The sequence below is a fragment of the Camelus ferus genome, chromosome 4, assembly GCF_009834535.1.
Source record: "Camelus ferus isolate YT-003-E chromosome 4, BCGSAC_Cfer_1.0, whole genome shotgun sequence".
NCBI classification, from domain to species: Eukaryota; Metazoa; Chordata; class Mammalia; order Artiodactyla; family Camelidae; genus Camelus; species Camelus ferus.
Window position 1 is genome coordinate 29,544,729 of NC_045699.1, and position 144,179 is coordinate 29,688,907.

The 144,179-nt window shown below is 35.3% G+C and overlaps 1 protein-coding gene across 1 annotated transcript; it reads right to left on the bottom strand.

Annotated features, from left to right (window-relative positions):
• Window positions 1-376: 376 nt before the first annotated feature.
• JAK2 (Janus kinase 2) lies at window positions 377-88,134 on the bottom strand. Its single transcript, XM_032477728.1, is given in 25 exon segments — window positions 377-1,591; window positions 1,852-1,965; window positions 3,457-3,574; window positions 7,826-7,998; window positions 8,171-8,295; window positions 8,903-9,092; window positions 13,469-13,605; window positions 14,348-14,498; window positions 14,650-14,801; window positions 16,424-16,562; window positions 17,353-17,480; window positions 18,915-19,002; window positions 20,095-20,229; window positions 22,774-22,901; window positions 23,636-23,822; window positions 25,052-25,111; window positions 25,113-25,164; window positions 25,604-25,761; window positions 26,894-27,013; window positions 27,787-28,108; window positions 35,362-35,507; window positions 38,015-38,132; window positions 45,020-45,143; window positions 58,571-58,821; window positions 88,022-88,134. Coding segments are annotated over 24 exon segments (3,393 nt in total). The 5' UTR covers window positions 58,791-58,821; window positions 88,022-88,134; the 3' UTR covers window positions 377-1,483.
• Window positions 88,135-144,179: the final 56,045 nt, after the last annotated feature.

Below are 144,179 nucleotides of genomic sequence, written 5' to 3' on the forward strand. Positions count from 1 at the left end.
TTTCCTTCCTTCCAACCAAAAAATTTCAAACTTTATGTGTGAGGCATTTTTTTTCTTACATAATATGCATTTTAAAACCAGCTCCAAAAAACTAGATAATCAAAAGTCTTAAGGCTAAAAAAATAGCATATGGCGCTGAAGAGAAAGTAAGAAACTATTTTCTTTTTAACCAAAATACCAGGAATTCTGAACTTTGTATAAATAACACACACAAAAAAACCCCCGCCATATTTGAAGTGTGGTGTCTAAAATGGAGTAGCTCTAAAACGACGACAACAAACAAACCTTTATACTTAATTGAAAAATACTCATTTTTCTTCAATACATACATTATGAATTTTCTACTGGCATTCTTGAATAAAATTAACACACATACTTTTTTTTTAAACCAATTTACTCTCATCTCTCTCTTGTATATAAGAATCTAACAAAAAAAAAATCTCTTCCATGACTGCAGTTCTCTGAAATCCCTAAAATACACATTCTTTTGACAAAAAATTCCTAACCCACTATGCACCTTAGTGTATACATTTGAAAAATGATCTAATTTATGCTTACATTGAATGCATGCCCACAGATCCCAGGGATTGAAGAATCTTACTGGCAGCCATCAGCTCAAGGGATGACAATATTCCTGGCATTCATAATCTCAAAATTTTTAAAGAAAACTATGCACTGTAGTCTTAGAAAAATTTGGATATAGTTCTATTTAAAAAACATACTCATCACAAACAGATACAAGGGAGACAAATAAGAAAATAGATTGGGTTATATCTTTGTAAACTTGTTCCATTTCAAAATGTATTCTTTAGGGTCAGGGAAATTCTCTATAGAAATAAAACTAAACATTTGTTCCCTTTGCTTTGAAAAATATTTACAGTACATAAAACAACATGCTAGAAGTATATACCTGCTTATATTGCTGGCCTGTGATATAGATGAACAAGGACATAAAGGTGCTTATTCAATTATCTGAGCATCTTAAATTTGTATATAGTGAAGTTATTATAGATCGACTATGGAAAAATTAGAAAACATTACTATGAACACCAGCCCTTGTGTAAAACATGACACAAGATGCCAAGATGTTACACATTCACTGTGGTAAAAACTGTACATACATATTCTGTGCATCTGAAATATTTACATTACAATTTTTCCATCTCTCATCATTCTGAGTTGAAAATAGTCTATTCGTCCTTTGCCAAAGAAAGGTGATGTTAACTGATTACATTCATAAAACTTTTTTTTTTTTTTTTTTTTTACAAAATTCTTTGCTAACAACTTTTCATCAATGTCTTTGGCTGGTATTCTCATGAAGAAAAACTCACTCAACTTTGAAAGTTTTGAGCAGATGTTTCCATACCTTTGCTGGCTAGCATTATGATATATATAATAATGATATATGTAATAATAGACCACAGCAGTGTGAAATACAAAACTTTGTAAGTCTATTTTGGTCTCAGAGTGAAATTCATTTCTTTCATCCAGCCATGTTGTCCCTTATTTGATCAACTCGAAAAGCTAGATCTCTGAAAGAGGGGCGCTGATTTACATTATTGTTCCAGCATTCTGTCATGATTACATAAATCTGTAAAAGAGAAAATAAACCAAAATTACGATGAACACAAAGTGCCATCTTTTAATTGGTGAAGACATGAATTTGGAACTAACTCCCACTTAATTTTCCTATGTAGGCATGTGCCATGGCTATGTCTAGATCCACAGTCATGATTATGCTCTTTATCTAATAAAAAGCTCAGCAAATTAAATCGCATAAACTGACCTGAAATCCTTGGATAAAAAGAGAAAGAAAATACATGATTCCTGTGGATAAAAAAATTTTGTTACCTCGTCTGGGCATCCATCTGGTCTTGGTAATCTTCCATTATTCTTCAGAAGTTCTATCAAATGAAACACAATCATCTGTCCTTGTTTGTCATTGCCAATCATACGCATAAATTCCTGAAACACAAACCCACTTTTCAATGACACATTTTTGGGACCTTTAATTTGACAAATTCTTTCTCAACTTCTTCCAGTAAATGGGAAAAATTCTGTATATGTATGTTTCCTTATATGTTTGAAACTTTTTAAAAACAGACTTTTAACTTTAGAAACTTCCTTTTCAGTCATATTTCAGAAGAATATTAAATGTGGAACCTCTATAACACAATTTCCATAACTGTATACACTCAATACAAATTCCCTGAGAAGGGCTCAAGTGAACTAAAAAAATATATTTACTTTGTCTTAACACATCATATTACATCTCAGCTGAAATAAAAAGTTGAATGTAAAAGAAGACATAATAAAAAGAAACTGCAGAATGAATACTTAAGCATAAATGCAATGGAGAGAAAACATACATATGTTTAATATCCATAAAACTAAAGTCTGAACCATGAGCTAGAGAAATATTTACAATGAACACATCATTTATTTAAATATAGAGAGCTCTTATATATGGTAAGGAAATATAAAAATGAGCAAAGGAAACAATGCCCACACACATACTCACCCTAAATACCCAATAAATATATAAATGATACTGATAGCAGAAATGCAAATTAAAATCAAATAGATATAATTTCTCTCCTGTCAACTTGGCAAAACTGCAAATGATAAAATATAAAGCCCTATGCACGGCCTCTGAGAGTGTAATCTAGTACAGCTTTCCTGGAAAACATTTTGAAATAATCAAAATCCTTAAAGGATTTAAAAAAGCATTCATAACCTTTCACCTATAATTATACTTTTACTCTAAGGTGATAACAAGAGATAAATATGTATAAGGATGTCTACTATGTTCAATGAAGTGTTACTTAGGAGACTGAAAAATGATTGTCCAGCAATTATATCCTTATGATAAAGAAAGCTACCAAGAATTTACAAGTCATATTTGCAGTAAGTATTTACCAATATAGGAAAATATCATGCTATAATACATAGTGAAAAAGCAGGATAGCAAACTGTACAGTATGACCTTTTATTTTATAAAAGAAATCTTTTTAATAAAATTTCACTTTTACATATAAAATTAAATGAAGCCTGGAAGAAAACATACCACAATGTAAAGTGGTAGCTGAATTAGAGATGATTTTTATTTTCTTTCTCATGCTTTCCCATGTTAAAAAAAAAAAAAAAAAAAACTACAAGCAGAAAAAAATATTACTTTAAAAGGTTTAACTTTTGCAATAATTCCTAGAATGGATGAGTTTATTGGACTTAATAAAAATAGTATTAAGAGAATATACTAAATAGTACTCAAATCCCCACTTTTTAAAAAATTCAAGGTAATTTAATTAATAAATTTAGGGTTAATTTGTTGGATGCTGTCTGACAAATAAGCAATAGGAGGCCCTAAAATAACCCTAAGCTTACTATTATTCTTTGGAAGAAGCTCTTCTCGTGTTAAAAAAAAAAAAATTGAAAGTAAGTAAAAAACAAACTGACCGCTGGTGGGCTTTTACTTTTCTCAATATATGTGAAAAGTTCATACAGAACCACTCCAAAGCTCCAAACATCTGAAGCCACAGAAAACTTGCTCTCTGTCAGTGATTCTGGTGCATACCTGTAATATATTTAAAAGACAGTTACTTGATGTGCAAATTCTTGATTTTACCTGCAAATCACTGGATTAAAAAAAACCAAGGTGTAGAGAAAAGATTTCACATAATAGGCCTGAGGCTGCTATCCTCAAAAAGGTCTGTTTGCCATGCTGACACTTGGCTGGTACCTGGGAACTCAAGATTTCAGTCGGGTTTCTGCAATTCCCTAAATGGTAAAAGTGGCTCACTGTACCTAAACTGCTTCTGCAAAAAATATGGTTTATGCTGAACACCTGCTTTCCTTCTGGGAGTCTGGAATTTGGGTAAGTGCCAGGCAGAGGACACCCGTATGACCAGTCTCAATAAAAACTGTTAGCACCGAGTCTCTAACAAGCTTCCTTAGTAGGTGACATTTCACACATATAGTCACAATTTACTTCTGGGGGAATTAAGTGTGTCCCATACAACTTTACTGGGAGAGGACACTTGGAAGCTTGTGTTTGGTTTCCTCCAGGCTTTGCCCCAGATGCCTTTTCCCTTTGCTGATTTTGCTTTGTATCCTTTCCCTGTCATGAGTCACAGCCACAAATACAATGGTATGCCGATTCCTAAGAGTCCTCCTAGTGAATCAGCAAACCTGAGGGTGGTCTTGGGAACCTCCAACATACAAAGATAACTAAAATTCAAAAAATTTAATTTTTGTCTCAGTAATAGCAGGGTAACACCAGAGGTAAATGCAAAGTATCTTCTAAGAACTGAAAAATAACCTGCTCTTTCCAAGTTAAGCTTAAAATGAATCCAGATAAGTATCCTAGAGGAAAAAGCGGCTTTTAAACTGGAAGTAAGACTTGAAACTATTAACATATAAAAGAAATAACCTGTTGATCTGAAAGGAGGTGATTATAAGAGGGAGCACAGAAAATAGAAAGTCATGGGAAAATGATGTCATCATCTACTGAAGCTATCAACATTAACCAAGGGAGAATTTTGGCCAATGGATTATGAATAACATGGTTACATTGCTAAATTCATCCTTGTTATAGAGGATGGTGAAAAAGATCTGTTTTAGACTGAGATTTAAAATATGAATTATATAAATTTAATCTCTCCTTCAAAACAACCCCTAGAACATGCTATTAACTAAAACAAAGACCACATTTGAACAACAAATACAGGTGACAAAGATTCTTTTAAATGAAACTGTATTTTTTAAAAGACACGATGGCTAAATCCTATGGATAAAAATTACATGTGACTTTTTCAGACTCTAGATTTAATGTACATTATTCAATAAGTTAGCTAAAAATCTATTTTATCAACTCATATTCTGAAATATATATACAAAAATTAACCTCATTTCATTATATAAAACATTTAATACTTTTACTTGCTAATATAAAAATAAAACTATATGCCAACTCTCCATCTGATGGTTGTTAGCAGCATATAGCTTTCTTTTTCATTAAATACATAAGAAAATTCTGTTCATGATGAAAATGATGTTATTTCTGATTTTTATGCAAGCTTCTTATTAGTGATTCCCCAAAGTCAAGCATCAGAGTTCAATACGTACTTCTCCCCTAAAACATTTACTGAAGGAATACCAGGCCATTTACCATATGCCTTACTTCATAAATTATAATCTTAGCTACATTTTATTCTGTATTATTTATTGGAAATTAAGTAATGAGAAGTGATTTGTCTTATTTTTATAACTTAATTATAAAAATTATACTAGATATTTATCATCTTAAGCTTATCCTGATTGCCCCTGTGATTAAACTTACCAGATATGCAGGGAGAAACATAGGGTCCAAAACCTTATATAATTTGGGGGATTTCTTTATGACAAAGAATATAAAATTAGGAATATGAAAGTGGTATTTAAAATTTAAAAAGAAGGAATCCTGGAAGGAAGGCACTCTGGTGAATGTGCTTTGTTAGCTCCATTATAAATATGCCTCAGCACATGTGTTCTGCAATGTATATATATTTTTAAATAATATTTCATGATATACTTACTTGAATTGCAAAATGAAGTAAGACTTTTTCTGCTGGAAATTAAGCGTAATGTGTTTATGAGGACTGGCACTGCCAAACAAGCTGTATAAAGGACATTCTTCATTACATGACTCAATCTTTGAGGCAGCACAAAGGTTTGCCATATTTAAATCATGCATTTAAAACATGAAAAGATGTTATCTTAAAATATTGTATTGAAATATTTTAATGGATATATATGAACAAAGGGTTTCAAAAGCAATGACCTAGATTCCTGCAAAATTTGCCTAACTAGTTTCCTCTCTGCTTGTTAGCCTCTCCTGAATACAATGTCCCTCTATACATCTAGTTCTCAAAACTTTTGGTCTGAGGCCCCTACACACTCTTAAAAATGACTGAAATGCCCCCAAAGCTTTTGTTTATGTGGGTTATATGTACCAATATTTAACATATTACATATAAAAACTCAAGAAATGTAAAAGCATTATTTCACTAAAAATAACAAACCCAGTAATGTTAACATAAATAACATGTTTATAAAAAATAACTATTTTCCAAAACAAAAAATTTTGAGAAGACCATTGTATTTTACATTTTTGCAAGTTTCTTTAATGGTAGTTTAATAAAAGACATACCTTTTTGTGTTTTTAAAAATTATTTTTCTATGGTTTTTGAAGGTTACACTCCATTTACAGTTATTACAAAATATTGGCTCTATTCCCCATGTTGTACAATACATCCTTGTAGCCTATCTTATACCCAATAGTTTGTACGTCCCACTCTCCCACCCCTATTGTGCCCCTCCCACCCCACTGGCAACCACTGGTTTGTTCTCTGTATCTGTGAGTCTGCTTCTTTTTTTTTTGTTATATTCACTAGTTTATTGTATTTTATTAGATTCCACATATAAGTGATATCATACAGTATTTGTCTTTCTCTGTCTGACTTAATTCATTTACCATAAAGCCCTCCAAGTCCATCCATGTTGCTGCAAATGGCAAAATTTCATTCTTTTTTTTTTTATAGCTGGGTAGTATTCTATTGTGTATGTATGTATATGTATTTATATGTATGTATATGTCTATATACACACCACATCTCCTTTATCCATTCATCTGTTGATGGACACAGGTTGTAGAAGACAAATTTTAGAGCCTATGGAAAATTCCACTCTTTGCTCATGAAAAATGAGTGAAAAAGGCAAATGACATCTTAGAATTGTTATGAAAATACTTCTGACCTCACAGACTCCCTAAAAGAAGGTATCAGAGGCCCCCACACTTTGAAAACTGCTGTTCTCCACCACAAGTAAAGCTATTTTCTTAAAACATGAATCTCACCATGCTATTCTCCTGGATAAAGCCTCCAATTTTCCACCTACACACTGTCTAATTAATAAAATCTAAACTCATTAACATGGCACACAGGACTTTCTAGCCCCAGTTACTGCTTGTTTGTTCTGTGGTATTACCATTCACTCACAACCCCTCTGATCTCTTGTTCTTGTCATCCTCCTCATGGAATGCCCTTCCCCTTTTCTGTCACTGATAAAATAAATTGAAGAAGGCACAATTAAATAAGAAGGTATTCTATGCTCATGGATTGAAAGGATTAATATTGTTAAAATGTCCATACTACTCAAAGCAATCTACAGATTTAATGTAATTCTTACCAAAATTCCAATGGCATTTTACACAGAACTAGAACAAATTCTAAAATCTGTACTAAACTACAAGAAATACTTTGAGAAAGAGAACAACCTTGAGAAAGAACAACAAACCTCGAGGTATCATGCTCCCTGATTTTAAGCTATACTGCAGAGCTATAATAATCAGAACAGGTTAGTACTGGCACAAAAATAGATACTCAGATCACTGGAACAGAACTGAGAGCCCAGAAATAAATCCACACATATATAGACAATTAACTAACAACAATGGAACAAAGAACCTACAAAGGAGAAAGGAAGTCTCTTCAATAAATGATATTGAGAAAACTGGACAGACACATGCAAGAATGAAATTAGACCACTATCTTACACCATATACAAAAATTAACTCAAAATAGATTAACCACTTGAATGTATGATCTAAAGCCATAAAAGTTCCTAGAAGAAAACACACAAAGTAACTTCAATGATTATTGTTATTATAAATACATAAATGACAAACTAGTAGTAATAAGTAATAAAAATAAAAAATAAAAAAGTCATAAAAATAAAGTTTGAAGTTTGTGCTCTAAAACTTCATTTTATTGTACTAAAATATACTCACCAGAATATAGGACTTTCACCAGGTTCTTTCACCTTGTAGTATTCTTTGTCTTGTGGCAAGACTTTGGTTAAACCAAAATCTCCTATTTTAACTCTGTTTTCATTCTCCACCAATATATTCCTTGTTGCCAGATCTCTGTGGATATACCTTTTTGTACCAAGATATTCCATGCCCTATGGATAAAAATAATATTTTTCTTTCAGCTAGCTTTATGAACATAAATAATTTAAGTGGTCTTATGTCTGTCCACTCCCTTCATTATCTAAAAAGAACTCTAAAGGATTTCTTAACAATTATTTCAACATGCTCTCTTCATCTACAACAAATAACCAGGATATTAGGTACCTTGCATATCTGAGATGTGTACTGCAGAAGTTTTTTATGATCTATCCGTTCTTTATGTTTTTGGAGATACTCTCGTAAACTTCCATATGGTAAATATTCCATAATTAATCTTAGATTACGCCGGCCTATTAGCAAACAAATGAGAATATAATGTTTCACTGTGCCATACTTTGTTGATTAAATATTAGAAAACAACCATACAGAAATGTCTTAAAGATATACAAAATCTGAGTCTAAAATGACAAAACCTGATTATAAAGGTGATGTAGTAGTTAAGAACAGACTTCTTCAAGCAGTAAGTTCTAAAAGAATCTTCAAAAATAGTTACGTTTTAGTCTTATCTAATCCTTAAGCAAACCAGAATAAGCTAATGAGAAGACTTCCTTTTTCCTCATCTATACTGAAAAAGCATCTAATTTAAAAATTATATTCTCATAGAAAATATGAGCAAAGACAATTTGTTTCTTTAGAAATGATATTCCCTTGGGTAAGCTTAAGCAAGGAAAGTAACCACCATCCTCAGTGAAGAGAATAATTAACCAAGTAGCCAAGGACTTCCTGTAGTTATACCTTACTACCACAAAGCAAAATCTCCAATCATACAGAATGCTTCTTTCTCTGGGCACTGGAATATTCTAAGTCTGGATCTTGAGGCATCATATGTTTGTTTCTATTACTCAGGATGCCAAAGACATACTGTGATTTCAAAATAGGTTTCAAAGGGCAACCTACCAGCACTGTAGCACACTCCCTTGTACTTTACAATGTTGTCATGCTGCAAGGATTTAAGGATTTCAATTTCCCTTTCAAAGTCTCTGAGGTGCTCTTCAGTACTGTGCTGGAGCTTTTTAACAGCTACCACCTCCCCAGTATTGTCTTGTAGAGGGTCATACCGGCACATCTCCACACTCCCAAAATTACCCTAAACAACACATCACATTAAGACAGAAATCTCAAGTTTTGTAGATAAATTATTAATAAATTCTAATTACACAGGCAATTTTCAGTAGCTAGAATTAGTAGATGTATTTCTAAACTCACATTAGACAACTTTCAGAACTAGAAAAGGAAATAATATTGCAATAGGTGAGTAGTAAACCTATATATTTAATTTCTTCAAAAGGAATTACAGGCTGAAATACAAACAACTTCAAAAAGCATTTAAACAAATCATAAACATTAACTTTTAAGATAAGGCAAGGGACATACCAGGGATTTCTAAATTTCTATTTCTAACTTCCAGGAAGAACTGTGCTGCTTCACAATATACCCTTTGATACCACTGTCAGTGAGCTGTACGGAATAAGGGTCCTTTATAGACTGAATGTCCATGCCCCCTCCCTCAGTTCATATGATAAAGCTCTAACCCCCAACATGAGCCTATTTGGAGAGAGCCTGTGAAGAGGTCATAAAGGTTAAATGAGGTCATAAGGGTAAGGGCTTATAATCCAGTAGGGCTGGTGCCTCTAAAGAGGAAGAGGGTGAAGGGTATAACTCAGTGGCAGAGTGCATGCCTAGCATGCACAAGGTCCTGGGTTCAATCCCCAGTACCTCCACTAAATAAGTAACTAACTAAACAAATAAACAAATAAATAAACCAACCTAATTACCCCCACCCCAAAAAAAACCCCAAAACAAAAGAACTGACATAAGAGGAAGAGATACCAGCGCTCTCTACCATGTGAGGCAACACAGTGAGAAGGTGGCCATATGCAAGTACCATGAAAGAGTACATTTAATAAAGAAATACTTGAATAACAAAGACATACACCATTTTGATTAACTATCTAATAATGTACACGAGGACAAAACTATAAGTATGTTTAATTTAAGGAACTTCAAATATTCATCACTTATTTTTAGAAAATAATGGAAAAAATCAGAAATTTAAACTAAATAAGAGTAGTCTGAATAAGTGAACAGTAAATCAGGGTGTTAACTACCAAAGGGTAGTTTTATAAAGTTAAAGTTAATTTTTCTAAATAATTACCATTTGTGAATATAGGTAGACTAATATGCCTAGGTATTAATTCTTTTATAAAACATATTTTAAGGATGTGATTTACATACATAAATCTAGCTGAGTGTGAATAACTACAAATATTGAATTAGTTAAGTCCAAATTAATGAGTCTTTAGGGTTATATAAAGAATAAGAAATTCTCTCAAAATAGAAACATACTCTAATAATGCCAGATAACATTCCTAAAAATAATTTTATAACATTCTTATATAAAAGATCAACCCATACAGCAAACTTCATTGCTGTCTTCTTTTAAGAAATTGCCACAACCACCCTAACTTTTAGCAGCCATCACCCTGATCAGTCAACAGCCATCAATGTCGACGCAAGACCTTCCACCAGCAAAAAGATTACAACTCGCTGAAGGCTAGAAGATGGGTAGCATTTTTTAGCAAGAAAGTATTTTTCATAAAGCTAAGTACATTTTTTAAACATAACACTATTTGTACACTTAAGAGACCACAGTATAATGTAAACATAGCTGTTATATGCACTGGGAAACCAAAAATTTTGTGTGACTTATTTTTTGTGGTATTTGCTTTTTTTTTGGTAGTCTGGGAGTAAACTCGCAATCTCTCTAAGGTATGCTTGTACATGAATAATCATAATGCTGACATTTGCACCAATTCACATCATATGAAAATCTTAGAAACTGTAATCAGTGTGAAATTTAAATAGAGCATATATTTATCATACTGCTTTTTTTTTGAGGGGGAAGATAATTGGGTTTACTTCATCACACCGTTCTAATAATTGTTAGTTTGCTATTCACCTCCTCCAATTAAGTTGCAAACTTTACAGAGGCAATTACTATGCCCCACATCCAGTGACCAGTGAAGCACCTGGCACTTAGTGTGAGACTCAGATATTTGTATATTAAAATCACATTATTTGGGGGGGGAGAAAACTTAAAATCTGAACGTAATTCAGACCCTCCCAAAGACTCCTGGTTCCTAAATTGCCCACTGGATTTTCATCTACTGATTTAAAAATTTCTAACTCTAAAAGTGAATGATGGTTTTTCACTTTGGATTTTGGAATTTGAAATACTTTTTTCCTAGAAAACACCCTTAATCATATAAATGTTCATATATTCACATCATATTAAAAACTGAGAAAGGATAAAAGTACAAGAAGAAAATTAAAATGTGTATTTAAAATAGCCATATCAATTGAAGATAATGAAGATTATCTAGATTGTTGCCATTTACTTCAAATGAGTTGGATTTTATTTCCTGAAACTTTCTCTACAGTCTACCAAAAAATTTTCTGGGAGATATAATGAAACTCATTAAAGGCCAAATCTAAGGGCTAGAGAAATTAAATGGCTTATTCAGAATCACAGAGAAAATAGCTTAAGGTTTTCATGATTTTGTGACTAGTGACTATGTTACTACTTTAATACTAGTGGTTTTGGTCATGAAAATATCTGCATACAACTAACATGAATCAAGATGTATTCAATGTATTCAACCCCATGAATAAATCATATTATACTAATTCCTTCCTTTTTTGTAAACAATTTATTGTTTGCAATTTGAGCCCTGAGTGGGAATTAAAAAATTATTTTCTTTGTCTTAACATCATATGATTTGCCCCAAAAAGATAACAGAAAATGATCATGCAACTGAAGCATACTCACACAAACAAAATCAAGTACATATGTGAGTAGAAAAAGCATGGAAATAGGAATAGGGAAAGGCTCTCGTCTCATACCTGCTAATACTAGCTGTTTGATCATAGGCAACCTACTTAACTTCTCTGGACCTTAATTTTTCTCACTGTGAAATGAACAGGTTACTCTTTAAGTGTGAACATCACTTCCCAAACTGTTCTAGAGAATACTTTCTATGAGATGTCAACAGATAATTTTGCAAGGAAGGGACAAAAGGACTAATAAATTTTGGACAATTGCATACTACCAAGAAATTGATGCTATCAACATAGAATTATGGCCAAGGTCACCCAGTGTGGTTGACAGCTTCTATGATTATTTCCCAATGTTCTCTACACTCTGACATTCAAGCTCTTTTATAACCCCCTCCCCTTGAGTGTAGGCTGGATTCATTCATTTATAATGAATAGAATATGGCAGAAGTGATAAGATGCCACTCCTGAGATTAGGATACAAAAAAGACTATCACTTCAATCTTGAATGTTTGCTCTCAGCTCCCATGTTGTGAGGTGGCCTATGGAGAAGCCCACGAAAGTGATCTTGGAAGGAGATATTCTGAGGCCTCTCAATAGCCATGTAAGCTTGGAAGTAAATCTACCCCTAGTCAAGGCTTCAGATGACACTGCAAGACCTGGCTGACACCTTGATTGCAATCTTGTGAGAGACTGTGATCTAGAACCACTCAGTTAAGTTGTTCCCAGATTCCGGACTCGCCTAGCCTTAGGTGATTAACAAATGTTTGTTGTTTTCAGCTGTTAATTTTAGGGTAAATTGTTGTACAACAACAGATACACCTAAATACCTGGACTATTTTTTTTTTTTTGCCATTGCTACACTCTTTGAAACATTTCTGAGAATGTTTTACAAACAAGGAAAAACAGCAAAATATGAATATAACTAAGCTAATACATAATATAACCAATGTTTAGCTCTGGTAAAGCTGAATCAGAACACTGAGCTCAGATTAAAGACCTAAGTGAGGCCTCCATAATGTACCCATGCCAAAATCCAATTCAGAAGGCCACATGGTACAGAACCCAATGCTAGCATGTTTAGAGAAAGAAAGCAAGCTTACCACTATGATTGGACATGCCAAGAACTAATCCTTTTCTGGTCTTACTTAAAATATATAGGCTATGCATGACTGTGTGACCTTTCAGCAGAGAGAGACTCTGTCTGCTAGTAAACATAGTCCAGTTAATATCTGGACTCTGAACAATCAGATTATTTCTCCCTGAGACAACTAAAAATGGAGGTGAGAGAAAAGGCTTAACTGTTCCTTTCTCTAACTCATAACTACAGCGCACTCTACCAAAAAAGAGTCCCTTGGTCAAATTATTTGGGAAAAATACTGCCTAAATTATCTTCCTCTTGAAGATGTTCAATGCATATTACATGTTAAAGGGTCTGAGAAGTTCTTCAGCAAAGACAGTAGTTTACTTAACACAGCATTTCTCCAACACCTGACAATTAAACCTTTTTTCTACAAACACTCCTCAAAATTTTGTGGAAAGTGAATTTTAGATAATTTCAAAAGCCCTTTTTCTCCCCTAAATAAAATGTTTTACGATTAACTATTTAAAAATCTTCTGACATCTTACCTTGCCAAGTTGCTGTAGAAATTTCAAGTGTCTCTCTTCAAATTGTGTAGGGTCTCGGTCTTCAAAAGCACCAGAAAACCCTAGGGCACCTATCCTCATATTTGGTAACATGTCATTTTCTGTTAATAGTTCATAATCTGTAGAAACAAAGAATAATACTACCATAACCTGGCAAACACATTCTCTGGGTTAAAATGATATGCATGCAAGCTGACCAAAATAATCAGAATGAGTTAGAAATATTAAATACAAACTGATACATGGCAACTCCAATAGTTTAGATTATGTTAATGAAAGCTTTTAATTATAACCCACAATCTGACAGGTTTTCAATAAAGATTTTTTGCAAAGGATAAATGATTACTTTCCAAAATAGATAGTTTTAATATTTATAAAGTAAGATTATATTCTGATTTTTATGATGAGAATGGCAAGTAATATTGGAACAGAAAATACTTATGAGTCAGACAAATCTATATTTAGCTACGTATTTTAAAGGTGAGGAGGACAAACAAAAACAAATCTACGTCATGTTAGAAAATCAATCAGTTATAAATTATAGAGAACTAGTTAAAAAAATAGAATTGTTTTTAAAAAGTCAAATAAGCCAAATAAACTTCTATAGTATATTATGTACTAAGTGGCAAACCAACATGAAGTTATTAGAAGGAAAAAAGCCTTTTTTAAAAATGGCGAGACTGCTCAATCTGGGAGATCAGAATACATATAAAATAAGAAAAGTCATATGAATGTAAGAAATTAAAGTCTAAAAGATATCAGGGAACTTTCCAGAAGGGATTACAAAATTAGTAAAGATTTACTAAGTACAACAAAGTTAGAAAGCTGGAGAATCATTAGGATTGCTCCATCAACACATACCTGGAGTAAACAAACTGTTAAGATCTCGAATGATGGCTCTGAAAGAAGGTCTAAAATCTGGTTCATAATCCATACAATTATTAATAAGATTTGCTAATTCTGTCCACTTTGGTGCAGGAAGTTGGTGCCTATCTTCATAAAATTGTAGCTTCTATAATTAAAGAACCACACATTGAGAATAAATTATGAATGTCACATCAACCTTCTTTCTAACATAAGACGGGCTAAAGAATATCAAATCATGCAAAAGAACTATCAAGGATCACAGAGTAATTCCAACTTCACCACTGATAGAAACTTACTCTTTGAGAATCCAAAGCACTCAGAGGCTTATCTCCTCCACTGCAGATTTCCCACAAAGTGGTACCAAAACTCCATTTGTCTGTTGCTAAGTTTAGATTTTTAGGATTTTCAATGCATTCAGGTGGTACCCATGGTATTCTCTCCTGCAGAACTTTTAAATGATAGGAACAAAATATGGTTAAATAGTTCCCACAAATAAACAACTCTTATATACATAAATAATTTTCACACTAATTTGAATAACCAAGGGATTGTGTACGTGTGCACACATGTGCACATGCTTAAGAGCCAGAAAGGACCTTTGAGATCGTGTAATGTCTCAGCTTTAACAGTGACAATATTGAAACCCATAAAGATTGAGCAATTTCACATACTTTGTTAGTAGCATTAGACAGAATTAGAACCCTGTACAATGAATCCTGGATTGACTAAAGTTTTCATTAAGCCATAGGGTCTCAATTAATACCCTACTCTCTCTACCCCTAACTAATAATTGTATATTCCAAAAAAACTTTTTTCCATAAAATTTGTCCCAAATTCTGTATTTCTTTTGTATTCTTGATTTTTCTTGTATTTCTTTACAATGTGTAAGCAGTAAAGGTAATGTTAACATCATTCTGAGCTGTACTAATGACTGAATAGCAGTGGGTATTGTAACTTGTAGATGAAAAACTAAGGACCAACAGGAAGATGTATGACTAAATTATACCAAGATGTTCTGAGTATGGAATTGGTATAGGTAGGCTCTGCTCGGATCATGGAATTTCCCAGTTTTTGTGGTCTTTGATCCCATCAGAAAAATAGTACTCAAAAAGGAGGACCACTTTAACATTACCCTCTAGTATTCTGGCATAGAGAGACAGACAGACACACAGACAGACAGACAAATAAATAAGAGTGAAGGATTAACTGTTGTATCTTTTGGTGTATTTTGGTAAAGCAATGTGAATATTTTTGCTGTATAATTAAGAGATTAAAGAGTACAGAGTCCTTTCTTCCTCACCATGTGAATATATATATTCTATTTCTTCACCTCCGATTCCAAAGGGTAGAATTTCCCTGAGTACCAGATCTAAGATCTTGTAACATTATCTGCCCTATAGTCTCTGTCTTCACTGTCATATAAAGGCAGCAAATTTCAGTACCATTGGTTCAAACAGGATACCAGGTATTAATGTACAAAAGTTGATCAATTTGGATTCTAAATTTAAAACATTCAATTAGAGAAATTAGCTAATGTAACGGAATAGAATTATGACACTATTTAGACCTAAAAAACTCCTTTCGATTATTTAACTGAAATTTTTATTTTAATTGTGTTAAGTAGAAGGTTATCAAAAGTTTTTTTAAAAAGGTTTAAAAAGTCAGAATTAGCTGAATAATTAAATAAAATTTCAAGCTAGATAATATCTTCTCAAATTTTTATTTAGTGGCTAAAGGGGAGAAAAATTTAGAAAGTTTGTGACTCAAAGAATGGTATTAAAAAATTTCACATAATGCTGGATAAAATCAGACATTCCATAAATAATTAGGGATTAAAACTGTTTTAAAAAATCATCTTAACGTCCATAGTAACATGCTTATAAGAAAGGAGAAATAGAACAGACTAGGAATGTAACTAAACCTTAATTTAGATTGCTAAAAATGGTTGCTAAATTTTACTATTAACCAAGAACATGTCAATAAAACAGAATTTGAGAAAAAGTAATGCATGCTTTATGCCACTTTCCAAGTAAAGCTTAAAAAGTTAAATTCAATCCCTGTAGAACTTACTGTCCTTTGGCAAAACTGTAATACTAATGCCAGGATCACTAAGTTTGATGAAAGGAGGATTTCCTGTCTTCCTGTCTTCTTCTCTGATAAGAAGAATATTTTTGGCACACACATTTCCATGAATAAGGGTTTTTTCTTCCTATTAAAGTAAAATGCACATATATTCAAACATTAATCAACAAATATTTGAGCACTTAACATGTTCAAGGCCCCGAAGTGGATATAAAAAAAGAAAAATAAATAAGACAGTATAAAATAATAAACATTAATTTGGAGGCACGCTTTGAGATAATAAAGAAAATTTTATGCCAGCACTGTGCTTCCTGTTTTACATTTTAATTCTATACCCATGATGAAATGAATACTTTTAAAAACCACCTAATGCCACTTCACTTTATTAAGCTGAGGTTTTAAACAGTATGTATTCCTAGATGGTAGCTAACAGCAAGAAATTCTGTTTCTCTTCACAGCAGGACATAGGTGTACACTGGAAGGTCTGATCACTGGCTGGCCCTCTGATATTCTGCTTCTCTAGCAACATTGCTTTCTCCATGGACATAACGTCCAATTGCCCACAAACACCATAACAAGGTATTTTCTGTAGGGATTTTTCTGCTACCCATAGTTAGCACAACATGTTTCTGCAAAATTTTTGTTTTAATTCTCTAAAACCAAGCGACACAAACTACAGACTGTCCATCAGCATCAGCAGTTCTAAAAAGACTGGTGGGATGCCAAAACTATTTCTTTCAAACTTGATTTTACATAAATAAATATATACCTAAAATAATCCCTTTCATCAACTAACACAAATTATTTTAAATGACTTAGCATTCATTTACAGATTTCTTGCTCCCAGGTCAAAATCCCTTCTACATTGCTTCATAGGCTAAAACAATAGTTGATAAAAGAATATACTAATTACTTACTAGAAAATGCATGGCCCACGCCAACTGTTTAGCCACTTCAAGTTTCCATAATATATTTATAGAATTTTTATTCTTTTTCAGATATGTATCTAGTGATCCAAATTTTACAAACTCCTGAACCAGAATATCTGTGTTAAAATATAATGATAATAGTAAGGCTCAAGTACAATACAATAAAAAGTATATAATTTATTAAACTTTTATAAATATATTTATAGTTATATGTATTATAGGTAAAGAGATTAAACTACATAAAATTCACTAATTTAAAGAAAGCTTAACAGCTATACACCATTGTATTTCTAGGTTTTAGTTTATTTAAAACAGCAAGAGGTAAAAGTCTAAACAATTATATATACACACAATATTACATATAATTGTAAATTATATAATAACACATTGATTATGTAGCTCTAATCCCCAATTGTGATTCTGCTTGATCTAGTATTAAAACTGGTTAGTTTTCACATGGTATATAACAATTGTTAGCAACAAAAGTTGCCTTTGGACCTTGCTGGGTAACTGAAATAAATGCAATGAAGGTTTTATGGCCCATAAAGAACAATCCACATGCCAGTAATTAAGAACTGACTACAGGTAAATTTACATCAGGGCAAGTGTCCAAGAAAAAAAAAAAAAAAAAGAGGAAAAAAGATCTAGGAGCTACAATGAAAAAGAGCTTAATAAAACTTTTTTATGCAGCATATAAGACCTACTGTATTTCATATCTACCACTGTCACATGTCCCATTATTTTATGTGTCATAAAAGTAAAAAACCTGCCAATCAAACTATGACATGTCATCAATCAGAGATCAATCAGAGAAACACAGAACCACCCTAGTTGGGGGTGAGGGGCAGAACTCTCTACTCTGCATTTAGATTTACTCTCCCTTTATCAACCCCTTGAGATAACTGAGACACCTCTATGAACAGATTTGAAAACCACTGCCTTTCAAAAGATTATCAATTTTCAAAGATATGAAGAAATGTTATGTAACTATGGATGCATATTTAATCCACATTACTAATGGAAAATGGAGAAGTAACTACATAAGTGATTTTTCCGAATGTAAACTTTGGTTTTTATGACAGTCAAATTTAGTGATAGAATGTATCTAATATCTAAATCCAGTCATTTCTGTCAGTTCCATTAAAATTCAGTATATCATTTATATGCTTTGTCTTAATAACTTCAAATAAATTTATATTGAAATGCCAGTTATATCAATGTTATGTTGAACCAGCCATAATCTGTATTGCTGTGGTTAACAGAAAAGGTTATATTTGTTTACTAGAATACTCCACTGTTCTGGCATTTTAACATAAGGCATATTAAATGGTTTATTGCATTTTAATTTCATTCACTGGTTTCCTTATTTATGAAAATACAAATGAACAGTTCTATAATATTTTTTATTTCAACAATATTTAACTCCTGTTAAATTATAGTTTATATTGATATCTAACTATGATCCTGAAACTGAATTTTCTATATAAACAAAAATATATGTTCTGAGAAAGGCATGACATTAATGTAAGGAAGGCAGTGGTTTTACTTACTCTCCTCTCCACAGACACATACTCCATAATTTAAAACCAGATGTTTGTGAGAAAGCTGGCTCATCATGCTTGCTGCTTCAAAGAAAGACTAAGGAAAAGAAAAACATACAAAAGATGTAGAAGAATTATTTTTTGTTGTTGTCTATAAGCATTCATAGCTCAGAAAGATACTGTCTGCCATAAGAGAAATGTACTTTCTCCTATTTTCACCAGAACTGTAGATAAGATTACAACGTGCTTTGGTCTCTTTGGACTCGCAGTTGCCATCAAACTTGATGATAGAGTTCATTCTCAGGAAACCCCTGAGTAAGCTTGGTATAAAGAGATAGCAATAAGAAAGGGCAACATGAATGATGCAACATAAACAGGCTAAGACCCAAAGCACCAAGAGTAGAGATCAGAGGTACAAATAGGGGTAGACACCAGAGACAGTAATATGGGACTGCAGTAAATGGATGGGAGTTTCAAATAACACTTCCTAAAGAATTAAGAATAATCTTTGTGCAGATAAAATATTGTAACAACTATGTCAGTAGACTGGCATGGTATCAACATCACTAACTCGACTAAACTTGACTAGCACTTCTGGGTATGGTTACTGAAGATCACAATTACCAACACTGTGGAGTTCTGGATTAGAACAACTCTTCAGTTTGTATGTTTCACATCATTTTCCACTAAAATCCTTTAAGACATTTTAAGTATCATAAATGTTTGTTACATCATATTTGGTGATATTCTACTATGCTCAGGACTCTGGCAATTGGCAGCTGGGTTTCTACCAGCTAGCATCTCTGGTTGATGCCCATATTTCACCTAGAGTGTTCCTCAGTACAGTGCTTTTCAAAAAAAAAATTTTAAGTAGATGAAATTGTAGAGGAAATCTGTGGAAACCATGAAGCTCTGGGAAGCCAAGTTTAAAAACCACTGCCTCAGTATATACAAAGATGCAATAAAACCCATAATACAATACTAAATAATTAGTTTGGAAATAACGTATCATAAAAATATTCTATAATTTTTAGCACCACCAGAATGCATCCTTAGAAAGGTCCTTGATATATATACACTTTTAAAAATTACAATTTTGTAAAGCTGCATGCATGAATGTATTATGTGCATATGAGAGCACCTCTCTAAGTATCATAAACTACATGAACTATGCAAAGAATATACAAACCTCTGAATAGTTTCTATGTGCTTTATCCAGAACTTTTAAAAGAACTTCTGTTTCATGCAGTTGACCGTAGTCTCCTACTTCCCTTCTTACGCCTTTAAAAATTTTTGTAAAAGTACCTTGGCCAAGGCTTTCATTCTTTAAAATAAAAAATGGAAAGAATGAATAAAGACAGAGAAAGATGCAAGAATAGGAACTATGTTCAATCATACAGTTTTTAAAAATCCATGAGCAAATATTTCCTTTACAAATTAAACCCAGATTTGAGACTCTATATTAGTTATATTCTGCTTCCTTCACAGTAATAAAAGAAAGCAAGGATTAATGAATAATTCGATTCTATCCTATTCTTAAGCGTCCTAAATTAGTATAATTATCACTTTTTATAATGTCAGTGCTTACCTTCATTTATTTACATGTGAATCTTTTTCTTCATTTGCCTTTCCTAATAGTGCAACAGAAAGGCAGCACAGTATGGTCTGTGCAGGCAGAATGTCTAACCTGTTCTTTATTAGCACTTACTGGTTGTGTGACCTTGTACAGGCTATTTACTCTCCCCACGCTGCAGTTATCTCTGTTTCTTCATCTGAAGAATGGGAATAATAACTATTTTTCCATAGGATTGTTATGAATAAGAAATGAATAAATAGAAGAAAGCATTAGTCTACAACATAGTAAATGTTGGGTAAGTGTTAGCTACTACTAGTATTAGTAGTATTTCTTGCATATCCTTACAGAATCATTGCACTCTGAAGCAGGGCTGCCTGCGTTCAAATTAAAGCTCTAATATTATTAGTTTTGTAATGTTGGTCAGGTCACCTGGCAATTCTCTACTTCTTATTCACATAAGGATTCATACCTTTATAATTCTGGATAATTCTGCCTGTTGTTCTCTTAAGGAACTTAGACATCCGTTGGTCTTTCTCATTCTACTCTGAAAGCCCCTAAGTTCTCTTTCATAAATCCCATTTCTTTCTCCTTATCTGCTGCATTTGAATAATTTGCAGATCTAGTTTTCAACTAATTCTCCAACTGTTGAGTAATCTGCTTTTTCAACTTGTCCATTTTTAAAAAATGTCTTCTAACTAAAAATTGGCACTTGCCATCTGCCTCTACAAGGATTGAATCACGTTGGCACTTGCCATCTAACTCTGCTTGGATTAGATCACAAGTTGCTGCAGCTGCTGACCTCCAACACACCCTGAAAGGAGTTCAGGATGGAGGTGAGGAATGAGGTGCTCTGTGCTCTGGGAAAACTGGATGAACAGCCTTTCAGCTAGTTAGATACTTTCAGGAGATTTTATGACCCCAAATCTTGCGTCTCTTCATATCTAGAAAAGGACTAAAATTATTAATGGTGACATCTGTTCCTTGTGACTAACAGCAAGCCTCTGCCTAAACATGTGCTTGACTGCACGTGCCCCTTTCACTGAAATCATATGTAATACTGAACAGTTTCTCAGAGATTTCTGAGATGCTATCTCCCAGGCTATAGTCCTCATTTTGCCCCAAATAAAACTTAACCCAAAACTCTCACATTGTGTGATTTTATTTCAGTCGACATGTCAATGAAATCTTTTTTTCCCCCAAATCTTTTTGGACTGTTTTGATGATGTCTTGTTTTTTCCCTATGTTTTCAACTCCTTTTTAATTTTTAAACACACACACACACACACACACATACACACACACATATGTATGTATGTATGTGTATACGTATTTTATAATCTCTATCTGAAAAGTCTGTTATATGAAGCTCTTCAAGTATAATTTTGATTTTTTTTGGTCTTCTGATTTTTGCTTAATCTTGTATTATTTCTCTGTTTTAAAATTTTCAATTAAAAGCTCATGTTTGAAGTCATTTTACCTGTGGGAATCTTGGGTAGCCAAGGTTAAGAGTATATTCTTTCAAAAAGATTACACAGTTGCTTTTGCCAAACTCCACAGGGTGTTACTAAGGGAGCACTACTTGTTATTTTAATTCAACTTACTGGCTTAGGGTTTTCTCAGACCCTGCTGGTGACATAAAGAAACCCAAACTCAAAAGCTTGTAATTACAAATTCTCAGGAGAGACCTTTTTTACCTAAGAGCTCAACTAAAACAAACAACACTCTTCTTCATCTCTTCTTGCTAGTGGGTGAATTTTGCACAATCCATATATTGTTTTACTGAGGATGTATTTACTTGACGGTTCTGGCTTTATTCAGAGATGGTCTCACTATTAACTCCTGGCCTTGGCCCTTTTTTGTACTGCTTTTAGATCTTAATTCCCTTCATTGGTGAGACTAATCCCGATCCCACAAAACGTCCTGCAGCCAAACATCAGCTCTATGTACTTCTTTGTTTTCAGTACCTTCTTTGAACTTCCCTTACTTTCTCGAGAACTTGAGAATTAAGATATTCTTTTAGATGAAGACATAATTTTTAATTAAAAGTTAAAATTTATAAAAAAAATTTTTAATTCCTGAGAAGAAAATACAATTCTATTCTTAAAATAATTAACTCAAGTTTGGTATCCCATTTTCACAAGACAAAAATATTTGAACTGCTAGAAAACTTTTATAATATATGTTATAATAAAATAGTTCCAAATGTCACATGAATGTAACATGGGGGAGAAAATTAAGAAAACAGTTGTTTTAAAAGGACAAAAACACAATAATCAGCATCTAATGACTTACAAACATCAAATCTTCATTTCTGATTTTGTGGAACACCATTTGGTTCACATTATTATGTCTCTGTAATGTTGGTGAGGTTGGTATATCAGAAATACCATTGGTTCTGAAGACCAGAAGGTTTGATTTATCTGTTAAAAAAAAGAGACAGAATGAAAAAAATATGTGTGTGTATATATGTGCGTGTGTCTGTGTGTCTGTATGTGCGTGTATATATATGAAAACCAAAACATACTGAGGATATAAATTGCTCTAAAGGGATAAAATAAAATGTGTCCTATATACAACAAATGCTTAATAATTTCTTGTTCATATTGTTCATTTTTTTATAGAAAATTATTTTAGGAGTTTATTCATTGATATACTCTAACTTTGACCTACTCTAACCAGTTATTTTATATATTCAAAATTATAATCCCTTCCTCAAATAATATAATTTTTAGGAATTTTAATAACAGTTTAAATATGCTTATTATTTCAAGGAACTTCCAACATTACTGTCTTTATTTTAAAAGATAATATAAAAGAAATTAAAATTTTAAAAGACTGAAAGTTTTTACTTAGAACATATGAGAATTTGTTAGTGAGGTCTTTCAATTTAGTAAATAAGTGACTTATTGATACCAAGAAATCATTACTTTTTAAAAATATTTTAGAATGATAAAACTTTAAGTCACTTCTAGACAACCCAAACCAAACTGAACAATCTTATTAGAGGATGCTTGTACAAAATATGAGGAAAAAATTAATTTGTTTTTGGAGCTTCTTCTTTCCTATCTCTTTTGAAATCAATATACTGAAGCTATCTCCCACCATATACACAATCCACGACCATATTTTTAAGATAACTAGAAAATTATTTTACCTTTTGGCTTTGGGGGACAGCATTTAGTAAACTGGAAGATGATACTGTCTGAGCGAACAGTTTCCATCTGGTAGCAATTCAAAAGATCTTTAAGATTATTGAAGTTCTTCTTAGTACCACTGAGGTTGTATTCTCCATTCTCATTTTTTGTAATCAAACAGTGCTTATATTCAATGACATTTTCTCGCTATGTTTAATCATTAATAGAGGGAAGGAAAAATCACAATGGATATAATAGTGATTATTGTGACAAAAAGGATATAACACAAACAAACAACAGGACATTTAGACACCTGAACTGTGAATCCTAACACAGTACCAGCATAGGACGATAAAGGTGTCTGGCTCCTCAAAAAGGCATCTAATTACATTGCAGAGCATACAGAAATAGCTTAAGAGTTATTTTATTGAAAGGCAAGGAACTACTACTACTACTACTACTACTACTACTACTACTACTAGTAATACCACCACCATCCTTATCAGCTTTCTATCATTTACAAGATAAAAATCTAAAACTATTTTAGCATACAAGGGTTTCCATGAGGCGGCTTCTTCCTCCATCCCCAACCACTGCCACTCTCAACGTACAATCCATGTTCTAGCTATATTAAGTGACTTAAAAAATTTCAAGCAAATGCCTTGATATGCTGTTTCATGCCTTGGTAACTGTACATGGTATTTCTCTACAGAATGTACATTCTTTCCTTTTGAGCAGTGGACTTTTATTCAATCCTTAAAACTCAGTTCAATTTCCACTTTTTCTGTGAAGTCTTCCTAACAAATCTTACCCCATTCCACAAGGAAAGGTGATTACGTATTCCACTGTGCCACTACTGTATTTATAAAATTACCTCTAGTATGGTAATTTTAACATTTTTCAGTTTTTCAATGTTTGTCTTACATGCTATACTAAGAATTTGCTCATTACCTATTTTTTTGAACTCCTTCTTATAAGCATAGTCATAAAATCTACTCAGTATCTCAAGGTCAATCTCAAGTCCTTCCTACTCCAAAGGACCTTTCTTAATAATTATAACCTTTTCTCTTATTGTCTATATTTGCTTACACTAAATAATACTGATAATAAACAATGCTCAATTTAGTATTTTTTTTGGAGAGACTTGATGAAATTTGACACACTGGTAACACTCAAACATTAAAAAATAAAATAAAATAAACTGCAAATAAAAAGACAGTAGGACATTACAAATAATTTTTAATGTAAATCCTAGGAATTATATCTTATTTATCTATGAAAAATCCCTGAGGTAAATTAAGTTTATTTAACTGCTAGTTATCATATTCAGAGCTATAATTTGGAACATCAAAAAAGGAAATATGGTAGATATTATGAAGGGGAAATTATATGGACTAAATAGAGATGTTAGCCATTAATTAGTGTGATATACTAACCTCAACAGCAAAAGTCAGAAAATATTTATTAAAATCCTTAGGACTGCATCGAAGTACATAGAAGTCCAGTCTGATTACCTGCTTTCTTCAGTTTACTGATAGCAAAATCCATTCTAAATGTAAGAAATAATTTGAATGTTAATGCAGCAAGAATCATAACATTATGACCAAAATGTCACCTAAAAGATCAAAAGTCAAATCTAAAACTCTCAGAATTTTTAGATGTCCCCTCTACTTTATATGTTTATCAATAATCTTGCAAGGTAAAGTATTAAAGTGCCAAGCTATTTTGCAATATGTTCAAACCAATTCAGGGGGAATTATATTGCTTTAAAAACAATGTATTATAAAACATATAAAATCACTAAGAACAATTTATTCATTTGAATTTTTTACCTTCTGATTACAAATTGAGTATTTTAAAAACCATACTCTCATAAAACTTCATTTAACTATACTTTAAATGTAAAAGTATTATTCTGTTGAGTAAAATCTTCTTTGTAACTCATTAACTTTAAAAAAAAATTTACTTTTAAAGTCTGCATTACTCACGAAATTGGGCCATGACAGTTGCTTTGTATATTTTCAAGTACCATTGGAGGTGCTACTTCTTTACAAAGATAATGATGTGCATCTGCAGTTAATCTATAATATCCGTCAATTAAAGACACAAAAGACAAAGCTTCACTTAATGAGCTAAGTTCAATTTCCTAAGGGGAGAAAAGAAAGAGAAATAGTAACATTTAAAAAGTCAACTGTATCCTACAATGGATTAAAATCTAAGAAAAAGAAGGCATGCTGATGAACGTTGAGCCCCAGGTTTTCTAATTTTGGTCATATAACCCTGAAATGGTCAGACAGGTAAATCACAGGGATACTTAAGTTAAACAAACAAATAACATTAATGTTTAAGCCAAAAGCTCAAGAGATATCTGAATTAAAAAGAAAACATCCAGACAAATAATAAACTTAAGAGGAGAGCATAAAGGAATTCATCTCTTCCCTTTCAATTAAAGTAAATGGAATTTCTGAAGTTATTTTTAAAAAGGAAGGGTTAATCTTTTAGAATCAAACATGTCTCACAGTTTGGGTAGGGCTCACCTGGGAATGGTTTACATTTTGTCATATAAATAGGTGGTATGACTAGTATTATGCACATTTCTATTAGTAAAAAATTAAAAAAAAAAAAAAAAAGACTATACAGTAGTCCCTTCGTCCCTCCATATCTGTATGGGATTGGCTTCAGGACTAACCCTCTGCAGATACCAAAATACGTGGATGCTCAAGTCCCTCATATAAAATGGTATATTATCTGCATATAATTTATGCACATCCTCCTGTATACTTTAAATCATCTCTAATACCTAATACAATGTAAATGCCATGTAAATAGTTGCCCACACACGATAAATTCTAGTTTCGCTTTTTGGAACTTTCTGAAATTTTTTTCCTGAAAATTTTCAAACTGGGGTTGGTTAAGTTTGTGGATGTGGAACCTACAGATACAGAGGGCCGACCGCAGTCAGGAATGAGCACTACAACAGGGAACCAGCACAACCAGGCAGAAAGGGTAGGGGAGGAAGGTTACTGGTACTTTGCTAATCACAAAAATGAGTGAGAAATACATTAATGTACAAGAAATTCTATGGGAAGATAGTGTTGACAGTGATACAAAAAGCTTGATTAAATAAAAAAGCTTACTAAAGTCATGTTTATATTTACAGTTATATTTAAAACTAATCAAAATCACTATAAGAAAATAACTTTGGTATTAAGATTCTGAAATACTTATTTACAACAACTGTAAAAAATAACCATTATTTAATTATAAAGCAAACATACCAGACTTTTACCATCTTGCTTATGAATAGTTACAATTCTGCTTTCATTTGAGCCTTCTTGGTTTGCTTGTTTAATACTGACATCAATAATATCAGGAAAATCACAATATAACTGTAAACCCTGTAGTTAAGAGCAGTTGAAATTAAAAATAGACAGAATTTATGGTGCCATTTTAAAACAAGACTTATGAAAGCAATAACATTCATTCCAAATTCTTTAAGAAAATTATTGATAGCAGTAGATAAGCATTACATGGGATTCTCTCCCCCAATAATATAACCCTAAGACTACACTATCTCTTACTTTGACTTAAAAGTGAGAGCATTAAAGGATACCAGGAATCTAAAGTGTGCTGTAGTATCCTTCAATCCAATCAATATTAATAGGGAAAAACTGTCAGAAAGTTGAAAGTTTACCCAAGAATGAAGATAAAAAATAAATACCTGATAACATCCTAAGAATAACATAGTATGAACAAACTTGTAATGCAAATCTAAAAAAATCTAAATTATTTAAGTATATGTCATCATAAAATCAGTGAAAATTAATCTTTTTTCATAATTAAATTTCATGATTGTGCTTACTATTATCAATACTAGTAAAAGAAAAAAGCACAACTACTTTAAAAATCACTTTTAGAATTCAAATCTTTTCTGAAACTGTAAGAACACCATTACTAATTATTTTCTCATGGAAAATTAAATAAAAAACCACTTAAGATCAATGAGAAGAAAACCACAGATATAACCTTGATGATGTTAAAAAAAAAAAACTTCCACTTTCATCAACAGTAGAGAAGTGCAAGACCATATTTCAAGTGACTAAAATTACTTTGCTTCTATTGCCATTCTACTTAAATTATCAAAGAATGAGAACATATCATTGAGGATTACCTGTTCTGTCAGTGTCTCACTTTCTTTATGTTTCCCTCTTGACCACTGAATTCCACCGTTTCCAGTTATTACAATGGTTGCAAAAATCTCCTCACCTGAAGGACCTCTTCCAGGTTCTTTTACTTCAAATTGCTCTGTGTAGAAGGCAGACTGAAGAGTTTCCAGATTTATAAGATACTTAAGTTTCAAGTTTCTGGCAGTGGCTTTGCAATGGCTGAACTGCTCAATAAATCGGCGAAATCTGTACCTTATTCGCTTCCTTGTCAAAATATGATAGTCCTGGATCTTTGCTCGGACACATTTTGGTAAGAATGTCTTGTAGCTAGGGATAGAGAGCACACAAGCAAAACAAATTGGAACAAAACAAAACTGAAAGAGAAGTTACCACCGTTCTCCATAATAAGTAACTGGTCGGCAGAGGGGTCAAGTGGATAAAGGTGACACACCCACCATCCATACAGTATAAAATTTTAAGGGTTTTTATCTGATGATGTGAATGTATTTACCAATTCTGAGTTACTGTAAATTTTTAGAATAGACGTTAATTTTCTTCCCCCAATGAAATAAAGACTTAATCTAGTTAACAATGGAGCCTTTAAAATTTTATTTTCTCTTATTATCTTATATGCCATTTTTTGGCACTGTGTTGCCAAATATATTTCCTATGATGCTATACACCAAAATTTATCTGAATTCTGGAAGTTGTTATATTTTGTTAGATACTACTGATAGCCATTAGACAAACATACTTCTTGTGTATACATTACTTTCTCAGGCCAGCTTCAATAACTTCTAAATTCCTTCACAATCAAAACAATTCCATTTGGAAATGTTTTAACTCTTTTGTACTTCCACCTCTATGTAAAATATCCTAAAGAAAGTAGGTAACTTATTTCTCTCCTGCTAAAATATCTGCCAAATGAAGAACATTTTAGTTTTGAAGGTACAAGTATGTTAAAATTTCCATGCCTTCACATATGCTAATCCTTCTTCCCATCACCCATCTTATCTGGTTAGCTCTTACTCATTCTGCAAGTCTCAGCTCCAAATATCAATTCCAGGAAACCTTCAGGACCTCTATTAGACGCTCCTCCCTTTGTCTGATAGCATTCTGTGCACCATTCCATAATACCACTTATCACAATATCACGTATCACAGCATATTATACTGTACTTGAGTGCTGGAGCTGGCTAGTGCTGAGAAATTACCATTGTAAGTTAAGGATTATTCTATAATTATTTTATATTTAATTTTATTTTACATTTTACTACCATCTACACTTTTGAAGTTATTCATGTCTATCACATCGGAGTGACGGAAGGGTTTGTTACTGCTCATCTCTTTCTAATTCTGCATTCAGTGATGTCAGGCTGATACTTTGAAATTGACCATGGCGAGGGCACTTATACCATGGATACCAGCAAAAATCACAAACAAATCACTTTTTTTTTTTTTTTTGAGAACTAGTGCTAAACATTTACCAGTACACCACTGCTTACTTACTCCCTTTCCTCCCTACTCTAATACCCTTAAGGAACTCTCTCAGTTTTGTACTCAAGTAGCCAAAGCTGCTGGAGAAAGTCATTTAACAAGGTAGATGGGTTGTATTATAAATTCATAATCACTAATTTTAATAGGCTTTTATCACTACCATCACTTTTATATTTCTCTTTTCAATTAATTTTCCCAAGTCCCACAATTATGTCAAACCTTCTCCAATTTCCTCACACTTCCTACCTTTCTTCTGCTTTAAGCCCCAGCTACAACCCTCCTCACTTTCAGCAAATTACTTCATCTCTTTCCTAGGGGAAAAAAGATCCTCTAAGCAGAGCTGCCTCAATATCTTGCCAGCAAACCTACATACATCTGCATTCATTCTCCCCTCCTTCCCACCTATTCATTTCTTGAACATGTACTTACCTCTACCCTCTCTCTTCCTCTAACATAGATCCACCCTCTGGTGAGTTAGTTATTTATTATTTCTCTTCTATCCACATGTTTTAAAAATACTAATCTCCCCATCTTCGATGTAATGTCTCTCCCTCCCTCATCTCCTTCCAGCTACAGCCTATGTGGCTTCTTTTTCAAAGGGTTTATAGAGCCATTTCCATTTTTTTCTTTACTCCTGAACTCACTCCAATCTGACTTTTGTTCCATCATTCCATAGAAACCGCACTTGCTTAATCAAGAAAAACTTCCATGTTGCTAAAACTAAATTCGTTATTCATTTTATTTGTCATTTTCAGCAGCATCCAACACCGTTGGTCATTCTCTCCTTGAAATTCTCTCTCCTTAGGCTCCCTGATTTTATTCCCATCTCTTTGGCTACTTCTCAGTCTTCCTTACAGGTTCATTTCCCTTTAGCTGGTGATTTTGTTGGAGTTCCTCAAGATTTAATTATGGGTCCTCTTCTCTTCTTATCTATACCTTCTTTCTCTCTAGATACTCTACAAGCAAATGACTAATATCTCTACCTCTAGCCCAGACTTCTAAGCTCCAGACCCGTATCTTCCACAGTTAAGTCAATCTACCCATTTAACATGGATGTCTCTAAAGCACCTCAAACAATGTGTCAAACCAAACTCATGATTCCTCCTTACGTGCTCCCTAAAAGATCCTCTTACAGCATTCCTTATCTGAGTAGATTCAAAAACAGCACACAGTCCATCTACTTTTGTAATCCCCAGAAACTCAAGAGTCATTCTTTACACTACCTTCTCCTTCAACCCCCATTATTTAATCCATCACCGTATTTCCTTGATTTTACCTTCTAAATGTTTCTCCTATTTGCCCATTTTTCTCATTACTAACCCATTCAATTGTATCTCCTGGAGGAACTACTGCAATGCCCTTACTCTCTGGTCAACACACTTTCCACTTGCTCTTCCAACACTCTGATTTGTTTCCTACACTGGAGTCGTGGAGATCTTTTAAGAACACAAATCTAATTATACCCTTGCTTAATACTCTACATAGTTTCTTAGTGTTCTTAAACTTATCAACGTGACTCTAAGGTCATGGTCCAGTCCCGGCCTCATCACCTACTAACTCTTTGAAGTCTAGCCATACTGACTCTCTTCATTCTTTCTATGCTCCCTTCTGCTACAAGGCCTCTTCCATGAGTCTCTATTCTCTAACATTTACCTCTCTCTACCCATTAAATTCTACTCATTTTTCAGATCTAAAAAGTCCTACTCTCTTCTTTTCCATGGCAAGTATATATTTGCAAGTAAACAAATATATAAAATTTAATAAAAGTATGGATAGCATACAGGAGAGCCTCAGTAAGTTTAGGGAAAAAAATAATGACAAAGTTTAAAAATACAATCAGAATGCAAATGATTCCTACTTTATCTACTTCTGTCAAAAACATTAGTTACACCAAGAGCCTTATTAAATCTGGCAAACAATTTTTGCAAACAACAATGGCTACTTGATTTAATGCTTTGAAAGTTTATCTGGAGATAAAAAGAGGAGTTTAAGATAACAACATACAAGTCTTTCCCCTTTGATGCTTGGAATAAAAGAGCAGACATACATCCTTTGGGAATAACATAGAGTGAATGGTGCTTGAATATGGTGAATCCATTTCAGCGTCATGGTATCAGAATCAGACTTGTTAGAAACACTAAAAATTTCCAAGAGACAAAGTTGTTAACTCTTGAAGCATAAAAACATTTTTGCTGATGCTTTTCTTACATTGAATTTTTAAAGTATCCTAAAATTGAGGCCCTAAAAGGCTCTGAAATTTAGCCTTGCCTTATATACTACTTTCTGTACCATAAAATGAAACCTGCCTCTTATTATTACAACTGGAGTAGGCCAATGGAAACTCTAGTATTTGCTTAGGTGTCTAGAAAGGGAATCTAGTGATATGAGGTATGTAGCTCAGTTGCTGTGAAAGTGACCTTGGCCCTGGCCTATTATTTGCAAATTCAGCAGAGTCTCCTTTAAATTCTTTCCATTCTCCAGTTCTCTTCTTCCCACCCTGTGGCAAACGTAGGATTTTAAAGAGCAAATGAAGAATGAAAACAGAAAAATCTTACTCGTTTCATTTACCTTCTATAATTCGACACCTAAGCCACAATGTCCAATTAGGAACTGGCAAAAAGAGTAAATAACTAATACATACACAAAGAGATGCACGAACACATATATAAAAGTAGAGATGAACACACAGAAAGAAGCATGTGCTCACATACATAGAGGCACCTAACACACAGGCACAGACACCAGAGATGTATTTTACATGCATTTTTTTAAGTCTGGGAAAGAATACGTATTTAGTTATACTAATCAGAGATCCACGCGCTATTGTTTCTAGAATGTTTCTAGGAACAAAGCAGCTTATGTCATGCTGCCAAGATCTAATCATTCATCTGTTCTCCCATCAATTCTGAAAATTTAACACTGAGTAGAGTTTCTTGATTATTTCTCAGAAATGAGCATTTAATGAAAATTCAGGAAACATCAGTGAGTTAAATTACATTAAGAGGCAAGTAAGTCGGGCATGTTTTTGCTTCAGTACTGGCATAAACTATTTAATATTAAAATATCATGATACCTTTATTTATATTCAGTAATCTTCATTTGAAGATTACTTCAAATGTAAACTCTGGTGCTACAAATGACAGTTCCAAGAAAATGGGGAAAAAATCCCACAGAATAAGAAAAATATTTACAAATCATATATATGGTAATTTACATATAGAGACTTGTATCCAGAATACATAAAGAACCTTTACAATTCAATAATTTAAAAATATTGAATTGTACAAATAAAATGGGTAAACTATATGATATGTGAATCATACCTCAATAAAGCTGTTTTAAAACATCCTGGAATCTTATAATGAATGTTTAAGACTTACACAAATTTTAAAGTAAAATAAAGAAAAAATGATACACAATTTTGCAGACGTATTTATATCCTGGTAAAGATAATCAAAGAAATATAATAACTAAACATTCACTGGTTTTAGAACACTAGACATAATTCAGGGAGAAAAATAAATAGATGGCATGATTGCTGACCTCAAAGAAACCACAATCTACACAGAAAGATTGTGCCAAGACTCTGGACAATATCATGGTCTCCAAAGCAGAAGTGTTCCACCATAGCTTAAGCCTAGAGATGGCTTCATATTTAAAAGTTTATTTTCAGTGGCTCAAAGCTTCTCTATTCCTTTCAACTCCTTTTCTTCAACTGTGTTCGTCTCAATTCCTTTAGTTTCTATTAACGATATCTAAGATATTCATCCCCGACTGTGTTCTACTATGGTCTTGCTATAGCAGGTATTCAATAAACAGCTGTTAAATAATGAACAAATGAATAAATGAATGATTGAATGAATAAGTTAATATCCTAAGAAGTGTTTGTCTGCACTTTAAAAATATCAACTTCTTAACTGAATTTGTTTATTTTGCTTTTATTTTCTTTGCTTTAGGAGACTGATTCAAAAAATACTATAAGATACCAAAGTAAAAAATTGAATTTGACATAAACATAGGGAAAGATATATCGTATTCTTGGATTAGAAGAATTAATATTGTTAAAATGACCACATGACCCAAGGAAATCTATAGACTCAATTAAATCCCTATCAAAATACCACTGGCATTTTTCACAGAACTAGAATAATTTTTAAATGCTTATGTAAACACAAAACATCCCGAATAGCCAAACAATCATGAGAAAGGAGAACAGAGCTGGAGAAATCATGCTCCCTAACTTAAGACCATACCACAAAGCTACAGTAATCAAAACAGTATGTACTGGCATGAACTAGAAAGCCCAGAAATAATCCCACACACTTATAGTCAATCTACAACAAAGGAGGTAAGCATATACAATGGAGATAAGGCAATCTCTTCAATAAGTGATGCTAGGAAAACTGAACAGCTACATGTAAAACAATGAAATAAGAACACTCTCTAACACCGTATACAAAAATAAACTTAAAGTGAATTAAAGACCAAATGTGAGAGCGGATACTATAAAACTCCTAGAGGAAAACATAGGCAGAACACTCTTTGACATAAATTGCAGCAATATTTTCGGTCTTCTAAAGCAAAGGAAATAAAAGCAAAAACAAACAGAACCTAATTAAACTTAAAAGCTTTCGCATAGAAAGGAAAGCATTGACAAAACAAAAAGACAACCTACCAAATGGGGAGAAAATATTTGCAAATGATATGACTGATAAAGAATAAGGGGTGGGAATAGCTCAGTGGTAGAGTGTGTATTTAGCATGCACAAGGTCCTGGGTTCAATCCCCAGTACCTCTTTAAAAGAAAAAAAAAATGTTTTAAAATACAACAAGTTTCTTCTGTATAGCACAGGGAACTATACTCTGTATCTTGCAGTAACCTAAAATGAAAAAGAATATGAAAACAAATATATGTATGTGTACATATGACTGAAATATTATGCCGTACACCAGAAATTGACACAACATTGTAAACTGACTATAGTTCAATAAGAATATTTTTAATTAAACCAAAAAAAAATCAATATCCAACATACATAAACAGCTCATACAACTCAGCCACACACACACACACACAACACAAATAAATAGATTAAAAAATGGGCAGAAGAACTGAATAGACATTTTTCCAAAGAGGAAATGTAGATGGCCAACAGGCACATGAAAAGATGTTCCACGTAGCCAATCATCATGAAAATGCAAAGCAAAACCACAATGAGATATCACCTCACGCCTATCAGAATGGCTATTATCCAAAAGAACACAGCATTTGTTAATGCTGGCAAGAATGCAGAGAAAAGGGAACTCCTGTACGCTGTTGGTGGGAATGTAAATTGATACAGCCACTGTGGAAAACAGTATGGAGGTTTCACAAAAAACTGAAAATAGAACCACCATATGATCCAGCAATTCTACTCCTGAATATACATCTGGAAAAAATGAAAGCAATAATTTGAAAAGATATATGCACCTCAATGTTCACAGCAGCATTATTTACAATGGCCAAGGTATGGAAGCAACTCAAGTGTCCATCTACAGATGAATGGATACCCCCCAAAAAAACAAACAAACAAACAAACAAAAAACAGATGAATGGATAAAGATGTGGTAGACACCCACAGACAGACACATACACACTGGAATACTACTCAGTCATTAAAAAAGAATTAAATTTTGCCATTTGCAATAACATAGATAGACTAGAGGGTATTATGCTTAGAGAAATAATTCAGACAGAGGACAAATACTGTATATTATTACTTAGATGTGGAATCTGAAAAATACAATAAAGTAGTGAATAAAACAAACAAAAAAGCAGACTCACAGATATAAAGAACAAACTAGTGGTTACCAGCATGGAGAAGGAAATAGGGAGGGGCAATTTATGGGTGGGGGAAAAGCAGTTATTATTGGATTATATGAAATCATGTGTTTGAAATCTTTGAAAATTGTAAAAGCACTATAGAATTTAAAGAATCTTTCAATTAAAAAAAAAAGTATGGGAAAACACAGAAAATACAAATAAATTATATAAAAACTCCAACCATTCATATTTATGTATATGGATTTGCAGAAGGAAATTACCTGATAGAGCTATAGATGTCCAGTGGAGTTTGATCCTTTTCTTTAGCTATTCTCATCATATCTAATACCGCCATCCCAAGACATTCTTCCTGTGTTTCATGAGTCACAGGTACTTTTATCCATCCATGCAAAAAATCATGCCGCCACTAAGGTAAAAAAAACAAACAAAAATTTAGAAGAAAATATCTCATAAGTTACACTATCACATTTTAATCTACCACTGTATTTTAATCTATAATTTCCAGAGCATATGCATTTAAAAAGAACGTCAACTCATCCCTTGATTTTCAAACATTTTACCCTAAAATTTTAGAAGTTCCTTGCAAATGGAAACTGATTTAAATTTGGCTTCCAATTACAGAGTATTTTTTGACATCAATTTCACTGCTTATAACTTCAAACTGTATCTTCTACATCAAATTTCCTAAATTAAATTAATTATTAATTAATTAAAAACATACTGAGTTCCAAATATGTTCAAAGTATTATACTAAGGACTGTGTTAGATACAAAGAACTATAAGATGTGGTTTCTGCATCCAAGGAGACTAAAATGTAGCAGTGAAATGAAACAAGTAAGCAAAAATTATAATGCCAGACACTGTATACTGAGTGCCACACAACAGACACTTCAGGAACTTTAAAGAAGTTGAGATTATATTCAGTTGTGGTAATCAGGGAAGGTTTCACAGAAAATTTATCATTTCATATATTGTTTGAATATGAAATTTTTGATGAACACAAAACAGGATGAGGAAATAGAAGAAATGGCACAAAAAGAAAGCACAAGGACTGTTCAGAGATGCAAACTAGTTTGGTTGGGGCAGATAATTTATGTAAGGGAATAGTGTGAGTTAAAACTTGGAAAAGTAAGTTGGGGTCAGAATGGAGGTAGCTTAGAAGCAATGGGTAACCATTTTCTTATAAGCATCAATTTCTTAAAACACCTTTTCTTACAGCATCAATTGCAAATACTTCACCAAATTTTTGAAAATGGGCAAGTAAGTCATTCTGATTAAGAAAGAGTAAAACAACTGATGGCTATGCAGATTATTTTTAATAGTTTGCTTTGTTCCACATACTATACAGGACCAGAGGATAATAAATTCTGTTCATGAGAATATCCTGTAGAACTCATGCCCAAAATATAATAAATATATGAAAAATTATTGAGAGCAGTGCTAGGAACACTATTAACCAAATGCCCATTAGAGAAAAGTTACAAATGAAACAAGAGTCTCAAATGTCAAAGCAAATTATTGTAAGCTAGCCTTCCTAAACATCACAGTGCCTATTAACAAAAATTTCATTTAAATAAAACTGTAGAAGAGTAGATTTTCATCTAGGTAGCTGTCAACATTTTAACATTTAACCAAGACATTTCATCTGCACTAAGACAGAAAAATAAGAAAACAGTTATAATCACAAAATCATAAATGAACCACTGAAGCATTGCTCATAAGAGCCAAAAGATAGAAGCAATCCAACTATCCACCAACAGATGAATGGATAAACAAAATGTAGTATGTACAATGGAATATTATTCAGCCTTAGAAAGGAAGGAAATTCTGACACACACTACAACATGTTATGAATCTTAAAGACATTATGGTAAGAGAAATAAGCCAGCCACAAAGAGTAAATACTACATAATTCAACTTTTATGAGGTACCAGGAATAAGCAAATGCATACAGACTGAAAGTAAAAATGTGGCTGCCAGATGTCAGGAAGAAAGGGAATGAGGAGTTATTTTTTAATGTTATTTTAATTTTTAAAGGAGTTATTTTTATGAGGAGTTACTTTTTAATCAGTTAAGGAAGATGAAAAATATTATGGAGACTGACAGTGGTAAGGGCTGCACAATGATATAAATGTACTTAATGCCACTCATTTGTCCACTTAGAAATGGTTAAAATAGTAAGTTTTATTAAGTATATTTTACCCCACACACACAAAAAAGTTGGTTGCTCTCATATTGCAAAAGAGAAACATTTTTCAATTTGTTACTCATAAACTGAACTACTAGGTATCTTAGACATGTGAACTATGAGGATCTGCAAGGTTATATCCCATGATACTGGCAAGTCTGATTTAGAACTCCTTGATCTGACACCTTGGAGATATCAAGAACCTATCTTTACCCAAACACGCTAATGTATTTCTCTTCAAACCAAGATAATAGATAAGAAAGCAATACAAAATGTTCAACACCACAAAATTTTACAATATTAATAAACAAATACCTAGAACACAGCTCTCAGATTGGGTCAACATCCAGCCACCCTCCTATGAGGGGCTACACAAATTATTGTAGCTCACTTTTTAAGTAGTTACCTACTTCCCACTTACATCTATGTGAATCATGTTGTAAACTCAGTCTAAATTTTGTGAAATCCTTAAAATGTTCTAAAGCTAAAAAAATAAAATTCAAAAGGGCCAATTCTAGGAATCTTTATAAAAGAGATTCTATTATCCATAAACCATGGGATTAAAAATTAGTGATAAAAGACTCAATTCTGTTACCTCTCTGCACCTGCTATGTAGACATAACGGCAATTTTCCAATTTACAAGTATTTTCCTGATCAAGAGATACACTACACAGCAAGGTATTTATCATTTAACACATGCACAAGTAAGATAATATAATCATACCTGAGCAAAAAGGTAAGACATGACAAAGTCGTCAAGAAGAGGAGCTTCAGCACCTCGAGATATTCCATGCCGATAGGTTCTGTTGCTGCCATTACAATACCAGTAGGGAAAGTAAAATCTACGAGACGATTAAAACACTCAGTCCATAATAGTTCTAAAATAAAAATACTGTGCATATATAACCACTTCCAGCCGACTGAAAAGTATTATTCCATAATTAGAAAACACAACTAACAGTGTTAAATACAAATTGAGAACAAAGGGAAATATGGAAAAAATCATGGTAATAATACAGGCAGAAAATACAAGAAACACGAGTGTAAAATCATATTCTGCCTTCTGTGCATAGAACGGAGAAGCAATAATAGAGAAATATAGAAACAAAATATTAACAAAAAATTTTAATGTAACTCTAGGAACACTGGTAATCTGAAAGTGTTAATGTGGTGTGAAAACAAGTTACTGTTTTTTTTAAGAAATAGAGGTTAAAAACTTGCCCTTCAAAGAAACAAAAAAAAATTCTGTATTGCTTTTTTATTTATAGTTTTATTGAGATGTAATTCACTTTTTTTTTTTTAAGTTTTTGGAGGCGAGGTAACTATTTTCTTTGATGGAAGTACTGGAGATTGAACCTGGAACCTCATATGTGCTAGGAATGTACTCTACCACTGAGATATATACCCTTCCCCCTAATTCACATAAAGCTCACCCATTTAAAGTATACAATTCAATGTTTTTCAGTATATTCATAGCATTATACAAACATCATCACAGTCTAATTTAAGAACACTTTAATCTCCCATCAAAAGAAACTCCATACCCATTAGTGGTGACACCCAAATCACCCCTATCTACTCCCCAGCCCTAAGTTACTACTAGTCTTTCTATCTCTATAAATTTGTCTATTCTGGACACTTTATATAAATGGAATCATATAATATGTGACTTTTTCTGTCTTCTTTCACTTGGCATAATGTTTTCAAGCACCATCCACATTTACAGCATGTATCAGTACTTCATTTCTTTTTATTGCCCAATTAAATTTCCATTGTATGAATATAGTACATTTTGCTTAACCATTCATCACTTCATGGACATTCGGTTTGTTTCCATCTTTTTGCTACTGTGAGTAATATTGTTATGAATAGTCATGTCCAAGTTTTTTTTGGGTGGATGTATAGATTCTCATTTCTCTTGCATATGCACTTAGGGGTGGCAATGATCAATCATATGATAATTCTAATGTTTATCTTTTTAAAGAGTAGCCAAACTGTCTTCCAAAGCAGGTCCACTACTTTACATTCTAACAACAATGTATGAGTGTCCCAAGAGCTCACAATACTTGTACGGAGAGTTTAGCTACTAAGCCCATGGTATTGCTGACTCAGCATTCATTTTTTTTGGCCAAGAGGCCTGTAGTGACCTTAAACTGACATTAGCTCCCTCACATAAGCAAATGCCCTAGATAGCAGCTTGCAGAGTCACAAGCAAATATAAGTTCCTGATATGACTTCCCCAATAGCCCTTGTGATCCAGTCTAACCTTATGTGCCCCTTCAATGAGACCCCATGTGGCTTATCAAAACCCAGATCTTTTGTCTTGTGGTAGCCCACAGCGAAAAAAAAAAAATGTGACAATGAATATATGCATGTTCATGTATAACTGAAAAGTTGTGCTCTACACTGGAATTTGACACAACATTGTAAAATAATTAGAACTCAATAAAAAAGTGTTTAAAAAAATAGAAAGGGGAAGGAGCCCATAATGAATACAATTATTATATTCTTCATTAAAAGATAAAAATCTCAAAAATAAATAAATAATATAATATAATATAATAAATTAAATAAATTTAAAAAATAAAAATAAATAAATCCTAATTCTATTATGAGTAAAAGTGGTGCATCTAGAATAAAATTATTCACAAGGGTTGAAAGTAAGGGAATAGAAAATAAATAAAGCAACACATGTGATATTAACATAAAAAAAAAAAACACAAAAAACCCAGATCTTTTGGTTTGAACTGACCAATCTGGCCTTAGTCTAGGAACCCCAAAGCACTCTACCCACAGACCCTAATAAAGGCATGTGCTCCAGGTCCTGCTTCTCCCTGTCTGCACTGGGCCTTGACCTCCTCCTAGTGTGATCCCTTGAGGCATTTCCTGCAGGACCTGTGAGTAATAAACTTTTCTACTTCAATTCCTCTTGTGGTCTGTTATCAAACTGCACCTCACCATTAGGCACCCTGGGCTCCACTTAATAAGTGTTAATTTGACCAATTTATAACAGTTTGTTATTGTCCATCTTTTTTATGCTTGCCATCCTTGTGGGCAAAATGATATCCCATTGAGGTTGTGATTTACATTTCTCTAATGAATAATAATGTTGAGTATCTTTTCACATGCTTATCGATCATCTGTATATTTTGTTTAGAGAAATAGCTATTCAAATATTTTGTCTATATTTTAATTGGATTATTTGTCATTGTATTGTTGAGCTTTAAATTTTTTTTAATATATTCTGACACCAGACACTGACACATTATAACTGACTATATGTCAATAAAAAAAAAGTTCTTCATATATTCTGGATATAAGACTTTAGACAGATACGTGACTTACAAAACATTTTCTTCCATTCTATTGGTTATCTTTTCACAATATTGTCAGTATCCTTTGATGCATAAACATATACTTTGACTAACCCCAATTAATCTATTTTTCCTATGCTGCTTGGGCTTTTGGTGCCATATTGAAGAAATCACTGCCTAATCTAAGTACACAAAGATTTTCTCCTCTATTTTCTGCTAGGAGTTTTATAGTTTCAGCTCTTAGATTTAGGTCTATGATCCATTTTACATTACTCTTTTGTATACAGTGTGAGTTATTGGCCTAACTTTATCATTTTACATGTGAATATCCAATTGTTCCAGAACCATCTGTTGAAAACACTATTCTTTCCCCATGAATTGTCTTGGCACTCTTGTCCAAAATCTATTACTATAATATAAGAGATTATTTTTGGCTCTCAGTTTTATTCCGTTAATCTATATATCGAACCTTAAGTCAGCACCACACTGTCTTGATTACTATGGTCGTATACAAGTTTTGAAATTAGGAAGTATGAATCGTCTTTGTTCTTTTTCAAGACTGTTTTGGCGATTCCAAGTCCCTTTGATTTTTATATGAATTTAATGATTAATCTGCCATTTTCTACAATAAAAATAGCTAGTATTTCAGTAGAGATTACACTGAATATACAGATTAATTATGGGAATATTGTCATCTTAACAATTTTAAGTCTTCCTATACATAAACATGGTATATCTATTCATTTAGATGTTTCCTTAATTCTTTCAATGATATTTTAAATTTCTCAGTACACAAATTCTCAGTACACAGTGCACCTAAAATTTTTTATGCTATTGTAAGTGGAATTATTTTAATTTCACATTTGTATTGTAATTACCAGCATATAAAAATACAATTGATTTTGAATTTATATCCTACAACTAGGCTGAGCTCATTTATTAGGTCTATTAGTTTATTAATCTCTTAGGATTTTTTATATACAAGATAATATCATCTGTGAATAGAGTTTTACTGCTTCTTTTCTAAAAGAGAGGCCTTTTATTTCTTTCTCTTGCCTAGCTTCCCTAAATAGAATCCATGGTATAATGCTAAACAGAAGTGGTGAGAGCAGATATCCTTGTCTTGTTCCTTATAATCCTATTTATTTCTGTAAGGTCATAGTGATGTTACCTCTTTCACTTCTGACTTTAGTAATTTAACATTTCTCTCTTTTTATCTTGGTCAGTCTAGCTGAAGGTTTACTGATGTTGTTGATCTTTTCAAAGAATCAACTTTCGGTTTCTTGATTTTCTCTATTGTTTTTCTATTCTCTATTTCATTTATTTGTACTCTGATGTATATTATTTCCTTCATTCAACTTGCTTTGAGTTTAATTTTCTCTTCTTTTTCTACTTCGTTATGGTGGAATGTTACTGATTTATGAATTTTTTTAGTATAGGTGTTTATACCTATGAATTCCCCTTGAGGCCTTGTCTTAGTTACGTATCATAAGCTTTAATATGTTCTATTTTCATTTCTAGTCATATCAAAGTATTTTCCATTTTCCTTTGTGATTTCTTCTTTAATTTATTAGTTATTTAGAAACGTGTCAGTAATTACCACATATTATATATTTTTCAATTTTCTTCTGTCAATGAGTTCTAATTTAATTTAAATGTGGACAGAGAACATAGTTTATATGAATTTAATCTTTTTAAATTTGTTGAGATTCACTTTGTGGGCTAACACATGATCTACCCTGGAGAATGTTCCACGTGCACTAGAAAATAATGTGTATTGTGCTGCTGATGGGTGGAGTGCTCTATATATGTGTGTCTAGCTGGTTTAGTGTTGTTCCTCTATTCCCTTGCTGATCTTCTGTCTAGTTGTTCTATCCATTACTGAAAGTGAGGTATTGAAGTCTCCAACTATTATTCTTGAATTGTCTATATTCCCCTTCAATTCTGTCAGTCACTTCATGTATTTTTGAGCTCTGTAGTTAGATCTAATTTATAACAATTATAAACAAATATATAAACAAATGTTATTATGTTTTCCTGATGGATTAACTCCTTGATATTTATAAAATATCCCATCTCGGTATCTAGCAACAGTATTTATTTTCAAGTCAATTTGTGTGATGTTAATATAGCTGCTCCAGCTCTCTTTGGGTTACTGAATTCATGGTATATTTTTTTCAATCCCTTACTTTCAGGTTGTTTGTATTTTTGAAGGTAAACTGTGCTTCTTATGGACAGCATGTAATTTACGTTTTTTTAAAAATCTAGTCCTCCAATCTCTGCCTTTTGATTTAAGTGTTTAATTCATTCATATTTAAGGCAATTACTGTTAAAGTAGTATTTATTATGTCTGTCACTTTTGCTATTTGTTTTCCAAAAGGCCTTTTAGGTTCTTCATTTGTCTTTTTATGTCTTTCTTGTTCACATATTCCTCCATTACTGCTATAGATATTTTCTAGTGTATTATATTAAGTCTCTTGTTGTATCTTTTACTATATTTTTTTGAGTTATTTTCATAGGATTTTCCCAGAGGATTACAATTGACATTTTAACTAAACAATCTAGTTCTTATTAATATCTACTTAATTTCAATAGAATACTAAAACTCTGTTCCATTCCTTTTATTCTATATTTGTAATACAAATTACATCTTTCTATATAAGTCTTTCAACAGCTTTGTAGTTATTGCTCCTTTATGTTGTTTTTGAAATAACCCATACCTATATAATAAAGGCAATGAAGAATAGCCTCTAAACAATAGGAAGGTGGGATTTTTAAAAGTTACATAAAATCTCCTTTTGGGTAGTTTCTGGTTAGACTATCCTTGGAACTTCTGACTATAGGTAGCTATGGACATGTGCCCCCTTAATTTAAAAATAGGAAGAATTTATGAATTTGATAAGGGAAACATTTTCTAATTCTTGAGAAGAGGTGAGTAAACTAGGTCCCACAGGCCCAATCCAGTCGACTACCAGTTTTTATAAAGTTTCACTGGAACACAATCATGGCTTTTCATTTACTTATTGTCTATGGCTGCTTTCACACTATAATAATAGAGCTGAATAGCTACAACAGAGAAAGTATAGCCTGAAATGCCTAAAATATGTACTATCTGGCTCCTCACAGAAAAATACTACAACCACTGCTCTACAGATATTTTAAAATAAAAAGATATACTTGCAAACTGCAGAACACACAGTAATTATAGAAAGTGATAAAGAAAATATTCCCAATTAGATATTGATATTTTGTCAGTCATATGTAGCATATAAAAATACTACAAATTTGAAGGTCTTAAAGTAAACATAAAAATCTTACAGAACTTTGAACAGATTTAATCCTAGGTCCCTTATGGGTTTTTTTAATTGGTTGTTATTTTAAATGACCTCTTTTCTGTTTGCTTGTGGAATATGGAAAAAGTTAACTTTTTAACACATTGATCACACAGATCTAGCCCTCTGATGCATGGTTATTATTGATGCCTGTAGATCTGTTCATATTTTCTATGTTAACAATCATATCATCTCCAAATAATGACGTTTTGCTTCTCTGTTCTCAATTATTAAACATTTTATTTATTTTTCTTGTCTTACTGTACTGGTCAGGAACTCCACTAAAATCCAATATACAAGCAATTATCGTGGCTATCTCTGTTTTCTATCTTGCTTCTGATTTTAAAGAGAATGTTTAATATTTTACTATGTAAGAATATTATTTTCCATATATTTTTTATAGGTAACTTTTATGATGACAAGGATGTCTCTCTTGAGTCTTACTTTATTAAGGTTTCCTTTTCTTTTCTTTTTAAAATCATGAGTGAGTCCATGTTCTTTTTTATTATGCAACACTGACTCTCTGCATGGAATGGATCTATTTCACAAATGAGAACCACAGATCATCGTTTTGAGTCAAAAAGTACCTCAACTTCACTAAATCGGTACTACTTATAACCAAAAATTATGAAATAAATTAACTTGTAATTTGTGGTTGTAAACAAACACTGGTAAAATCTTACCTTTCCTTCTCTTCAACTTTTGTAAAAAGTTATTAAAATAAGAGATGTGAGATTACATATTATTGCACAAAACATCAAATTTCCTGGGAAACTGTCAATATTCCAAACATTTAGGATTTTGCCAGTATAGGCTATTCTTATCCTCTTTAAAATTTAATTATAATCTTACATGGTAAGGTAGCATCCCATCACAACAGCTTTATTCTCAGAGCATGCTAGTTAAAGAACATGAATGAACACTTCCTCTACTTGAGAAAGAGTCTTAAATGAAGAAGATTAAATATTAATTGGTTCTGGTCTCTGATATTAAGGACCTTGCAATTAAAATATATCGTTGATAATTTCTCCCACTTTGCCCTTTCACCATTAAGTTAGTTAGTCACTTCACTGGAGGAAGTACCTGATTCTGTAGAGTACACTGTGCTTGGTTGATTCATCTATATGGAAGACATGGTTGGGTGGGTACCAGATCCTTTCTGTTTCACTCATTAAAGCAAACATACTATGATACACAGGTGTGATTCCTAGGAAAAAAGCAGAAAAAGAAGTGACAGTTAAAAGTACATTTGCATAAAATCTATCATCTGTAATGGGGCTGAAGTAACAACTCTTCAAGTCAGCACAAAACACAGTAGCAGTCACAATCTTTTGGTTCAACACTACTCACAATGAATTCTTAATTAAGCATCTTTTTTCCCTTATATTTTAAAATTTGATTGCTGGGATTCTTTCAAGTAGATTATAAAAAACATTTTATCTAATTTTTTAGTTGTCCTCTATACTAGGGTTGACCCAAAGTCGTGTGTTTTAAATAATAATAAGGGTACCAAATAACTAAAATATTTAGACATCATTGAGTGCTTTAAAGAGACTATCAGTTTTATTTTTAAATGTCAAGTCTTACACAATAAACTAGTCATTATATCCTGTTCACTATTTAAACATACAACGAAAAATTTTAAATGTCAACTTAAAATGCAAGAGTGTGTGATTTTTCAAAAGATATTTTAAGAGGTACATTAACAGAAGACTGAAGGCCACTGAACTTTTTAACACCTAAGTCACACAATTAAATAATGCATATTATTTCTAAGCACATAGCGAACATTCACACATCCACACAAATACATACCAGCCATGTGGAGACTAAAAACAAGTCTCCAAAAATGCCAGAGAATAATCATACATATCATGTTTTCTAACCACATCAGTTAAATCAGAAATGAATAATTAGGGAAAAAGAGTTTTTAATCCTATAGATTTGTAAACAGAAGTCTCACAGAAAGTACTTTTATTCTAATAATGTTTTCATTCTTTTCAACTGTAGACAAAATGACACCAACTTGACACACTGACAACATTTAAAATTTTTATTTTAAGTTATTAACACAACTGTATATTCATAAATATGTTACAAAAACATTATTCAGTAACAACTTTTAAGCTATATCCTTGCATTCATTCTTTTTTTTTTAAATAGACTTAATTATTTTAGAGCAGTTTGAGGTTCACAGCAGAATTGAGCAGAAAATAGAGTTCGCACACAGCTCTCCCCACCCACACATATATACTCCCCTACCCTCAACATCCCTCATCAGTGTGGCACATTGGTACAATCGATGAACCAATGTGGGCACATTATTATCAACCAAAGTCCATAGTTTACATTAGGGTTCACTCTTGATGTGTACATTCAATGGGTTTTGACAAACCTTGCATTCATTCTTGAGTTTACAAATACTTCTAAATCTCCCACAGGTCACAGGAGAAATTATTAACAGAAACTAAAAAGCATTTATAATGAATGATGATCAATATCGTGTATTAAAGTACAGAATTTAACTAAGTTACACTCAAGAGGAAAAACCATAGCTTTAACCTGCTTATATTAGAAAGTAAAAGAGAATGATCTAAGTTACCTAACTCAATAACAAAATGATTCCACATTCTTTTATTTACTTCCTCTCCTCTGTGCACAAAATGTGTCACATAGCCAGTGATCTAGGTGCATAAGAAACAGAGTGGGAGATGAAATTGCCTAGAAAGGGGTCATAAAAGACCTGATAAGAGATTGCCTTGAAAGAAAATACTCAGAAGAGAATCTTAGCAAAAAAGCAGCAATTAGTTTAAATGTAATACAAATAAAATTGTATATGCGACCATTATTTCTAGCATATGATGAGAGGGATATTTTTCTGAACAAGATGATGTCATGATTTTCAAATCATAACATAATGACACAAAGCAGGAAAAGTGAGCTCATACTGACGAATCATAAGGATTTTTTTTCATAAGGATATTTTTAAATAATGAATAATGATTTCTTAACATAAATAAGACTCCATAACTTAATGACAGGTATCAAAACAGGAAAATAAATGCATCTATATAAATTGGCATAAAGGGGTCAGGAGATGGGGATACACACCAAAAGAAAAATGGTTAGGTCTCTCTGCAAACAAAAGCAAAAGACAGTACTTATAATTATGCTTAATCACACTATCTTATTTCAAAATGACAACTATATATTAATACTTTTTTTTTCCTTAGTAGTTCATGTTAACTGGGTTGTCCTAGAAAGGAAGAAAAGGTAATGACACTGTATTTGAGATACATATACTGAAAAGATTGGATCTCAAAGAAACCTCAAGGTCATTTTGTCTCTCTACACATCAAGTCCAAATTATTTTTATTTATCAATAACACTTCAAAGTGTTTCTTCTTTTCCAAGACATTACCAGAATCATGATTCAATTCCATATCATTCTAGACCAAGAACAGTCATCATTCCACTAATATTAACAATCTCTATTCTATAATATGCACAAGATGGGTATGGAAAATACAAAAATGAAAAATAATGCCAAACTTTAAGGATCTCACAGTGTAGTGGATGACACACAGAAGCCACTGAAGAATTATAACTCAAGAAAGTAAGTGCAATGATAGTAAAGACCACAAGAAAACACAAAAGGACAGAGAGGTGACAAAGATTCTTTGCTTGACCAAATTTTAGTCAGGCTCCTCTGAACCCTCTCCCTAAAAAGTCCCAACCATGTTATTTCCTGGTAGAATCCAGTTTAAGCAGAAATCCTGCTTAAGTTCATTTAGAAAGAATTATCTACCTTTCATATCTGATCAAATTTCTCACTCCTATTATCCCCTAGGTGATATCTGATCAACATGGCCTGCTCAGCAAGAATCCTCTGTTAGGCTGGTTCAGCCAGAATCCCACCTTGGACTTAATGTCCCTCTTAGTAATTTTCCACTCATCAATATCCCCACCCTACTTGCTCCTTGGCTATAAATTCCCACTTGTTCAGACCGTACTCAGAATTAAGCCCACTATAAACTACATTGGAGTAGCTTCCCCTACCACAATGGCTGTTTAAATAAAATCCATCTTTATCACTTTAACTTTTGTCTGCCTCTGGTTTCCTTTAATAGAGGTAGAAAAATTATCCAGAGGGTCAAGTGGTGTAAAGATTTCAACAAAGGCTTCTGAAGAGATAATGCATAAGATGAAAGCACATGAGGATTTAGCTATTCTATGTAATTGCAGGCAGAGTATATAAAATATGCACAGGCATGGAGGATCAGCTGCAAATGCTCGTGGAGCTAAAATGGTTACACAGAAAAGAGACATGCTGTACAGAATAGAGTTACAGAAGGATGAGCATATAACCTGGATGGACCAAAATAGCTTTGTTTTATGCCTCCTGTCACAGCATAACTATTAATAGCCTACCTTTTCATATTGAAAGTGTCCCAGTTTGAACAGCAGTAACCCAGTTATATAATGTCAGCTTAGAGTTGGATATAGGTTAAGTCTGAGCTCAGCCATTTGCTAGGTAAATTTGTGAGAGTTACTCTCTCTAAACCCATATTTCATCATCTACAGAATAAGGAAAAGAAAACTGAGTTCACAGAATAACTGAAAGGATAAAATGTGATAACATGAATAAAGTGCTTAGCAAAGTATATGGCACATAAACGGGTTCCATTCTAAAGATTCCAGAAGTATAACCTAACTGGGCTTTATAAACCTATATAAATAAATAGGTTTTTTTTGTTGTTACCCCAAGTTGAATGAGCTTAGACCAATACTTTTCAAACTTTAATGTGTGTAAGGATAATCTGACAACTGTCTTAAAATATGGATTCTTACTCGTTGATCCTGGGAAGGGGCCTGAGATACTGCATTTCTGACAAAATCCTTGATGATGCTGACACTGCCAATCCATGGAGCACTAGCAGCACACTACCCACTGCAGAAGACAGGGTTAGTCAACAAGAAGTAGAGTCAATAAACGAAGTCAAAATTAAAGCACAAAAAATAACAGAATAGGAGAAACTGAACAGAGTATAAAAGGCATGTGAGGTGTGTCAATTGGACCTAATTTACATGTTGAAGAGATAATGGCCAATAATTTTCCAAAACTAAGCAAAGATACTGACCTACAAATTCAGCAAGCTCTGAAAGCTCCAAGCGAGATGAAGTCACAGAAAACAACACCAAAATGAAAACCAACAAAACCAACCAAACCAACCAAAAACCAAAGTCAAACTGCTCAAGATAAATAATAGAAAAAGTAATTTTTTAAGTAGCCAAAGAATAAAAATGTTTTACCTTCAAAGGAGTAATAAAAATACTGATAGGTAACTTTTCAGTAAAAAACATGGAAGCCAAAAGACAATGAATGAAATGACATCTTAAAAATACTGATTAAAAAAAAAAGCCACTATAGAATTTTATACCCTGTATAAAAAAGGCAAAATGGCAAAAAGAAAAACATTTTCAGATAAACAAAGAGCTGAAGGAATCTGTCACCAACAGATCTGCAATACAAGAAATATTAAGAGTTCTTTAGGCTGAAGGAAAATGATGACAGTTGGGAGCACAGAACTATAGGAAAAATAAAAAACATCGGAAAGGGCAAATATAAAAGAATAATGACTATTTAAAACAATAATAATAGAAGCACGTCTGTATATTTATGATGTATACAAAGGTAAAATACATGGCATCAGCACCAAATGAGAAAAGAAGTAAATGGAGTTAAACTGTTAGAAAGTTCTTGAACTACTTGAAAAATAACATACTAGCTTAAAACTGTAATAAGCCAAAAATGTACATTATAATATCTAGGGTAGCCACTAGAAGAAAAATACAAAAACTAGTACAAAAAAATCTAAAAGAAGAGATAAAGTTAAAAAAAATTGCTGATCAACTGAAAAAAAGGTAGAAAAAAGAAACAAAATAAAAACAGATGAAACAAATAGAAAACTAGTAACAAGATGTTAGATTTAAGCACAAATATGTCAGTAATTACATTACCCATAAATATAAATAAGCCAATTAAAACGCATACCCTATCAATCTGGACCATATTCAATTCATATTATTTATGAGAGACATACTTTAAATGTAAGGGTACAGATTGGTAGAACCTAAAAAGAAGAAAAATGGCATACTATGAAAACACAAAGAAAAAGAAACCTGATGAGTCAACATTAGCATCAGACAGAAAAGAACTTTAGGAATAAGTATTAGTTGAGATAAAACAGAGCACTTCATGGTGATAAGAGGGCCAGTTTAGCAGGAAGACATAAGAATATTAAATGTGTATACAACCAATAACATAGCTTCAAAATACATGAAGTAAAACAGAACCAGGAAGCAGAAACAAATTCAAAATCTCTCATACTGGGAGAAGACAAAAAAATAAAAGGACATAAAATTTAAAAACTAACCAATTGAAATGTAGTTTACATTTAGAGAACACTACACCTAGCAAGTGCAGAATATATACCACTTTCAAATGTATGTGCATCATTTAACTAGACAGTTGGAACATTTAACAAGACAGCTGATAATCTAAGTCACATTAAAAGTCTCAGCAAATTTCAGAGTATACACTATGACCATAGAACATTAAACAAAAAAAAATCAGTAAGGATAATTTTTAAATCCCCAAAAGGAATCAATATCCAGGTTTGCTATATTACCTAAAATGCCCAGTTTTTAACAAAAGGATTATGAGATATGCAAAGAAGCAGGAAAGTATAATCCTTGCACAAGAAAAGAGGAAGGCAACAGACACTGCCTGTGAGAAGGCCCAGATGTGCCATTCAACAAAAACGTCAAAGCAATCATTATAAATATGTCCAAAGAACGAAAAGAAATCATGATTAAGGAAGTAAAGGAAAAGTGACATCGGTGAAAATGGCATATTCCTATACAGCAACAACAATAAACTGTAAACTATAAAAACTGTCAGAATCAACTTCACGAGAACTCTGGGAAATAGTCAAAGATATTCAGCAACCAAACAATTGCTGAGTCAGGGAAAAAAACGGCAGGAAAAATTGGGAGCATTTCTACTTTCCTCCCTGCTCAGGAAGGGCTGAAAGATGGAAAATGGTATTTCCAATGTGGAACTTTGGTCCATGGCTGTGGAGTGAAGAGAGTCAACCTTAACGTCAAGGAACTGATTTTGTCTGTTTTGACCTGACTGGAGACTGACAGAAAAACTGTTTGCAAGAAGTACATCTATGTTTCACGTCAGTTGGGACAGAAAAGCAGCTGCATAAGGTAATTCTAGGAAAACATTGGAAGGCAAATGACTGACCTGCTTCCAAATGGTTTTAGAGTTGAGGCAAAAAACAGACATGCTGAAAACCAAAGAGGATGCCGGGCAGTAAGTTTCGTTGTGAAATTAAAGCACTGCAAAGTACCTACGTATACTAGAGAAAAGGAAAGCCATATGCATATGACCAAGGAAGGACACAAGAGAAGTCCCTAAAGCTTTCACCTCAGGCTGATCTTTAGGCTCAGCACAAGCAGAAAGAGAAGTCTAAGGCAAAGTTGTAAACAGACTTGTTAAATAATGAAGGACTGATCAGAGTCAATGTCCAAAGACAGCAAGAGTTTTCTTTCTTCCTTCCTTCCTTCCTTCCTTCCTTCCTTCCTTCCTTCCTTCCTTCCTTCCTCCCTCCCTTCCTTCCTTCCTCCCTCCCTCCCTTCCTTCCTTTCTTTCTTTCTCTCTTTCTTTCTCTCTTTCTTTCTTTCTCTCTTATTCTCTTTCTCTTCTCTCTCTCTCCCTCCCTCCCTCTCTCTCTCTCTCTCTCTCTCTCTCCCTCTCTCTCTTTTTTATTTGGCTCTAGGATTTCAAGGAAATCACTGTCAAACAAAGCCTGACCACAAGCTAAAGGAGCAGAGACTTCAGAAAATGTGAAAGAAAAGCAATAGAAACCAACCAAAATGAAGCACACAGAGAACTAAGACTGAAAAAAAAAAATGCAAAGGTGATTTGTCAGAAAATATCAAAAGGTCTAAATAGTGAGGTAGAGATGAGAACAAGAAAGGACAGAAATGTGATGAAAACTATAAACCCATAAATGCAAGAGGCTCAACTAATCACAAACAGACAAAACAGGGAAATCTGCTAAGTACATTATAATTAAACTTCTGAAAGCCACTGATAAAAAGAAAATCATAAAAACCATCCAAGAAAAAAGATATATTAAATACAAAGAAACAAAGATAAGAATGACAACTTTATTTCTCAAAAGAAACAACTTAAGCCAGAAACAGGGAAAGAAGTACTGAAAGAAAACACTGTAAACAGAATTCTATACTCAGCTAAAAATGTCTTTCAAAAATAATGGTAAAATAAAGACTTTTCCAACAAACAAAAGCTGAAATTATTTACTGTACTACAAAGAAATATTAAAATAAGTTCTTCAAACAACAGAAAAATGATACCAAATGGACATTTGAATTCACACAAAGGTTAGATCAAAGACTGCTGAAGACTGTAAATATGTGGATAAATAAAAAAGACATTTTAATCTCTTTAAGAGCTTTCAAAATATTAGAAATGCTAGTTCTAACTCTAGATAGGCTGGTTTTAACAACAATTCTACCCCAATGAGATCTGGGTTACTGTCCTCTTATCAAAAGAAGGCTGACAATGGTTTCCAACATCATTTCATGCCCTTCCCTAATTCTCTTACTTACTTCTCTTTCTATAACAGAGCCAAGCAATTTATTCATTTGTCAAATGATTTAGGGTTAGATGGCTCCACTGAGCGTTGGCTTGGCTGAATGAATGCTTGAATCATCTCTTGATTGGTCACAATTTTTAGTGTTAAAGTTTAGGTCTCTGAGAACTCTACTTCCAAAACCTCTAAAAGGAATTCTAAGATCAGGTTAAAAAATAAGAGTCATTTGGACAATTTCATCATCTTTAAAAGAGAAATAACAATAGTACCTTGTTGTGTGCCAATCTCAGTCTATCAATAATGTTACTATTGGCCAGAAGTGCCTAAATACTCACCTGGGCCCGAGGTGAGCCCCAGCAGACACTTCCCCTTCTAGAGTCAATGCTGTGGCTGGACCAGCCTCTGTGGGTCTTATTATGATTACAAGATGCACTTCAGCAATAAGCATTAGGGAACTTTGAAAAATACAAGGTTTATTATTCACAAGTCGTGGGCCACACAGCAAGGTCACAGGTAGAGGGTAAGTATGGACCTGGGGTTTGTCTTTATTGGGATCGAAAGTGAGGTGCCTAGGGTTTCACAGGTTTATTTTTTGATTGGTGAATTTGAAACATAAAAGCAGGAATTAAAGCACAAGATAGGAAAAGCAAGAGGTCAGTCAAACTGTCAGTTATCTAAGTCAACCAGACGTCTCTAAAAAAAGGAACTTCATGGGTGGGAAGGCTTGGCTCTTTATCTGGTCCTATAGCTGGCAATGTGTTTATTTAAGATGGATGTCTTTCAAATGGCTACGTTCACAATCAAAAGCTTAATGTCAGATACTTACATTACAATAAAAAAGAGTTAACTGTTAGATGCTGCTTACACTACAATACCTATTACACACCCTATTGTTTTAAGAGCAGAATAACACACATAAAGTACTTAACACAATGTCAATAAATTTTAGCTAGCTAAAAGAAATAAATGGTGTACAGATACAACTCCAAATTCTCCCCTTTGGGGACTGCAAAAAGAACAGAGATCATTTTATAAAGTACATTTCCCCTAAACATTCTTACACTTAGAGGTTACTACAGATCAAGATTCTTCATTAAATACAGTATCTCAATATTAAAACTATTTGTCATTTATAACTTATTGCAAATTATTTTATCATCAAGGGCAACAAAGGGTCATTAACATAAGCTTTGCCTTCAGCTAGATACAATAAAGGGCTTTTGGGGATGGGAAGACAAAGGAATATGAAGATACTAGGTACCTGAGTAGCACAGTCAAGGAAGAACAACTGACAAAGGGCTCAGAGAGAAATGGGAGATTTTCAAAAGATAACTCTACACAGCCATTTTGTCTAAACATTGCTTTCTCTGTGCTTGGGAAAACACCTCATACCATATCTTTGACATATAACTTATCAAGGCTGTAGAAAGGATATCAGAATAATTGTCTTCTCAGCTCATAGATTTCTGAATCAAGCAGAATAAACTCTGGACATGATAGAACAGAGAGAGAGTCTGAATTTTGAGCTTCATTTAAAGACACCTTTGGGTATCCTCATGGAGAAGGAGAAAGTTTATTCTGAATACTGAAGAAAGAAAAATTATTTGTGGCCAAGAGAGAAAGTTGTAGTAGACTACATTATGGTTCACAAATAGTCACACTTTTCCTCCCAAACCCTGAGAGGACTACCCCATCTGAGCAATATTGGCTTGGCCATATGACTTGGCTTGGCCAATGGAATCTGAACAGACATGATAGTGTGTTATTTCCATGCAAAGGCAGTAGGAGATATTTCAAGTTTCCAGTAGCCCTCAAGTCTTCTTGCCTTTTACCAGAAGATCATGTCTCAGACTGGGGGTTCTCCTTTCAACCTGGAATCCAAACTGAGAACAAACATCTACCAGTTACCTCACTTTACTATATGTGCTATGAGCCAAAGCCATCTATATGTGGTATTACAACTTCTCATGTGATTTCAGATACTTTCTTTCCACAACTTAACAATGACTCACAAGATGCAACCTTTCCAACACCCATTTCCACAAGCAAACTTTATGACTTTTTTAAGGTAAAGTGCCACATATATATTGCAGTATTTATATAATTTCTTACCATTTAGCATGTGTTGTTTTATTAAGTTTTGTTTAATGTCACAACATTTACAATGTTGTGCCCCAACCTCATTTTTCCTATAAACCTTGTGGTTTTTATTGTACAATTTTGTAGAGCATAGTGCATTTCAGGAACACATATGTCACATTATAACACAACTGACTTCATCTTAAAAAAAGAGACACATAAATATCCATAATCCAAAGAGACAAGTTCTATAACTAATCCACATAGGTGTAGAAAAGCCAATGAGCTAAGGTGATATCTTAACCTTACTGATACAGGAAAAAGTGGGGGGGTGCAAGAGGATGACCACGTCCCAGGACCCTCCAAGCAAGAAGGGTCCTTCGCTTCACACAGGAAAGAATTCAAGAGCAAGCCATAGTTCAGCAAAAAGTAGATTTATTTAGAAAGATGTACACAGCAGGGGGTGTGGGTGTTTAAAGTAAAGGCAGACACTCCATAAACAGAGTGCAGGCCATCTTGGAAGGAGGTGGGGAAGGAGAGGGAGAAGGAGAACGAGAGAGAGAGGCATGGTGTTGCTAGTTTTTATATGCTAACAGATGAGAAGGCTGTTTCAACTACACTGGGGAAGGGTCAGGGATTCCTAGGAATTGGGCCACTGCCCCCTCTTTGACCTTTCATGGTTAGCTTAGGAACTGTCATGGTACTTGTGGGTGTGTCACTCACCATGCTAGCATATTACAGTGTATATAATGAAGTTCAAGATCGACTGGAAGTCAAACCTCCTGCTATTCTGGGCCTCCAGGTTTATTAGGAGTTGACTTTTTCACCATCTTGGTGTTAACTGCTGTGTCATTCCTTTAATGGCTGTGTCAACCCCCTTCCTTCCATCTCATTATGACCCGATCATTTCCCAAAAGCCCACCACCAAAAACAACTGGAGGAATAGGTTTCAACACATAAATCTGGGGGAGACAGACACAGACATTCAGTCTACAGCATTCTGCTTCTGCCCCCACTAAATTAATATCCTTTTCATATTCAAAATACATTCATGCCATCCCAACAGCCCAAAAATGTTAACTCATTTCAGTATCAACTCAAAAGTCTAAGTTCAAAGTCACATCTTAGTATCATCTAAGTCAGATCTGTGTGAGACTCAAGATACAATTCATCCTAAGGTTCTCTCCTGTGAACCTGTGAAATCAAACAAGTTATGTACATCCAAAATACAATGATGGGACAGGAATAGGACAGATATTTCCATTTCAAAAGGGAGAAACAGAAAAGAAGAAAGGAGTTACAGGTCTTAAGCAAGTCTAAAACCCAACAGGACAAATTCCATTAGAACTTAGGGACCATGAATAATCCTCTGACTTGATACTCTGCCCTCCAGGGCCACTGAAGCAGAGGTCCTGGCTACAAGACACAATGAGGCAGCTTTTCTGCCCCTCCAGCTTTATTGGGCAGAGGTTGAACACCCAACGCTTCCGGCTGCCCTGCCCCCACAGATTTGGTGGCTCCTGTTCTCTGAAATCTAGGTGAAGTCAGACATGCCCCCTGGGCCTGTACATTTTCTATTGGTGGAGATGGCTTACTCTATTGAAGTTTGTTGCCTACACCCTTTGGAAAGGCAGCTGCTACACCTGAGGCTGCCAGAACCACACCTTGCACAACCAAGGAGATCAGCATCAGCAGTGCACCAGCAGATCCCTCAAGGTGAGACAGCACCAGGCAGCAAGCTCAGGGTCTCCAAACACTAGCAGCATCTCCCCTGAAATCACTCTGCCTCTAAGGCCCTTACACTCAGCCCCTGCGATAAGAGGAGTAACCCTGATTTGCCTTTAGGGCCATTCTTCCATTGATTTATGGAATAGGACCTGGCTTCTGTTGATATGTCTTATACATACTAGTCTTAACAAATGGTTGCTTGGACACACTCTAGTGTTCTCTTCTGAACAGGTTTTCTCATCTTTTGCATAGGTGGGGAATTTTTCAAATTTTTAAGTTCTGCTTCCTTTTTGCTTAACATTTCTAGCTTCAAGTTATTTCTCTCTTTTCAAAGTTTACTATATTGACCTAAAACAAACAGAATGACAGATATTTCTCCACAAAAGATGAATTTATTTCGGATTAGCAGAGAACTGCAATTTGGGGTCTACTATCATGGCAAGACATATGAAAATTCTGCCACAGGAAGGAAGGAAGAACACTTTACAGACAGGAAAAGAAAGTTGGGAGGGCTACAGTAAACAAAGAGCCCATGGCTTTTCATTGGCTGAATCCTTGCCAGGAAAGAGGAGGAGTCTTTCTTCCTCCTGTGGGGCTCTGCTATCCTTACAAGGTATAAGAGCTCCCCCTTCTGGTCTCCTGACTCTATTTTGAGGTTTCTGTTTATTAATTTTTAATAACTATATCACAGGAGTCAAGACATACCTTCAACACTGTGCTTAGAAATTATTTCAGGTAAATATCCAGTTTCATTGCTCACAAGTTCTACCTTCCACAAAACTAAAATATGAACATAACTCAGGCAAGTTCTTTGACACTTTACAACAAGAATCACTTTTCCTCCGGTTTTCAATAAAATGGTCCTCATTTCCATCTGAGATCTCATCAGAATGGTCTTTACAGTACACACTTCTACCAATATTTTATGCAGAATTACATAGGTATTATCTAAGAAGACAGAAGTTTTCCCTACAGCTCTCCTCTTTTCTCTTTGAGTCCTCACCAGAATTCATTTAAAGGTCTGTTCACAACAATGTAGGTTTTTTTCTAGCATGGACTTCAAAACTCTTCCATTACCCATTATCCAATTTCAAAGCCACTTCCACATTTTTAGGAATTTGTTATAGCAGCAATTCAAAGCAGACTTACCATATGATCCAGCAATCCCAATTCTGGGTATATATCCAGAGGGAACTCTCATGCAAAAAGATACATGCACCCCAGTGTTCACAGCAGCACTATTTACAATAGCCAAGGCATGGAAGCAATCTAAATGTCCATCAACAGATGACTGGATAAAGAAGCTGTGGTATATTTATACAATAGAATACTACTCAGCCATAAAAAAGAATAGAATAATGCCATTTGCAGCACCATGGATGGACCTAGAGATCGTCATTCTAAGTGAAGTAAGCCAGAAAGAGAAAGAAAAATACCATATGATATCACTCATATGTGGAATCTAAAAAAAAAGAGTAGAAAAAAAAAGACACTATGAACTCATATACAAAACAAAAAAAGACTCACAGACATAGTAAACAATCTTATGGTTATCAGGAAAGGGGGTAGGAAGGGATAAATCTGGGAGTTCGCGATTTGCAAATGTTAGCCACTATATATAAAAATAGACTTTAAAAAAAAAGTTTCTTCTGTATAGCACAAGGAACTATATTCAATATCTTATAATAACCTTTAATGAAAAAGAATACGAAAACGAATATATGTATGCATATGCATGACTGGGACATCATGCTGTAAACCAGAAACTGACACATTGTTAACTGACTGTACTTCAATAAAAAATAAATAAATAATTATTTTTAAGAAGAAAGACTCTTAAAAAAAACACACACTTCCCAATACCATCACATTGGGGAAGTAGGTTTCATCAACACTAATTTTGGGGGGACATAAACATTCAGTCTATACCACAAATTTAACACAGAATTTACCTTACATTCTACTTTAGTGATATTCTCATTTGAGATGCAAATGAAAACACCTGTCAGCACAGAAGCATAAAAAATTATATTATACATGTACACTGTATTAAAGTAGCATAATTAAAGCAACGACGTACTAATAGAAGAAAAACACTGGTCAAAAAAGAAGAAAAACAATGTTCTTTAGTACTTACCACAAGCTTTAGAAGCAGCAACACAAATTTCTTCTGCAACGTACTCCCCAGGTGGAAACTTTAGATACTCTCCCTCAGCTTTTCCAAGGGAATGATAAAGATAAACCTGTAGGACTGGATCTATTTCCTTCACAGAATTAGAGTTTCCAGGAATATCACCATTCTGATGTATAGGGGATGCAGATGTTCCTTCCATTTCTGTCATTGTAAGGCAAGCCATTCCCAAGCAGAGTCTTCTTCAGAAAATTTGCCTATAAGAGAAAACATTAAAGTTAAAAATGAAAGTGATATTGGTAAGTTATCCTTCACGTATAAATAAGTCTTCACTGACAGCAGTGATTCTGTCAAATTCATTAACTGAATAAATCTCATGTACAGGCATACGTCAGAGATACTGAGGGTTTGATTCCAGACAAGTGCAGTAAGTCAAGTCACACAGATTTTTTGGTTTCGCAGTGCATATAAAAGTTATGTTTACACTACACTATAGTCTATTAAGTGTGCAAAATATTATGATGTCTAAAAAACATTGTATATGCCTTAATTAAAAAATATTTTATTGCTAAAAAATGCTGACCGCCATGTGAGCCTTTAGTGATTTGTAATCTTTTTGCAATAGTAACATCAAAGATCACTGATCACAGATCACCACAACAAATATAATAATAATGATAAAGTTTGAGATACTGCAAGAATTACCAAAATGTGACACAAAGTGAGCACATGCTTTTGGAAAAATGGCAATGATAGACTTGCTCAATGCAGGGTTGCCACAAACTTTCAATTGTAAAAGACCAGTATCTGCGAAGTACAATAAAGTTGAGGCATGACTATACTACTATATATGAAGCACAAAATTATAAACTTCCTGTGGACAAAGAAAATAAAACTAAAGCTTATGCCCTGAGGAACCACAATATAAATATGCAACACTAACAAAACAAACAAAGTCAATTACAGACAACAAAAGAAGAGATTCCACAAAACAACAAGATTTCTCAACAAATGGATTATTCTGCTAATTGCTTATTGGTATCTGGAAATGCAAAATAACATTTCAAGCTGGGATTAACTGATGAGCTTTATTAGAGGAAGTCATATTTAAAACTTGAACCAATGGACTGAATTTAGATGGATGGAAGATGAACATTCTAGGAGTGGAACTGTGCTGAAAATAGAAAGATACATGTTTAGTAACTTGGGGGGGGGGGGCTGAGTGAAGTATTTAAGAAGTTATACCACTTAGGAAAGGATTAAAAATGAAAACTTATAACAAAATTGCAGCTACATACCCAATATGCATTTTCCCCTTCTTCCTTGATACAGAAGCCCAGTGGGTAGATACAAAAGTACCTCCCCATCCCACCCTCCAAAAAAATTCTACTTCCCCACAGGCAGATAGCCATGTGAACTAGTTTCAGCAAATGAGATTTAAGTGAAAGTTGTTGGGTGGTACTTTCAGGACCAGTCCTTTAAAAAATGCTGACTTAGCTGGCATGCCTCCTTTTGCTTTTTCCCTTTCATCTTTCTTTATGAATCCAAGTATGAATATAGAGTAGGACAATCACCTTAAAACCATGAGGCAACCATGAAGGAAAGACCAGGAGAATAAAAGACCTGGCAACCTTAAGCAAGCAGAATCAGTGTCAGGAATCCCCTACCTACCGCCAGACACCTTTTTACTTGCAAATAAATACAATCCTAACTGATACAGTACAAAATATAGGAAGGTCCAAATGACAGACGAAAGAATTTAAACTTTATCCCATAGTCAATGATGAATTAGAAAGGTGAAGTGATGCAAATGACAAATGCTGCAGAGGCTGTGGAGAAAAGAGAACCCTCCTTCACTGCTGGTGGGAATGCAGTTTGCTGCAGCCACTGTGGAAAACAGTATGGAGATCCCTCAAAAGACTAGGAATAGACTTACCATATGACCCAGGAATCCCGCTCCTGGGCTTATATCCAGAAGGAACCCTACTTCAAAAAGACACCTGCACCCCAATGTTCATAGCAGCACTATTTACAATAGCCAAGACATGGAAACAGCCTAAATGTCCATCAACGGATGACTGGATAAAGAAGATGTGGTATATTTATACAGCAATGGAATACTATTCAGCCATAAAAACCGACAACATAACACCATTTGCAGCAACATGGATGCTCCTGGAGAATGTCATTCTAAGTGAAGTAAGCCAGAAAGAGAAAGAAAAATACCATACGAGATCGCTCATATGTGGAATCTTAAAAAAAAAAAAAAAAGCATAAATACAAAACAGAAATAGACTCACAGATATAGAATACAAACTTGTGGTTGCCAAGGGGGCGGGGGGGGTGGGTGGGAAGAGATAGACTGGGATTTCAAAATTGTAGAATAGATAAACAAGATTATACTGTATAGCACAGGGAAATATATACAAGATCTTATGGTAGCTCACAGAGAAAAAAATGTGACAATGAATATATATGTGTTCATGTATAACTGAAAAATTGTGCTCTACACTGGAATTTGACAAAACATTGTAAAAAGATTATAAATCAATAAAAAATGTTAAAAAAAAAAAAAAAGAAAGAAAGAAAGAAAGAAAGGTGAAGTGATGGAAGCCACTGCAGTAGCCTAGCCAGTACTAAGATCCTGAAGTGACACAGCAACCGCTGGATGATGAGAGGTAATAGAAGATGATGCAACCTGATGACTAAGCAAATACAGAAGCCAAAAGTAAAAGACAGTAGAAGGATTCCAAACTTGGGAGATCTGTAATACCATTATTAACAATAAGGAAACAAGGATTTTGCTCCTTGACTTAGGAAGGTGAGGAGAATAAGGAGTACTGTGTTATACACACTTTCATTTAGGAATGAAATCAGGGTAATTACACAAAAATCTAGCTGGTAGCTAAAATATGAGCCTGATATTTGGAAAACCTGAAATTTGACAACTTTCCCCATAGATGTAATCATTGAAATCATGAGCAGAGCTCTATGAAGGGAGAAGACAGGAATAATAGCAAACACATTCATACAGCATTCACCATATGCCAAGCACTGTTCTAAACATACTGACTAGAACTTCTAGTGCTCTTTTGAATAAAACTGGTGAAAATAGGCATCCCTGTCTTGTTCCAGATCTTAGAGGGAAAGCTTTCTTTTTTAAAGAGCCTATTTTTTTAAATTTTATTTATTTATTTATTTATTTATTTATTTATTTATTTATTTATTTATTTATTTATTTATTGAACTACAGTCCTATGGAAAGACCAAAGTTGAAACTGGACACCATTAAGTATAAACTATCCTTTAATGAGATGAAAGAACAGAAATTAAGCTCAGAACAAAATTAAAAATAAAATCTAACATAAATGTCCCTTCTCCTCCCGCTTACACACTTGTCCCCCTCCCTCTTGTCCCCAGTTCTCTATCCCTGACCCTCCAGAAGATCTTTTGAATCTATGGGGCCCTGGTCTAAACCACCCCCAACACAGAGGAATGAGATGGCGAGAACCTCTCAGGCCCAGGATACGACTCAGCTAGAGGATAATTGTCAAGGTATGATAAGAATTACATCAGAGGCTTTTTCCCTTACAGTGAATTGGCCTAAGGTCAAATTATGCACTAAGAAGTAAAATTTTAAATATTAATTACCCTAGAGTTCTGATAATACACAAATGTACTCCAAATCTACTAAAAGACAACTTGCATTCTTTCTCTGTCCCTTAAATGTAAGCCTTACAATGCCTTTGGAATGTAAATACTTCAGAAGGTATCTAATACAATACCCAGACCCACCTGAGACTAAAGAGAGAAAGAAGTCTTTTTAAAATACAAACTGATAAAAGAGCTCTCTTGCCAAATTCTAGACCACAGCCTTCTTAAGATTACCTGCCAAGAACAAATATATATCTTTCAAGTATTTGTCACAGATATTAACAAAAAACTCTAAAGCAGGTAACTTTAACTTGTTTCATCTACAAGAGACACAATTATTTACAAACTAGTAAGTTGTGTATTGTACTTGACTCATGACTAAAGTTTTGGAATAAAGCTGAGATCTGTCTGTGTCTGTCTGTGTATTTGTTTCTGTCTGTGTATATACATTACAGATACACTTTTCTACCTCAAGACGGTATTGCCAAAATTAACTGATAAAGAGCTCTATGTAATGGGGTTAGAGAAAATTAAGCATTTATACGAATCACAAATACAGAAACTAACCCAAATGTTTTTCATATTCACATGACAGGGATAATATTTGATAAATGAAAGCCAGCTTAAGTTTGTTGGCTTCATAAAGACAGGTATGTTTTCAAAATTTGTCAATGAGAAAAATAAGCTGATGATTAACTATTCAATATCTAATCCAAGCACAACTGCTAAAAACAGGTGTTTTAAATAAATTTTAAAAGGACAATAGCTTATACCAAGTTAAACCAAACAATGGATATTCACTGAATAACTAAATCATTTCCAGATAGGATGGTATACTGAGGAATCAATCACTATATGTAAGTTTGTCTGGTTTTGGTTTTCTAATTTTTGCAGAGGCAAAAGATATTTGGTTCTACTAATTAATGTGTTTTATGCCACAATGAAGAAAATGTATTATGAGAAAGAATGTATTTCTAAAATGTCTGAAATTTTTAAGTTTGCTAATCTAAACTACAACAGGATAGTAATATATAATAGTTCATAATTGCCTGTTTTGTAGTTTTCACTGGAAAACAAAGATTAAATAGTTTTAAAGATTGGAAGAAGATCTAAGACTACAAAATGAACCAAAGAGAAAATATCAGAACACATAGTATTAAGCATAAATTAACTCTACACAAACTGTGTGATTTGGTGCTAAAAGAATGCAGGCAGCATCATAGGCTCCCTTTTATAAGGTAAGAAACAGTGGAGCATCCAGGAGAGGTTTCCCCTACTGTGGGAGGATTTACTGTAACTTATTGTTTTCCAAACTGTGGTCATAGAATAGTGGTAAGTTATGATTAATATTTATTTGAATAAAAATACACATTATCTATATGCTTATATAGATCAATGGATAATATATACCTTCAGTTTTATCTGTAATTTGTAGATAGGTAAAACAGACACATTATATATTAAAAAAAGAATACTTTTGTACAGTGTAAAATAGAGTGCACTCATAACTTAAAATAGGAAATACATGTCAGTTTATTAAACTTTTATTTCAGTTACTTAAATGGTTTTATTAATCTTAAATGGTAGGTGTGTGCTGGGCCATAAAATACACTATATTTCTTACTATGAAATGACCCTACGTGTCTGAAAGCCTCTGCTCTTATACCACAGTAGACTGAACAACAAAAGGGTCTATGCAACTAGCTGAAAAGGCCAGAATAAGAATAATCACCCTTTCTGTCCCACAAACACAGCGATAACTTCTCAAGGCCAGGCTGTTATCACTCTTTGATAGGCTCATACTTTGTCACTTTGCTTCTCAGATTTGCAGTCAGGCAGTAAACTTTGCTTAAAAGACCTCCCCCCATTTCTTACAACTACTTGCAAGCCTGGAAATTATGATGAGGTATCACCTCACAGCTGTCAGAATGGCTATCATCAAAAGTCTATAACTAAAAAATATCAGAGATGATGTAGAGAAAAGGGAACCTTCCTATACTGTTGTTAGGAATGTAAATTGGTGCAGCCACTATGGAAAACAGTATGGAAGAAGTTCCTTAAAGAAACTAAAAACCGAACCGTCATACAATTCCGCAATTCCACTCCTGGGTATACATCCCAGGAAAAAATGAAAACACTAAGTCAAAAAGATATGTACTCAAATGTTAACAGCAGAACTATTTACAATAGCCAAGACATGGAAACAACTAAAGTGCCCATCAGCAGACAACCGGTTTAAGAAGGTGTGTGTGTGTGTGTACACAATGGAATATTAATCAGCCATAAAAAAGAATGAAATAATACCATTTGCAGCAACATGTATGGACCTAGAGAATATCATACTAACTGAAGTCAGGCAGAGAAAGACAACACTTTTATGTGGAATCTAAAAAATAATACAAATGAATCTATATGCAAAACAGAAACAGAGTCACAGACATAGAAAACAAATTTATGGTTACCAAAGGAGAAAGGGAGGAAGGAGAGGGATAAATTAGGAGTATGGGATTAACAAATACAAACTACTATACATAAAATAATCAAGTGACAAGGATTTACTATATAGCACAGGGAATTATATTCAGTATCTTTTAATAACCTACAGTGGAAAATAATCTGGAAAAAATATACATACAACTAAATCACTTTGCTGGACATCTGAAATTAGCAAAATATTGTAAATCTACTGTACTTCAATTAAAAAACGAAAAGGTAAAGAAAGGTTTTTCTTTACCTTTAAATAATGTGCATGGGAAACAAAGATTGTGTTTTATCAAAATAATTTCCTGTGCTTCACGTTGCCTTTTCATGTCTTAGATCATTTTGAAAAAACATAACTCAGTTTTCTCTATTGAAAGAGCTAAGACTTCTTACAACTGTTATAACTTTATTTGCCTTTGAAATCTTTTCATTATCATTTTGGCTAAATGGATAACTAAGTGTTATTTCACAGTGACCTATTATCCTACTTAATCAACTGTTTTAAAACTTTTCAGTATTTTTGAAGAACTTCCCAAAATTCAAATTCTAAACAGTCTGATTTTGACCTAACTTGGGATTTTTAAGAGGTTCCCTAGAATATCTCAAAAGATTTGTTCTCTTTCCTTATAAAAGGGAAATATTAAACTAATTAGGCTTATTTAGTTGTCAAATTACATGAGAAGCATTATCAAGTAAGTGATGATAAACCTTCTTACGTTATCTTGTACGTGTATATGTTATTACTGTAAATGTTCTAGAAACTATGAAATTCCAAAAAATTTGGTATGTTCTGGTATAATGTTATTACTTGTCATTCTAGTTGCTATATTAAAACACATGTCACAAAATTCAATTTCTTTGTCAGCTGCATAGTGCACTCTCATCAAATCTTTAACCATAAACATTTTTAACTGTTTTTAAAAATTTGCCAACAGTTACCTTACTCTGATGCTTTTAGTGTTCCTGTAAAAGCATTTCACCTTCAGAGAGAGTCATATAAAGGACTCTGATAAGTATTCTAGAATACAGGTTTCTGGTAACTTTAAAATCATAGCATTGAACTGAGTAAGAATTTGCATAACAACTCCAATAGAGAAACTGATGGCTTCATCAGACTGCTGACAAAAGATCAATATTAACAAGAATTAAATAAATAGGACTAAATAAACTGAGGATGATGATTATAATATTTACTACTTTATGTTTAAAACATTGCCTTCTTTAATGTTTTGTTTTCCTATATTTAGGGAAAATTTTTTTATTTTCACTTGAACTACCTAAGACCTACAGCAATTTGCTAAAATATACCTTTGTAAGCAAGGATGAAATATTTATCTTTTTCTCCCTACCTGATCCCTTCAGAATTTAGAAATGCTCAGTGAATTTTCTTACTTTCATAGCAGTATAGTTCTCTGCATTAGTTCAATAAGAATCTGTTCTCCTTTGAACAAGAAACAATTACTCAATAAAAAAAATGTTTAAAAAAAAAACAAGAAACAATTAGACACACTGGTCATGTTATCAAGCCTTTGACTGGAATGTCATATTTGAGATATGCATAAACTCAGATATGACCAGACAGCTTTAAGGAACTAAGGTTGACTTTATGGAGTTAATAAAGCCCCTTGGATAAATAAGCCTGGCACATTGCTTACAGGGTCCCCAGCAGCCTTACCAGGTGAGTAAAAAAGTCACTTCCAGACAGATGAAAGAACCTCAGGATATTCTGGCCACCCAAATGGTACTGCAGTGAAAGTTTCATGGCAAGTCCCTGACTTGACCTCTTAGCCTTGAGAGGCTTTAAGAGTTCAATCTTAGCTTCCTTATGAAAAGTTGCAGCAAAGCAGACTTAAAAGAGCCTATACAGTCAATTGCTATTCTTGTTGCTTTTATGCAAATAATAACCAAGTTTACTGAAACTAGACTTAATTTGCAAATAAATTAGTCTTACTATGTTTATCTTTAATAGAAATGGGGGGGTGACTATAAAGAAAAAGATTATCTTTTAGTAGAAACTATAATACATACTCGTGGATATTACATTCTAGTTCTGTTCATTGTCTTTGAGGTTTTGTTTTCTACCTGTAAACTAAATTAAATCCTGAATTCTCAGTTCCTTCAATATTTTGCTACAACTTTCCCAATTAACATCTCTTATTTTTCCTCCCACTCTTCTGACTTGGAAGCATCCAAAGTCACACAAACTAAATTCGGACTTCACATAAACCACAAAGAAATTACCACAACAATTTAATGCTTACAGACAATCTTCATGCCTGATGCAATAAGGCCACTCAGAAAGATCACCAGAGACATTCAAACTGCAAACCAGGAAAATCTCTCAGACTGCCACTGTCTACCCTTACTCCATCTAAAGACATTTCATCCAGACATCGAGAAACCTCAACTGACTGCCTTCAGAGCCAGGATTATAGTCAGCTCCAATCATTAACCATTGTTTTTCTTCTGTTTTCACAGAAATGCCTTATTAAAAACCTTATTTATCACAAAATACAAGCCTAATTTTGGGAGCCCAGATGTATCACCACCTGCTAAAATGAGATATAACTGTTTAACTGAACTGATCTATTTTCACGACTAGGGGATGAACTCAATGAAATAATGGAGCAATCGACCAGCTCAACTTATAATATATGAAACTTCAAGGGAAGTTTCAGAGGAGGAAACTGGAACACTAACAGCATCAGCTACAGGTGCCATACCATAAAATTATGCTAGTATTTAAAGAGAACAAAAGGAGATGGTACAGTCTCAGCAATATTGGCTAATTAGTCCAGAACTTGTTCTTCTGGATCTTTCTCAATTTCTACTTAAAAACTGAGTTACATTTAAAAATTTAATTACATTAAACTGAATGAACATGTAAGTTTTCTTTTTATTCCAAGTATTTTATATGGTCATTAAGGAGATTTTGAGCTTTTCTCTTTTGTCAAAAATGGAATGTCTTCCTCACATGGCATAAGAAAACTAGATTATAGATATAATAGAAAAATTAACTTAGAAAAAAATTTAAATATGAAAATAAATAAATGTATGTATATGCAGGACTGGGACATTGTGCTGTACACCAGAAACTGACACATTATAACTGACTATATTTCAATTTAAAAAAAATAAAGTGCATGAAAAAATTTAAGAGAGGTTTTTTAATGTTTTTATCTTACATTCACACCATCTAATCTATTACACTACACACATTGTTTGAATAAAAACATTAAAAGTTGTATTGCCAGAAATGGCACAGACTTACATTAAGTGTACAATTAAAGAAATCTCAGCTAAAATTGGAGCGGGCACAGGCCTATAGAGGGAGCTGTCAGGCCCTGCCATCCATTATCAGTTGCTACAAATAGGAAGACATAATGCCTACATCTCTGACAGGAAGGTATCTATACTTTACTATCCATCAGGAAAATGAACTCTCTGTCCTATGACAGCCCAGCCAATCAGAGACTGAGCAGCCCAATCAATAAGAAGAATCTATACTTTGGACTCTCAGCTTCCGCCAATGGACTATTTGGCTATTATAGCCTCTCTCAACTTCCTCTTTTTCCTTATAAAAGTAAGTTCCCCTTCTTTGTTCCCTGGATTTGCCCATGGTCTGCCATTGCTTGCATTTCCTGAATTGCAATTCCCCTGGCTATTCCCAAATAAACCCACTTTTGCTGGTAAAATAACAGGCTGTTGTATTATTAAAGCTGACATTTTTGGTGTTAGAGTGGGATCCAAAGAAGTTGAACCCTGAGACATGATGACTCCTGGAACCAAGCAAGGTACCAACACAAGCCCTTTGTGCTCATCACTTCCATGAATTGCTGCCAGTTTTCAGTTTGGTTTCTGTTCTGTGTGCCTTCTCTCCAACAGGGAACATTGACAACCAGGGAAGGTCCTTCATGGCACAAAGTCACAAACCACTATATAGGGCGATCCTGACTCTTGATCAGTGATGCTTTCAAGGAATGATATTGATAAAATGTGGAAATATGGAACTGACTAAAGAAACCTTAGCTACAACTGGAATTGGGACAAGTCTGTAGGCGGAGCACTCAGGTCCTGCCATGCATCATCGATTGCTCCAAGCAAAAGAGACATATGCCTATATCTCAGACACGAAGGTGCCTCTACTTTGCAGCAGGAAGAAGAAAACTTCTCTCTGACCCTTGACAGCCAGCCAATCAGACTGCAGAAACCCAACCAATGAGACGCCTCCATGCTTTGCACTTCCCGCTTCCTCCAATGCCCAGTCCCAACTTCCCCTTTTTCCTTATAAAAATAAGTTCCCCTTTTTTGTTCTCTGGATTTGCCTTTAGTCCACTGTAACTTGCATTTCATGAAATGCAATTCCTCTGGCTATTCCCAAATAAACCCACTTTTGCTGGTAAAATAACTGGCTCTTGTATTATTAAAGTTGACACAGGCACATTTAGTCTAAAGCCGCAAGCTAAATATTGTAAAGAGAGGAATTTTTAATGCTTTAAAACCAAAGCATTAAACATATTTGGTTGGGGGGGTGGGGTGGAAAGTAACTCTAAAGTGTTTCTAAAGCAAAAGATCCTGTGTGAAGCTGAGACATTAAACCAAAAGATGATACACAAAAAGCAGTTGGCTATTTGCTAATCTTTATCTGTGCATTCACAAACTTTCTTTATTTAAAATATACTTATAAATGCTGTAATAGTACAAAAGAACCCCTTCGTTGGATTAATGAAGAGGAATAATGTTTATGATAATATAAGAATCTCATTATATAAAAACATGTGTATGTCCTATAAACAAGATTAAATGCAACAGAAATATTTTTTAAAATACAGATCCTGTTAAATTGTTTAAATGTATTTCATGAGCATTTAAAAGCTCTTATTGTGAATGAGGGGTTTTTTGCATAGCCTGTAATTCAACCTATTTACTAGAAATATTTTACTGCAAAGGAAAGAAGGAAGAAAGGAAGGAAGCAACTTAGTTCTTATTTTAACTAAATTCTCCTTATTACTGGTAAGGATGGGTATATTTGTTGTCCATGGGTACTTATGAACTGTTTGTGTTTTTTTTCTTATTTGTCCTTTGAGGTATTTATCTTTTGTAATTACTTTATCAGAATTCTTAATATATTTGTTAGAAAAATAATAGGAAGAAATTTACCCCATCAGATATTAAAGCTTACTATAAAGTTTTCAACTGTAGTCAAAATAGTATTGGTATATTCTTAAGACAGATCAGTGGACCAAAACTGCATCAAGAAATGAATCCAAGTATATATGGTAACTTAGTATGTACATCCTTTCCAAATATAACATCTAAATAAAAACCAATAAAGGAAATAAAGACTGATAAACTTGACTTAAAATTATAAACATCATAATCAAAAGTTTTCTTAAAAATTGAGAGAAAAACATATATTGCTAAGGTTTAATGTATTTATACAAGTAACTGTTACAAATCACTAAGAAAATGGACAAAGACCATGAATAGGAATTTCACAAAAGAAATGCAAACATTTCCTAAAACAGTCATGGTCAACATCATTAATAATCTGAGAAAAGTAAATAATAATGAGACACTGTTTCTTCCCTACCAGACTGGCAAAGATTAAAAAGATTCGCAATTGCCAGTGTCAGCAAGGACATAAAAAAACAAGAACATCTAAGAATTTGTCCATTTAAAAAGGACAAGAGCAGTAAGATGCATAGCTAAGAATTCTATGAAACACTGTCTATAATAATAAAAAAATTCAAAGACATTAAAGGGATCTGATAAATTAACTGTATTATACTTAATCAACTGAATACTATGAAGACATTAAAAACGATGTCCATTGACTTATCCTTAGCACTAAATGTTGTGCAGAGCACAAAACAGACACTGAATAAGTATCTACTGAATGACTGATTGCATTATCTATTTAATAAATATTTATTAAATGCTGACTGTCTGAATGTGTGGGTGCATGAGGGACTGACTGACCAGCTGTGTGACCCACTGAGTGACCAAAGGACCCCTGAGTGAGTGATCTGAGTGACTGACTAACTGACCAGCTGAATGAATAAGTGACTGATAGAATGAATGAGTGATTGAGTGACCAGTCAAGAGAGTAACCAACTAATCAAATTAGTGACTGACTGACTGACTGACTGGGCTGAGTGACCCTCTGACTGAGTGAGATAAAGACTAAATGAATAAATGACTGACTGAATGAATAAACACTGAAATGGAAAGGCCTCCACAATATACTGGAGTTAAAATGGCTCAAACTAGAACAAACGGAATGATCCATTCATTTAAACTATTTTAATTTGTCACTATACAGAAACATCCAGAAAGATATTAAAGCTTATTAATAAGTAAATTCTGTCGATCATAAGAAGGACATGCAATCCTTTTTGCCTCTTTGATTGATAAATGTAATTTTTAGATGACCACTTTTATTCACTTGACTTCTGTATGAAGAGATATTGTTCAAAGCTTGTATACTACTCTGCTATTGCCTTTTAAAACAATGTAAAATATATGCAAATATGTATATTTTAAAACAATACCATGATTCTTTCACTTGAGAACAAGGGATCCGAGATGAATACTTACTCTAGAAAAGAAGAGGATGAAAACAGCTACACATTTAAGGGACAATGAAGTCAAACTTCATTATCTACCTTGGTCTAGTCACAAAAGTATATACATGAGAGGCAACAATTTAAACCACCCCCCCCCCGAGAAACCTGATGCTGTGGATTATATATAAATAGAAATGGGAGAAAATGCAAATTCTTTCGCAAATTTAATCCCCTTTCCCTATTTCTAGGAACAGATTTTGAGCTACTCCTTAGAATCATGCTCTATGATGACTACAGGAAAAGGTAGATTGAAAATGTGTAACATACACAGACAAAAGTGACAATAAAGATGGTGGAAAGTGCTTTGAACAGATCTCTGAAAGTGCATGGAGGCGGGGGCTTCCCCTTAAGATTTCATTTCAAAACAATCACATCTCAAGCTTATACTATCAATAATTTTTTTACACTTTAAAAAATTTTAACAAGTGGTGAGTTTGCCTATTGAAAATAAACTGCATGGGAAATGTAATTCTACTATTGACATACTACACTATCCTTTGCTATTGATACACAAAAAATATAAAGTTACTTAAATCAGTAGGAAATCAGTATGAATTTAAGTTCATACTGATTTAAAAAATACTACCATTTTAGAAGACTAGTTTAGACACTTTTCTGAAATAATCCTTTAAAGATTATAGCATATCAGTTAAAAAATAAAATAAAGTACTTATGGATAAACAAGCAAAGAATGAGGAATACATATGGAAATGAAATATAATTCTCTAGACACTGAAGCATCTTCTATTTTGAATGGATTTCTCTTCCTCATTAACCCATCATAAATTAAATAGACTTGTACTATAATTTATTATTTTCTTCTCTGGGTCATTCCCCGAGTCCTAGATTCCTCTCCTAATGAAACTTTCCACATTAAACCTTTGTAAAACCAGTATATCTAACTGTTGCCCATAAAACAGAGGTGGGGAGTGAAGCAAGGGAAGTAGTATAAAAGGAGAGAAATAATTTCTACCATGAAGACTTCCTAATAAAGCGTTAACTCTTATTGACCACCATAACCAGATGCACTGTGAATCAAACTTATTACAGTGAAGGTGTACTTATTTTACTTTTAATAATTTTAAATGTTCATGGTAATATTTATTACTATTCCAACTGTCACAGGATATTTGCCTGAAAATCGTGGGAGAGGTGGGGATAAAGGTAGGGATAATATTTTTTAACAATACAGGGTAATACTCTGCTCTCTCGTTCATACATATTTATTTACAGAGTAGTGTAAGTAGCTTCTGGCAGGAAAGAGCTCTTTACAGGAAAGTGCTCTCTGTTGGAGGCCCCATATGTCTTGCCATTAACCTTAAACCAGGCACCCTCATGCCTTTCTTCTGAATACCTCGCCTAATGTGTAGGTTCTTTCCTAGATCAAAGCAGAAATGGAGAATAAGTAATTAACAGACCACATCTCTTCCTTAGCTTCCCCTTCAGTAATCACGAGGATAAACTGTGTGAATAAGATAGCATCTAAAGAAAATTCACAAGGAGTTGACAAGCCTGCATGTACAGGGGTTGCAACAACTCTGACCTTCCATCTCAAAGATAAACTAAGATTACTCCCACCCCCTATTTCCCTTTAAAACTTTCATGGCTGAGCAGAATCTTCGGAGATGATATTTTGGGGACATTTTCCCCACCAGCTCCCCAGATCGCTGGCATTCTGATTAAAAGCAACTTTCCTTTCTATCAACACTGCCTTTCTCGAGTGTTGATTTTTTTTGAGCAGCAGAGCAGCCAGACCGCGTTCAGTAACAGTAGTACTGGTCCAATACAAAAGCTTAAAAAACACTATTCTAAGTTCAGTTCTTCAAAATATTAAGTTATAAAATCTATACTCACCTTTAAGTTATCTTGTCTAAACTGATCAATTATCCACACCCTTAAATTAACCCTTAAATTAATGTCTTCTTAAGGGTTTCAATTCTCAAATGGTTCACCCTATCCTATGGACTGCCATTATGAAGTGACAAACTTCTTTTGGTATGATACAGATAAAACTAAAGTGTGAATTTTAAACAGTTTAAGGCCAAAAATAGATTAGGAAGAGTCTTAAGTTAGCAAAAATGCATTCATTAAATATAAAAAAATAAGACCTCATAATAAAGTTTAAAAAAAGGGTAAAATAAAAACAGAAAAATCCAGATTAAATCCAAGATTAAAAATAAGACTAAAGAGGAAAATTGAATAGAACAATTAAATTGAATAATTGACATAAAGATCTGCTTCTGTCCCTAAACTGTTGACTTATTTTATTTTCAAACATTTGAATACCTTCTGTGTGCTAAATACTATATTGGGCCTGAAAATAAGGAACCAAATAGAAATATTCCCTGACCTAAGACTCACAGTATAATTTCACAGCAGGAACAAAACAAAGTCAGAAAAAAGACCTAACTATACACACAATTTAAAACACAACCTTCTCAAAAAAACCAAAAACAAAACAAAAACAAAACAAAAAAAAAAACACTACCTTTTCATAGCACCAGAGAAAAGATGGATTATTCAACAGATAGTTTTGGAACAACTAGACAACTAACTGAAGGAAAAAAGCTGGATTCCATCCTATACCTTACACCAATATAAATTCCAGATGGATCAAGAAAACATGGGAGAGTTTCAACACCATAATTTTCAATACCTAAGCAAGTATGATTTAAAAATAATAAATAATAAATGGATAACTGACTGGAAAGAACAGCAAAAAACAAAACTGTACACATGACCAAAAAAAAAAAAAAAAAGCACACTATAAACAGAGGCAAAAGATAAAAAGACAACCTGGAGAAAATATTTACAATTCATTTCACAAATACAGAGCTATTTTCCTCAGTATAAAAACAGCTCCCACAAACCAAAGTTAAAAGTCAACAATCCAATAGAAAATGGGCCAGGATATGAGTGAACAGTTCCCAAGAAAAGAAAATTTAAACCAAATTAAAATTATAATGAGATCCTATTTTTCACATCTCAAATTGGCAAAGATCAAACAACCAGAAAAGTGCAGAAAATTATAAACTGGCATTTCTATGAAGATCAACTTGGCAATATTTATTGAAATTAATAACACATACTGCTGCTGAATTAGTGATTCCTTCTCTATTTATTTGGCCTATATTTATGGTCACGTACATACAAACTGACTTAGGTAGAAAGATATTTACTACTTTTTGATTTCTAAAACATTTAAATGTCAGCTGTTTAAAAAGCAGATGAATGTTTTAAGAGAGAGTTAAAAGAGACAAACATAGACAACCCTTTGAAAGAGCTTTGCTCCAAAGGGGAATACAAATGGTGCAATAGCTCGAAGACAATATGAACTCAAGTAATGGTATAAATTAGGAAGTGGCAAACTACAGTTCACAGGTCAAATTTAAACAGTTGCCTGTTTTTGTAAAGAAAGCTTTACGAAACTGCTTATTTTGTAAATAAAGCTTTACAGGTCTGTTCATTTATGGCTGCTTTGGCACCATAATGGCAGAACTGAGTAGTGGCAACAGAGACAATTTTGCCCGAAAAACCTAAAATATTTACTATCTGGTCCTTAATAAAAAAAAACCACTGCCAAACCCTGGTTTAAATCAGTCATTCTCACAGGCTGGTACCTAAACCAACATCAGCAGCAGCATCTGGGTTTTTAGAAATGCAAATTCTCAGGTCCCACTACAAACCTACTGAATCAGAAACTCTCGGCAAGGGGCCCAGCAACCTGTGCTTCAACAAACCCTCTAAGTAATTCGGGTAAGAACCACTGGGTTAGGGAACAGTTCCAGTAAAGCCAAGAAGACATGAGGACCCATCTGAGGTTTGTGTTCACAAATTTAAAGGGCCTTGAGGAGAGTTCATGGATATCTATAAGGCCTCAAGGAAGCTGTCAGTGAAGACTTAAAGGAAAGTGAGGAAAATGCTATTGAAAGCTGAATAAAAGTAGACCTTTGTTATATAGGAGTGGAAAGCCTGGCAGAACTATCACCTACAATACCATGGAAAATAAAATACATACTTGTTGAATTAAGGAGTTTCTAGGTAGAATGTTGAAGCAGCAGCTAGCTACTTCTTCTGCCTTTATAATTGAGACAGCAGAGAGATGAAATAAAGAATGAACTATTCACTCTGTGAGTGGAATTTCAATGAAATGTTAAGGGCTCAGAACAGTCTTTTCACCCAGCAAACTGTTTTTAAAGTAAGAAACAGCCTCAAGGCAAAAACCAAAACTAGAGTGGAATCACTGTTAATACCTCAGGAAGATTTAATACAGTACATCACAGATTCTTGCAAACAAAAGATTATCTTAGGATCTTAAGAGTGTTGTTCCACAGAAGCTTCACAGAAGCCTAATGTAGGAAAAAGCTCCTCTCAAAACAGATTTGTGGGTATGGCCTTTGTCTGACAGTAGATTATGAACTGACACAAAGTCCACAAAGTTTTCATTGGAGTTATATTAGTTTAGAACGAAAAGGACAGTAACTATATAAAATGAAAGGAGGACTTTGGACCCTAAACCATTATAGACAGGAAGCAAGCTCAGAAAGTTACTCAGTTGCAAAGAAAGATCAGTTCTTCTAGGGGAAAAAAATGATTGAAAAGGGAAAGCCAAACACCAAAAGAAGACCCCACAGCCCACTAAGAACAACTTTTGGGGAATAGGACTGAACCCTAATCAAGGAACTGCCAACATGCACCCAGCCAGGTTTCAGAATTGCTGTACACTGCTCTGTGACTTCCTTTTCGCTCTTTTTGAACAGGAATGTCTAATGTAGCTAATATATGCCTTTCCAATCTTACACATTAATTATGTGAGGGCATATTATTTGTCTTTTCAGAGATCTTCTGTTAAAGAGGAATCATTCCCAAGAAAACATACCCAAAGAACCCCATCTGCATCTAGACCTGATTTTGATGATGAGATACTGGATTTTGAGCTGACGTCATTATGGAATGTGAATTAGAGATCTCTGAGTAAAGAATGTTAGAGTATTTTGGATGTAGAAGGGATGTTACAAGTGGCAAAAGGGGAACTATGGCAATAACATTGTCCAGAGATGGCCACAACAATACCTCCCATTCCATGTTCTTTTCTTCCACAATGGGACCTTGCCACTCCCCAGTTGAAACCGAGGGCTAACCTGATTAAGCCCACCAAACTTAACCTGACTCACTTGCTTTTAATTACCTGTTTTTAGTTGATTTTAAAACACACAGCTAAGTCACTAGCCAAGCAATATACTTCTAAATTCCCACTGTCTTATAGATAACATCTTTGAGATATGGGTCACTATAGTAATGGTTGCCTAAGTTGTTTTTCAAGAACTTAGAGCTAATTCTTGACCAGCTCAAACCAGCTGAGACCACCAACCATTCAACTGGCCTGCAAGAGTGACCAATGGAAGACCTTTTGATGTTAAGAGGGACAAAAATCCCACCCTAAGATCATGCTAATGCCATTTTCTGAACATGCATTCCAGGAAGAAGCATATAGCTCAGTCATGCCTGTGCAGAACACCAATTACTTTACCTTTTTCCTGCCTCAAATAACCTTTCCCCATGCCTCAGACCACCCTGCTTCTTTATCCCATAAATATCCCAAGCCCCTCACCTTTGGAAAGGCAAATTTGAGATTTGTTCTCCTGCCTCCTCACTTGGCTGCCTCATGAATAAGCATTTTCTCTGCTGCAAACCTCAGTGTCTCAGCATTTGGCTTGCTTCAAGTCAGGCAAATGAACCTAGTTCAGTAACACAATAGTAAGCAGAGTCTACTTCCAACCCCCACCCCACCACATTCACTGAAACACTCAAACCCTGACTCACCATGTAAGAAAGCCAACTACCCTGAGGCCCCAATGTTTTAAGGAAGTCCAGGCCACATGTACATGCTCCAGTTAAGAGCCCTAGATGAGATCACAGTCAACAGCCAGTGTTAACTACCAGTCATGTGAGTGAAGACGCCTCCAGATGATACTACTCCCCCCACCTCCAAATTACCCTAGTAAGCAAGTCTTCTCAACTGAGGTCCCAGACATTGCAGTGTGGAAACAAGTCAACCTTAATGTGTCCTATCTGAAGTACTGACTGATATACCAGAGTCTAAAAACGTAGTTGTTTTACCTCACTAAGTTTTGGGCTGGTTCCATCACAGAGCTATAGCAACCAAAATACATACTGATGGAAATGATCCAGTACAGGGAAAAATTGAAAATGCAAGAAAAAGAGGGAGAAATACAACAGTAAAGTCCTTGAAGGCAAAAGGAGAAGGGTTCCTCTATCAAAGTAGATGAAGAAGCCTTAGGTAGATCACTGAATAGTTTGTTCACTGTAAAGGGGGAAAGGAGCGGAACTTACTGATGGTGGACAACGTTATTTAGAAACATAGAAGTAAGCATCAGAAGACACTTAGAAGATCTGAAACTGGTTTTCTGGAGAACAGGAATCAGAGATGGGGGAGGCACCAGGGCGATGCTATATTTTGTTATAAACATTTAAGTCATTTATTTATTAAACTTTATATACACTGTACTATGTAATTTCACTTTTTTTTTAAAGTAAACAAAGTTTTAAAAAACATTTATTCCATTTCCCTATTTTCCAAATGAGGAAAAAATAAGACTCAATGATTATACAACTTGCTCAAAACCACACATCATGTTGACAGCAGTCAGTCCTTGATCCCGATTTCCAAAATAGTGCACTTTCTCAGATCACACTACCTTTTATATTACAAAAATAATACCTAGTGACATAATAGTTCATAATCAACAATTCATTAAACTAAAATTATTTAGTAAGCAATAATGAATGCCCTATTCCCAAGGACTGATACTAAAAAAGAAGGCAGAACAGTGCCCTTGGAAAGATCAAAATAAGCATTCAAGCAAAACAGCCCAAGGAATATCTCAACCTAGTTGACCTCTAGCAACATACTGTACAGGCTTCAAAAACAAGTAATGCTTCCTTTTGCCCTTTCCAATTCTCCTACTCTGAATACTCTTAATCATGCTACCTTCAGTTTTATAAGTTATCTACCAAGAATTTCTTTCCTTTAAGCAGTTAATACCTTATTATTTTATTCCCATCTTACCAGTACAATAGTACCCAGAGGTCATTTGTCTAACTGGACAGACTACTGAATGTCTAATGGTAACCACTGAATGTCTACTCATTCAAATAATACAAACGCAGGGCTAATATCCATAAGGAATAGCAGTAGCTGGGTCATGTGATATGAAAGGACACAGATGAATGACACTCTTTGGAAAAATATCTCCCACCCTTTATTATGCCTAAAATTCTCATCATTAATCCCAGTGATGGAGCTTTAACAGAAGTCTCCCTCAATCAACCAAAAGTCATATTCAAAGGTTGTCTGTTATACTAGAAAGAACAAAATATTAGCAGTGGGGAAATTTCTGCATGTAAGCAATTTTCTTCTTTCTTCTCCTTTTATAGATTTTATATCAGGAAAAACACCAGTATACATTTTTAAGACCTTTTTCAATTCTAATTCTTCTCATTTCCTGGCAGTAATCAACAATGATCAACTTGTTAATCCCTCCCATCTTCTTAACCTACCTACCCACTTGCCTTTCATACTAACTGTTCCTTCTTTGTCTCCTTTGCCAATTCCTCTTTTCACCCACTCTCTAATTATATTCTCACGGCCCAATCTCAGATCCACTGCTTTTCTCTCTGTTAAGGCACAACAATCCCAGCCTTAAATTTCTCTAGTAAGTTCTAGTCATATTGTCCCAGTATCTAGCTATTTTCACTTGCCTGGCCCCACTGTCACTTCAAACCCAACATATCCAAAATGTAAGCCCAATTACCTGTATCCCCTCAATTAGATACCAATACTTTCATACCTATTTCTGCCAGTACTGTCATTATTAAAACCCTAGTTCTTTTTTGGCACCAACTAGGTGAGTAACTTTGGCCACACTTTTAAATCTCTCTGAGTTTCCTAATGCATAAAATGTTTAGAGTGGCCCAGATGTTCTGAGATGTCTTAGTTTCAACATTCTTTGATTTCCTCTGTCACTAAAAATCAGAAGTTCAAAGTCATCTTTTATTACTCCTCTTCCTCCCCAACTACATCCTCCTTTCTCACCCAGCCCATAATGAAATCTTGTGTGACATCTCTCCAGTCTTACCTTCACTAAATTCAAATCCTCATTACCTCAGGCCTCGACTCTTTTCCTAGCTCTAACACTTCTTTCCAGCTCATACTCTACCCACGACTGGTCCCACTATGATTTTCCCAAAATACTTCTTTTATCAAGTTCTTTCTCAATCCAAACCTTTTAAAGCTTCTCTGTTACTTAAGGAACAAAGTAAATTCTTCCTAGCACTTAAAGCCATCCATAATATAATTCCAGTGCTCATATTCAACCTGATTTCTTACTATTCTCCCACACAAACTTTCATTTCAGTCAAGCTGTTCACGTACTGTTCTTTGAATCTGTAGTGCGTATTTTGCCTTTGCTTACCTCCTATACAAGCTCCTTCCGCTTATGTAAAATCAAACCCTGCCCAGTTTTGCTTCTACCTCCTCTGCTGATTTCAACTCTATGTGGTCTCAGATATCTATAAATTTTATTATTTACCTTATCTCCTCAATTACATTTTAAGTCTTCAAGGGAAGGAACCTATTTTACATTTTTCTGCATCTCTTTTGGATATTGCAAAGTACCTTTACATTGTAGGTAACAAACAATAAGCAAATAAATAAATATTTTTCTGGTTACTGCCTAAAATTCTTTTTTAATACACAGTATTTATTGACTGCTCCCCAAGTGCCTCAGCATTGTGTGTGTTTTTTAATCTAGGTATTGTTTCTCAAGGCATACACAATCAACAGATATGGCTAACACTAGGGCAATAAATATTGAACAACCAAAGAATGGTATATAATTAACCCATGTAAAGAAATTTAACACTAAAACAACTATAGAGCAGAAAAAAGCAGTATTTGGCGAGAAACAGCTTCACAAACGAGGTGAAATTTTAACTAAGAGTACAGTAGTAGTAACAGTAGAATAACAGTAGTGATAATAAATAGTTATTATAATCAGATTATATAAGAAGTTTTATATAATAATAGTTTGTTATATAAGAAGCTTTATTTTATATCAAGGAGTGATTAATGTAGTGCAATAGGATGTAGAAATGGGCTTGGTGTAGGGGGATGAAAAACATGTATGAAAGTTAAAAAACAGAATAAGCATAGCTGTTATTAGAAAGTACAGAAAGCAGCTTGTAATACAAGAGCTGAGAATGCGTGCTGAGCATCCTAAGTAAGACAAACGACTAAATAAATAGGGCAGAGATGAATGATACAGTATCTTGAAAGCCAAGAAAAGCAAGTTAAACTTATCAAGTGTAAAGTGGGAAGTCACTGAAGATTGAGAGGCAAGAGAACCCACACTGGGGAGTACTGGAGTGACATTTCTATTGAAAATAAATAGAAGAAAGAGCTGCTAGATCCTATGAGGTTAATATGATTCTTAATATTCTAGGCTAAGGAAAAGAGTCCTGGGATTCAAGCGGTAAAACAGATATGAATGACAAAAGAAATATGAGCAGGACATATTGGACTGATTAATTTATGTGGTAAATGAAAGAGGTGGTTTAAAGATGCCTAATTTAAAGCCTGTAATACCAGAAGAGAAGGAAATTACAAAAGGGTATAAAATGATGATTTTCATCTGGGGCATGCTGAGTTTAAGGAGATGGTCAAAAATACTAGTAGAAAACCAAGACTGGAAAAATCAGGAAGTAACTAGAATGACAAGCAATAGGATTAGTTTAAAATGAAAAAAACTGGGCAGAAGCTATAAAGATATTAAATAGGAGACTAAATATATTAAGCTATGATCAGCTGGTACTAGCTTTGTGTCAGTAACTGTACCAATAATTTTAGAGGGAAAGGGAATCAATTAGTGACCAACATTAAAAAATGTTTTTTCCATTAAAAAAAAAATTATCATTAAAGCCAACCAAAAGCTAAGGCAGAGGCTTCCAAATTTTATCTACTTAGAGGATCCTTAGTCTTCCTAATTTTTTCACAGCACCCCAGGCCAAAAGGAACACTTAGGTAGGTGGGTTCAAACCACTTAGCAAAGTGTTAACTTAGTGCTGGATGGGCAACGTACAGCTTCTCAAACCTGGAATCAAATTGGATAACATCACACTCTCATATCCTGTATCACAATGATTTTCATATAGGAGTTGCCTTTTATCAGAGCAACCTCCAAAAAACACAGCTTGCAAAAACCTGACATTGTAAAAATGAATGTGTCAATCTAATGTTGAAACTGAACTACCTCAAACTATTAGTTCAAGCCTGAGTTCAGTGGCGTTCTGGGGCACTTCAGCATACGGTTTGAGAAACTGGGAGCCAAGGGAAGGGGCTTAAAAAGAGAAGGAAAAAAAAGTAGTGAGAGAGGAGCTAAAGAAAGTTCTTATTAGCACGGTTAACCACAAGAGGGCAGCACAATAGTTGGCAGGAGCAGCACAGATGGTGGGGTAGGGGAAGAGTTGGGGAGAGAGGTACTCTTTCTATAAAAAGGCTCTAAGACACCTTAACCAGTTCAAGACATAAAAGTCCCTTCTCTCCTTATACCAAAGAGGAAGAAACACTGATGACTGGCAGAATCATTCTGCCCTTCTCTTGACTATCCTTTGCCTGCCCTGCCATGAGAGTAGCCATGCTTTTCACAATAGCCAAGCAATGTACTTCTTCGCATGCACAATCTTACTCAATCCTCACAACAATCTTGTAAGAAAGTGAAGCTCAAAGATATTTTACATAATACCACTATTAAGTGGCAGCAACACCAGAATTCAAACCCAGAACTGACCCCAAAGCCCATGTCCTTTTCTACTCTGCCTCAAAAGCATCTCACCTTTCAGCAACAGCCAGGTGAAGCAGAGAAAAGATCATGTGCCCGTCCTAAAACTGAGACACCTGTCTCAAATCACTAGGGAAAAGCAGTCAATGAAACAAACTATTCCTTAACAGGTCCCTAAAACACAGTAAAACTCCAAACATAGGACATTCAATTAGAGCAAAAACAAGCATTACGTGCTTAACTAGTCAGCAAGTACTGTAGCTTTCCTGTACAGGTAAATATATGTACTGTTAAGGCAAATGCTGGACACATCCAGTTCGTAGATACGTTACACACTAACAGATAGGTGCACCTACAGACAAGTAATTCTCACATCCAAAATGGTAAAAGGTGAAGGGGGTACCAAAATGGAGACCAAAGGTTGATTATTCATCTTCACATCTGTTGGGTGTTATATCAGAGTATTTGCAAATACTCCTGCAACTTGTATAAACCTATTATGAAACCAAAAGCAATCGTCACCGCTCTTATTCCCACTTCGAGTTTCCTTCTCCACATTTCTCTTCCCCTCTATGACACACTCAGCTGCCTCTACCCCTTCATTCAGAGAAAAGGAGTTTCTCCTGACAGATTAATAACCACCGGAAAGCAAAATGGGTAAATTCAACCGACACAGCAAACTTAGGCAGATAAAACCATTCAGGAAGCATTCAATGTGGTAGCAGAAACCCCAGCAAAAGAAGCTAACGTGTCCTCTCAGTAAGTCTCTCTTATTATTTGAAAATGTTCCACGTTGAAAGATTAAGAATCTTTGGCTGCTTGAGTAGAAAAAGGGCAACGGACAACGTTCTTTCTGCAAACACAATGCACAATCAACAGAGAAAGACACAATGAATGTTTCTTAAAGGATCCAAGAGCAACAATAAACCCCAAAATTACCCTCCCAGACCAACATTCAAAGTTCAGCCCTGCCATTTTCAAAGGAGTAAGCAACAAAGAGCCCTGTCTGTCGACACACGCTTCCAACCTTCCTACGCACGCACTCACAGATCGACACCCTCGTCTTTACTGCAGCGACAAAGGACAGCGACAAGGATCGCAAACCCACCTTCGCGGGAAGGGGAAGAAGGGCCTCTTTTTCTGCAGAAGAGAAACAGATCACATCTTCTTCCCTTGCCTGCTTCCAAAATCTTCACCAAAAAAAAAAAAAAAAAAAGGCAGCAGTTACCACCGCAAAAATCCAGGGGAAATAGATGCTCTTTTCCGAGCCGTTTAAATGTCTAGAAAATTTTAAGCAAGGGTAAATAAAGGAGGAGGAGGAATATCAGGCATATAAGGATGCAAATATCAACAGCAAGACACTCCGTTGTAGGTTTTCTCTTAAAAAGGAAGATTTTCTTGCCGAGAAGTTTACTGCCACTAGCAGCGGGGAAGCGGGGATCAGGAGGTGGGAAGGAGAGGAAAGACAACTGCTGTTCCCCCACCCGGAGCCCAAGCAGCAATAACGCCCTCCCACTGTACCGATCGGGCGAAGAGGACGCGCCCACAAGCCCGCAGGGACTGCTCCTACCCTGCGCCTCGGGTCGGCCAATATCTGCGAAGCCCCGGGAGCGGGCAAGGGTTCTTGCGTCCGCCCGGCTGGGCCCTCCGGGGCCCTCCCGTGCGGGCTCGGCTCCCACTCACATCCCTCGGCAGCAAGGACTAGAGCTCTTCCTGCGCGGAGGCAGCAGCCCTCCGCCCCAACACGCGCCGCAAGTCCGGGCCCAGGCGCCCAACGGCCGAGGCGGCGGCGCGAACTCCCGAACCAGCCGGGCGCCGGCCCAGCCTGTCAGCGCCCAGGGAGGCCGTTAGCGGCGGGCGCTGCTGCCCCCTTCTGCTCTTCCTCTCTCTTCCTGCAGCGCACACCACTCCCACTTCGGGAAGCTGGGAAGCCCGTCACAGTCGTCGTCCCCACCCTCTACCGAGGCACACCATCTTCTCAACGCCGCAGGGCCCTATTCGCGCCGGACTCAGCCTCCCAGTTGCCCTCCAGTCCCGCGGCCCGTTCGCGGCTGACTGAGGCCGCCTCCGAGCCGGGAGGGGGTGGGGCGGGAGCCTGGCGCGCGCCCCCGGACAGCGTGTGCGCGCGTGCGCCGCTCCGCCCAGGTGGCGCTTCTCACGGCGTTCGCCGGGCGGCTGGCGGGGGTTGGTTACCCCAGACCGTGGCTTCTCGGAAAGCGGGCGGGCGGCCGCGGAGGTTTTCGCGGTGGTCCCTGGGCGTGAACAGGCGCACAACTTGAGCTGGACGGGCTAACAGGGTCCTGGGGCTCGCAAGAGCTCGGTGCCGGCGCTGTGCCCGGCCCGGCCCTCCGCAGACGGGCGTGCGCGTAGCCGTAGCCCGCCGTGGAGGCGGCTGGGAATGAGTCAGCCCGGCCGGGAAGGCGCCCCCTGCGCACAACCTGGCGCGGCACGGAGACTTTCCCCTCCTGCGCTCTGTCGTCTTCTTTCTGCTTTTGTGTTCCATATGCAGGAAACCTGTCCCTCCCAGTCAAGGCCGCTGGGCCGAGGGAAGTGGCGCCGAGGATTGGGGCAACGCATTTACACGCACCGTTTAGTGCCAGTGCAATCCCGAGCGCCGATTCCAATCTGGAAAGGGGTGAGGGTAGAATGAGGTGCCCAGATGCCTACGGATTGGCGCCAAGTCCTGGCAAATAAGGAGAAATAACTTCCACCATCCCAAAGAGCGTCATTCATTAATTCAAGAAATAATTACGGAGCACCTACTGTGTGCCAGGCTGTAGGACCCCCAAGGGTGCTATGTGAACACGACCCGCATACTCCTTGCCCTACTTGAGCTTGTGTTCTGATACAGCGACAAAAATGCCCTAAGTGTATAATGTACCAGTGTGTAACTGACACTAGAAAAAAATAATACAAAGTAAAGGAGCAGGAGTAAGGAGGTGTTGTGCTTTTAGTTAGGATGGCCAGGAAAGACCTCCCAGAGTAACTGACATTTGAGCAGAGATCTGAAGGATGAGAATTAGCCAGCCCTGTGGCTATCCAGGAAGAGTTTCATGCAGAAACACTAGCAAAGGCAAAGACCTGAGAAGGGAATGTGCTTGGCAAGTTCAAGGACCCGTAAAGAGGTCACTGTGGCTGTAGGACAGTGAAGGAAGGGGCAGTGGTCAGAGATGAGGCCAAAGAAGCAGCCTGTGACCCAGCTGTGTAGGGCCTTTTTTATTCATCATTAGCCCTCTTTCTGTCAAGCTGAAAGAAATACAGATGCATTTATAGCCCCTGTTTCCCCATACAAATGATGCTCGATTCAGGTCTAACTTGATTTAATGGTTTCTTGAAATAAACCTCACCAAAGCAACTCCTGCTTTTCTTCTAACATAAGACCCATTGCAAAAGGTCTTTGAGCAAATGATAGCAGGATAGCAAATGACTTGAATTCACAAGGATTTCTTTAAATAATGAACAAGATCCCTGTTTCCCATAAGAAGGGATTTACAGAGGAATTGCATTCTTATGGCTACTGTCTTAATAAGCAAAATATGCTGGCAAGTCCTCTGCTGGGTTTTTGTTTTTGTTTTAATGTCTAAAGAGAAATTAGAAATAGGAGTTGTGACTCAAAAGCAAATCTAAAATCTTCCCCAGAATATTAAGACTAAAATTACAAGCAGCAACCATCATGAGAGTTTCCTTTTCCTGCAGACAAACACTGTTACTGCAGCAGAAACCAGAGCACAGACCCACACAAAGAAGACAAAGTGCTGAAATTGGCCTTAATGCTAGAGTTAAAATGAAAAGCATCTGAACTGTTGAAATGGAAGCATTCTGTTTAAACTGTTGGGAGGGGGTGGCTGTTTAAGAATTCTAAAACAGTACAGATACATTCATTGTAGTAAATAATGTTTCTATATTTTGCAAAGATGTGTTTATTCAACCAGAAATCTTTTACTGTCTACTGCCTCCTAGCATGGAAAAGCAATTTGAAACTAGTGAATATTGAGGGTTTCTTGTGGGGGAAGGGATTCTTTTTTATATTAGTGATTTGGATATGGAAGACAGGGTGAACAAGAAAAATATATTAATCATAGGTTTATAGACTTGAGAAATCAATCCACCCATGCAGAGAGATAAAGTGACTTGCTTAGTGTCATCCTAATAGTGAAAGCCTCTCTCCTTGTTACGGAAACGACAGGCCAGTCAAGAAACAAGCACCACTTGGAGGGTTGGAGTACTCAGATGTATTACGCCAGCGGGCTCAGAGGGGCTTCTGCTCCGAAGCTCTGAGCACCTCCAAGACGTGCGCATGAGGTTTTACAGGGTAAAGTATAAGCTTGGGGTATTCGGCCAATAGGCATGGAACAGCTTTAGCAGCATTATCATCACAAAAGTGGAGGCGAGGAGGCAGCAAACCAACATTCCAAAGCCAGATATGTATCTTTGAAAACCCAGCTGGCTAGCAAAAAACATGAACAGCAAACCAACACTAATTAACTCAGATTTACAAGTTAGTCCAGCAGAACTCAGGTCAGTATTCCGATACTTGGATTTGTGAGTTATCTTGTTAGCCCAGCCCGGCTTTTCCTTCACATCCTCACCAAGATATGATTTTAAGCCAGTACTAACTTGGAATGTTTAGCTCTTTTTACTCTGTTTAGAATATTTTTTAGCTCTTTATGTGGTCTCGGGTAGTGACAAAGCTAGAAATCTTCTCCCAGGGCAAACATTTCAGAAAGTTTCCTCTTTTCTTTGATAACAATAAAAGACAATTCCAAGACATGTGACCAAGTCTTTCAAGACACTCTTTCACACAATATGGAGAAATAGGCCATGTGGGTTGGGGTGGATAATAGCACATTTAGATTCAAAACTGATTGTATGGCCATATCAAGAAGTAAAAATTAGCAGCTAATTGTTGAGTATGGGGTGGTGTGCCACAAGTTCTGTCCTTCCACTGTAGTTACAACATGGCAGCAGTAGTTTTTTACTGCCATTCCCCAACCCACACTTGCAGCAGTACATGTGAGATGGGGCCCCGGCATTTACTTCTTTTTAAAGTTCTTAGGTGGTTTGGATGCAAGTCAAGGTTGAAAATCCATGGCTCAGGGTTTATGAACTTAAGCTTGAGAGTCTGGCTGACCCAGGTTTGAATCACAGTTTTCACCAAGGAACTCATTTAATAACTTTCTAAGCTTACATTTCCTCATCAGTATAATGAGGAAGTTTAGGTGAAAAAAGTACTTTTTAATTTTTAGCACAGTTATTAAATGCCTATTATGGTTGTGGTACGGATAATTTCTAGAAATCACCAAGCTGGGATGTATAAGAAATATGTTGGATTTTCTTAGTAATCCTGAAGCATTTGTCACAATTTATTGCGTTATCCAGAACTGTGTGGGTAGGAATGATAAGAGCTGAGTTGTAATAGAGATAAATGGAAAGACTTGTATTTGGATTTTAAAAAAACAAAACAAAACAAAACAAAACTATGCCATTAATTGATGAAATAATGAAAACATTCTTACTCAAGTGTGAGACAGGAGGGAAGGAGGCAGGGCACAACCATTAAAAGAATGACATAGCAATTAGCACCAACATGGCAGAAAATTCCACTCCCAGTAGAACTTGAGCTTGTAATACAATAGCATGCTAAATGGTACTCCCACAGGTGCCATGACAGTTACAAGGCTGACCATCAGAGGTCAAAAAGTGGATGATGGCCCAGTTCCTAAGGATCCCAGTCCCCTTCCCAAAGTAGTTGAAATAATGCTTGCGCTTGTTAGCATACAAAGTTATTGAGTCCATAAAAATGAATCATCCCCACTCTGTGGCCTCTCTCTTACCTTCTGAGACTGCCTGCAGTCTGTCTATGGAGTGTGTATCTTTCTGAATAAATCTACCTTCATGCTACTACGGCTTCCTCTTGAATTCTTTCCTGCAAGAAGCCAAGGACCCTCACTTGATGGGGAGCATCCCAGGAACTTGACCAAGACCTGGGACATGGCCATCCTCTCGCACCCCACTTTACCTGCATAAAGAGAAGCATAAATGTGAGGGTTAAAAAATAAAAAAAGATATAGGAAAGTCCTTGGCAGGGGAAACAGGCTCAAGCAAAAGACTGGGGATAGATCCAGGAGTTACTTTCTTCCCAAGATAGAGAGGATGTGCTTTCGTGAAAGCATCAAGGAAGTAGCTGTGGAGAGAGGCTAATTCATCCCAGGCCTAGTAACATAAATAAGCCAAAAGACTAAGTCAGGAGTCTGAATCAAGTAGACAGACAAGCAAGCAATGGTTTTCATTTTGAATCACCCAGATATTTTAGGCCTATTCATTTCAAAGTTTGGTTGGATATGGCAAAAAAATTTTCTCTGAAACCTTCTCTGCACTTTATCATATCGCTGTCTCTACATCAATCATTTCATCCTTCATTATAGTTGCAAAGAAAAAGGTGTTCCTGGCAAGCAACATCCTTCCGTGGGGATAACCAGATAAGTTTAATATTGGTGCATGAAAACTAAAACAATTTCCCCCTCTGCAAGCCAGGAATTAATAACCTCCTTCAGGTGCGGATGATTATGTCAAAATATGTAAAATGTCTATTATAATTGTGCTCTACTTTGCAAAAAATTTTAACTTAAAACATTTGAGGTATAGTAGGTATTAACTAAAAATATTTTTCTTTATCAAAGGGTTCATACCAAGATTCACTCTTAAAAATAAAAATTCCCCTGGCATAATTATTAGTTTACAGAACACTAATTCCTGAGTCCTTATTTCGATTAAGGTTTCTGCTCTCTTCCTTTGAGAACTGTCCTCTTCACTCAGAGTTACACACTAGTCCCTATGTTATGGTTTGTGACCCTGCTCTTATGCCCTTGATTGCACCATGAGTTGTCACCTGACTCAAGCTGAGCCATTCAGGGTCTCCTTCCTGAGGAAGTTGGAACTGGGATTTAAAGACAGTAAGTAGCTCAGACTTTTTTGTTCACTTCAAATGAAGTTACCCTTGCTCAAAAATTACAGCTGCCATTGTAAGGTTGCCATCTGTATTCATGTACATGGAGTTGCACAGAAAGCTGACTTGCTTTAGGAGAAAAAAACTGACCAAGACAGAAGACAGAAAAAAAGAGAAAGAGTGAACCAGGAATGAATCCTCATAGCTTTTCAGCTTCCTCTTCCTTATAAGGCCCAAAGAAACTTCCTGTATTTGGTATCTTGAAAATACTTCCTTATGACAAATTTCTCCTTTTTACTTAAGCTAGATCTACTAGTGTCATAGTACTTGTAATTAAATAACCTAGAGTAAGACAGATGTTAGAGTACACTGATGAGAAGAAAATAAAAATGAATTCTCTCAAATTATAACAAGGAAAATGGGGATTTTTTAATAATATGAGCTCCTTTCATTTATTTTTGTGATTCAGAGTTTTTACAGATTATACTCCATTTAAAGTTATTATAAAACATTGGCTATATTCCCTGTGCTGTACTGTGTTTTAAAAATCCAATTTACCCACAAATTTTGGAATTCTATCTTCTATCATAAAGTCAACCATAACTACATTAGTCACAGTCTAAGACAAGCAGAAGATAAGCTATCTTTGAGCATGGTGGATATTTCCTACAGGAAAATTTTACTCACCTTCACCTCCTCTTCCAAAACATCACTCCCCTCCTCACTGTTCAGTTTTCTTTTCTCAATTACTTCACTCTACTTTCTCTAACTTAATAATCTTTAATATCTTCTGGGCCATAGCTACTGCAATTGCTGTGGTCATTCCACTTCTAAATACAGTACTGACCAAAGGAAAATCTGATTTCCTATTAAAGCATCATACTGATGTGTTTAAATACTCTGAATTTCAGTTTTACCTATGAAATACAAAACTGGACCAGAAAACACTGCATGACATAGTTCTCAATTTTAATTTCTACTCCACTACCTGGCTACATACATCCAATGTCTATAATTTGTCCTTAATTAGACCTTTTCTTGCCCTTGTCTTTCCCTTGATGCCTTCTCTTCCTAACATTTTGAGGCTGTACCTCTTTGTCTCTACATCATGAGAGTTGGTCAACTTGAAAACCTGTATGTTCTTCTGGTAGGACAGCTGGCGCTGAGGGAACACTTTCTTTAGGGTAGTCTTTCTTTATCCATGTTTCTGTCTTCTCAGTTCTCTTCTAGACTAAGATCTATCACAGTGATCTATCCCTGAATTTCTTTATCTAAAATTTGCTTTCTCAAAAAAAGACACCTGTGTCTTTCTGGGCTATTGTTGACATTATTACAATTGAATGACTGTGATGTGCTTTAAAGCCCACTGAATCAGTCTTATGCAAAAGTCATACATTTTAAATAACTGTTATTAAGAACTGATTAGACTTCAACCCATCTATATTGGGTTGAATTCTGTCCCCCATACGTTGGAGTCCTGACCACTTCTACCCGTGAATGTGACATATGGAAATAGGCTCTTTGCAGATGCAATCAAGTTAACATGAGGTCATTAGGGTGGGCCATAATCCAATAAGACTAGTGTTCTTACCAGTGGAGAAGACAGAGACCCACAAGGAAAAAGCCACCACGTGAAAGGTAGAGATTGGAGTGATGCATTATAAATGCCAAGGAATGCCTGGGGCTACCAGAGCTGGAAGAGACAAGAAAGAAATCTTCCCTAGAGGCTTCAGAGGGAGCATGGCACTCTCAACACCTTGATTTCTGACTTGAGCCTCCAAAACTTGTAAAAGAATAAATTTCTGAGGTTTTAAGCCACCCAGTTTGTGGTATTTTGTTGCAGCCGTCTAGGAAACTCACATAGCACCCTACATCCCTCAAACTGAAACTAAGAAAAGTCTGGAGAATAACTTTCTCTTCTTTGCTCCACACCTAATACTGTCTCCCACTGAACACTGATACAACCATTCATTTCAAGAAAAAGAATAAATATGATTTCTTTGGTGTCTCCTTTTGTGTAATGGTCCTTATGTTAATTTGAGTTTTGTTTTGGTTTGGTTTTTCTCTCTGTCACCTTTATCTGTTCTAGATCAAGCATGAAATGATGTAACAGTCCTAAGGCAAATTCTTTGGGCTAGGTACTCAAATGCTACAAGAATATCAGTGTCGTGTGCTTTCTGCTCAGATGCCAATTCAACTCTTTTACTACTCACAGGAAATGTTCAGGGAATCAACAGCACTACAACTGATAAAGTTTTTATAAAGAATGATAACTTTGGAAATTTTTTTAAACAACTGCTAATTACTGGAATAGATGTGTTTTAAGCCTTGTGAAAGTTTATCTTGTACATTTTAGCATCTATTAGCCTTGTTAAGGGCTTTTAGGTATACTTTTGAGCAAGCTACTTTTTTTCATTTTTGAATAGTACATGAATATGTACTACTTGTAGTAAATCCAACCAATATAGAATAAAGGACACAAAGTGGAAGTTCCTCTTGATTCTCTTTTCCTAGCCCTCTTTCACTTCCCAAGAGTAACCACTGATAAGTGTTTGTTGTAAAACTTTTCAGATTTTTTTTCCTACATATTTCCTATAGATTTAGTTCTGAACTCTGTAAACAAAATAGATAATTCTATACTCTTTTCTGTTACCATTTTTTCACTTAACACTTCCTGGAGATTTTTCATTTCAATACTATTGCTTTTCCTCATTCTTCTTAACTTTTATACAATGTCAATAAAATAGGTAACTCATAATTAAATAATTCTCCCATTTATGAGCATTTAGGTTTGTGATTTTCACAATTAGAAACAGTACCAACCTTGAATATCCTTGTACATACACTCCATGGGAACAAAACTATTCCCCAGGATAGACAATTAGACTCTCTGGGTCAAAGGAAATATATATATTTACAATTTGGTGACTATTGCCACACTGACTTTCCAAAATCTCACAGTAAAAACTACTAGAAATAATCAAAGAATTCAGCAAGGTAGCAGGTTACAAGATTAACGTTCAAAAATCAGTTGCATTTCAAAATTGTAGAATATATGTCCATGTATGACTGAAAAATTGTGCTGAACACTAGAATTTGACACATTGTAAAATGATTATAAATCAATAAAAAATGTTCTAAAAAAATCAGTTGCATTTCTTTACACTAACGATGAATCAACAGAAAAAGAAAGTAAAGAAACAATCTCCTTTAAAATAGTACCCAAAGTAATAAAATACCTAGGAGTAAATCTAACCAAGGAGGTAAAAGACTTATACATGGAAAACTATAAAACACTGATTAAGGAAATTAAAGAAGACTTAAAAAAAAATGGAAAGATATCCCATGCTCCTGGATTGGAAGAATCAATATTGTTAAAATGGTCATACTTCCCAAGGCAATCTACAGATTTATTGAAATCCCTATCAAATTACCCAGGACATATTTCACAGAACTAGGACAAATCATAATAAAATTGATATGGAACCACAAAAGACATAGAATTGCCAAAGCATTACTGAAGAAAAAGAAAGAGTCTGGAGGAATAACTCTCCCAGACTTCAGACAACACTACAGAGCTACAGTCATCAAAACAGCATGGTATTGGTACAAAAATAGACATATGGACCAACGGAACAGAATACAGAGCCCAGAAATGAACCCACAAACTTTTAGTCAACTAATCTTCGACAAAGGAGGCAAGAATATACAATGGAATAAAGACAGTCTCTTCAGCAAATGGTGTTGGGAAAACTGGACAGCAGTATGTAAATCAAGGAAGCTAGAACACTCCCTTACACCATACACAAAAATCAACTCAAAATGGAGCAAAGACTTAAACATAAGACAAAATACAATAAACCTCCTAGAAGAAAATATTGGCAAAACATTATCTGACATACATCTCAAAAATGTTCTCCTAGGGCAGTCTACCCAAGCAATAGAAATAAAAGCAAGAATAAAAAATGGGACCTAATTAAACTTACAAGCTTCTGCACAGCAAAGGAAACTATAAGTAAAACAAAACGACAACCTACAGAATGGGAGAAAATTTTTGCAAATGAAACCAACAAAGGCTTGATCTCCAGAATATATAAGCAGCTCATACGACTTAATAAGGAAGAAACAAACAACCCAATCCAAAGATGGGCAAAAGACCTAAACAAGCAATTCTCCAAGGAAGAAATACAAATGATCAATAGGTACATGAAAAAATGCTCAATATCACTAATTATCAGAGAAATGCAAATCAAAACTACAATGAGGTATTACCTCACACCAGTCAGAATGGCCATCATTCAAACGTCCACAAGTGACAAATGCTGGAGAGGCTGTGGAGAAAAGGGAACCCTCCTACACTGCAGGTGGGAATGCAGTTTGCTGCAGCCACTGTGGAAAACAGTATGGAGATTCCTCAAAAGACTAGGAATAGACTTACCATATGACCCAGGAATCCCGCTCCTGGGCTTATATCCAGAAGGAACCCTACTTCAAAAAGACACCTGCACCCCAATGTTCATAGCAGCACTATTTACAATAGCCAAGACATGGAAACAGCCTAAATGTCCATCAACAGGTGACTGGATAAAGAAGATGTGGTATATTTATACAGCAATGGAATACTATTCAGCCATAAAAACCGACAACATAACGCCATTTGCAGCAACATAAATGTTCCTGGAGAATGTCATTCTAAGTGAAGTAAGCCAGAAAGAGAAAGAATAATACCATATGAGATTGCTCGTATGTGGAATCTAAAAACAAATAGAAAAAACAAAACAGAAATACAAAACAGAAATAGACTCATAGACATAGAATACAAACTTGTGGTTGCCAGGGGGGCAGGGGGTGGGAAGGGACAGACTAGGATTTCAAAATGTAGAATAGATAAACAAGACTATACTGTATAGTACAGGGAAATATATACAAGATCTTGTGGTAGCTAACAGCGAAAAAAAATGTGACAATGAATATATGTATGTTCATGTATAACTGAAAAATTGTGTTCTACACTGGAATTTGACACAACATTGTAAAATGATTATAACTCAATTAAAAAAATGTAAATAAATAAATAAATAAAATTTTTTAAAAAATCATTTTGGTCCAGAAAGATGGGTCTAGTGTAAGGATGGAGTTGCCTTTAACTGAGATGAAGAAGACTGAGTAAGAAACAAGTTTAAGAGTTCAGTTTTTGATATGTTAAGTATGAGAAGCTTATTAGATGTGCAAGAGGAGATGTCAGATAAGCAGTTAAATATATTAGACTGAAGTTTAGGAGAGATGTCTGAGCTAGAGATATAAATTTGGTAGTCATCAGAACACAGATTATATTTAAAACCACAGGATTAGGTGAAATCACCAAGAAAATGGGTACAGATGTAGATAGAAAAGAAAAGAGGTCCAAGGGTATACACCTGGGATACTCCAGTGTTCAGCGTTTGGAGACACTAGAAGGAATTGGCAAATGAAACTGACAAGGAGGGACCAGTAAGATAGGAGAAAAATCAATTAGAGTATAGTTATTTGGAAGCCAAATAAAAGTATTTTCAAAAGAAGATACCATCAACTGCATCAAATATTGCTATATCAAATAAGGTAAGGACTAAGAATTATCTACTGTATTTAACACTCAAGGTCATTGATCATGACCTTGATAAAACAGTTATAGACTCTTGGGGCAAAATCCGGATCTAATCAAGAGAAGACGGGCAGACACATTGAGGACAGTGAGTGTAGACAACTATTAGGGGAAGTTTTTATTAAACTAGAAGAGAGAAATGTGGAAAGTGCTGGAAGGGGGTGTAGGGCAAAGAGAATGATTATTTAATTAATTAAACAATTGTGAGAAGTTAACAGCATGTATGGAATCCAATGGAATGGTCCAGTAGAAAGGTAACAATTCATGATGAGTAAGGTGAAGGGGAATTTCTGGAGCAATGTTCTTCAGTAGGAAGGAGACAGAATCTAGATTATAAATGAAAGGCTTAGCCTTACATGAGCACACAGAGCATTCATCCAGGATGTGTAACTTTGGGTCGTATAAGAGATGCCAGGAAAAAAATTAGTTGTGCAAGAGATTTACTGGGAGAAACACCTGTGAAGAGTAAAAGGAAAAGAGAACAGGAGTAGGATGAGAAGAGATTTCAGACCATGATGCAAGTCTAAGACCTGCAGGAAAAAAGAAGGAATAAAAGAGGACTGGGTAGTTCTTCAAAAGATTAAACACAGAGTTATTGTATGGACTAACAATTTCACTCCTGGGTATAAACACAAGAGTAATGAAAACAAATATCCTTTCAAAAACTTGTACACAAATGTTCACAGAAATGTTGCTTAAACTAGACAAAAAGTGGAAACAACCCAAATGTCATCAACATGATGGATAAATAAAATGTAGTATATTCATACAATGAAATATTATCCAACAATCAAAAGAAAGTACTGATACATGCCACAAAACAGATGAGCCTTGAAAACATGCTAAGGGAAAGAAGCCAGTCACAAATGACCACATAGTATATGACTGCCTTTTTATGAATTATCCAGAAAGGAAAAATCTACACAGACAGAAAGTAAATTAGTGGTTGTCTAATGCTGTGGGAGGTGGGGGGTTTGAAGAGTGACGGCTGAAGGGTATGTGTTTCTTTTTGGGGTAATGAAAATGCTCTAAAATTGATTGTGGTGATGGGTGCACAACTCTGGAAATATAATTAAAATGATTGAATTGTACACTATAAGTAGATGAAGTGTACAGTATGTGAATTATATATCCATAGAGATTTTTTAAATGAGAAAGAAAAAAAGAGGATTTGGTAGGAAGACTCAAAACTGCCATACCAGACAGTTTTGACTGGGTCAATAGGGAGTCTTCAAGCGGAGACTGCCTATTAGAGGAATTGCATGTGGGCAAAAATGACCCATCTCTAGTACTCCCATCATGCTCAGTCACTGGCTGGGAGAAGCCAAAGGAGAGGGGAGGAGCACTGAGGGAACAGAGGGCTCTCTGTGTAAACTCTGCAATGAAACTAAAAGTGTATCAACTGGAGGCCATAACTGTCTACACACTTCTCAGCAGATTCCCTTCAGCAGAGCACCTCTGTGGCTGCAAAACGGTAAAAGAAAGCAGGTTACGTGGGTGCAACACTGACAGCTGAGTCTTCTGTTCATTGATTCTGTTTTTCCAACAAAGAGGAAGCAAGATCATCAACTGACAGTGAATTGGGTGGGAGTGGAGGTAGAGATATTGAGGTCTGAAGGTAAAAGTGAAGGCTGAAGAAAGTCATCTAGAAGAGGAGAAGAGTGAAACGACCAAGGAAATGTAGCTTGATTACCAGGCAGCGTTAAGAGCCCACTAGACGTCAAGAATTTGAAGTTGGACTCAGCAGCGTGGTTGTGGGTTTTCCTCCACCCACATTCAGCTGCACGAGTCAAAGTTCAGAATGGAGAAAGTTCTATTAAAACAGGGTTGAAGTTTTCCTGGATGAGTAAGAGGAAGTGGAAAAGAGGAAAGGAAGTTGAGGGTGTATGCAAATAACTGATTATAATAGTTGACCATGGAATTTTAATTGGGTAAGCAAGGAAGTGAAAATATGATGTGGGTGAGGGCAATGGAAAAGAATTAATGTTTTGCTCAGTAGGGGGTTGTTTGAAGGATTCTTGGAGTTAGGGTACTGGAGGGAATGACCTAGAAATAGAGGAGGTGGAACTACAAAAGGTAGAAGGGATACAAGGAAAATTCTGCTGCCAGCTTGCGCACCCTATTCCTATTACAGTCACCCCTGGTATCCAAGGAGGATTGGTTCCAGGACCCACCTCAGGTACCAAAATCTGTGGATGCTCAAGTCCCTTATATAAAATGTCACAGTATTTGGATATGACCTACGCACATCCTCCTGTATACTTTAAATCATATCTGTATTACTTATAATAATTAATACAATTTAAAGTCATGTATATACTTCTAAACACAAGGTAAATGCTATGTCAATAATTGCCTCCACATGACAAATTCAAGTTTTGCTTTTTGGAACTTTCAGAAATTTATTTTTCAAACACTCTTGATCCAAGGTTGGTTGAATCCATGGATGCAGAACCCACGGATTCGGAGGGCTGACTGTATTCTAAACAGCTTTTGCCTATCAAATCAAGGTATGCCTCATGCTTTCAGAACTACCTTCTGCTGACTTGGCCTGAGTTCTCCAGCCATGAGGATTTTTCTCTCACATAGCCCCTCCTCATATGTGGTTCTCAATTAGAGGTATACCTCCAAGATATTGTGGGTTTGGTTCCAAATCACAGCAATAAAGCAAGTCACATGAATTTTTTGGTTTCCCAGTGCATATAAAAGTTATGTTTACTTATACTGCCATCAATATATTAAATATGCAATAGCACTATGTCTAAAAAAACAATGTACATATCTTAATTTAAAAATACTTTATTGCTAAAAAATGGAAACCATCATCTGAGCCTTCAACAAGTTGTAATCTTTTCGCTGGTGGAAGGTCTGCCTTGCTGTTCATGACTGCTGACTGATCAGGGTGGTGGTGGCTGAAAGTTGGGGAGGCTGCAGAAATTTCTTAAAATAAGACAACAATGAAGCTTATCACATTGATTGACTCTTTCTTTCAGGAACAATTTCTCTGTAGCCTGCAATGCTGTTTGATAGCATTTTGCCCACAGTAGAACTTCTTTCAGAATTGAAGTCAGTCCTCTCAAACCCTGCCACTGCTTTACCAACTAAGTTTACGTACTGTTCTAAATCCTTTGTTGTCACTGCAACGATCTCCCCAGCATTTTCACCAGGAGTACTTTCTATCTCAAGAAATCACTTCCTTTGCTCATCGATAAGAGCTACTCCTTATTCATTAAAGTTTTATCATAAGACTGAAAGCAATTCAGTCACATTCAAGCCCTACTTCTAACTCTAGTTCTCTTGCTATTTCTACTACATCTATAGTTATCTCCTCCACTGAAGTCTTGAACCCCTCAAAGTTATCCATGAGGGTTGGAATCAACTTTTTCCAAACTCCTGTTAATGTTGATATTTCTCCCTCTTCCCATGAATCACGAATGTTCTTAATGATATCTAGAATGGTCAATCCTTTCCAGAAGGTTTTCAATTGACTTTGCCAGATCTATCAGAGGAATCACTATAGTAGCTATAGCCTTAGAAAATGTATTTCTTACATAATAAGACTTGAAAATCAAAATGACTCTTGATCCATGGGCTTAAGAATGGATGTTGTGTTTGCAGGCATGAAAACATTAATCTCATTGTGCATCTCCATCAGAGCTGCTGGGTGACCAGGGGCATTGTCAATGAGGAATAATATTTTGAAAGGAATTTTTTTTTCTAAGCAGTAGGTCTCCACAGGGGGCTTAAAGTATTCAGTAAACCATGTTGTAAACAGATGTCCTGTCATCCAGGCTTTGCAGTACCATTTGTAGAGCACAGAGTAGATTCAGCATAGTTCTTAAGGATCCTAGGATTCTTTGAATAGTAAATAAGCATTAGCTTCAACTTTAAGTCATCAGCTGCATTAGCCCCTAACAAGGGAGTCAGCCTGTCTTTGAAGCTTTGAAGCCAGGCATTGACTTCTCCTCTCTAGCTATGAAGGTCCTAACTGGCAACTTCTTCCAATGTAAGCCAGTTTCTTGTACATTGAAAACCTGTTGTTTAGTGTACCCACCTTCACTCATTTTCTTAGCTGGATCTGGATAACTTGCTGCAGCTTCTACATCAGCACTTGCTGTTTCATTTTGCATTTTTATGCAATTTTTCTGAATTTTTCCATAATCACATATATTTCAATTTGGGAACAAAAATGATTTCCTCTGTTAATTTTGAATATATCTTCCACTAGTATTTCCATTTCCTAGGTTTATGGCTGACTCATAAAAACCAATAATGAAAGGGGTTGTTTTTGTTTTTGTTTTTGTTTTTAATAAATCATTCACAACTAAATTAACCTAATGGCCACAAGACATCATATACATGAAGATTTCAAATTTATGCTCATCTTAAGTCTAATTGAATCCCTCAGAATATATTTCTTGTATTCCCTGTATGTTGAATCACAAGATTTCAGTCTGTGCTCAAAGGGATCAGAGGTTGTATGGAAATGATTCAGGATTTCCAGAAACAGTAGCATATCTTCACATCAAACAAAATGTGCTCTAGTACAGTGAACCACCCAATGCTTAAATCTTTTTAAAAACCTGTCTGGCAAGTGAGTCTATCTGATACATCGCAGAATTATCTGGGATTACACATTTCTCTCTAATTGTTTCATTAAGTTTTCCAAATAACATACCATCTCCTACCAACATTTTAAGTGCAGCCTAATGAATTATAATTAACTATCTTAAAGTGTGGAACTCTATATGAAATCCTATATTCTATTTTTTATTTTGTTAATTGAAGGTTCATCCAGATGACCATATAGTGGCAAGACTCATTGCTACTCAAAGTGGGGTCCACTTAACCAGCAGCACTGGTATCACCTGGGATCTTGCTGGAAATGCAGAGTCTCAGTGCCCTGCTGATTCAGAATATGCACTTTAACTAGATCCCAAGGTAATTATATGAACATATATGTTTGAGAAGCAGTGATATGATTCACTCAGAGCAAAGAGCATATCTGTATTAGATATGAACAAGTTTAGATGGAGATGAGGGGGATGTTTTCCAAAGGCTCCCAAACTTGGCCACATATTTCAATCATCTGAGGATTAAAAAGTGTCCAAAAAATACTGATGCCTGGGTCTCACATCCAAAGATTCTGACTTAGTTGGACCAGGGTGAAGTCTGGGTATCTGGATGTTTTAAAATTCCCCCTGTAATTCTAATGTACAACTGAGTTTGAGAATCATTTCTCTAAATTAAAGGTTCCTAATGTGTGGTTGCATGTGAGAATCACTTGGGGAGCTTTTGAAAAATACCAGTGCTGAGGTCCCTACCCCCAGGGGGTATGTCTGGGGAGATGCCCAAGCATTGGTGTTTTTAGAAGTTTCCCAGTTGGTCTCAATGGACAGCTGGAGTTGAAACTCAACTCTACATGATGCTGAGAAACCTATTCTCAAATTAAAGTGAAATTCATAATATTGGACTAGAATTGATAAACCGCCCTGATACCTCTTGCCCTGTAAGACATACAAATCCAGCAGGCCTAAAAAGACACTCGTAAACAATCATATTTAATTTCTGGGGCCTTGCATAGAAAGCAATACCCCTAAATATTTCTGCTCTGATGGAGACCTATAGCTGTGGCTAATAGTTAGAGTAGAGCCCAATTCATTAAGCAGCCCTCAAAAGGCTTGAAGGCTCAGACAGAGCCCATGCAGTTTGTGTAAAGATAGCCACTCAGCCCAGAAAATCCTGCCCCAGAACTGACTCTGACAAAGCCCTTAGCCTTTTTATTATTTTACCATTCAGCACCTTGCCTGCCTTACCACAAAAATCCCCTGCACCTGTCTGTGTAGGTCTACGTCTATAAGGCAAAAATTAGGAGTACCTGGAAGAGCCATGATATAATAAGAAGCAACAAGAAAGGAGCACAATCTTCCACAGAATCACTGACTAAATTTAAAAACAGAGCAAAAGCATTCTCACACTCCTTTAACATCCAAACATGAGGGATGAATTGTACTATATGGAACTCTAAGACATCAATGCCAATATCAGTAAGTTAACACTACTTTAGGGGTATGACACTTAATATTGACATGGCCCTTAAAATTAGGTCTAGATGCAGTTACTTAGATTTGTTCACGTGTTTGAAGTACTTTATCTTAATACTTAATTGTCAGAGAGCCAAGCCACTTGGCTACTGAAGAAACAGACACTGTCATCATACCATGCTTGGCCCAGCACTTTCTAGACTGACTACTGTCAATGTGAGGAAGGGAGGGTAATATCAGAGCCTCACTGGATGGATATGTGTGTGTGTGAATTTTATGTTTATTAAAAAGAGAGAAAATTATAGGCTGAGAAATACTACTCTACAGAGGAATCTATCTTCACCATTGCAACATAGTGTTTAGTCTACTTATAAAACGTTGAGCATGTGAAGTTATTTCTTGAATGAACAATTTGACATTTGTTTTTGTGATCAGAGAAATATGGCTAATAAATAGTGGCATTCAATTTTTTTTTTAACGTTGAAATCTCTAATGCTTCCTTTAAATCTCAACCTAAAACAACTGGTAGAACAGTGAAAGATGCACTGTCACAGTGATTTGTTTGCCAGGTTTCTCTCTGAACAAGATTACATGGTAATTATTTCACAGTTAAAATAATTTGGCAACAGCTGTAGGATAAGGACTTTATCTTACAGTTGTTTTAGTTACAAACCCTGTAACAATGAATACTCTCAGTAATACTTACTGAATTGACTTGAGAGACAGAAAGGCCAGATGGCATGTCCAGAACTCTTCTATCCCACTCTTCCAGCACTTCCATCAAAGAGGACAAAAAAGAAAGTTCCTCTATTATGTTAATGATGACCATGTACACATACATTATGATGTTCAATTATATAAACAGAAAGTAATTTTACATATTTTTATCCTTTATTTTCCGGGACATTAGGCACATGATTAAATCAGCCATTGTCTTGAGTAAGTATGGGTTTTATGCCTTGAATAAATATTCAAATATCTGTTAAGAAATTTGAATTTGTTTAAAATAGCAATAATCTTTAATACTGATCTACTGAAAAATAAGTGTTGATGAACATGTGTTTAACATGGAAAGGACATTCTTATACATATTTGTATACTGTGTGAAGTTTCTGCAGAGAAATTCGTGATACCAAAGAGATCTGTATGTTTGAAAGACAATGCTGAAAATGTTGCTTATCTAGATAGAAGATCATCTTTAACATTAATTTTAATATCAGGCCTCAAGCATCAACATACTACTTAAAGAGAGATCTCCAAGCTGAGTTTTTTAGTCAAAACCATAGGCAATATCTCTAATTTTATTCCTTTTTTTTTTTTTTTTTTTTGCCTTTATTAATATCAGTGACAAGCTTGCATCCTGTTCCTCATCTTTGATCTACTTTAGACGGTTTAGGGAGATTACTTTCTTTGGAACATTTTTTGTAAATGAGATTTTTCAAACTTGCTTCATTTTTAAAACTCAGGAAAGGCTTTCCTACTTTCTTTTCTACCACAGCTTAACCCTCAAACCTTAGTACTCACAGTGGGATCAGATCAGCAGCTTCAAAACAACTTGGGAGGTTGTTAGAAAAAACAGGGTCTTAGACTCCACCCAGATGTACTGCATCAGGTTCCACATTTTAACATGATCCAAGGGAAATTTTTATGCACATTGCAGTTTGAGAAGCACTTCTCTAAAACATTAAGAGGAAGTTAAAGTATATATTACTTCTCAAAAAAACTTTTGCCAGTTACAGAACCAATGCAGAAAAATTCAAAGTTTAAAATTACTTAGGAGGTTGGAGTACAAATTGGTACAATCCTTTTGACAATCTGGTAATAGAATAAGGAATGTTAAAATGGTTTACCCTCAGACTGAGCAACTACACTTCTGGAACTGTAGCCTAAGGAAAGAATCCAATGAAATGGCAAAAGCTTTATGTATAAAAATGTTCCTTGTAGACTTATCTAAAATAGAAAAAAAAAAAAATTAGAAACAAATTAAAAGTTCAACAATAGAAAAATGAAGTAAATTATGGCAACTACAGACTGAATATTACACAACAACCAAAATTCTGTTTATTAAAATATATATCATGGAGTGAAAATGACCTGTACTTGGAAACTATAAGACATTGTTGAAAGAAATTGAAGAAGACACAAATAAATGGAAAGATATTCTGCACTCATGGACTGGAAGAATCAAAATTGTTAAAATGTCTACATTAGCTAAAGTAATCTACAGATTCAATGTGATTCCTATCAAAGCCCAAGGACATTTTTCACAGAAATAGAACAAAAAATTCTAGAATTTATATGGAACCACAAAAGACCCTGAATACAATTTAAAGTACATCCATGGATCAAAGAAAAAAATCACAAAGGAAATTAGAAAATAACAATGTCTGGAAAATAAAACACAACATATCAAAATTTGTGGGGTATAGCTAATGCAGTGATTAGAGGGAAATTTATACCATTAATTGCTTATATTAGAACAGAAAATTTTCACATCAATAACAGAAGCTTCTACTTTATGAAAACAGAAAAAAGAGCAAATTAAAATCAAAGCAAACAGAAGATAGCACATAATAAAGATAAGACTCACAAACAATAAAATTTTTAAAAAATCATCTTATCTACAAAACAGAAACAAACTCAGACACAGAAAATAAACTTATGGTTACCAAAGAAGAAAGGGAAGGGGGAGGGATAAATTAGGAGTATGGGATTAAAAGATACACACCACTATATACAAAACAGTAGAGGAATGGGTATATAGCTCAGTGGTAGAGTCCATGCTTAGTATGCATGAGGTCCTGGGTCCAATCCCCAGTACCTCCATTAAAAAATAATACTAAAATAAAATAAAATAGATAAATGACAAAGATTTACTGTATAGCACATGGAACTCTATCCAATATTTTATAATAACCTATAATAGTAAAGAATCTGAAGCTAGCCTGAACTAACACAATATTGTAAATGAAGTATACCTGAACAATTTTTTTAAATAGAAAAACAGTAAAGAAAATCAATAAACACTAAAGCTAGTCATTTTAAAAGATCAATAAAATTGATAAATCAATAGACAGACTAATTAAAAAAGAAGAAACAGAAGACAAAAACTACCAATATTTTGATAAGAAGAGGGGACATTACTGCATAACATACATTTAAAGGGATATTAAGAGAACAATATGAACTGCATACTGACAGTAATTTTGATAACTTAGATGAATTTTAAAAATTCCTTGAAAGACACTAGCTACCAAAACTCACTCAAGAAGGAGTAGATAAGCTAAATAGCCCAATGTCAATATAAAATTTAATTTAGAGTTTAAAACTCTTTCCACAAAGAAGCCAAACAATCAAAAAGTGGCCACCAGGATGATAGCCTGCAATCCCGGTTGCTAGTGCCATAAACAGCAATACTAACCTATTCTCAAAGCATTTTCGTTATGGGTTTTGACTTCTCTGGCAGCTCCATCAAGGACCTGCACAAAGGTTTTCCTTTGTTTCATCCTACTCAGAACATTCCCAGGGCTGAGGCAGCTCTCTGGGCAGCTTTTGCTGAAACTATTTAAAGGTAAAAGTTTCAGACACAGCAGAATTGAGAAAGGGACAACACTTGGGATAAGAAATAGACAGACTGAGAACCACGAAAAGAAAGGGATTAGGAAAGGAGATACATGGAAGAATAGGGATTTTAAAGGTTCCCATATATACCGGGGAATCAAAAAAACCGTGAACATGCCCAGGGTAAAACACATGCTCAGAAAAGGCCCAGGAAGATTCAAAGCTTCCACCTTCAGGTGGCCTGCAGATTCTGTGCAAGCAAAAAGTAAAGGATAGGACAAGGTTATAAATGGCTTGGTAAGGTGTTGAAACAGTGCCCCAACACAGAGCCAATCTACAAAGACTGGAAGAGGGTTTTTTCCCTCTTTCTTTCTTATGTTGTTTCCAGGCACCTAAGGCAATTCTGTAAAAACACAACCTATGACTAGGTAACAGAACACAGACTTCCGTGGCCACATATGACAAAGAAAGCACACTTTAGAAAAATGGTTTAGGAAATTCTCTTAAGAAGCAAATAAAAAGGACCCACAACAAGGAACAACAACAAACCCTGGAAAGGGGGTAGAATCGTATTTCTATAGCTGCCACATTTTAATATTCAAAAGGTCCAATTTTCAATTTAAAAAATTATGAGGCATGGAAGAAACAAGTAAGTATGACTCATTCAAGGAAACAAGGAAATTAATAGAAACTGTTCATGAAGAAGACCAGGCATTGGACTTACTAGACAAAGACTTTAAATCAACATCTTAATATGCTCAAAGAGCTAAAGGAAACCAGGAGAATGACTTCTCATAAATTAGGACTATCAATAAAGAGGTAGAAACTATAAAAAGAAACTGTATTAGTCAATTTGGTTTGTTATTACAAAGTACCATAGATTTGGTGGCTTATAAATAACAGAAATTTACTTCCTCACAGTTCTAAAGGTTAGAAGTCTGAGATGAGGATGCCAACATGATCAAGCTTTGGTGAGAAACCTTCCCAGGTTGAAGACTGCCAACTTCTCATTTTATCCTCAATATGGCAGAAAGAGAGTGAGCTACCTATCTGGACTCTTCTAACTAAGGCACGAATCCCATTCACAGGGCTCCACCCCTATGATGTAACTGCCTACCAAAGGCCCCTCCTCTAAATACCATCACAGTGGGGATTAGGTTTCAACATATGAATCTGGGGGAAACACAAACTTTTAATCCATAGCAGAAACAATAAATAGGAATTCTGGAACTAAAAACTAAAATAGTTGTAATGAAAAATTCACTAGAAGAGTTCAAGAGCACACTGCAGGTTCAGTGTGGACAAGCCTGAGAGATTAAAAACTCACTCATGGGGGACCACCACACTTTTGTAAGTTTTATTTCCAAGAGCTTGACTTGGTTCTCACAGTGAATACTGATGAAAAATCCCTTCTAGCTTCTGGCAGGTGGAGGGGGGAAAAGTAACAGTTTTGAAATGTGGCACAGCATTCTACTGTTCTCAACAAGGCCTACCCTCAAGAGAAGATATTTTACCAGAACCTAAATTACTGGAGTGTTAACAGAGCTTAACCAGTTCCAATCCATTCTAACCTTCCACGTGGGAGAAGGGAAATATCCAATTCTACACCACTCTAGCCATCCTGTCCCCCCAACATGCAGGAGTAAGCGGAGAGACTGAGAAGTATTTGCAAGGTTCACTGTCCAGGGGCACAGGCTCACTAAAACATTAACACCAAATCATAGAACTATAGGCTGCTACCCCTCCTCCCATACCTTACCATCACACCACTAAAGGCCTATTTATCAGAGACCCTTTAATCCAATACATCATGTTTGGCCTCCAAAAATAAGAACAACAACATAAAACTACAAAACATATTACAAAAACAATAAAAAAAAAGAAAAAACATAGTTTGAAGAGACAGAGCAAGTATAAGAACCACACTCAGATGTGGCAGGGATGTTGGAATTACAAGACTGGGAGTTTAAAACAACTATGATTAATATACTAAGGGTTCCAATGGATAAAGTAGACAGTATGCATGTATGTATGGGCACTGTAAGAAAGAATCAAAAAGAAATCTAGAGATCAAAAACACAGTGAAAGAATTGAAGAATGCCTTTGATGGGCTCATTAGTATGGGGGACATAGCTCAAGAAAAATCTCTGAGCTTGAGGATATGTCAGTATAACTTCCCAAAGGAAAAGCAAAAAAAAGGTTTGGGAAAAATTAAAACAGAACAGAGCATCCAAAAACTGTGGAACAACTTTCATACTATATAAAAAGTATAACATATGTAAAAGAAAGAGAAGAATTATCTGAAGCAGTAATTGTTGAGAATTTGTCCAAGTTAATGTCAGATACCAAACCACATATCCAGGAAGCTCAGAGAACACCAAGCAGGGCAAATGCCAAAACAAACAAACAAACAAGAAAACCTGACACCTAGGCGTATCACAGTCAAACTGAAGAAATTCAAAGGTAAAGACAAAAATCTTGAAATAAACCCAAAGAAAAAAATACCTTATGTATAGAGAAGCAAAGATAAAAATTAATACAACTTTACCAAAGAAACTACTGAAGCAAGAAGAGAATAAAGTGAAATATTTAAAGAGCTGAAAGAAAATAAATTCCAGCCAAGAAATTGGTACCCTGTGAAATTATCCTTCAAAAGTGAAGGAGAAATAAAACCTTTCTCAGACAAATCAAAATTGAGGGAATTTGTCACCGGTATATCTGCCTTGCAAGAAATGCCAGAAGTTCTTCAGAGAGAAGGACAATGATCTATTACAGAAATTTAGATCTGCATAAAGAAAAGAAGAGCACTGGAGAAGGAATAAATGAAGATAAAATAAAGACTTCAAAATTCTTAATTGATCTAATAGATACCTTGTTCAAAATAATGACAGAAACAGTATATTTGAATATATAGTCCATATATGTAATATATAATATTTAATCTAATATATGTATCTTTATGCATGTTTATGTATAAGTCAGATGAATGCTAGCAATGATACAAGGGATGGGAGGGAGGAATTAGGATTTTTTTATTACAAAGTACTTTTCCTATGCATGAAAAGGTATGTTATTTGGAAGTGGACTTGGATTAGCTGTAAATGTACACTGCAAACTCTAGGGGAAATTACTTTTAAAAAGTTTTTTTTTTTTAAGTACAACCTACACGCTACGAAAGAGGAGAAAATGGAATCATCTAAAATGCTCAATTAAAACCACAAATGACAGAAAAAGAGTGGAAGGCAAAAATAGGAACAAAGAACAAGGGCAACAAATAGAAAACAGTAACAAAGATTGTACATATTAATCTAACTATATCAAAAATCACTTTAAACATCAATGATCGAAACACACCAATTAAGAGACCAAAATTGTCCAAGTGGACCAAAAAACAAGATCCGACTATATGCTGTCTACAAGAAACCCAGTTTAAATCCAAAGACACACAGATTCACAAGAGAATTGCAAATTAAAACAATGAGGTAGCACTACAAATCTTTTAGAATGGCCAAAATCCAAAACACTAACAACATCCAATACTGGCAAAGATGTGGAGCAACAAAAATTCTCATTTATTCATTTACTGCTGGTAGGAATGCAAAATCGAACAGCCACCTTAAAAGACAGTTTGGCATTTTCTTGTAAGACTAAACATAACCTTACCAAATAATTTAGCAACCATAATCCTTGGTATTACCTAAATGAGTTAGAAATTTACACCAAAACCTGAACACAAAACCTATTTATAGCAGCTTTATTCATAATTTCCAAGACTTGGAAGCAACCAAGATGTCCTTTAATTGGTGAATGAATAAATAAACCATAGTACATCTGGTCAATGGGATATTACTCAGTGATAAAAAGAAATTAGCTATCAAGCCTTGAAAAGATATGGAGGAAACTTAAACTCATATTACTAAATGAAAAGTCAGTCTGAAAAAGCTACATACTGTATGCTTCCAACAATATGACATTTCGGAAAAGACAAAACAGTAAAAGGATCAGTGTTTGCCAGGGGATGGAGGGGGTAAGGATGAATAGATATGGAGCAAAGAGGATTTTTCAGGGCAGTGAAACTACTTTGTATAATACAATAATGGTGGATACATGTCATCGTATATTTGCCCAAACCCACTGAATGTGTAACACCAACAATGATCCCAAAGGTAAACTACAGGTTTTGAGAGAGAATGATGTGTTCACTGATTATAACAAATGTACCATTCTGGTGTGGGGTGTTGATAATGGGGTGGCTGTGTGTGTATATAGGAAATTTTTGTACTTCCCACTCAATTTTTCTATCAACCTAAAACAGTTGTAAAAAAATAAAATCTATTTTTTAAAAAATGAAGGAGAAATTAAGACATACCCAGATAAACAAAACTGAGGGAGTTTGTCACTAGTACACCTGTCCCACAAGAAATGATACAGGGACTTCTCTAGGCTGTAATGAAAGGACACTAGACAGCATACAGAGAAATAAAGAACAGCTACACAGGTAGATGTAAAGGGCAGTAGTACTGTATATTTAGTTTGTGCTCCCTGTTTTTTCTGTATGACAAATGCATAAAACAATAATTACAATGCTATGTTAATGGGCACTCAATATATAAAGATGCAATTGTAACAATAACAACATAAAGAGGAAAGGGATGGAGCAGTAAAGGAGCACTGTTTGTATATATTATTGAAACTAAGTTGGTATTAATTCAAACTTCATTGCTATAAAACTAAGATGTTAATTGTAATCCCCAGAGTAACCACAAGGAAAAAACTAAAAATTATACAGAGAAAGAAATGAGAAGGAAAACAAACAATAAAATAGAAAAAAATTAATAAAGCACAGAAACAACAGTAATGGAATAATTGAGAAAAAATTATAAGACATAGAGAAAACAAATAGCAAAGTGGCAGAAATACTTCCCGATCAGTAGTTATTTTAAATGTAAATGCATTAAACTCTCCCAATTAAAAGGTAGAGATTAGCAAAATAGATTTTTTTAAAATACATGATTCAAATACATGCTGTCTAAAAGAAACTAACTTTTGATCCAAAGACATATATAGGTTGAAAGTGAAAGGATGGGAAAATATAATTCTATGCAATTAGTAACCAAAAGAGAACTGAGATGGTTATACTAATATGAGGCAAAATGAACTTTAAGTCAAAACTTGTTACAAGAGACAAGGAAGCACATTATATATTGATAAAAGAGTCAATCCATCAGGAGGTTATAAAAATTATAAACATATACACACCTAACAATAGAGCCTCCAAACTGACAGAACTGAAGTGAGAAATACACAGTTCTACAATAATAGTTGGAGACTTAATACTCTATGCTCCATGAAGGACAGAACAAATAGACAGGAGACCAATAGGAAAACAGAGGACTTGAAAAACACTGTACACTTGCTAGACTTAATGGATATATGTAGAATACTCAATGGTAGCAGAATACACATTCTTCTTAAATGTACACGGAACATTCTCCAGGTAGAGCATAAGCTAGGCTGCAAAACAAGTCTCAATAAATCTATAAAGACTGAAATCATCCAAAGTATCTTTTCTTACCACAATGGAATGAAACCAGAAATCAAAAACAGAAAGAACCGTGGAAAACTCACAAACATGTATAAATTAAACAACATAGTCTTAAACAATTAATGGGTCAAAATCACAAGTGAAATTAGAAAATACTTTGAGATGAATGAAAATGAAAACACAAAATATCCAAACCTATAGGATACAGCTAAAGCAATGCTCATGGGGAAATTTATAGATGTATAAACTCTTACATTAAAAAAGAAATCAAGTTGGTGAGCACCCAATAAAGTTGAAGAGCTGCATATGCTTCAGCCATGCCATCCTACTCTAGGATTACGCCCTAGAGAAATGTTTGAATATCTTCTCTTACAGACATATACAAGAATGCTCAAAGGAGTAACATGTGAAACCATAAGAATTTAGAATAATTAAAATGTCTATTGGCAAAGAAAAGATGATAAATTTTAGCATATGCATACCCTAGGGAATTCTATAACTCTGTACATGAATTATAAAGAGCTAAATTAATCATCACAATGATACAATTTAAATATTAAAACATAGAAAATAATACTATACATATAGATTTAATTCAATTTATATACATATATAACAAAGCAATAAACAAAAATATTAAAGACCCCTTGGAATTCAAATTGGTGATTAAGTCTTGCAGGGAGTTTGAAAAGTGTGATCCAGGAGGAATAGAGAAAGGTTTGAATATTTTATATTTTAAGCTGGATTGTAAGTACATTGTATATTGCCACTCAGTATATAATTCTCTCTGTCTCTTTCTCTCTATGTCTGTCTCTTTCAGTCTCTCTTCTTTTTGAAAGCACTTCATGATAAAAATAAAGTGTATAAATATATGTGTGAAATGGTTACCAATTTATACCTAAATTTATTCCTAAACAAAATACCAAAAAAAAAAAAAAAAGAGTAAGCTAAACTCAAAGCTTGCAGAAGGATGGAAATAATAAAGATTAGAACTGATATAAATGAAATAGAGAATAGAAAAACAACAGAAAGAATTAACGAAACCAAAAGCTGGTTCTTTGAAAACTGGCAAAATTGACATTCAGCAAGACTGACCAAGAAAACAACTACCTGAAAGCACTAGAGAGTAAGCGGAGATAGGCGGAAGGGGAGCCTACAGGTGGAAATAAGCAATATCATTGAGAGAGTTTCCTGGTTTTACAGCTCTTTGCCTGAGGGCAAGCCTCAATCAGTGCCAAATTGGGCAATCAACACTCCAAAACAAAACCTGCAGTCTTACTGATTTTAAAGAGTCAGATGACATAGTTTTGGGCTAACAGCAGCTCGAAAGAGAGGAGATAAATCCCAGTGAAGACTATATAAACTTTGTCCAAATCTCTGGCTGAGCTCCAAATAATTATATCCACAGCACAGACTCTAAACAGCTCAGTTAAGCTAAGCTAAAACATTCAGAGTGAAGGTGTTGCTCAGTACAGGAAAGACAGTTTGGAGTTTGAGTTCAGGGAAGTTAACTACTCAATAAAAGTGGAAAAAAAAAAACCAAAAACGATAAGAACTCTTCAAAGGAACATACAGAACTTGGATCTTTTCAGTGTATTTACAACATCCAGGGCAAATTCCAAATTACCAGACAAATAAAGAAATAGGAAAATGGTGCCCCTCCCCAAGAAAAAAAGGTAATCAATGGAAACCAACCCCAAGACGACTTAGCTGTAGGAATAAATCGAGTAGGATTTAAAGCAGACAACTATATAACACCCTCAGGATGTGAAGGAAAATATGCTTATAGAGTGAATGGAGAGAATATTTCAGTAAAGAAATAAAAACTACAACAAAGAACCAAATTTTCTATTCTAGGTATAAAATATTCTTTACTAGAATACTATTTCCTGTTTAGAAGTAAAAAAACAATATCTGAAAAAAATTTAAAATTTCTCTGGGTGGGCTTTAAGGCATATTAAAGATGATAGATGAAAAAGTCTGTGATCTTGAAGATAGTAAATAGACAATATCCAAGGTGAAGAAGAGAAAAAAAGATTTGGAAAATATAAAACAGAGCCTCAGGGACCTGTGTGACAATATCAAGTATTTTAACATCTGTCTAATGAAGTCCCACAGGAAGAAAAGAAAATAGAGTACCAAAAAAAAAAAAAAAAGGTCTGGTAAAATAGTGAAATTTCTACATATTTAGTGAAAACATAAGCTTACAGATTCAAGAATGCCAACAAATTCTAAACAGGATAAATATGAAGAAAATGACACCCAGGAACATCATAGTCCAGCAGTCCTCAAAGGATGCACCATGGGCCTCTAGGGATCTCTGAAATTCTTTTGTGGAGTCTTGAAAGGACACAACTATTTTCAAAATAACAATACAATAATATTCACCATTTTCACTGTTTGACATTTACACTAATCAGTCAAAAGAAAGAGTAGGTCAAACTGCTATCATCTCACCATGAGTCAAGGCAGTGGCACCAAACTGTAGCAGCTGTCATTGTCTTCTATACCACCAGAAACTCAGGTTTGTTTTTTTTTTTTTTTATAAAAGAAGCTAGTTTTAAGAATGTCCTGATGAATCAATAAAAATTATTAATTTAAATCTTAACCCTTGAGTATACATCTTTTTTTGAATTAAAGACTATTTCTTAGAGCAGTTTTAGATTCACAGAGAAACTAAGTAGTTAGTACAGAGAGTTCCCACTTTCTCTTTTCCCTACTCAGTTTCCCCTTTTAGGAGCCTGCATTGGTGTAGTACATTTGTTAAGACTGATGAGCCAATATAGATACACTACTATTAACTGAAGTCCACAGTTTACATTAGGGTCCCTGTTTGTGTTGTAGAGTTCTATGGGTTTTATATAATGTCATGTATCTGCCAGTACACTATCACATAGAATAGTTCCACTGCCTAAAATCCCCTGTGCTCCATCTATTCATCCTTTCCCCCTTCTTCAGTCCCTGGAAGTCAATGATCTCTTTATTATCTTCAAAGTTTCGCCTTTTCAGAATGTCATATAGTTGGAATCATCCATTATATAGCCTTTTCAGATAGGCTTCTCTTTCACTTACTAATATACATCTAATGTTCTTCCAGGTCTTTTCATTGCTTGATCATTTATTTTCATTGCTGAATAATATCCCGTTGTATGGATGTAACACAATTTGTTTATCCATTCACTTATTGAAGGACATCTTGGTTGTATCCAAGTTTTGGCAGTTATGGATAAGGTGTTAAAAACATTCATGTGCAGGTTTTTGCATGGACATAAGTTTTCAACTTATTGGGTAAATACCAAGGAGTGTGACTGCTAGAATGTGTGCAAGACTATGTTTAGATTTGTAAGAAAATGCGAAATTGTCTTCCAAACTAGCTATAACATTTTGCATTACTACCAGCAATGAATGAGAGTTCCTGTTGCTTCATATCCTTACCAACATTTGATGTTAGCATTTTGGATTTTCATCATTCTAATAGGTTATGTAATGGTATCTCATTGTTTTAATTTGCATTTCCCTAATGACATGTGATATTTAGTATCTTTTATATAACTTATTTGCCATCTGCACATCTTCCTTGAGGTGTTTCTGTTCAGATCTTCTACCCACTTTTTAACTGAGGTCTTTAGTATACATCTTTTTCAATATTCTGTATAATGAAACCAGAAGTATACATAAAGCATTTCTGTGGCATACTTAAGTACGATGGTTTTCTTGAGGAAAAACACTTGAGTGATTGAGTTGTGAGCTGAATTAGTCAATTTTTTCACAGAGCACCATTTTCACTTGAAAGAATGACTGATTAAAAAAAAACTGTGGTTATTCAGAATTGGGTAATGGCAGACATTTTCATGAAAAGAAAATAAATGAGCCTGTCCTTCCAAGAGGAAAGCTGACAGTATAAATATAAAATTCAAGCCTTCAAGCAAAAACTAGAATTTTGGAACCTATACATCTGTCAGCATCATTAGCTTGACAGCTTTCCAATAGTTAAAACTTTTCTGATAAGATTGGTAGTGCTATTAATGAATGTCATTTTTAAATTTTCCATAATGAAATGTGTTAACATTTGAAAGAGCTACGTAATTTGGTAAATCAACATTCTGCATCAAAAGCCACTGCTAAGAAAATGAATAGGCAAGAAGACTCAGGCTGGGAGAAGAGATTTACAAATCAAATGTCCAACAAAAGGCTATTATCCATAATACATTAAGTCCGACAGCGCAGTATTAAAAAAGCAATTTGCCCAATTAAAAATGGGCAAAAGATTTAACTGAGATTTCACAAAGGAGATACAGGAATGCCATAAATGCATGAATAAGTGCTCAAATTCATTAGTCAATGAGATTCTGCTGGAAATGCATCAGAGTGGCTAAAATAAAAAGACTGACAATACCAGATGTCAGTGAAGATGTGTAACAATTGAAACACTTATGTACTGCTACTAAACTAAGCTGTATTGAAAAACATTACAGCAGTGGTTACCTTTTGAGTAATGTGGGGATTGTCTGGGAAGAAGCATGAGCGAACTGTCTAGGAAGATGGGAATATTTTACATTTTGATAGGAGTTTGGGTTACCCAAGTATATGTATTTGTCAAGATTCACTGAGTGGTACACTTAAGATTGTGCATTCACATATGTAAGTTTTACCTCCAAAAAGCCGTAAATAAACATTCAACTCTAATTAGTGATATGCATGCTGAAGTACTAGATGAAGTATACTGATGTCTACAATGTACTTTGAAATGCACCAAAAAATAATATAGATTCATGGGTGGAGGGATCAATAAGTAGATGGTTAGATAAGTGTGATAAAGCAAATTAATTGTTAATTGTAGAATCTAGTTGGTGAATATATACAATCCACTATGCAGATATTCCTGGTTTTCAGGATATTTGACAATTTCCTTAATAAAACGTTGGGGAAAATATACAGAAAAAACTCTGAGAGGAAACACAATTGACTTCAGATGTTGAAACTTTGGAAGATTTTACAAGTTATTTATAATGTTACATACTAATTTTATAACAAAAATATACTTTATATTTTTAAAACTTCCTATTATTTCCATGAGGTGGAAACAAATAGGTATTTTTTTCATCTTATACTAATCAGTAGACTACAACTTTCTAGCTAAACAATTAATTCATTTTAAATGTAAACTTTACATTAAAGACATGAGAAAATAAACTTTATTGTCCCATAGCTAAATCATTTTAATAAGGATAAATTATTTGAAGCATATTTTCTTTGAGCATTCATAGGGCATTAAATGAATTCTGTGGTCAGAGTTTAGATGACTTCAAGAGCTTCACATTCTAATTACAGCATAGGTACTAATTAGTTGTCACGTTATTTAGAAAATGAAACCCATTAGAAATATCTTTTAAATGGTTTACTTTACTAAATATTGTGGAACAAAACAAAATGATGGCTATAAAGGCACTTTGAAAAATTAAAGTTACGATACAAGCTGCTGAGATGTTATTAAAACATTTTTCTCTCTTAGTCCATGTTGAATATTGGCATTTAGAACAGCATAAATACTAGTTTGTCAAGGAATTCATTAAACCATGAAGTCCTTTTGATTGTAAAAAATGATTGTGATTACTCGCTTAATTACCCTAGTTTTGTCTGTTCAAGAAAAAAAAGCCCTTACAGCCTCACTTGATGGCTTCCAAAGTGGCAAGCTGTGAGAGTGTTGAAAATTGTGCTTTCTTGATTAATTTGGGATAATTGCTGGTTAATCAGAATGTGAAGTTTCCTTTTTTTCTGGAAAAATGTAACTAGATGTGCTTTAAAGTGACAGATCCATTTCAGAGGAAGTCCTCTAAGCTGGGACAGGAAATGTCTAACTCATGCTTTAATGTCCCCCTTTATCCATCTAGACAAAGCTAGATGAATTTTCTGAAATTGAAATTACTACAACTTTCTCTGTTATTGACTAATTCCCCAGTCCCTCATATCTGTATAACTTTTAACCTAAATCTAAAAAAACAGAAAAATTTGGGAAAAATCTCCTACTAACTTAAAAATAAAAAAAAAAATTTTCCTAACCAGTTTTCCTTGAATTCATTACTTGCCTTTTTTCTGAGCTATCATCAGCTTTTCTTTCCTAGAGTTTAAAGTTGCTGCAAATAAACAAACCTATCTAGCTTGAACTCAGATTTTATATAACCCTTGCCTTTGCTTTCCATATTAAAACAAATAGAAAATTTTCCTGGGAAGTGTTCTCATTTTAGAAAATTAAAACAGAAACCCCTAGTTAAAAACTTTTGCTTTCAATCAGCTTTTTTTTTTTTTTTTAAAGAAGGTTTATTTTTGTAGAGACCCACAACATAGTAAAGTTTAAAACCACAAGGAACTTCTTTTCTTGAGTCACCTTTTCTTACCAAATAGCAGCTCTGACCAAGTGATTTCCTTTCAGGGCATATCTTATGCACTGGTTAAAAACTCCTAAAAAAGTGTACGTGTGTATGCGTGCGTGTAAAACCCCAAATCAGAAACTCACCTACAACTGAACCAATTCCTACTTGACCAGACACCCAACATACTCATAAGCAGAAACGATCATTAAAACATAGAGATATTGTATGTTCTTCAAAAGACATACTGGTAATGGAGATATTTTATTGTTTTCATTGGTCTAATTAGAAAAATGGAGTATTTTTCACACATGGAAATAATGCTATTTATTCTCCAAGTCAATAGGTATTCCTTCTGAAGATTCTGGGGTTTTTTTTTTGTTTGAGGGGAAGGAGGTAATTAGGTTTGTTTGTTTATTTATTTATTTATTTTTATTTATTTACCTGAGCTACTGGGGATTGAACCCAGGACCTTATGCATGCTAAGCACACACTCTACCGCCGAACTATGCCCTCCTCCCCTTGAAGATTTTGAATTAATCTGTTTACATATTGGCCCTTATGGAAAATTAAGTAATTGTCCCCAATTCTTCACCCCCACCCTCCTGACATGTAAACTTCTAATAAGAGTTATTTCCCCATCTCACTGACGTTGGGTGTAGTCATGTATGGGACTTGCTTTGGCCAACTGAATAATAGCAAACATGAGTACAGGCTTTTAAAAACGCCTTGACTTGGCCTCTTGTGCTTGATGATCCACCAGGAAAAGAATGTACTCAGGTAGCTAATGGGACTGTAAGGACACATGGAGCATACCTCACCCCAACCTGAAGCTTTGATACAAGCCTAGCCGACCTGCAGAAACAGAGCAGTGCTGCATCATCTGTGAACGAGGAACAAGGGAAATAAACCCTTGTTTTTATGAGCCACTGAGTTTTGAGGCTGCTACTCAGCTAAGTGTAACAACAGCTGACTAATATATCCCATATTTCTGTGTGTTCAGTGGCATACACATATTTGAAAATTGACTGACAGACTCATATCCTTACATCAACTCTTGGTCCTACAATCTGCAATGACCAGGAATCTGGGAAACTCCAAGAATCAAGCACATGCCAATAACCAGTGTTCGTACTACTATCAATGGGGACCCCAGACAAACTGGAAACACTATATAATCTTCCTAATGACACTGGAGAAGAAAAATAGAGTAAAGAAATCAGCTAGATTGTGTAAAAATCCTAAAGATTCTGTAAGAGTTCAAGAGAAATCACAAGAGCAGGGAAGAGGATTTGTATTTAACCAAGCAATCTACCTTCCACTCCACTGGCCAAAGAATCAGTAATGTCGTCCAGCTCTGAATTCTCTGGGTGTCACAGGGCCTGGAGTGTTTTACTCTGCCAGCATCTCCTCCCTTTGCCTCTCTTTCATTTGCAACTAGCCACATCAGTACCTTTTCCTCCCAGAGCTCAATATGATTAGCAGAGTATCCTAGAGGAGAGGAGAGGGGGGTTGATCTCTTAGCATCTTATTGATACTTCAAACTTCCGCCTCTGAAAAAACTCCCTCCAATTTTGTTGGAGGAGCAGCACGGGAAGGAAGTAAGAGGTTGGCTATATCCCTGAGATGCTTATTTTTAGAGAGGTACTTTTACATTTAGATTCTTGTTATATTCCGAACAAGATTATAGTGACAGTTTTATATTTCTGCTGGTCAAGGTTAGTAATCCAGTTCTTGGCAACAATATAGAGGAAAATTAATTTATATATACTTTTTGGTTAAAAAATGAGACACTGGTTCACTATCTTGATTTGTTATAAAACTCTTCTCCCATCTTTCTACCATAAAAAGAATTTCAGTTTTGGGTATACACGATTTTTTATGTACTGCAAGAATTTTTCAAACTTGTTTTTCAAATTGTAGTTGTAGCTACAAACTAGTGAGTCTCAGTGTTTTTCTGTGTCTACACCAATGACTTACCTAAGAGTTTTCCTCTAGGACTATCTAGATTACACAAAACATTGTTTTCATAACTATTACTTGTGGTGGGGAAGAGTATAGCTCAGTGGTAGAGCACATGCTTAGCATGCACAAGGCCCTGGGTTCAATCCCCAGTATCTCCATTAAAATAAGTAAGTAAATAAATAAACCTAATTACCTCCCCCCAAAACAAAACAAAATAAATAAAAAATAAATTTAAAAAATAAAAAAATAATAATTGTTACTTGTAATGGCTGCATAATCTCCCACTGAGTGGATGTGCCATTATCTAATTACCCATTTCCTACTGGTAGATTTTTAGGCTGTGACCAATTTTTCATATTACAAATATTAAGTATTATTATGAGTGTTGCCTTGTTTCATAGCTAAATGAATGGAGGAAAAAAGGTAACTCATTATTATTTTGTTACTTCTTAAAAGTGAAGTGAAACATTTTTCCAAGTTGGTTAAATAGATGATCTCTTCTCAGTGCCTATCCACTTTACTATGCCACAAAAGAAAGGAAGTAGCTTTCAAGCAGTGCCTATCAACAGAAAAACACACACAGATTTTTTTTTTTAATGTGGATACTTTAAGTGGGTTATTCAATGGATTTGTATATAAACCTAGTCTCACAAAATGAATCTGTAAATTGGGAGCATTCCTTTTTTTGTTTTAAGAGAGCAGTGGCAAAATCTTTCTAAAAAGGTAATTGCTAGAACATTTTGCCAGGTTTACCTTGATCCAAAAGCACTGAGTTTACAGAGGAATCTAATCAACTTAGCAAATCAGTCTAAAACAACAGTACATGAAAAATCAAGTTCCACTTGAACAAATACCACACAGACTGGGCAATTCCAGAGGGCAGAATAGGACTAATCTGTGGGGAAGTTGCAGGGAGACAAGAGTTTTGCTAATGACAGGAAGGATTTTCTAACAATTAGCTCAAGGGGCTGTCTGGTGAAGGAGCAAGTTTCTTATCACTCTGCTCCAGCAAAGATGGGTCAGGGAGAGTTTGGGGTGATGTATGGGTGTTGGGAGGCCTGATGGTGAGTAGAATGGATAGCCTCTAAAATCCCTTCCAACTCTATTTCCCTAGAGCCACCCTTGGAACTGGACCTCTTGGTCCCAAGGAATAGGGACTGCTTTGTATTAGTTGAGAGAAAGAGGAAGAACCTGTCTTTCTCTTCTTGAGGGTGGGGCTGACCATAGCCAGAATTTTGAAATACTCAGACTTTATCTTTGGTATCTTCCCACTTCCCTTTCTGAACCTTGGCTTACCATCTCATTCAGACCTCAGCTGTCTCATATTCCAATAGGGGCCTTAGCCTCCAAGCAGGACCACTCCCATTGCATTACTGCTCTTTGACCAACCATTTCAAATGTCCCATTCCTTTTAATACAGCTAACCTCAGCCAAGTGTTGACAGAAAAGCAATCTGTTTAAACCATTTAACTCTAAAATGTGAATGACTGACAGCCTCATCAGCTTCCCAGACAGATATGACTTTTCAAACCAAGATGTTTCTGAAACCAAAGGCATTAACTGACAATATGTGGTAAATTAAACTCCAGTTAATAACCTTTCTAAAATTGAAGTCCGAGCTCTATTACCCACTGTCTGATCAAGTTGAAGAAATTACTAAGCTACTCTGTGCTTCAGTATTCTCTTCTGTAAATGAGGAAGATATATCATTAAACCAAATAATGTGTATACACTGCCTACCATAATGCCTGACACATTTATCTTAGTAAATGTTAGTTTTTATTCTCTCTTCTGCAGTCTTCCAGGCAGAGGTAATCAGGGATTTCCTGCTCTCTTCCTTCTGTCTCTACTTCAATGTCCATAACCACAATTCTTGGGCTGGGAGGTGAGTATCCAAATCAGAGAACAGACAGCTGAGATCCCTAACTAAAAGAACCTCCTCAAGTTCAGCTGCCCCTACTATCATTTTCTATTGCATTATCTTCTGCCATTATATTTTCTTAAACTTTCCCTTCTCTTTTGTGTTTATTTTGTTATTTTTGTTTGATTATTGGATTGGGTGGTTAAATTCTGATTTGAAAGTTTGCTTAATTTATTTTCAATATTCCTTATTTTCCAATACATAAAACTATAGGTTTCATTCTGAGCAGCATGTTGAATATAAACCACAGATTTTGTAATGTAATGCTTCTGAGTTTATAGAGGAATCTAATCAACTTAGCAAATCAGTCAAAAACAACAGTACATGAAAAATCAAGTTCCATTTGAACAAATACCACACAGACTGGGCAATTCCAGAGGGCAGAATAGGACCATAAAATGCACAGAAGCATTTTATGTTTTATAATTTCCATGTGATTTACTTCTTAAACCAAGAGTTATTTAGTAATGTGTTTTAATTTTTTTTAGTGTATGGCTTTGGTGGATATTACTATTGATTTGTGATACGTGAATGGTCTTACCGTCCTATATTCTCACAATAAATAAATGTAGCACTTTAGGCATAAGAAGGCCAGCAGCCATCTGGTGGCCCTCTCTCCTCTCTTTCTCTCTTCTCTCTTCTCTCTATATTTAGATCTCTATAAATGACACTAACTCTCAAAAATTTATATGAAGTACAGGCAAGCTAAAAATGAAAGGATACCTCATTAAACAGATTTTAAAAATAAATAACACACTGTAGTGCTTCCAGTAAACAACAGCAATAGGTGCCCATTTAAATGAGATTCTGCAAGAACAAATCAACTGTGTCCTGTTAATGTGGTGAAAAATGATGGAACTTGTAATTGAAACAAAAGTATGCTAAGCCAGAAAAATAAAAATCTTTTTTTTTTTTTTTTTGGTGTGTGTAGTGCAACATCTTTGCAGATATAAGGCATTTATCTTCACACGCTAAGCTAAAATTTGGCAATGTCTTATTAGTGGTTTAAGCCAGGGAAGTTTAATTATGTAACTTGTTATTTTCATAGCCACATTTAGGAGTTCTCTACTGATTATAAGATTGCTTTATCAAAGAACATGAAAATGAATATATGTATATTCATGTATGACTGAAACATTGTGCTGTACACCAAAAATTGACACATTGTAAACCGACTATACTTCAATTAAAAAAAAATGTATAAAAAAAAGGATTGCTTTATCACAATGAGATAGCAGAGCTGACATCCTCCCAAACTGGGTGAGTTGTTTACTTATTTAAAAATTTATCTTTACCCCACAGGTACTGGAGACCAAGTTAGCAGTCGTAATTAATGTTAAAGTTAAGAGACCATAATCCACTCTCACATTTGGGTCCTTTAGAGTGACCAAAAGCTGTGGTTTGCCCAGGACTGGGGGTTTCCAAGATATGGAACTTTAAGAAGTGCTAAAATGGGGACAGTCCCAGACAAACCAAGACAGTTTTATTTATTTCCCACCAATAAGTCACAGCATTATCCAGGGCCAATCTCACAAGCCGGCAGATTAAGCTAACTGTCACTGACTTTGTATGATTTAAGGGCTACTAGAAAGGGCCTTTCTGTCCTCTAAATTACCCGCGGACTCTAAAAGCACCACCATCTTTCCTAACCTGCGATTTCCACCATGATTGTCATTCCTCTCGTTATTTTTCTTTTCAGCTAGAATGAGAGAGACATCAAAGGCCCAGGCACTATCTTTAGAAGACCTTTGTTACAAAGCCCAGATCTGGAAAGGAAGATGCTTCCAGGACTCTCTCTTATTTCATAATCCAAAGAACCCTTTGAAAAACATTACAAACCAGTCTGATAAGGGTGACACAAAATTAATTACAGGTTTCCCCCTGTATCCCCGGCTGCCTCTTCTGTGCACCCTCCTTCAGGCTCTCGGTATTTTCATTCTCTCTCTACTCCCTCCTGTAACAAACCCTCTCCCTGAACTGGAGGTCACAAGGAGACTTACACTAAATTATAAGGTTTAGAATAAGGTTTACACCTTCATACAGTGAAAAGAGGACGTGTGCATTTTAAGTGAGAATAAAGCAAAAGTTGAAGAAAATGGAAACAAAAGGAGAATTCTGAGGCATGGGTTTAGGCAGCAGAAAATCTGCGGTGGCCCAAATCCACTTAGGCAACTACCTCCCCCATCGGCAATCAGACAGAGGGTACTATGGAGCTCCTTGAGTTAGAACAGCTTCATTAGGGAGGGGAGAGAAACCATCCATTCTTTCAACAAACATCTGTGAGCATTTACCATATGCCAGGCATATTCAGCTACTGAGATAAATGAGACATCCTTTCTACCCACAGGACCCCTACAACTACTGTACAAGAATAAGGACCTATACAGGTACTGAACAGAAGCAAGTCTAAGGTGTTAGGGGAGCAGAAAGGGGGAACCTCGGGGGAAAGTAGCTGAGGGGAAGTCAGAGGTGGCAGAATTGGCATGGTGAGCACCGAATTTAAGCCCACAACACCTGTGCTCCTATAACAGGCTGAACAAAAAAGCCGCATCCAAAAAGCACAATTCTCCCTACTTTACCTAACTTCCCTCTGAAACTGAGTTTTAAACACAAACTATACTCTTTGACTATTAAAACAACCTAAGCATTAAAGTTGGAAGGGAAAAAAAGTATAAATTATATAAAATATATAAAACTAAAGTAAATTTAATAGTGTAACTAACTTATGCAATTCTATAAAAACTACAAACTCAATTAAAAACTATTTTTTTCTGGAGGAGTAATGATTGAAAAACCCAAATAAAAGGGAAGACTTCAGTTTTTGTGGGTAATGGGCTTGACATTTTTTTTAGTCACTTGGCTTTTATCTCTTTCTGTTTCACTTTCCATGAACACAGTCTCTAGTCTATTATTTCTTCTTTCCAGGTTACATTATATACCAACTAAATCATCTTTCACATGTTGTCTCATAATTAAAGCATCCATACATTTCCTTCTCCTGACTTCTATATATCAGAAATTTAACTTAAGGAGTCTAAGTTTGCTCCCATTTATTTCAACAGCACGACCTAGCACCTTCTTCAGGACACACTACAAATTTTCAAGGAGATTAATATATTTTACGTTACCCACCTCCATGTTATCAGTGGGCAAGCCAAGGCTTGTCAAAGTTCAGCAAGGAAATGGGACTCTGGGGTAGTAAAAAGAATCACTCAAGGGAGTTGTGGACCCATCCCTAAATCTCTTGGTCAGACCTTCTCTTGATGTGTTTACTTAGAGAGCAACCCTCGAGACAAGGAAATGGACTGAATCTCGAAGAGGAGGCACTGATTAGGTAGCAGTTGTGGGTGACCTCTAGGGTCCCTTCTAAGTATAAGATTCTGTAAAATTACTCTGGGATTTCTGAGAGTCTTGACTTGATGGGCCTTCCCTTGTGCCAGGTGAACAATGGATTCTGAGTCAGGTGCCTTCTCCTACTGGCTTTCCTGTAAGGAAAAAATTGACTGACCTGACTCTTAAATCTGCACCCCCTGCTTCAGCTGCCACCCCAAACCAGAAGTCAGCCAGAAAACGAGCAAACACTGAGTGAGCAGATTCTGTATACAAGCTGCTAAACTAGAACTTGGGGCGGATTTTTCAATGGGTGGCAATATGACCTATGAACAGTGAAAAATTTCAAACGCCATGGAAGGTTAAAAAAAAAAAGAAAAGATGTCACTAGGAAGTCTTATACAGTGATATGGAGTGAACAGATAGCTTTGGATTCTTGCTCTGCTTACCACCTATGTGACCCTGAGCGAGTTATTCAATGTCACTAATCCTATAGCTCTATCAGTAAAAAGGGACCATTAACAGCACTTTCCTTATAAAACTGCTGTGAGATCAAGTGCAGTGACTCCATAAAATGATGAACAGGGCCTATGCAGAGGAAATGTTGAGCCTGACACTTCCATTTACCCTTCAGTACACTCTCTGCTCTTCTCCACTCTCTCTGTGCACTGGGAGGCTGGCCTGTGTGCCTTCTGCCTGGATTTGGTCATCTACGAGCCCCAGTAGGAGAACGGAGAGAGGAAGGAAGGAAGGAAGGAAGGAAGGAATGAAGGAGAATGAAGGAGAGGTATATATTCTCCAGCTCCCTAACTGGAGGGTCGCTGTGGGGCTGTCGTGGTCCTTTGACAGGTGGCCACAAGACCTATGAAGTGGCCATGCCCACAAAGCTGTCAGGACTGGATGAGGGTACCATGCCTGGTGGGGTTGCTGTACTCTCCCTCGTGGTTTCCTACACACTTCCCACAGCACTGTCAACCTTCCCTTTGTTAAACTCTCATTAGTACCCAGCTGGCAGGGACCGCGTAATAAAGGAGCCAGCGAAGCACAGAAGAAACTCCAGCAGCAGCAGGAGCAGTTGTGATTATTTGGAGTATAAAGTTAATCACCAAATGAATTACACAGACACTGAAAAATACACACTGTAATGCAAATAGATTCCCCCGCCTGCAGTAGGGAGCTGGAATATCTCAGACCATTCCTTGCTTCTCAGACTTTTTTCTAACATACCTGAGGAATAGCTTTCCCTTTGAAAAACCTCTTATCCCTAGGGTTGCCCAATTTAGAACATAACTACAAAAACAATGAATAATTATTTAGTGTATGTCACAAACACTGATGTTGCTTTTCTGAAATTTATTCATTGTTTATGCGAAGTTCAAATTTAACTGAGCAACCTGTGTTTTATTTTTATTGTTCTTAAATACGCACTTAAGAACACACTTGCCTTTACAATTGGGTGGGAAAGCCAGGCTCAATGATTAACCAATACTTTCCTATGTAAAAATATGTTCACTATCAACTTGAGTACACAAGTATAAGTACAGAGAGGCCAACTGTGGGTCACATGCTATTGTAGACACACCGGTTGTGTCTGCTCTTGCCTCCAGCCCTTCCAAGTACAACGCTCCAGGGAGACTGTGTAGACCACAGCTAACTGGACCAGGAGAAGGACTACTGCCTGACAGGAATGGACATTATCTGGTACAGAAAGTTGAGCTACATCAATCAGATTTCTAGTATCTCTAGAGAATTTTGCCGGAGAGAATGAGGCAGTTAGCAATGGCAGCTGTAGGAGATAAAAGAAGCCTTGATAAGCCTTATGCAAAATGAATTTGTAAGAAGCAGCAGTTGGGGTAGAGGAAATATAGTCATCAAAAAGTGAAAGAATACAACTGCATCACAGAAAGAAGCAGCATGCAAAGAGTAGCTAGGGGGAAGAGTGGAGCAACCAGAGGAAAGCTCCATCCACTAGAGAGAGGTCTCCAGAGACTCTCAGGATGCAGAACCAACCCAAGGCTCCTCTCTCCCCAAAGCTAATGTGTCTCCTTTTCTCTTGAATGGTGAAGGATGCAACTTCCCTTGCATCCTTAAAATAACTTCCTTCTTACTTGAGATAATTCAAGTGAGTCTCCTTGTGAATAACCCCCCCCAAAAAAACACCTTGCACTTGCACCACAGGATGCTGGGCCCCAACAAGGTAATCTCCTTGAAGAAATTCATATGCAACCTACTATCAGGAAAGGGGGACAGTGGCCTGGGGTAAAGGGAGTAATCCATTCATTTGGGACCCTAACTTCCAGATGTTTCTAACTGGAATCCCTTTATAAGAGTGAGGCAACACTGCTCTTCTTGCTCCCTTCCTATTCCTCTTTCTCCCATCCTTGCTAAATGTAGAGCTGGTCGTGTGGCTGTGTCACACCCGAAACAGAACCCACTGCAACCACAAAACCTCGCTGTTCAGAGAGTCTACAGTCAGTGGGTCACCCACGTAAGTATTCTGTTCACATGGTAACTATTCCCATGTAAAGCACATTAACTGTAAAAAAATAATCAGGAACACTGTTATTTTTAAAAAAAGAAAATAACAAGTGTTCATGAGAATGCATAGAAAATAGAACTCTTGTGCATTGCTAGCAGGAATGTAAAATGGTACAGCTGCTATGGAACACTGGCAATTCCTCAAAAAGTTAAATTTAGAATTACCGTATGATTCAGCGATTCCACTCCTGTGTATATACCTAAAAGAACTGAAAGCAGGTAGCCAAACAGATACTTGTACACCAATGTTCACAGCGGCATTGTTTACAACAGCAAAAAGGTAGAAAAATTCAACTGTCCATCAACAGAAAATTGATAAACAAAATACAGTTTATTCATACAATGCAACTTTGTTCAGCCATAAAAAGGAGTAAAACTCTGGTATACGCTACAATGTGGGTTAACCTTGAAAACACTGTACTAAGTGAAATAAGCCAAACACAAAAGGTCATAAATTGTGATTCCATTTACATGGAACATTCCAGAATAGGCAAATACAGAGAGACAACAGACTAATAAGGGTTGAGGGAAATGAGGAATAACCACTCAATGGGTAGAGAGGTTCTGTTTGGGATGATGAAAACGTACTGGAAATAGATAGTGATGACAGTTACAACAACATTGTCAAAGTACTTAACGCCACTGAATTGTATACTTAAAATAGTCAAATTGGTAAAATTTTGTTACGTATTTTTTTTTTACCACAATTAAAAAAAAATCTGAGCCCAAGGCTTCAGTGGATTTCCATATGCCACTAAACCAGTTCTAAGGCAGTGGAAACTGCTGAACATCAGAATTATCTGCAGAACATTTAAAATTCCTATTGTCCATTGTCAAGATCACATCTCAGACCTATTCAATCAGAATCTCTGGAGGTGGCATTAGTATTTTTTAAAACTCTCCAGTTTATCCCAGTTTATACTCAGTCAAATTTGAGACAAGTGCTCCAAGGCAATTTGCTTCTCAGACGTTAATGTGCATACAAATAACCTGGACATCTTGTTTACATACAGATTCAGATTGGTAGACCTGTGGTTCTAATGAGCTCCCAGGTGATACTAATGTTGCTGGTTGGTGACCACACATTGAGTCGCAAAGCTCTAAGGTTCATCCTGGCCAGTTATGTACCTATCCGCTTAACAAAGAAAATTCCAGCACTGAAAAAGTGATGCTAAGACTTAACAACCTTCGTCGTTAGGAAGGTCTTTATATATAATCACATCTTCACACCTGTATCTCTTCAGCCTAAAACAACATTCCTCCATGGCCTTCCTCCAAAGACCCAGATGTTATCATCAGCTACTTTGAATTACTGAATATGTCTTATTATCACTTCTGCTTTTGTCTGATTTCTCATGTTCATGTAGATCTAAGTACAGATCCAGAAATATCCATTTAATAAGCTAAAGTTAATTCCACATCTTGGATGCAGTATACAAAATATACTATCAACATTTCAGTGAGATTTGTGCCTGATAATTCAAGAATAAATCATACAAGATCTTGATAGCTTTGCCAGTGATGTCAAAATCAGTCCCTTTCCCAATATCAAGCAGTAATAAAGTTGAAAAAGTACACTTAAGACTTGCAAGGAAATGAATTTTAAAATGATAGCAATTATTTATAAATAAAATGGTTCCATCACACAATTTTGTTGACAGAGAAGATCCAGAGATTTCAGGTCCCAAAAGATCTTAAAGAAAATGCATGAGACCTTCAGTAACAATTACAATTATAAATTTAAGTATTAGCAGCTAAAGGTTTGAAAAACTCATTGGTGAGGGATTTATAAAAGAGGTGGTAAATGGGTGTTATGACAAGAGACAGTCCACTTTTAGCATCAACTTGTCAGATTATATATAAACCAAGGAGAATGAAAGAGGAATTTCAGAGCTTCACTCTAAGTTGTCTTTTGCCTGAAGCTGGTACATACAATCCCTGTTTAACTGGCAAAGCCCATCTAGAAAATGCATAGCTCAAGAGCTACGAAAAGTTCACAAATCTGCAATGTGTAGCAGGAATGAATGACAGCAACGTACATGTGAAGACATTATAAAGTCTAAAAACACAGATGGGAGAAACGAAGAGGATCAGACCAACTGAGCAAAGATTTGTGATAATGATTACTCAAAATATGGCTAAGTTAAGCAAACTCATGATTACAATGTAAAGGTTTAATGATCATAAACAATAATGTCGATTTTATAGCAAAAAATAAAGACAAGCATTTAGAGCAATAAATAAGGATATAATGTTAATAGAAGCCATAATAAATAAGGCAAAAAACAATAATCCTGAATTTATGTTCCAAATATAGCAATAAATACCAAAATAACCCCACATAGAAATAAAGTAGAAATGTAACCATGATCAAGAAATGTTAATCCTCTGCCTTCAGAACTAGCAAAAAAGAGCATTAGTGAGGATACTACAGGTCTGAGTATAATTTATAATATGGCTCAGTGCCTCTTGGATAAAGATCTGCATGGCAAATTCCTCTCAGATCTTATACCCAAGATAGAATTTCCACTCCTGATGAAAGGACATTTTTTTTTTTAGCTATACAGAACTTTAGAACTATTTCAGAAAGAAAAAAAAAATATAAAATCCACATAGTTCCTGTTTTGCTAAGGCTGCTGGAAAGCGCTGGCCAAACTTTCCTCTTAAAAATGTCACTTTCTTCAGCAACAACTTTTTAATGTAATATTAATTTCCTCCCTTTCTGCTTGGATTTCTGGCTTTTAACCTGTATTACTGGTTATTAATCTTAGTGTATCTGTGCTTTTATTCTAAGTCACCTCAAATCCTTTTTTGAAAGTATATCATATGAAACAAATCAGTATAAACATAGATCTGAATATGGCATCTAATAACATAGAACAAATTGTACAGACCTGTTGGAAATCCCTGACCATCCTCAGAATGGGCTCTTTTAAGACCGGACAGGAGCAGGCAGGCTTCCCTGAGCTGAGGCTTTTGAAAGACTCCTTACTATTTGCATAAACCAGCATCAAAGTGCACAGCCCAGTCCTGGTTCAGATGTGAGATCCTTTCACTGACCTTGTCATACAACCTCTACTGCTCTTCTCTGACAAGCCTTGTGTGCATGAGGTGGTCCATCTCCTTCCCAGTTCCTGGCTTGCTGTCTCCACTTTGGCTCCCCAGCACTGACCTTTTTCCAGCGTTTACTGGCATCCTTATTTAGAACCATTCTCACCTAGTGAATCCAGCAAGCTGGCTAATTCCTCCAAGAGCCAACTCTCTTTCACTGCCCAGATCTGATCAAGCCTGCCTTGGTCCTGGCACCATGGAGGACAGCATGAAAGTCACATGGAAATCAAGGGAATACAAAACATACTCCCTCTTTTCAAGTGTCTCTTTCAGTACAATGTGGATTACAGAATGAAGAATAACCAAAAAAGCACTTTGTAATTATAAAAAAGTATCAGTTCTATATAACGGTGTATAACTTGGGGAAAAAAATACATGTAGAAATGCTAATAATGTCTCAAAAAAATCTGTGCAAAGAAAAAAATTACAAACTATTCTAACAGCCTCAATACCTCTCCTCAGTTAAAAGCACAACTTTCCAAATTTCCTTTATGTATCTCATTCATTCACTCATCAGTTACTGAGCATCCACTGTGTGTCAGGTCTGGGCTGGGCACTGGGGATACAAGGGTGAAGGAGAGAAAAAGAGCCTATTGTTCAGTGGAGGAGGCAAATCTTCTTACAAAATGAATAAGGACTTTGTAGAAGCACAGACAAGAGTCCCCTAACTGTCTAGCAGGAATGGGATGAATTTCCTGAGCAAGAGAGACCTGAAGTGTGGGCAGGGCAGGACTGAAAGCTGTTGTGGGAGGGAGAGGTGATGAACTAGAGGTGGGAGTGAGTAGAGATAAGAGAAGTATACAGGTGTGAGGTTTGGCAGAGGGGTGTGTGCCATTCACTGTGACAGGCCATGTAGGAGGAGCATGGCTGGGAGAGATTATGATGCGTTGGGGGAGCTGTGTTTCTCAGGGATAGAGGAGAGAGAGAGGGAGAAGAAAAGAGAGAAGAAGAAAAAAAGAGAAGGAAAAGGGGGAAAAGATGGTAGAAGGGTTGAAGATTGATGACACCAGGATACTGGTATCTCTACCAACCACAGGTGCTCGAGGGAAAGATGAAGATGACTCCAAACATACACTTTCCTTTTCATACTAGCTGGGTATTGACTCCACACCCTTACACCTAGAGACTGGACCACATGCCATGTGTACTCGAAGGATTCCATCAGCCTGGGCTAGAAGCATGTCAAGTGGCTTAGAGAAAAAAATTAGCAAAATCATCTTCTTGGCCCAATTCCCATGTGCCCACCACTCATGGAACGGGGGAATGATAACCCAAAAGGAAAAATAGAAAAAGAGGGTTCTCTGGAAGTCCTGGACTTACAGCCCAAAGGTCTTCTTTTCTCTAGTTTCCATTTAGCTCTCAAAGGGTGGGTACATGGTACACTTCTCCTCAAGTAAAGGGTTCAAGCCTTCTCAGTGTAGCAGCATGTAGAGGACCAGATGACCAAGAGACAAGCCAAAGTTGGTTAGTGAGCCACAAATAGGCTGGATGAAGCAAACTAATGCCAATAGCTCAAGAAAAACTGTTGGACTTAAAGGAGCCAGAATTTTACAGGAGAGAGAATGAACATTGATCCTAACTCCAAATATGGGGAAAGGCCCTTATAACCTTTGATTTAAATTGTCCCAATACATTTGATTCATAGGGTAGAATTAGCTGGAGTATCAGTAAAAATGCTGAGTTCTTAGAGGCATCTGACATGTTCCAGAAATGGAAAGACTAATCATAATTCTACTTCTGACCTGCTAGCAGCTGACCTAGGTAGTCGGAAACACGGAAGGGCTGGTACCTAATTCAGAGCAACCAAGCAGAGTCCCACTGTGAAAGGTCTCAGGAGAGACAGCAGGGTGTTTTTGAGAAGAAGAAGGAAAACAAAGCCATAGACTTTCACCCAGACATGGAGACGGTGTAAATTCAAAGTAGATGAGGACAGACAAGTAGGCTTTTTTCAAATCTATACACACACACACACACACACATACCTTACTACCTTCTGAAATGTGGAGATATTAGTACAAATACCATTTAAAATTATTCCTTCACTACTACAAGATTCAGATTACTGAAATGTTTGATGAGTCAATGATTACCATTTCCTAGGAAATTTACAGAATGCCTCCGTGTAAACCGTCATATCTTGCACAGGTTTAGTCATGTGTCTGTGGGGTGGTAAGCAGAGGGTATGTGTGATCTATGGCCTCTCAGAGTCTAGGACAAGTAACAGGTGTGCTCTGTCTTAGGTCTGACATAAGGAAAGTAGAGTATTGGCCTGTAGGTTCTGACAAGTATTTCTTCTTCTCACTTTCTACTAGCACTTCTCTGTGCAGTTAACCCAACACAGAAAGTGATTCCTTTCAAGATGAGCTTCCTGAGAGAACTTTGCCATCTTCCTCTAAGAGAATATAATAATCTAGTTCAGGGAAGCATGAAAGACAGCTCTTTTGCAAGGAACAGTGGCTTTTCAAGACACCTGGATAAGGGGCGGAGGAAAGAAGGCCTTCAAAGTAGGTCCAGACTCAGACGTAGAAAGAAGGCCTTCATCTTTCCAAAGCTCAGTTTTCTCACCTAAATGTCTGCAGTAGCTCGTAATTTCGGGCCCCTGGAGTCATACTATACAGTGGCCCTAGGTGAATATTGTTGCTGTGATTGAGAATAAAATCTGACACTCAGCTTCCCAGAAGCCAGTGTAAAGGGGAAAGTTTGGTAAGAATTGTGTGCGGTTAGCTGAGAGAAAGAACTGTGAAAATGTCTGAAAGGAAAGAAGTTTTCCTAGCACTGAATTCTGACAGAAAGTTTTTGCAAGGGACCCTGTATGGGAACAGTGAGTGATTTATTGGAGTTGTTTTGCAAGTGCAAAAGCTGGAATAAAAGTGTTTTATCCTGTAGTAACCTTTGATAAAAGTAGAAAGCATAATATTCAAATTTAATTCTGTGAAAGAGAATCTGTTCAGTGTTGAGCTGAGCTGGTCCAAGTTAATAGTCTTCTAAGTAGTTGAACTTGACTCAAAGATAGAATCTAAAGTTAATAGAAAAGTGTACAGATAGTATGTCTTTTGAGTTCTAGCTCCTAAATTCATTTCTCTCAAAGGGGATTTCAACAGGAGCTGTAAAGGTCCAGATTTTTTCTCTCTAGCAAGGGTGTGGAATGCTGAAGGTACATTAGGATCAGCAAACTACATCCCGTGGGCCAAATCTAGCCCACCACCTCTTTTTGTATGGCCTATGAGGAAAAAAGAGGGGTTTTTCATTCACTTTTTTTAAGGGTTGGGAAAAAAATCAAAATAATAATAATTTGTGACATGAGAAAATAATACAAAATTCAAATTTCAGTATCCATAAATAAAGTCTTATTGGAACACAGTCACTCATTCATTTACATTTTGTCTATGAATGCTTTTATTTATTTATTTATTTATTTATTTATTTATTTATTTATTTATTGAATGCTTTCTTACTACAATGGCAGAGTGAAATAGTTGCAATGGGGACTGTGTGGCCTGCAAAGTCTAAAATATTTACTATGTGGCCCTTTAGAGAAAAAATTTGCCAACGTCTGGAATATACTGCTGATTGATTATAGTTCACTAAGCTCTTGAGAGCTGACAAGTGAATTATAGGATTCCCTAGTGGGAGACATTCTTGGATGACTAGGCCCAAAATAATTGAGAGAGAGGGACAGAATTCCCTTTAGGAAGTCTCCTTTAATCTTTTACTATTATTTGTATAGATGAGAAAATGGACCTCAAATATTAAGTGGTAGCATAAACAGACTTCAGGAAAAGATGGTACAGGGCGGAGGGTATAGCTCAAAGCGGTAGAGCACATGCTCAGCACCCAAGAGATCCCAGGTTCAATCCTCAGTACCTCCTCCAAGCAGAAATCAATGAAGAAACCTAATTACCTCCCCCTCAGGAAACAAACAATACAAGGAAAAGATGGTACAACAAAGCAGAATTGTAGAATCTTCACTAGCAATATTATTGCAATCAATAAAAATAGAAGAAAATATAAAAATTACCAATTATGTAACCAAACATGAGAAAGCACTGTGGTCACTTTCAGTCTTACAGAAGATTGACCTTATGCCATAGACTTCAAAATCTGGTTGGTAACCAAGGAGAAAACAGAAGCAGAGGACTGAGGAAAAATAAGTCAATGATGTCAGAACTCTCATTAATTATTCTCAATTTGTAAATGAAGTGAGAGGTGAATAAGCAGCCCTAGGAAATGTCAAGATTTGCAGAGACAGGAAGGGCTGCTGGGGCTTGTCAATTTCCAGGGTGCTGTGCTGAGTCAGAGGAATGAGAAGAGCCCTTGGGAGTAGGAATTATCCAGGGCCGAGTGATCTCACTTATCTAAGGTTCCACAAAACCTCAGCAGACAAAGAAGAACCTAACTAAATAATTCACTTGGCCCAGACTAGCTCTTTTCTCCTTCACACTGATACTCACACATTTGGTTTGCAGAGAAGTGGAGAGAAAGCAACACGTTGCTCTTAAAAGGGGTAGAATGGGAAAGATAACCTATTCTTGGTGAAGGTGGAAACAATGAAAATTTGAATTGATGGCATGAAGGAAACGTAAAAGGTTATCAGAGCTAATGTCAAAGAAAATCACAAAGAAATTAAGGAAATAGAGAAGAAAGATGATAGATATAGAGAAAAATGATTGTCAATTCTGGGGGATATAATTCAGTTAGTCTCAAAAAACTCTTGAGCAACATGAAGAGGATAATACTTACAAAGCTCTAAGGAAAAGGTAACCCAGAAATATCACAGATGACAAAGTTGTTTAAACAGGCAGATGTTATTTCTCAAAATTTTAGACAACTCAAATCACATAGAACCCATGAAACTCTTCTTGGAAAAACTACCTATGTAATTCAGCCAACCAAAGTTGAATCAAACTAAACTCAGGAATGGAAAAGTCATGGTAAAGGGCTCACAATGATCACTGAAGTCTTTTAAATATTAAATTAAGACTAAATAGTGGTGATCCATTTGTAATATATGAAAACATCAAATCACTATGTTGTTCTCTTGAAACTAATAAGTCAATTACATGTGAATAAAAATTAAATATTAATAAATTTTAAAAATTTTAGGAAAACAAAAAACAAACAAATGAGACTAAACAACTGGGGAAATTATTGTAATCCAGAATACAAATGTCATAGTTCTCAAAATATATGAGCAACAAAAATCAGGAGGTAAATGTAAAGGGAGATGGGAGCAAATGTAAGTGTGCATATTATGTCTTTTCCACTAACAAAGAGTCCATTTGTACTGTCTACAGTTAAACATATTCTCTTTTAGTAGCCTCACAGATATAGAGAACAAACTACTGGTTACCAGTTGGGAGTAGGGGAGGGGCATAACGGGGGTGGGGAAGTGGGAACACAAACTACTGGGTGTAAGATAGGCTGAAGGATGCATTGTACAACACGGGGAATATAGCCAGTGTTTTGTAATAACTGTAAATGGAATGTAACCTTTAAAAAGTGTATAAAAATAGAAACAATTTTTAAAGTATGTTTTCTTTTAAAAGTTACCAACTCTTAATTATTTTCATAATTTCTTTTCTTAATCCTAGAGGGATATTCTAGAAAATACTCCTTGTAGTAAAATAATCATTGTCTGAAGTTCACCAACCCCCTCAGTTTCCACTGCTTTTGTTAAATTCAAATAAAATTAAAGTATTATTTATAGTGTGATTTTAAGTATAATTCAAGTAAAAATAAACATAATACTATTTATAACACAATTTTATGTATAGTTAAACACCAGAGAATAACATGTATTTATTTCTATTTCTATTTTTTTTCTCATCCATATGCAGAGAGAGATACCTGGAAATAAGTTAACCAAATGCCACTTTCGTTTTGGGATAGAGGTGAATTGCTGCTTTTGTTTCTTTTTCTATTTCTATACTTATCAAGCTTCTATGTATTGTTTTAGTCATTTTTAACATTTCCATACAGTCAAATTCACCCTTTTTGGTATACCATTCTTTGAGTTTAGACAAATGCACAGTCACGTAACTACCACCAAAATCAGAACGTAGAAGTTTCACTTCCCCACAAACTTCCCTCGTGAGCCCTTCTGCATTCAACTCCTCCTCCTACTCTGCCCCTCAAACCACTACTCTATTTTCTGTTCCTATAATTTTGCCTTTTTTTCAGAATTTCTTATAAATGGAGTAATTCAGTATATGTCTTTTGAGTCTGGCTTCTTTCACTTAACATAATCCATTTGCGATTCATCCACATGGCTGTGTGTGTTAGTGGCTTGTTCACTTGTAGTGCTGAGCAGTATTTCACTGTATGGATGTTCCATCGTTAATCCATTCTCCAATTCAAGAAAGTTTGGGTTGATCCTGTTTTTGTGATCTGGAATTAAAACACTGTAAACAATTGTTTACAGGTTTTTGTGTGAATATAAGTTTTCACTTCTCTTGAATAAGAACTAAGAGTGGGAATGCTAACTCACCTGACAGATGTTTAATTTTATAAGAAGCTGTCAAACTGTTTCCCAAAGTGGCTGTACAATTTTACATTCCCATTAGCGATGCATGAGATTTCCTTTTGCTCTGCATTCTCATCACCACTTAGTATTATTATTTGTACGTGTGTGTTTTTAACTTTTAGCTATACTGATAAGTGTGCAGTGGCATCTCGTGGTTTTAATTCGTGTTTCTCTAAGCATGAATCTTTAAAAAAACAAATGTGCCATATTTTAGAAAAAAGTTATTGAAACTATTACTTAAAGAAACTAGAGCATTAAAAATAGTTTTTTTAAAGTGATAAGAAAACATTTTCAGTTTTTGCTTTTGAAGTGCGATGTGTAGTCAAGCTAGTGTCATGCATTATGTTCTTTTCCTCAATATACTGTATAGTAGTCCCAGCTCTGCCACTTTGCAACATTAAGACCTTATCTCCCAGGTCCTGATGCCTCATCCAAAAAAATGACAGTTTGGACTACATTGTTGGTTCTCTGTTTTGGCTGAATATTAAAATCACCTGAGGAGATTTAAAAATTCTGATGCCCAGGCCATACCCAAACCAGAAATTAAACTAAATCAGAATCCCCAGGGATAAGACCCAAGTATCAGTATCTTAAAATTTCTTAGGTGATCCTATGGGCAGCCAAGGTTGAGACCTGCTTGAGTAATCGCAACATTGCTTCAAACCTCCACATTCTGTTAGTCAAATTTCAGCTTTCCCAGGCCTATCTACCTTAGGTACCCTCTACTGGAGCCGGGTAAGTCTTTGTTGGGGGTGGGGGTGAGGGCTCTCTTTGGGACTGTAGGATCTTGAATGGCATCCCTTGCTTCTACCTATGCCATGCCAGTAGCACACACCCATCCCACGTTGTGACAACCAAGAATGTCTCCAGACATTGCCAGATCCCCCTCGGGGCAAAATCACCCCCCATTGAGAACTACTGCTCTACTGCATGCCACAGTAAACTAAATGCAATTCAGTGGCATTTGGAAACTTTTATAATTTATAGAGACATTTTCTTCTATGTTTTATCCTATCTACTAGTGTGTTCACTACCAATTTTTATTAAACAAACAAGAAACTCTATTTCCAGACTTTCTGATGTTGCATTGCCAACAACCAGCAGAGGGCACCTCTAAATATTGGCTGATACTTCTATTTTCTACTGTGCTCCTGAGGGGGAGTGATAAGATAAAGGCACAGGCTGGCGGCTTCGGCACCACAACCCCTGTGTGTGGGACAAGGGGAGAGTAGGGAGGAAGACAGAATTGGGGACTTAAGAGGGATCTGAGGAGAGGAAAGATAACACAAGGGAGCCAGGGAGTTGGCATGCCAAGTGGTCAGAGATCCAGGCCACTGAGCTGGAAATTAATTTCAGAAATGAGAAAGGTTTCCAGCTATGTGGAGAGCTGAGATCACTTTCAGTTTCCTGGAAGGGACTAGAGAGGGTACGGAAAACACGCAGACTTCTTCCTCTTTCTGCCTAGCCTAACCCAGCTGCCCCAGAAGAGTAGCACGTGACAAAGGCATGAACAACCTCTCCCTACCTGTGACCTTGCGAGATAGCCCAAGATAGCATGTTGCAGCTGCCACCATGTATCACAATTTAAAACTGCTGTCATGTATTCCACTCAGGGTCAACCATTTGGTTTTCTGGAGGGTCTAAAAGTTCGTAGGTCTTCCCTCCAGGCTCCTGTCATGCTGGCTTTGCTATTATTCGCAGTAACATTGCCATTCACCCAGTCTTCTTAACAGCCACGAACTCTTCTAAAAATAGGTCTTCTAAAGTCAGCTTTGATTACAAACGGCCCATCTCATTTACCAACAGGCTTGATTTTCCCTCTGGCTTGCTTTTTTCTGACAACAACTTTGCAAACTCCTTTCAGAGGGGGCTTGGCATAATGATTCAAACTGTTCTAGCTTGATACCTCTCTAGTCTTTTGGCAAAATCAGAGCAGTATCCACCTTACAGAGATAAGAATCATCTCAGGGAGTATCCTTTTTTTTTTTTTTCAAAAAATTATTTATTATACGTTTTCCCACTTTAAAATAATGCATATGTGTAAGAAACTTAAATGTGTATTAGTATGTGAAAGAAGCTAATCTGAAAAGCCTACATACTGTGTGATTCCAACTATGTAACATTCTAGAAAAGGCAAAACTATGGAGACAGTAAAAAGACCAGTGGTTGCCAGAGGTTAGCAGTGAGGGAGGAATAAACAGGTGGAGAACAAAAGATTTTTAGGGCAGTGAAACTACTCTGTATGATACTATAATGGTGGATACATATCACACATTTGTCCAAACCTATAGAATGTACAACATCAAGACTGACCCTTAATGCAAACTATGGACTTTGAGTGATAATAATGTGTCAATGTAGGCTGCACAACTTAGCTGTGAACCTAAAATTTCCCTAAAAAGATAAATTGTATTTTTAAAATGTTAATAATATATACACAGTACAAAAAATGCGAGTAGAAAAAAAGGAGAAAATAATCAGAGTTGGTGTAAAATTTGAGAAACAAGAAAAATTCCATCATTCTAATTGAATCCTTTGCATCTTCAAGAGTCTCCCTCTATTTGAATACAATTATCTTTGGAGGCAAAAGATTTTAAACTTTAATCTAAATTAGTCTTTGGAACAGAATTTAACATATAGGTTAGAACTTAGGCTCTGGAATCTAGTAGGCCCAGGTTGAGTACTAGTTCTGTGTGATCTTAGGCAAATTATTTAATCTCTTCAGGTGTCAGTTTCCATCATTAAAAAATAAGGATGATAATAATGGAATTTAACACAGAAATATTTTGTGAGGGTTAGTTGAGATAGTGCATGTAAATTCCTTAGGAAGCACTCTGGGCACATAGCATGCATCTTTGATCACTGTATCTAGGAAACTTTATTATAATGTCTTTTGAATCTACATTGGGTTTTAAAAGTCCCAAATTCTTAATGAGTATTATGGTCTTTGGAGGATCTTTATTTGCCAGTTTCAAGATATATTCAGTTCAGTATAAGGTCCCTAAGAAGAGTAATAAAATCTTAAAATGTGTCATCTAATCCAATACCCTATTTTAGAGAATACAGTTCGTTCCAGGGAGATTAAGTGCCTGGCCCAAGAAGGTACAGTTGATCTCAGAGCTGGGAGAACTACTATTCTTTAAAGAAAACACTGAAAACTTGGTTCTGAATTCAGAATTTAAAAAGTCTATTTCTTATTCCAAACATAGTTCATCCTAATTTAGTAACTGTCACTTGTTTCACAGATGACAAATCTTGGTTAATTATAAACTTGAAGTTTTGAGGTCACATGGACGCAGACTTGCTTGTTGATTCTGCCTCTTAAAGTAAAAAAATAAGTGACCTTGGACCTAGCCTAGTACCTGGCATACAGTCAATGATTATTATTGGTTGATGACACACAAATTAATATTGTAAAAAGTACTGGGCTTTTCTCACTTACATTTTTAGTGAGAGTAGAGCAGAATACAAATATACTCAATACTGGACTATTTATGCCTGAAAACTAAAAGACACCAGAGACAAAAACATTAGCACTTTGAGGCAAAAGCTGGAGATAGACCTTAAAGGACAGTCCAAATGAATGACTGTTGCAATTTGGGAGAGATACAGATTAAAATTTATTAAGAGGCTGTAAGACAGTCTGAGTCTACTCGGTGAGAATTCCGCTGAAGAGTTAAATGATTTAGCGGGATTGAAATCCATTCAGAATAGAATTCATCCAGAACAGGAATTTAAGCAATATGGGCACTTTTTAATCTGCGATTTTGTTTTCCTCAAGTTGATCAACTATTTTATAGTGGATGAGGTTATCATATTGCAAAAATTGAGCAGATCCCAGTGGAAATAAATAGAATGGCTAACAGTGAGACTACTACTAAGTCTAATATAATTTGTGTTGCATCTAAGAAAATTCAAATTTAATACAATTGAATATAGATTTAACCAAGTTATCCCCCTGAAATTTCTGCTCACAAACTTTGCCTGCTTTTCTGTTCATTTTTACATTTTTGCTTCCCAGTAACTTTTTTCAAACCAAGAAGTAGGATGTTCCTCTAGACATACAGCAGTTAGAGTCAGTATATTATTTACATGTGGTGTGAAAGGAAGCCCCTATCAAAACCAAACAAACAGTAACAATAAACAAGAGCTGAAGCAGAATGTTACAAAGACCTCAGAGCTTTATGGGAGTGGAGAGTCCCTCCCTTCGTTTTATTTCTTTAAATTTATTGTGTATGTGTGTGGTCTAGGTGGATTTCTTTTTTTTTAAATTAAGGTATAGTTGATTTACAGTATTAGCCTAGTTTCAGATGTGCAACATAGTGATTCAGTATTTTACAGATTATACTCCATTTAACGTTCTTATAAAATAGTGACTATATTCCCTGTGTAGCTTTTGTTTGTGAGAGGAATTTTTTTTAATTACTAATTTAATTTTATCACTGGTAGTCTGTTCAGATTTTCTACCTCTTCCTAGTTCAGTTTTGGGAGATTCTACGTTTCTAGGAATTTACCCATTTCTTCTTTTGTTTTTGAGGGGGTGGGGCAGGTAATTAGGTTTATTTATTTATTTTGAGAGGCAGTACTGGGGATTGAACCCAGGACCTTGTGTATGTCCACTGCTTTTAGGTTGTCCATTTTATTGGCATATAGTTGTTCGCAGTAATTTCCTATGATCCTTTGTATTTCTGTTTTGTTGGCTGTAACTTCTCCTTTTTCAGTTCTGATTTTATTGATTTGGGCCTTTTCTGTTTTTCTTGAAGAGTCTGGCTAATGGCTTATCAATTTTGTTTATCTTTTCAAAGAACCAGCTTTTAGTTTCATTGATCTTTTCTATTTTTCTTACTTTCCTATTTCATTTATTTCTTCTCTGACCTTTATGATTTCTTTCCTTCTACTAATTTTGAGTTTTGTTTTTTCTCTTTCTAGTTCCTTTAGATGTAAGGTTAGATTCTTTATTTGAGATTTTTCTTATTTCCTGGGGTAGGCTTGTATCGCTATAAACTTAACTCTTAGAACTGCTTTTGCTGCGTCCCGTAGATTTTGGATCATTGTGTTTTCATATTTTTTGTCTCCAGGTATTTTTCTATTTCTTCTTTGATTTCTTCAGTGATCCACAGTTATTTAGTAGCATATTGTTTAGCCTCCATTTATTTAGGCTTTTTAAAGTTTTTTTCTTGTAGTTTATTCCTAGTCTCATAGTATTGTGGTAAAAAAAGATGTTTGATACGATTTCTATTTTCTTAAATTACTGAGGGTTTTTTTTGGTGACCTAGCATGTGATCCAATCCGGAGAATGTTCCATGTGCACTTAAAAAGAATGTGTATTCTAATGTATCATTTAATCGTAATGTTGCCTTATTGATTTTCTGTCTGGATGATCTGTCCACTGATGTCAGTGGAGTGTTAAAGTCCCCTACTATTATTGTGTTACTATCAATTTCTCCCTTTCTGTCTGTTAATGTTTACTTTATGTGTTTAGATAGTCTTATGTTGAGTGAATATATATTTATAATTGTTATATCTTCTTCTTGGATTGATCCCTTGATCATTATGCAATGTCCTTCTTTGTTTCTTGTAACAGTCTTTGTTTTAAAAAGTATTTTGTCTAATACAAGCATTGCTACCCTAGCTTTCCTCCTGATTTCCATTTACATAGAGTAACTTTCTCCATTCCTTCACTTTCAGTCTGTATAATTAGATCTGAAGTGAGTCTCTTGTAGGCAGCAAATATATGGGTTTTATTTTTTTTTTATCCATTCAGTCACTCTTTCTTTTGATTGGAGCATTTAGTCCATTTACATTTAAAGTAGCTATAGATATGTATGTAATTACTGTCATTTAAAAAACTGTTTGGGGGTTGTTTTCATAGTTTTGTTTGGTTCCTTTCTTCTTTTGTTCTCCTCTCTTGTGATTTGATGACTGTCATTACTGTTATGTTTGAATTCCTCTGTGTTTTTTGTGTGCATATCTATTATGGATTTTTGATTTGTGGTTACCATGAGGTTTAAAAAAGGCAATATGTATAGATATATATGGTATATTTTAAGTTGCTAATCCCTTAATTTCAAACACATTTTAATAATGCTGCATTTTTACTCCCCTCTCCTTACATTTCCTGTTTTTGACATATTTTACAAAGCATATATTAAATAAGGTGTCATAAACAGAAACAAACATGAAACCAGGTTATATATTGATCAGTTGACAAAAACATTGTGACTAGTGACTCACAGGAATCTATCCCTGGATTCCCCCTAGGAGCAATCATTCATTCAGCATTTGCCAATTCAGTGTTCACAGTAACATTATAGAATTTAACTACTGCAAATAATGAGAATCAACTGTGTCTGAGGGGTAGAGGCTTCCAAAGAAGAACGAGTAGTTGGATTAATTATGCTTGTACCTTGATTTGAGATTCAATAACACAGCTCCCTACTCTTGGCCCACAGGCTGTCAGTCAGTAGTAGTAGAGGTGATTACACAGGACAAGTTGGCCTGGCAATGTGGCCTTTGATAGAAACATGGAAGTGGGAACAGGGAAATACTCTTTTCCACTCTACATTGTCTAAGGTTAGTGGAGCATTGCTAAACCAGAGCACTTATATTCCCCAGAAGTATCAAGTCAGCAAATGGGTGCTTAGAAACTTTAAAACCATGTGAGAAAAAAATAAGATCTATCAAGAATAAGGAAATACATAAATTCCAGAGTATGTAATTATGAGGAAAAATTTCCTTTTGATATGTTTCTACATCTTTCTATAATACAAAATATATCACAATCAAAGTGAAAGAAAGGGGGAATTTTTAAAAGTTTGTTGTGGTTTTCTATCCTGACTATTTTCAGATTATTTTAGTCCTTGAGAAATATGGTTCCTACAAAGCTACAGTAATCAAAACAGTATGGTACTGACACAGAAACAGAGACATAGATCAATGGAACAGGATGGAAGCCCAGAAGTAAACCCACACACCTATGGTCAATTAATCTACAACAAAGGATGTAAGAATATACAATGGAGAAAAGACCACCTCTTCAATAGGTGGTGCTAGGAAAACTAGACAGCTACATGCAAAAGAATGAAATTAGAACATTCTATAACATCATATATAAGAATAAACTCAAAATGGATTAAAGACCTAAATGTAAGACCAGATACTCTAAAACTCATAGACATAGGCAAAACACTCTGACACAAACTGCAGCAATATTTCTTTAATGTCTCCTAGACTAATGGAAATAAAAGAAAAAATGGGGCCTAATTAAACTTAAAAGCTTTTGTACAGAAAAAGAAAGCATGAACAAAACAACCTATGTAACAGAAGAAAATATTTGCAAATGATGTCACCAACAAGGAATTACTTTCCAAAATATACAAACAGCTCATACAGCTTAACATCAAAAACCCTACAACCCAATCAAAAAATGTGCAGAAGACCTAAATAGACATTTCTCCAAAGAAGACATATAGATTGCCAACAGGCACATGAAAAGATGCTCAGTATCGCTAATTACAGAGAAATGCAAATCGAAACTACAGTGAGTTATCACCTCACACCAGTCAGAATGGCCATCATTAAGAAGTCCACAAATAATAAATATTGGAGAGGGTGTGGAGAAAAAGGAACCCTCCTACACTGTTGGTGGGAAATAAATTGGTAACCACTATGCAGAACAGTACAGAGGTTCATTAAAAAACTAAAAGTAAAGTTATCATATGATCCAGCAATCCCACTCCTGGGCATATATCTGGAGAAAACTCTTAATTCAAAAAGACACATGAACCCCAGTGTTCATAGCAGCACTATTTACAATAGCCAAGACATGGAAGCAACCTAAATGGCATCCATCAACAGATGAATGAATAGAGAAGATGTGATATATACAATGGAATATTACTTCACCATAAAAAAGGAATGAAATAATGCCATTTACAGCTACATGGATGGACCCTGAGAATGTCATATTAAGTGCAGTAAGTCAGACAGAGAAAGACAAATATCATATGATATCACTTATATGTGAAATCTTAAAAAAATAATACAAATGAACTTATTTACAAACCAGAAATACACTCACAGACATAGAAAACAAACTATGGGTACCAAAGGGTAAGGGGTAGGGGGGTAGGCATAAATTAGGAGTTTGGGATTAACATATACACACTACTATACATAAAACAGATAAACAACAAGGACTTAATGTACAGCATAAGGAACTATATTCAATATGTTGTAATACCCTAAATGAAAAAGAAACTGAAAAAGAATATATATATGTATATATATTCTGCACATCAGAGAACTGACCGCATTTGCCTTTTGTAGGCTAGTGCTTTATTTGCACAGTTTTTAGCTGCCGGCATCTGCAGAGCTACATAGGTTTAATTCACGTGGGTCTTGGGCAAGATGTGAGCCCAAGTTCTTGCATCCTTTTGTCACACAAGAGACATGAGGGCCCTCGCAAACCAGACTGAATAAGTAGGGTCATAGCTATAT